The following is a 102,187-nucleotide window of genomic DNA, read 5'->3' as shown; positions in this document are numbered from 1 at the left end:
TTCGCATTTCAAGAGAAAAAAAAAAAGTAGATTACATTTTTGCTCTGAGAAACAAACATTTTGGACGTACAAGAAAGCTACATTTGCACTAATCCCAGTTTTCTGCCCATCAAGACGAAGTTATAATCCCTTCGGAAAACGAACACTAGTCTTTTCTCCCAATACTAAGTTGCAGAAGTTATGTAAATATCAAAAGAAAAATATCTTGACCCTAAAAATTACGATTACCCTTTTGCCACTGGCAAATTCAGCTGGAATTACAGAGAAATTCAACTATCGAAGGTGTAAATACTACAACGGCAAATAAAACGTACCAAAATGCATTTTTCAACAAAGAGAGAGAGAGATATTTCACTGCTATAAAAGTGAAACATTCTGCAGAGAAGCAATACTACGGTCCGAACTCTTCCCGTGAACAGTGGATCATATTATCTATCTATAATTATAAAATCCGAGAGGATCTGATCTTGTTTGTCCTCCCCCGGGTGACATTAAGAGAGACATGACACAGCCACCCACCCCCTGCCCGTTTTAACCCCCCCGGGTGGGGGCGGGGTAAGTCCAATATACGCCATTGCGTCTATACCGTATATGGCAGCTGAGAGAGAAAGACAGAGGCAGGGGGGGCGGGTGGTGGCTGGAAAACAAAGGTTACTAAGCAATTTCCCATGGCCCTTTGCACGCAATTCTAAAGTGAACGTGAATTTATTAATAATTTCATTGTTATAAAGCTCGTTCTTTTCATAATGGAGAATGGGAAATGAATCTTCAACTAGGGCATTTTCAGAGGGTTTATTCATACCGTCTTCGGATGGAGATAACTGAGGCACTTCACGCAAATGCAACCATGTCCATCCAAACTTATAATGGAAGAGGGAATCCGGTAGCGTCTAGATCTTTGCATAAATACATAATTTGGGCGAAACTGAACTTCATATAGGCTACATACACACACACACACACACACACACACACACATATATATATATATATATATATATATATATATATATGTGTGTGTGTGTGTGTGTGTGTGTGTGTAGGCTATATACAGAATCATAAATACTGCCATTTCCACATGAATATTTCCATAATGTTATCACTGCATTAATACATATTGCAATGGGGCCTATTAAGCAATTTAATGCTATACATTTTCTTGGTCATCATACTACTGGATTTTACAAGCCACTGGCCCGAGTTCGAGTCTCCGGCCGGCTAATGAAGAATTGGAGGAATTTATTTCTGGTGATCGAAATTAATTTCTCGCTATAATGTGGTTCGGATTCCACAACAAGCCCCGTAAATAAGTCTAATCCTTCGGGCCAGCCCTAGGAGAGCTGTTAATCAGCTCAGTGGTCTGGTAAAACTAAGGTATACTTAATTTTTCTGAGAGTCGCCTCATGCTAAAGCAATACAATCTACTAAAACAATACAGTTCATGTCCGCTGTGAACCTCCTGACTAACTCCTCTCTAAGAGCATTCCGATTGATGACATGAAGATGCCATTATGGTTCTTGCAAAGATAAATAATTCAGGCAATTTTTTCCCGACTAAATGCATTTGTGAAACACGAACGCTAATAATGACAGCTATTTTTACTACGGTCGTGGTCAAAGTAAAAAAGTGACTAACCTTGATGCCAACTAGAAGGGCTTCATTAGTGGAGTAACCAGGCCAAATAAAAAATTTTTGTCTCATGGTTCTAAAGTTTTGGCCTGGGTTATAATTGTGTACAAGATCTAAGGAGTTTGGAGCCATACTTTAACATTTTGGTACCGTGGTTTCATAATAATATAAAAGGTAATTCCACACTAACAAACAGACACAATAGAAGGACAATCTCCTTTCGAAGAAATCTACGCATTCCAGCTAATACATAGTCTGAATCAATCAAAAGTCAAAATGTTAAAGGAATACAAATTTCTCCTGCTAGACTAAAGGAACTATAGTGAACACTTATGCCACTCAGTTTCACTTATTTCAAGACATATTGGTTTAGACAGCTTAAATCGATTAACAAACCGCCATCGAAAACTAGGAATGAACACTCAAGAAATATACAAGACAATAATGCCGATCGAGGGATGAACATACAGCCTTACTGTAACTAACATAATACCGCTGACACAAGGAAAATAATTAACTGAAAAAAACCTTAAATGTATCAGGGCTACAAGATTATTTAGGCTAATGAGTTATCAACTCACACAGACTCAAACACGTGTGTGCCAAAAATGATTGAATAGGAAATCAACATAATCTAAAATGAACTTTGAGATAATGTACCGCGTACAATTGATGACGAGAGAGAGAGAGAGAGAGAGAGAGAGAGAGAGAGAGAGAGAGAGAGAGAGAAAGAGAGGGTGTTTAACTTCATGATTCAATTGTATTCTTCCTCATCTAAGTGGACTGAGACATTATTTGTTAGTTGCTAAAAATATTTATGTTAAATGGAGACCAAGTTGTATCCAGTGTTCGGGTTACTGAAATGACAGGTGGTACTGCATCTTAACTTATCCAGCAGAATATTCATAAATTTGTCTAACATGGTTGTTTTGTGATAGCTGAAATTCATCGAGGAAGGCAATTCCGTAGATTAGAAGCAGGGAGAGCACATGGTGGTGCACAAGCAACTCTGGCCAAGTTGGGATGTTGAGTGCTGGAGCACTCAACATCTAACACCAGCTCTAGGCTTATGATGAAATTGCAAGGCAAAGGTTTCCGGGAGCACTGGTGGTTTTGGAACTAACCCATATTTAATTCTGTAGATATATAAAATTCTAACGCATTCACCCACTTGCTGGATGCTACTGAGTCCATGCCCTAAGTCATAGCCTATACAAGGACGATCATGCAAGTTTTCAGCTTCAAGAAGCCCCAAATCACATATCCTAGTAGATGTATTAGTTAGTTAGTTACGATCTCAGCATCCACGATGGTTGTTTACGACAGTTTGCCACGATTAAATTACCGTGAGTAGACCACGTTAAGTTGTCAGAGATGACTCCCAGGTCTTTTACTTGGGTCTTTATTGTAATGGCATCTCTGTCCGAATCGACATGCCTGTCCAAACATTTAATTTGGTCCCATTAAAAGTTTCTGTATTTCTCTGGGCCCAGAGGTAGACTATATTATTTAAGTCATTTTAAAACTGTTCACAGTTTTTTACATTAACCTGATTTGAGGTAGAAACAAGCAATGTAAGCAAACAGTTATAATTTAGTTCCGCAGATTGTTACAGCATTAATCAAAACAATAAAGAGAACAGGATATGACATGGGCTGGTCTAGATAGTTCTCACTAGTTGATATCTGAAATAGTCGATTTGAAAGGATATTGTGTAACCACGCTTCTACAGGTGTACCTTTCACTTTACTTTCAGTTTACTGCATAGTATAAAGTGATTTTTGTTGAAAGCCTTGGTGAAATCAAGATAATGTCATTGTCATTCCCTGATTCTAGGATATTAATTATTGATTTTCTTCGGTTGATTGACAGTGACGTCATGGCTCTTTTTTATATGATGTCAGGTTAGTTGATTAAAAGAATATCATAACTGATTCGATGTTTCATAACTGCATTTCCTATCATTTTTCCAAAGATCTTAGGGAGGCGGTATACTAAACATATAGGTCGGTATGATTTTGGGAGGCAGTTTTTGCTGCTGGGCTTTGTTGTTGGACAAGCGATGGAATGTTTAACAAATTTTGCAAAGCAAATATATTTTTTATAGACTTTTGCCATTAGTAGATAGATGGGTTTCTTCGGTTCTGGTTTTATGAACCAGCTGTTGATATACTTCTGAGAGTAGCTATTACCTTTTTGATGATCTCCTTCGTGAAGTCTATGGCTTGCATTGTCAAAAGATCATTGCTGCTTAAGGCGAAAATTGTTGCCGGATCATCTATCTTGTGTCTCAGGTCCAGGGCTTAGTAGCCTATACGGACAAGTACTGAGCTGATAAACTTTCACAAATTTCTTCTGGTGATGTGGTAATCAGAGAGAGAGAGAGAGAGAGAGAGAGAGAGAGAGATGTTATGAGGAGACCATGCTTTACAAATAAAATTATGAATTTGCTCGAGCTAATTGCATGTACAACATGAGTTGCAATGGTAAGTGGTAACCAGCTAGCAATTACAATATTACAACGCATGCAAGAACATCAACGAATAGAAAGATAGTGAGAGAGGCGGAGAGTTAAATCCAAAAGTATTATCCGTATTTTCACATAACAAAACCATTTCAACTTCAAATGAATTTTATTGTTTCTTGCTCTTGGAATTTAGCTGAACAATAGGATCTCATTCGCGCACACGCACATGATCGTGGAATGTTGATGAGAAATGAACAATATCTCTGGGACCGCTACTATTTTTTCTTACTGCGCCTCTCATACTTTTTGAAAAGGTTATGTATTCTTATTGTCAGCGATCCAAACCATAGTTCTCTCTCAAAAAAAGGCAGTCTGGTAGAATCTTTTCTTTGTCCAAAGCATTGCCACGCGCCATCTTGTCTCAAAAAGTTTTCGCCCCTGTAGACTATTATATATATAATATATATATATATATAATATATATATATATATATATATATATATATATATATATATATATATTTATTTGAGGAGCCTCAGTTTTTATTAATAGGGATTTCACTATGAAATGGTTACTAGAATTCAGTGACGCCATTTACTTCTAGTCCGAAAACCTAATTCCGCAGCCATTTCAAATGAAAAAAATATACTTCGAGAATTTCAAATGCCTACTCCTTTGTTAATTGCACTGCATGATTGGCATTAATAATGTACCTACATGGACCATGTTATAATATGTATATATACCGTATATATAAAATCACTGATTTGGGAACTGCATATATTCAGTTCCGCTGTCTTCACTCAATATCAGAAAAGAAAAAATCTGATAAAATTCAACCTTTCCAGGTATAAACTAACCTCCCTATTTTCTCAGTTTTGGCTTATTGTGTGTCTATTTTCCCCATTTCTTTCCCCTTCCCATCTTCTCTTCCCTTTCTACTTATTCATGATCCTAATTTATCACGTTTCATTGTTCCTCTTCCTCCTTTCTTCCATCGTTCTTCCCCGCTTTCCCCATTCGCTCCTACTTTCTCCTCCTTCCTCTTTAACATCTCCACTTTCTATTACTTTCTTCTTCTTTGAATTATTCCTCCTTTCCTTCCTACTTCTTTCTGTTCCTTCTCATTCTTTTGTTCTTATTTTACTTCTTTCCTTTTAATTAGTCCTTCCCTCTTTCCTACAGCTCCTATTCTTCCTTTTTCCACATTTTTTCCTCAAGGTTCCCCTTTCCGTTTCTTTCTTCTCACAATTCCCTTCTTGATGCTCTTCTCTCCTTAACAACCCCTTTTCTCCAATTGTTCCACAATTTTTTTTTTTCATCTTTATCTTTTTCTGTACTCCCTCTACAATACTCATCTTTCATTTCTTGCTTCTCCTGTGTTTTCTTTGTATTGTCGTCATTTTTCCTTTTATCCTTTTCCTTTCGTCCCCTCTAAAGGAGTAGATTCCAATTGATTTCTTTAAATAATCGTGATTAGCTGTGGGGAAAGAATGCTTCTTTTTGTACTGTTATTCGTGTTGATCTTTGCAATAACCGCCCCCCTCCCCCCGCTCTCGTCCCATTGCCTCCAATGGCACTGTCCTTTGGTACACCCAGTCCGACTCTGCTGTATCAAGTCTCGTCATTAAAAAATCACAAACCTGATATTCTATATTTTCAAATATATTTGCATTATTATCCCAGCAAATATCTGGCAAAAGCCGATTTCCATTTCTATTTTTTTTATCTCATGAATCTAAACTGTGTATTGTATTGTCTACTTTGTATATTCCCTGTATATGGCCCTGAGCTGCGATAAAGGATATTATTATTATTATTATTATTATTATTATTATTATTATTATTATTATTATTATTATTACCAAATGTGTGTGAATGAATGTGAAACAGTAGGTGCATTCAAACTAAAGTCCCCCCCACAACCCCTGCACCCATACACATGCATAACTCCAGATACGCAACCAGACCGGTGGAGAAACAGCGAAATTCATCATCACCTTTGCATAATTTAAATACCAAGAAAATCTTACTTTAAGTTGCGTGCACAGCCCGGAGTCATTAAAGAACAATGCTAATAACAGAATCACCTTGGGACTAGCTATCATAAGCATACGCAAACCTCAACACGCAATTTTGAATGAAGACAGAAGACCAGGAAAATAGGAAAATAAATTTCTAGGATGAATGCTTTTCCGGTAATGATATGAACAAAAGATTACGAGATTTCCAGTTTAACATTATTCAATTTTCTTACGATATAATTCAGACCTTACACCTGTCAGTGAAACCAGCAAATTCACGCGCTTTCTCACAAGCCTAGTATCTTTAACTAAATATTTTTTCATAAATAACTAACTTTGTCATTCTTTTATGTACTCAATTTGACAGCTGCCATTTAGCTCCCTAATGTTTCTACTAACTCCCCTAATTACTAGTTTATATATATATATATATATATATATATATATATATATATATATATATATATATATATATATATATATATATATATATAAGAAGAGCGCGTGCAGAAAAGGTGAAAGGAAAGATCGTAGACCCTGGCTTTTCGTCTTTATTTCAAGACCTGATCACAGTAACAAAAAAGAGAAAAAGTACAATACTGTAACATTACATTCGTTTGGTAAAAAAATGTTACAGAATTGTACTATTTTCCTTTCTGTTACTATGATCAGGTCTTGAAATAAAGACGAAAGCTCAGGGTCTACGATTTTTCCTTTCACCTTTTCCTGCGAGCGCTTCTTATATTTATATATACCACGGGACCATTGTGGTATTGGATGAATATACTGTAATTATACAGGTGCATATATATATATATACATATATATATATATATATATATATATATATATATATATATATATATATATATATATTCATTTGACACACCCAAAACATTGCTCAAAAGCAAGGCAAAAAGATATGGGCTAGCTTAAAAGACCTTCTCACACAAAAGATATTTTTCGACATCTTGTGATGCCGGGCGGCCGATAACTATAGTACCATAACTTAATAATGCTTCTACTGCACGTGGTTTAAATTATATTGTCGTAATGTATCGCCTAGGCAAGCCTTCCCGCTCAAAAGATGACGAATATGTACGTTCTCAATTATGCAAAAAAAAAAAAAAGTCAGGATATTCGCCGGTTTAGAAGAACCTTAAGCCCATTGTTTTGGTTAAGGGTATTTTCCTGTTATAAATCTCACATATAATCATCCAAAGAAAATGGGATCACAGTTCAAGTAAATGGTGTCAAAATGTATAACCAAGTACCAACAACAAAGATGTTACAACCGGGTTGCATTAGTCTATGCTGTTTCATGGAAGGTTAATTAATAACTACTAATATTTTCTACCACAATGCTATTTTTTGCAACAAAATCTGCTTTTTCGTTGTTGCCCAAATTTAGACTAATAATGCTAACTTTCACCATTCTTCTCTTATCAAAAACATGCAAACGGCTGGAAAAATCAAGTAAACTAAACCTATCTATGCCACGAAGTAACAAAGACCAAAGGTGCTGTTACATGTATAGTTTCTGATACTTTGTTGTACACTGCCGCCGATGCTTAAACAAAAGCGCCAGTATTGGCGGCAAAAATTATAACAGTTCTTAGGCCTAGACTATCTTCCACTGAATGATTTCCACATTTGTTTGAGAAGAAAGAATATCCTATCAAATGCGTTCCGTATAACCAGAAATATAGTTTAAATCAGTAATATAATTCAAATCAGTACAACAGAAGACTAACTAGTACCGGCAGAATTGTCTTTAGTAACTTATTCTAGGAACGTATTATTCTTCCTATGACAGCTGTAAACTGGTATGAGTCTTAGCATACCCTAGGCCTATACTATGTAAGTAACAATCTAATAACCTAATCCCCCTCCCCTCAAAAAAAAAAAAAAAACTGGCAATAGTCCTGACATGAAGCAATGACTAGCAGCAAGTTGCCGCCTAACCTATGCACACGGGAAAAAGCGGGTGGATGTTGCCATAGAAACGGGGGGATGTTGCCTCACCTGAACTTCACGTGGTCCGAGTTCGTAGAAGTGGATCCTAAAGTAGACGTTCTGCGGGAAGCCCAAAGTCCGCTATCATATCCAATTGTAATCGTTGGTCTAAATCGTAGGGTTTCTTACGTTTAACTGACAATAAATTACACACTTCCAACTAAAATTAGCTGCTTCTTGGCTGATCTCAATTGACTTCGCCTACAGTTGGCAGGCCGAATGTTAGTCTTTGGCTTCTTGATGTTAGACTTTAGCTCCTATTAGTGCTAGATACAAGTAGGTCAATAGTAGCAATATTTAAACAACTTTACAATGACCATCAAAGAAAAACATTTCACTTTTTACGTCAATTTGGTTTGTTGAGGATTTTTCTCACTCACCAATAAGTACTTGGCAATAACACAACAATCCTAGGTTATAGATTCCTTATTTCGGTCACTCCAATGATCTTGGCTTTTCAGGAGCAAGTAAAGAAAGACATAAACTTCGGCCCATACCTACGACAGTACTAGATGAGTTCAAATGGACACATCATTTCGTGACCGCAAGTATCTATTTAACAAAGATGCTCATTTCTAACGTTATCAGCTACTAATAGCTCAGACCTCCTAACAGGTAACCAACAAATTATTTAATAAACAATTACGAATGTTTCAAGGCCGGCATAGAGGCAAACATACCATCACACGACACACAAACGGGGGACACACAGAAGAAAGCAGCACGCGTTCTCTCCCTCACCGCCAAAACGCTACTGGGCTGCTGGGCAGACAGAGCCAGAGTCAGACTGTCCCAGTCAAACGACCAGAGTAGGAGTGAGGGAGAGGAAAGAGGAGAGAGAGAGAGGGGAAGGAAGGTGTTTACCCTCACGCTACGATCGATGAAACGGAGGACTGTGGTTGGTTGGCGGTGCGGTAGTCCGGGGCAAAATTTCGAGTGGCACTTACGAAAAAAATATGAGTCCTCATTTCCATTTCTCTTTTGACTCGTCATCTGAAAATTGGCTGCTTTGAAGGATTTCCTTCGTACTGATTCAAGATAGCGTGACGGCGAGTGATTAGCCTGTTCGGACGGCAGTTGTAACGGTTTCACTTTAAAAACTAACATGTAGTCTCAAAAAAATCTTATTTCTAATTGAATCTGAGTAACGGAGACTGCTAATTAAAACTCCAGGTGTATTAAAAGTGTAGTTATAATTAATCATGTCAATGTACTACATATACTTACAGTTTCTTATCTGGTCCCAGCTCAGTAAACATTAAACCTATAGTATACCAAACATATAAATACTGTATATGGACGGGAGAACTCAGGGAATAATCGGTTGTATATGCAACTTACAATCTATTATAAAGATAGCTTTAGATAGAATAACTAGTACTATTAATGTTATTTATAACTCATTATGAGCTCCAGCTTCACTTAATAATATAAGGTGGCTAAGGAAAGGCCCTTAGGCTTATTTCAGAAAATAAAACCCCCCAGTATTTTATAAATGGAGCCTTTTAATGGAAGAACGGACATTTAGGATATAAATAACCATCAACAAATACTTTTCAGTGTGGAGAGAGAGAGAGAGAGAATCCTTCCTTGCGCTCGAACAAAGAAGATATAGGCCTATAGGTTTTATTACTTGCTTTATTTGGCTTACATTTGGCAATTTTACCTACCAGACATTCAAGAAAAAGTCATCAGGAAACAGGTACCATGAAACAGATGTAGTAAGGTCTATTATATCTTTGTTTTTCATAGTAGCCTACTGTACAAGTCGTTGAGAATACTAAACTGGTTTTTTTTTAGAACTACAGAGAAAAGAATTCAATTTCACAAAATGTTATAATATATATATATATATATATATATAGAGAGAGAGAGAGAGAGAGAGAGAGAGAGAGAGAGAGAGAGAGAGATTAAATAGTGTGGATGTGTGTGTGCGCGGGTGCGAGCAGGCGCAATTATGGGAGTTTCAGTGCACAAGTGTTTCATCCACGATTCAGCAGCTAGAAAATGTTAGGGGATTTTAAATACTTGGCTATTATGGTGGGATGATTAAGATTCTAAGTGCAGAACCTGATTTTGCCTGGAAAATGTACGGAAGAGTCAGTATTAACATTTTTCTCTTGATGGCTGAATGGATTGAGTCAACTGTCAACTATGTACCAACAACCTTACATGGTATGGGTTCGAATCCCAATCAGATTAGACGCAATTATCACCAATGATTCCTTTGGGTGGAAATGGTTTCCAAGGCACAGTGAATATCTCTTAACACATATATGTATGTGTGTGTATGTATGTATATGTATATATACTGTAGCCTATATATATTCGTTATATAATATATTCGTATATATCTAACAAACATCAATCTATAAATATTGTTTAATATATGAATTCACTATGTCTTGGGAATAACTAACACCAGAGGGAATTATAACTGATAAGTGTTTCTGCTCCACCGAGGAATCGAACCGTAGTCTGGCTCAGAAACCACGACAGTCAGTGACTCTGACCAACCGGTTAAAGCCTGGCCGGCGTAGAAGTACTCGTCAATCATAATTCCCCTAGGGTGCAATTTATTCCAAGGATATAGCGATTTCGATACTAAACGATATTTGCGGTTTAACGTTGAGTTTTATATATATATATATATATATATATATATATATATATATATATATATATATATATATATACTGTATATAAACGTGCGTAATAAATTATTTATTGCTAATCGGTGTATACAGATTGAAATCATTATTTTATTTTACACTTTTCTCTCGTCACAAATTAGCATTTCGCCTCATTCCATAAGAATGTAAGCTCAGTAATAATAATAATAATAATAATAATAATAATAATAATAATAATAATAATAATAATAATAATAATAATAATAACTGTTTTCAAAGCACTTCAAATGTCTGTTGTAGACCTGCGTATTACAATATCAATAACTTTCCATTCAATTTAATATAGATTTGAAGCGATTAACTTGCGTATTCCCTAGCATTTTTCTGTATACCACAAACTGTCACAAAACTCATAAATAATAGAAAGCATTCTAACGTCTTGCTAAGGCTGTCCCTCTTGTGTAACGTTCACTTACTCTGCACCGGTTTCAAACTAGCTCAAATTGGACCCTTTCTCGCCTGATGGCCATGACATTGTGACCTTCACTTAACAGAAGCATTACTAAAGTGGGGGCATTAATTCTTCGATGAAGACATTGCAGCCATGCACGTTGCGTTTTGGGTGTTAACTGTCTAAACAAGAGTGCCCTTCTTGGAGTTGCTATATGGTACACTTAGATTTTTTCTTTTATATTGGTAGGCCTATGGAAATGGTAACTCTTTGCCTTTATACGTCTGCATCAAAAAGAAGTTGTGGAAGCAGCCTCCTACGAAAAAAGAAAACACTAATTATAGGACTATGGAAAACCAGTCTGGAAAATAAAATTCGTAACCTTGAATAAAAATGAAATAAACACTCACCGAACGATGGTTAGCGATCTCCACAGATTAAGTGAGGCAAGAGGCGGCTTTGCGAGCTCAAGCAGATGTTAAGACCCGTCAGACATTGATCAGTGCGGAGACGGGATTGTTAGTAAGCAGTATTAAAGCAGGTTGTAGTAAATCGCACACGCTGGTTGCCATAATTCTGTTAGCCTTGGTACTACTGTAGTAGGTTTCGAAGTTACACAGAAAACCCGGTGTCGTAACGGCTACTGCGAGTTACACTGGACCTAATGTTAACGAACTGAAGTAGCCAAAATCTGTTGGTTAAAAGTTAAGAAGGAGGCTACCCTAAACTGGGTAAGTTCGATAATAAAGCATATTCCTTAAATCTACCAGGAGATAAATGCTGGTTGCATTCGTAGTCTAGGCTTTGTAACTCGCCTGGAGTTTTCCGTAAATGAAAATTGAAATGGCTTTTCCATCAATGGGATTCATGGCAGAGAAAGACGATTATTACTCCTTTTCATAAAGTCACGTATTACCTATATACACAATAATAATAACATCCGAGTAGATTTTGTTCGTCTTCCCCCGGCCAACAGTAGGGGAGACGCGACAGTCACCCACCCCCTGCAAACCGGTTTGTCCGCCAAGGGTGGGGGCAGGGCTAGGTAGGGGAACGGGAGGGTAGGGGAGACATCCACCTCCTGCAAAACTGTTTGTCCGCCCATGGTGGGGGCGGGGTAGGTAGGAGATCGGGAGGGTAGGGGGAGACAGCAGCGCCTTTTCAGCTCTCGCTTGCGTAGCGCGAGCTAAGAAACTCGTCGTAAATAATGTTAAAACTAGCAAATTAATCTCAGTTTCTTTGCTCCATTTTTTACATGAAATAGTTACACGCAGAGTAACATACGAGTATATGCCTAGATTGACACAAGCTCACTGCTCGTATATACACTATATATACAGTGCTGGACTATACAGTACACTGTGTATTCGTAGTTACATCATAATATGATGCACGTGTACTTTAAAGATATATTATATCTTTAAAGTACACGTGCAACAGCTTTATAAACACCCTTGCATATATATTAATGTATAACAAATTCTGTCATGAATAGGCTTATATCATATAGGTTGAGTCAATACGTGAAATTGTACCGATAGGACATGTTACAGAAAAGGATTTACTGTTTTATATATATATATATATATATATATATATATATATATATATATATATATATATAATTTGATTCATTTCTATATATATAAGATGCATTCTATTACGCAAACTTTGTGAGTCTAATGGCGATGGGCAGGCTGAATCAGATTTGGAAATCAAATAGACTGAAATTGTAAATGAAGGTAAAATTACACATAATCTACTATAGTCTGTGTAGCCATAGAAGTAAATCATGGCATGACAATAAAACAAAGCTTCAAGAAGATTATATGGAGTCAGATGACAAGATAGGGTTCGAAATGATACCTTAAAGGAAGTCACGGAAGTTCCATAAGCAGATGAGATGAAAGGGAAATGATGAAAAGGAAATGAAGATGGCTTGGACATGTCATTCGCACTACCCATGGGAGAGTAGTACGTGACAGTGTCGGCTGGGCTCCAGTGGGCATAGATGAGTTGAAAGGCCTAGACCTACTTGGATAGGAACTATGAGAAGGAAGGTTGGAGATGAGTGGATATTTGTGAAGGATAAAACAGAGGAAAGAATGAATGGTGGAGTTTGGCAGAGGCTCTTTGCAACACGCTGTGTTGAAGGTATACATACAGTATACATACATATATATATGTGTGTGTGCGTTGTGTATGCATATATACAGTATATATACATATAATATATATATATATATATATATATATATATATATATATATATATATATATATATATATATATATATATATATATATATATATATATATATATATATATACATACATAACTCGTAATGATATCAGCACCAGTTGGAACAAATTAAAATTGCCTATTGAAAAATCAGTAGACCTCGTTGATAAATTAAAACATGAACCCACTCTTTCCCTTGCACGATTCATGAGCTTTGAGCCGTTTACCATCTCATGTTCTTGTCACCGAAAAATGAGTTCGTGTTCGCGGTGCGTTTTTATGCTTGCATCTTCAGCCAAGCATTTTCAAAACTTGTTGATGTTTCGGCTGTTTATTAAAGGGGAATTCACGGTAGTGTGCAGTTTAGTTCTACCAGAGAGAGTCGATTTATGGGAGAGATACTAAAAAACTTTTTCTACACGTTAAGCACAAAATTAATAGTCATAACTACTGCTGCTGTTACTAATAATAATTAAAATGTTAATAATACTAATGGGTTTAGGAACGTATTCATTATATCTAATATTAAGTGATCTGTAAAAGCATCTCAAATATCTCCAGTGGCGGATCTAGGTAATATTTTTAGGGGGGGCACTTGGCAGTTGGCATACTCAGAGCCGTCAGAGGCTTCCTTACAGAGTACTGACTGCTCAGTCCAAGATGACAAGTGAATGTTATTTATTTGTTATTTATAAGTAGTTTTTTGTAGCTATGGTTAACTTTACATCTGTGAAGATTATTATTATTATTATTATTATTATTATAATTTTTTTTTTTTTGGATTTTGGGGGGGGCACGTGACCACAGGCCCCCCCCCTGGATCCGCCACTGAATATCTCAGTTGTCCTCTTTGCTTCGATAAGCTGGTTACGTGTTCGTTGGTACAACGATTTGGTAGAAGAAAAGCTAAATCAAAATAAAGAAACGTGAAACAAATAGCCATTTCCCGGCAAGAACGAAAACCAAGCGTACTTCGGCTCTTTTCAGGTCACAGAGACCGGGGAATATATACAGTCTAGGCCCGGCTTTGTGACGTCACTAACAGACGAACAGAGACGCTTTATATGCCCCTTCCGGCGATGAAGACGATAATCGGCCGGCAAATGAGTGGCTTTCTTAATTAATTGCTGTTAATTAAGTTCTCCCTTGCAATTAAAATCTACTGCTCAAGGATATCAAAGTAAAACTTAACCGTGCTTGTACCAGTAAATATATAGGCCTAATAATAGTAGTCTGGTCAGTAAAACTTCAACGATTCGTTAGCGCCTGAGCTTTGGGTTTTGTGCCCTGTGAATGTTAGGGTTAAGAACTGTAATTGGGTATGATCTAGCTCTGAAGAAACGTCGAAACAATAAGCTACTGTTTGGCAGTCGTAACCTTAAACATCCAAAGAGGCTGGCGTTAAAACCTTTCTGATGTTGCCAGATGATGATGATATCTTTCCGCGGCACACTCACTACCTCAGTTTAATTGACCTCCCCAAATAACTGACTTTTCCAATGATTATGGTCATTCAAAATACTATAAGCTAGGGGATGGTTGGTTACCTTTTATTGTTCACTGATGTATTTGAATCCATTCTTACCTAAATTCGCTTCTAGGGTTGTTTGAGAAGGAAATGGTTGAATGCTTTAAGAATAAACAGTAATTTAGACCCTGAACGTCTTCGTTATCCAAATATTGGAATTCTTTGTTTATTAAATCGGAAATCTCTAACGAGAGAGAGAGAGAGAGAGAGAGAGAGAGAGAGAGAGAGAGAGAGAGAGAGAGAGAGAGAGAGAGACTGTTTTAACTAAACAAGTATTCAACAGTTCGTAATATAAGCACTGATTTCCATATTCTTAAGTTATACACTCGGCTGAATAAACTAGCGATGGGACAGTGTGCTGTTATTTGAGAGACAGTACATTTTTTTTCTGTATAAAATAAGATTTGGAAATTAAACGTAAGGACATGAATCTTGGTATAGCAGTTAAGTATAAGTATACCTTAGTTTTACCAGACCACTGAGCTGATTAACAGCTTTCCTAGGGCTGGCCCGAAGGATTAGACTTATTTAACGTGGCTAAGAACCAATTGGTTGCTTAGCAAGGGACCTACAGCTTATTGTGGAATCCGAACCACATTATATCGAGAAATGAATTTCTATCACCGGAAGTAAATTCCTCTAATTCTTCATTGGCCGGTCGGAGAATCGAACGCGGGGTCAGCAGAGTACTAGCTACACCTAAATATTTAGATTTGAAGGTAAAACTTCAATACGACTAACAAGAGGCAGATGGTGGGATAGTGAGAAACAATACCATAAGGGGAAATTACAGTACTTCCATTAGTTAGATGAAGTAATGATGAAAAGGAGATGGAAATAACATTATTTTCTGTTCTATTACAGTTCTTCAAATGTGACAGTGTCAGCCTGGTCCCCGTGGGCACCAGAAGAGTCAGAGGACCCAGACCTTCTGTACTTGGATAAAAACCCTGAAACGGAGGTTAGAGATGAGTGGATATTTGTGGACGGGAATACAGAAGAAAGATATGATCGGGGGAATTTCACAGAGGCCTTGGGTGCCGCATAGTAGTGGAGGCTATGATAACGATGATGATAGTAAAAAACTTTCAGGAAGCAGCGTCCTGAATTTAATAGCAAAGTTATTTAAGTCTAAAGGATGAAATTTATCGGTGCTGACACAACTTCTCTCAAGAAATGTTGATGATAAAATCGTCTTTGAAGTCAATGTCATTTCCTGGGTGAGCGCTTCGGTGGGACTCGGTAGTTATTTAATGTCTTTGCCAAAGGACAATTAATAATTGTTTATGTGCATAGGCACGTAATACTACAGTAGTAGCAATTGGATATTTCAAGTCCTACAGGCAAGAACTGAGCAAGAATCCAGCTCTGGTCATTAAATCTACTTATAAGTTACTTTCCCCTCATCCCTATTTGCTTTGTTGTCATTTTGACCACATGAAAATGTGTACATATTTTTTTACTTTTCGATTTAGCTTCTGGACTATTATAACTGGTGGTCATATATATATATGTATATATATATATATATATATATATATATATATATATAATATATATATATATGTATATGTATATATATATATATATATATATATATATATATATATATATATATATTAGAGAGAGAGAGAGCATTATCCCATACATTTTCAAATATATGAGATTCATTGCTTTTATAATCGACTGGCTGATGACGGAGAATCATAAGAATCAGAAACTTGTCACCAGAAAGGCTGAGGCTTTTCATTTAAGAGTCTTCATTTATCATATATATATATATGTATATATATATATTGTATATATGTAGTGCATATATGTAGCGGAAGTCAGCAGCCCAGACATAACTGAAAGGAACTGGAAGACATCTCAACCTTTGTTGCTGAGATTTCGAGGCCAATCCTCATTAACGAAGCTGTAAAAATATGCATATAAATTAAAATATTACAAAAAACCCAAACTCAAAATAATAAACTAAAAGCAATTACAAAATATCCTATTTAAAATGCCAGCAGAAAGGTATTGCCATCCAAACGGAAGGAAAGAAGACGAGTGTCAAGGAGAAACGTCAAAAGTCCCGCGTGAACTCATACTAGGAAAAGTGACGGTGAAAGTAGTTTGACTGCCTAACTTCGGGACTACCTATTTTATAAAAAGAGACAGTGTAAAAATCTATATATAAAAAAATATATATATACATATATATATATATGTATATATATAACTTGCGCCAACAACACGATGGCAGGGAACACCGGAAACGGCTTTGAAGACAGCATATCTAGAAAAATCGTATACTCCACAGTAGCAAGGAAACGAAGAAAAAACGCAAGAGAACGCACGGAAAACGGACATCTGGAACCAGGGATCAGAGAAAGACCAAGGTCAAGAGAGGGTGGAGGTCACACAGGAAGAGCTAGGCGATTATAGGATTAAAAGTACCCAGCACACAGATATAAATACAGCCGGACTATGCGTTTGCTCATTGTACGGATACTTGATAATGTGGACTGTTTGTCCAAGAAAGCTTGTAACTTTTTGAATAAAAACTCCAATAGATACCATCCAGTTTGAATGAGGTCCTTTTAGTAATTCTACTAATGCACAGAACAATTGTGTATGTGATAAAGTTTATATATATATATATATATATATATATATATATATATATATATATATATATATATATATATATATATATATAGTATATATATTCGACACCGAGAAACAGAATTCTATACTTACATAAAGCCACGATCATTAGCTTCCACTTTTTGCCAAAATGTGCTGTATCGTTTGCGATGGAAATGCACATTCGGCGGATTTTATTGCTGTCTCACCATCTGTTCATAGCATTTTAATTCTGTCTCACAATCTGTTCATAGCATTTTAATCCTGTCTCACCATCTGTTCATAGGATTTTAATTCTGTCTCACAATCTGTTCATAGCATTTTAATCCTGTCTCACCATCTGTTCATAGCATTTTAATCCTGTCTCACCATCTGTTCATAGCATTTTAATCCTGTCTCACCATCTGTTCATAACATTTTAATCCTGTCTCACCATCTGTTCATAGGATTTTAATCCTATCTCACCATCTGTTCATAGGATTTTAAAACTGTCTCACAATCTGTTCATGGGATTTTTATCCTGTCTCACCATCTGTTCATAGGATTTTAATCCTGTCTCACAATCTGTTCATAGGATTTTAATCCTGTCTCACAATCTGTTCATAGGATTTTAATCCTGTCTCACCATCTGTTCATAGCATTTTAATCCTGTCTCACAATCTGTTCATAGGATTTTAATCCTGTCTCACAATCTGTTCACGGGATTTTAATCCTGTCTCACCATCTGTTCATAGCATTTTAATTCTGTCTCACCATCTGTTCATAGGATTTTAATCCTTTCTCACAATCTGTTTATAGCATTTTAACCCTGTCTCACCATCTGTTCATAGAATTTTAATCCTGTCTCACCATCTGTTCATAGCATTTTAATTCTGTCTCATAATCTGTTCATGGGATTTTAATCCTGTCGCAAAATCTGTTCGTAGTATTTTAATCCTTTCTCACCATCTGTTCATAGAATTTTAATCCATTCTCACCATCTGTTCATAGTATTTCAATCCTGTCTCACCATCTGTTCATAGGATTTTAATCCTGCCTCACAATCTGTTCATAGCATTTTAATCCTGTCTCACAATCTGTTCATAGCATTTTAATCCTGTCTCACAATCTGTTCATAGGATTTTAATCCTGTCTCACCATCTGTTCATAGCATTTTAATTCTGTCTCACCATTTGTTCATAGGATTTTAATCCTGTCTCACCATCTCTTCATAGCATTTTAATCCTGTCTCACAATCTGTTCATAGCATTTTAATCCTGTCTCACAATCTGTTCATAGGATTTTAATCCTGTCTCACCATCTGTTCATAGCATTTTAATTCTGTCTCACCATTTGTTCATAGGATTTTAATCCTGTCTCACCATCTCTTCATAGCATTTTAATCCTGTCTCACCATCTGTTCATAGCATTTTAATCCTGTCTCACAATCTGTTCATGGGATTTTAATCCTGTCTCACCATCTGTTCATAGGATGTTAATCCTGTCTCGCCATCTGTTCATAGGATTTTAATCCTGTCTCACAATCTGTTCATAGGATTTTAATTCTGTCTCACCATCTGTTCATAGCATTTAAATCCAGTCTCACCATCTGTTCATAGGATTTTAATCCTTTCTCACAATCTGTTCATAGCATTTTAATCCTGTCTCACCATCTGTTCATAGGATTTTAATCCTGTCTCACAATCTGTTCATAGGATTTTAATCCTGTCTCACCATCTGTTCATGGGATTTTAATCCTGTCTCACCATCTGTTCATGGGATTTTAACCCAGTCTCACCATCTGTTCATAGGATTTTAATCCTGTCTCACAATCTGTTCATAGGATTTTAATCCTGTCGCAAAATCTGTTCGTAGGATTTTAATCCAGTCTCACCATCTGTTCATAGCATTTTAATCCTTTCTCACAATCTGTTCATAGTATTTCAATCCTGTCTCACAATCTGTTCATAGGATTTTAATCCTGTCTCACATCTGTTTAAAGGATTTTAATCCTGTCTCACAATCTGTTCATAGGATTTTAATCCTGTCTCACCATCTGTTCATAGAATTTTAATCCTGTCTCACAATCTGTTCATAGGATTTTAATCCTGTCTCACCATCTGTTCATAGGATTTTAATCCTTTCTCACCATCTGTTCATGGGATTTTAATCCTGTCTCACAATCTGTTCATAGCATTTTAATCCTGTCTCACCATCTGTTCATAGGATTTTAACCCTGTCTCACCATCTGTTCATGGGATTTTAATCCTGTCTCACCATCTGTTCATAGGATTTTAATCCTGTCTCACAATCTGTTCATAGAATTTTAATCCTGTCTCACAATCTGTTCATAGGATTTTAATCCTGTCTCACCATCTGTTCATAGGATTTTAATCCTGTCTCACCATCTGTTCATGGGATTTTAATCCTGTCTCAAAATCTGTTCATAGGATTTTAATCCTGTCTCACCATCTGTTCATAGGATTTTAACCCTGTCTCTCCATCTGTTCATAGGATTTTAATCCTGTCTCACAATCTGTTCATAGGATTTTAATCCTGTCTCACCATCTGTTCATAGAATTTTAATCCTGTCTCACCATCTGTTCATAGGATTTTAATCCAGTCTCACCATCTGTTCATAGGATTTTAATCCTGTCTCACCTTCTGTTCATGGGATTTTAATCCTGTCTCAAAATCTGTTCATAGGATTTTAATCCTGTCTCACCATCTCTTCATAGGATTTTAATCCTGTCTCACCATCTGTTCATGGGATTTTAACCCTGTCTCACCATCTGTTCATAGGATTTTAATCCTGTCTCACAATCTTTTCATAGGATTTTAATCCTGTCTCACATCTGTTTAAAGGATTTTAATCCTGTCTCACAATCTGTTCATAGGATTTTAATCCTGTCTCACCATCTGTTCATAGAATTTTAATCCAGTCTCACAATCTGTTCATAGGATTTTAATCCTGTCTCACCATCTGTTCATAGGATTTTAATCCTTTCTCACCATCTGTTCATGGGATTTTAATCCTGTCTCACAATCTGTTCATAGCATTTTAATCCTGTCTCACCATCTGTTCATAGAATTTTAACCCTGTCTCACCATCTGTTCATGGGATTTTAATCCAGTCTCACCATCTGTTCATAGGATTTTAATCCTGTCTCACAATCTGTTCATAGAATTTTAATCCTGTCTCACAATCTGTTCATAGGATTTTAATCCTGTCTCACCATCTGTTCATGGGATTTTAATCCTGTCTCACCATCTGTTCATGGGATTTTAATCCTGTCTCAAAATCTGTTCATAGGATTTTAATCCTGTCTCACAATCTGTTCATAGGATTTTAACCCTGTCTCTCCATCTGTTCATAGGATTTTAATCCTGTCTCACAATCTGTTCATAGGATTTTAATCCTGTCTCACCATCTGTTCATAGAATTTTAATCCTGTCTCACCATCTGTTCATAGGATTTTAATCATGTCTCACCATCTGTTCATAGCATTTTAATCCTGTCTCACCATCTGTTCATGGGATTTTAATCCTGTCTCAAAATCTGTTCATAGGATTTTAATCCTGTCTCACCATCTGTTCATGGGATTTTAACCCTGTCTCACCATCTGTTCATAGGATTTTAATCCTGTCTCACAATCTTTTCATAGGATTTTAATCCTGTCTCACATCTGTTTAAAGGATTTTAATCCTATTTCACAATCTGTTCATAGGATTTTTCAATATCCCTTCCTTTCAATTCTGGGAGTTCATGATAGAACAAAGGGACATCGTCTGCAGAGGAAATTTTTAAAAAATCGAATGCATCATTAGGCACTCATCAAAGTGATTTACAGTCGGGCATACCCTTAGGTATTTAGTCATCATGGTACATCACATCATCTCTCTCTCCCTCCCTCTCTCTCTCTCTCTCTCTCTCTCTCTCTCTCTCTCTCTCTCTCTCTCTCTCTCTCTCTCTCTCTCTCTCTGTATATATATATATATAAAATATGTATATGTGTATATATATAAGTAAATATATATATATATATATATATATATATATATATATATATATATATATATATATATATATATATATATATATATATATATATATATTTAACTATTATCACTTATACACCAGCGACTTTTTTTATACTCACAAATATTAAGCCATAAATATAGTTTAATATAGAATTCACTATTCATTGGGAATAACCTAGACCTAAAGGGAGCTATTACTGATATGTGTTTCTAGCCCGGCCAAGACTCGAACCTGGGCCTTTAATTTAGAAAGTGATAAACTAAGGTGGGGGATGGCCCATCTTCGAATCCTAACAAGGTCAGAAGCACATATCGTTGTAATTTCTTTCGGTAAGTTGTTCCTGCTACCAACGTAATAAAGTTCAGAGTTCTTGAGGAATTATGGTCATCTGTTGTTTAAATAAACTGTAGGTATAAGCGTGTAGCGTCTGCCATGAAACTTAAACTGAGAGAACGGAACTCTACTTTCAGGTTTGTGCCTTTGAGACTTGGGCCAATCAGTTAGAATACACACACTGCGCATGGAGCAAACATTGCCGCCAACACGACCATCCCCGAGTACTGACCTTTTTCATGTTAAGCAATTGGTAGAGTGATTTTGGAGTTCAGACATGAACGGCCGGTTAAGTTGCTTTACTTTTTAAATTTAGATCTACGTCTTGCATTGTGTTGCCTATACGAATAACGTAACATTCTTATTAGTTTTCGTGAAGCATTTTATGTCTTTTTACTTTAAATTTTTTAGTAAAATGTTATTTTTCAACTATATTTTTAGTTCAAATATTTTAGATACTCTAGTGATAAGTGAGGTTTCTTAGTTTCAAAACTAGCCGCTTCAAAATAATGTTCACTCAAGTGCGTCTGTCCACCTATTCCTTGTTCGAACCTTCCTCCCACAGAATTCATCCTCTTTATAACTATCTATCTATCTAGCTATATATATATATATATATATATATATATATATATATATATATATATATATATATATATATATATATATATATACTGTGTGTGTGTGTGTGTGTGTATAATGTATATGTATGTATGTATGAATGTATGTATATACAGTATATATATATTCATGTATATATATATATATATATATATATATATATATATATATATATATATATATATGAAGCTATGGATATATGAAGCTACGGAAAATGAGTAACGTGAATACCCGTGACCTTCAGACTGTGTAGAGAACAAACACTCATGAAGATTTGGATCATTAGGGGGCATAAAATATTGAGGGCTGAAGTTTGCTTGTCAAATATGCAAGGTTTTTTTTTAACAGAATTACTGTTATATGAATAATCGTGAGATATGTTTACGATAAAAAAAAAGATGAAAACCCGAGTAGGAATACGATCAATATGCGTATCAGAACTAAGACCTTTGGAAATAATGACTCTGGAGTTTTGTTCTGACAAGAAGTCGAGTCAAGGAAAAGAACTCGTAATGGTTGTCAGCGATTTTTTCAGCAATATGTTTGGTCTTTTCCAACCAAAGATCATAGAGCGCCAGTGAGGAAATATTATTTGAATTTGGAATACCTGAAAGAATTCACGTTGACCCAGAACAAAACTTCTATAGCAGGTTAAGTAATGAGGTACAGCGTGTAAAAGATTCATTCGGGAAATCTCGAACCAACCTGCATCACCCCGAGGGAACTCAACAAACTGAAAGAACGGTCTATGTGTTGCTCAGGGCTTTACATAAAGAAAAAGGTGATGAATGACACTTCTGTTTGCAGCGCTGGTACTCACGTACAAAACAACACCACATTGAGTTTTCCCCTCTTATGTCTGTTAGTACGGACCATATTTGACGGCGGATAATTGGAGAACTATATAAGTGATTGAGAAGTCCGTTATAGACTGGATTAGTAAATAATGGAAGATTCAGACAAAATAAGCTGGGGAATTTACAAGGATAAATACAGAAAAAAAGGACTTCTCAAAGTTAAATCCAGATTATGTCAGTCTAAATAAGGCGACCTGGGAATGGGAAAGTAGGTATTATAAAAAATACTGCGGTCATAAAAGGAAAAAGAACGAAGTTAGAAGAAAAATACAACATAGAGGCATGGGCTATAGAAGAAGTATTGGATTACGACTGTGGCACTTACATAAGAAAACTCCAGAAGGATACGGAACAAGAATAAGCCACCGTAAAAACATGCAGTCAGTAAACGAAGGGACATACAAAGAAGAAACAAATGTTCAAGAGGTCAACAGTAGTAATTAATAAAGCAACAAATGAGTCGATCGAAATAATCGAACCAGAAATGTCTGAGATGGTCGAGGTTTTAACGGGACAGACAAAATCAAGGTCTTGGACAAACTTAGTCACTGGAAATGAGAATACGGAGATTAACGCCAATGAAAACGCCGTGGAAGAAATATATTTCAAGGGTCAGAAGGCCAGAGAGACTGAGAATGAAAAAGGATTATTAGTAGTGCAGTAAGAAATAATGTGATTACAAATTACCTTCGGGAGGCTGGAACAGATAATGGAACTCCGTCAACAGGAGGAGGGGTAATAGCAGAGACAATATTGTTTTTCCGGTTGATGCTGAAGTGTGAAAATACTTTTGCAACGAATGAGTATATAGAAAGCCCGAAGGGTTTATCGGTAATATACAGTAGTCGCTATTCAAACTCTTCTGTCGTTGTGAGTAACAATACAGCCAGTTTTAGCCATGTGTATTTACCACCAGCTGGCGCAAGAGACTACGAAATGATACAAGGAGAGAAATTTATTCATAAGGTTTATTCGAGGTCTCTCATACACCTGAGATGCACAAGAGCCAGACTTCGAGTAGGAGGACGGACTAATTCAACATTTTCTCATTTTCATTCACACACTGGTGACACACTCAAGTTCCTCAAGTGCAGTGTAATGTGCTTCGATTACTGTTATACGTAATTAAGATTTTTTCAATGGATAAGTGAGTTGCTTTTACGGAAAATATGGTATTGTTGGTATATGTAATAATTATTATATTGATTTCCTGGTAAGGAAGTAAAATAATGCTGTGTCATAATTACACTTCTAGGAACGTGAGATTACAGTTAAGGACTTATGTTATTAGCTAGTTCCGAGTAACAAAATTAATATTGCATCATTTGTTTTTTCTTAGAGTTGATGGTTTATTGCGAATACACACCTGTCATAAGCAACTGGGTTTTGTTAGTATTACCTTTGGATGCGACACTGCAACACACACAAGGGCACGCACACACACGCACACACATACACACACACACACACACACACACACACACACACACACATATATATATATATATATATATATATATATATATATATATATGTGTGTGTGTGTGTGTGTGTGTGTGTGTGTGTGTGTGTGTGTGTGTGTGTGTGTGTGAGTGAATATGTGTATGTTAGCGTGTTTTTGTGTGTGCGTGTCCGTGTTTGTGCTAATGGATGTATAAAGGAATTTTTTTCCAGTCAGTAAGCTTTGAGCCAAGCTGAAATTATTTATATATCTTTATATTTTACTGTAACCGTATCCTGAATACTAGAGAGAGAGAGAGAGAGAGAGAGAGAGAGAGAGAGAGAGAGAGAGAGAGAGAGAGAGAGAGAGAGGGTGTAAACGTTCCCAGTTGGTCATATATTATTATGAAAAATCCAGATCATACAGTTGTGTCCAGTTTTTGCATATTTCAGAGAGAGAGAGAGAGAGAGAGAGAGAGAGAGAGAGAGAGAGAGAGAGAGAGAGAGAGAGAGAAACGCTCCAAGGTTGGTCATATATTAGTATTAAAATCCAGCTCATACAGTTGTGCACAGTTTTTGCATATTCCACAGAGAGAGAGAGAGAGAGAGAGAGAGAGAGAGAGAGAGAGAGAGAGAGAGAGAGAGAGAACGCTTCAAAGCTGGTTTTATATATAACATGGGAAGCACCATCCAGACATTCGTACAGTAGACAGTTGTCTCTATTTGAGAGAGAGAGAGAGAGAGAGAGAGAGAGAGAGAGAGAGAGAGAGAGAGAGAGAGAGATTAATTTAGATCGATTATCGCCTCTTGACACTTATTCACCGAGAAATGGGTATCATTATCCACACTAAGAGCCCAAAACTGCAAGTACTCCCGCGTACTTCTCTTAGTTGCAGGGGACAGACAGAATGAGACTCTGAGGATCACAAGAAATAGAGCAGCACCGATATTAAGCAATTTAGGGAGACACACTACAAGGCCGTGCCCAGCATATACTTGAAGGAGGGTCACAAACATGCTGGTAGGATAGGGGCCACCCAGCGCCTGCCGAGGCGCAAAAGGGCGCAGGGACCGAGATGCACTGTTTATTTTTGCTCTATAGACCTTGGGTGTATAAGTGCCCTGACCCGCATCGGGAGCAATTGAGGTATCACGTGGGTGTTTTTGTAAAGACGCAGTGTTAGACGGACACCAACAGAAGTTGCCATATATTATGACAAAAGCTAAAGCCTAAGATGACAAAAGTAACCGTCTATGGCTCTATAGCAGTAAAAGCTATATATAATCTATGGGACAAAGCTACCTTTCAATTTGGAAAAAGCTACTGTCTGTAATAGCAAAAGCTACTTTTAGCAACGTCAGAAGCTACCAGATGTAGCGAGAAAATGTATCGTCTAGAGTGGAAAAAAGATACTTCCTATGGTATCAGAAGCTGTTATCTATAGTGGTTGCATAATTGGTAAAGGCTAATGTTTATGGTATCAAGAAATAATGTTTACAGTGGTGGAAAAAGCTATCATTCATGGTGGAAAAGTTTCCATCTATATTGGCAAAAATTGAAGAAAAAGCTATCATCTGTTGTGGCAAAAGCTACTTCCTTGTATGACTAGACCTAAAACGTGTGATGGCAAAAGCTGTCATTAAAGATTGCAAGCGCTTGATTCTACGTGGCAAAAGCTAACTACAGTAATATTAAAGTTATATTGTATAGTGGCAAAGCATACCACCTGTAGTGACAAAAGCTATAATCTGCATTGTCAAAAAGAACCATCTACAGCGGCAAAAACTCTGGTAATGTTTGGCGACAGGAGCTATAATCTGTGATAACAAACGCTGCCATGTCTGTTGGCAAAAGTTACCACCTGTGATATAAAAAGCAACAATGAGTTGTGGTAAAAGCTGATGCCAATATATCAAAGCCCCCATGTGTGGTAGCAAAAGCGATGATCTATAGAGGCTCTTATTATCAGCTATGACAGAACAAGCTACTATTGACAAAAGCTATCACCTGTCGTGACAAAAGCTATCATCTATTGTGGACAAAGCTATCATGTGTATGGTATAAGCTACTGCTATGCATGGTGACAAATGCTACCGTCTATATTGGATAAAATCACTATCTACAGTGGCTAAGTTAACATCTGCAATGGAAAGAGCTACTTTCTATGGTGGCAAAGCTACCATCAATGGTGGTAAATGCTACAGTCTAAAATGGCAAAAGTTCCTGTCTGCCATGGCAAAAACTACCTTGTTTGGTGTCAAAAGATATCATTTTTGACAAAATTTATCATCTAGAGTAGCAGAAGTTAGTGTATGTGATGGCAAAAGCTATCATCTGTAATAGCAAAAGCTACTACCAAGCCTGGTGGAAAAGCTACCATCTGTGAAGACAAAAGCTATTATCTATAGTTGCAAAAGTTACCACCTATAGTAGCAAAAGCTACTCTCTGTAATAACAAAAGCTGCCTTGAAGCTATTGTGATTGTGGTGACGAAAGCTGTTGTCATAGGCATCGAAAGCTACCCTCTGTACTAGCAAAATCTACCACATCATCCGTAGTGACAAAACTACTATGTGTGGTGGCATTTTATTTGCGAAACCTGCCATGTTTGGTTACCAGCTACATCTGTAGGGACAAAAACTACTATCGCGGTGGTAAGAACTATCAGCAACAGTGGTAGAAGCTACTGTGTGTAATGGCAAAAGCTGTTAAGTATAATGACAAAAACTGTAATTCGCATCATCATCATCATCATCATCAATATCATTCTCATCCAAATGGGTATGGACCTTTCGACTCTGATGATGCCCTTGGGAGCCCTGTTGACACTATAATGTACTTTTCTCGGCGGTTTTTTTGCCATGGTCTTGTTCAAGTCACTCCCATCTCTCTTTCCTCACTTTCTCACCTACATACGGAACTTCTTTAATGGCATCATCTTTAATTCTGCATCTCAGCAGTTATCTTAAACCTTTATTCTCAAATCGACAAAATCTTTTTAGATCAGTTTCATGGTCATACCATGGTTCATATCCGGATACCAAAACAGATCGCAATGGACTTATGCACAATCTTAAATTCGTATGCAATTTCAGTCTATTTGATTTCGATATCTTTGTCTCTCTATTACTTTATTTGCTTATTTTATCCTTTCTCCGAATTTCACGTCAAGAAAACCTCAGTTAGATATCGTTCCCCAATTTTTGAAAGATTCAACCTCATTAATCCTGCCTGAATCTAATGGTTTTTCCTCCCCTTGCTCATACTACATGCTCATTATTTAAATTTTTACGAAATTTATCGTAAATTCCACCTGGTGGAGTTATGCTAATTGAAACGGCATGTATTACGTACTTTAAGCTCGTTGATTTTTTTTTTCTGTTATTCCAGTCTAAACCTTCTCTTCCATCTACTGCCTCTTTTTTTTTTATTACAAATTCCATGAGAAGGGCAAACAGCAAAGGTGACTTAACATTCCCCTGTAGCACCCCAGTATTTACTACCAATTCCTTCAACTGATCCATCAACATGAACTCTGTATAAGCCTCGTTCATAACTAATTTCTATTAGTTTTGTATATTTAACAGGAACACCATAGATATGCAAAATCTTCCTTAATAATAACATCAGAACCCTTCAACCACTGCCACTGTGTTCTCAAAAGAGCTTGTAGACATTGCCAACCTTGCATCGGGCACAGATTTGTAAAGAGCTGTTGTATGAGTTTGCTGGTAAAACAAAAATCCCTAATCTTGGCTAACTGTCGGTGACTGTAACGTAAGTCCATCATTCGTTATTGTGTCAGTGATTTATAATTTAATAAGTCTTTTCATTTTATTTCCTTGATATGCAAGGTAACTACAGTATCTCTCTCTCTCTCTCTCTCTCTCTCTCTCTCTCTCTCTCTCTCTATATATATATATATATATATATATATATATATATATATATATATATATATATATATATATATATATGTTTATATATATAAATGTATATATAGATATGTATATATCTATATATAATATAGATATACATACAATATATATATATACAGTATATATATATATATATATATATATATATGTGTGTGTGTGTGTGTGTGTGTGTGTGTGTGTGTGTGTGTGTGTGTGTGTGTGTGTGTGTCCGCATGCTCATTTGTGTGTGTGTACAAAGTGTTATAAACTTGTCAGTTGGTTGTAATGGCGTAGATGGTTGATATCGACTCTAAGTACAGACCCGGAATTCGCCAGAAATATAATTATATACTGTATACATTAAGAGGGAAAATGAAACACTGGGTACAAATCTAAGAAAAATTAGCAGGGTGGCGCTAAAAAATTTAGCAGACGGTATTGTGATGGAAGTAGCCCCATACCTATGTGAGTTAGAAGAGTGCAACTACTTATAATGTTTTTCTCCTGATAGGATTTGAAAGGACTTAATTCCTGGTTCCTAAGCGCTCCCGCCATGAACATGTTTGCGGGCAGTCCATACTGTTCGAGTAAGGGCCAGAGCTGTTTAACTTTAAACAGTTTTATTAGCTTTTTTCTTTCGTTTTTTAAAAGCCTTTTTTCCACATGACGCTGATTTCCATTGTTATTTACTGTTTCTCTTATTTTCTGGCTTTTAATCGTATTTAGTCTTATTTTCTTTAGGACTTCACCAACTAAGCGTTCGTTTGATTCCTGGAACATTACACTTTCCTGCAATAAGTACTTAAAATAATACTTTGCAAGTATACACTTTAATGTTGTACTTTTTATTACTTTCGCATCATCACTTACTTTTCTGTCTCTGAAAAGTTAAGGTGATACCGCTGTGCTCAAGTCTTACTGAAGATAAACACTAAACTTTGGAAACCTCCTCCCCCCCTTCCCCCTCCCCCATTGTCATTCCCCTCCCACAACCCCCATCCTCATTCTTCTTCTTCTTCTTCTTTTTCTCAGTTTAATCCCTAGTGGAGTCACTGTTTTTAATGAGCTTCCTCCAGCTGTTCATATTTTGAACGACTCATTTCATAATTGGTTTTGGCAGATGTTTTATGGACGGATGCCCTTCGCGACTCCAAGCCTCCCTATTTATGTACTGTATATGTGTGTGTGTGTGTGTGTGGAAATTCGGCAAAATTATTTAAGACTGGTCAGAGAGAGTTCTTGATAATGAAAATGTAGCTGCCTACATTCATAAAAAGAATAAACAAAACGAATCATCAAATGTACTCTACTGACACGGAATAGCATGGAACTCAGTGTGACAGAAGAAGAAGAAGACTAATACTAAATACCAGCGCGCTTAAATTGAGTTAGCCTGAGGAGAAACTACAAGGGTTAGTTTTCGATCCCTGCAGAACTGAGGAAGCCAATAATGAACATTTTATTCTGCTGTAAGAAATTAACAGAGATAAATGATCAGAATATAACAACGGAAACGCTAAAATATTCTAACAAAAACGTGAATACATAACAGCGGCAATGAGTTACGAATTAATGTTAGCTTGAGAAGTGCTCGTTGTTAAAACCAAAGAAGGCAATTACAAAAATAGCATTTTATGATTTTATGCAAGGGAAGTCCCATAGGAATAAAGGAGTAGTAACACGGTAATTTTTAATATAAAAATGAGTAAAGTACGAACGTTGATTTTCAGTAACGGAAATCATCAACTACAGTCAAGTTGGACAATAGCATGAGGCTGTCAGGGCACAACATTGATATGTTTCCTCAGAAAGATTTAATTTTAATTTTCCTGTCAGCATCACACTTATAGAAACCACAATGCTCCTGGGATAAACATAAACCTTCAAAGTCAGGAAAGTTTTTGACACTGAAAAAAATCCTGTAAGTGAAAGAAACATTGAATGACAAGTGAAATCATGTCAGATGATATGATGGATGATATATGAACATGAAAAACTAGAATGATTAATGCGGACATGAAGTAATCATCTGTGTTCATTTTATGATTAAGCTCTGCGCAGCTCAGCGCAGTTTGTCTGTAACTTATTGGAAAACACATAGATAAAACGCAATGCGATCTGTGAAAAACTGATAAAGACAATGCTGAAGACATATAGAACCAATATTGACCCTCTATGACTGAACATTTATTCACTTGTAAAAAACTGATGAAAATAAAGGATCGGGATATAACCTTATAAACCTTTATAGTCTCTTAACAAAAAATTGAGGGCATATGAGAATAGACATTAATAGCAGCAACTAGAGTCAACACTACTCACTGACATTAAACAGGACAATGGCACGTTATCTCAGAATTAAACAAAGTACTAAAACTAAATTTTTTATGGGATTTGAAGAAGTCCATGAGGTCTGAAGGGTACAATATTGATTTTATATTTGTTTACAAAGAATTATCTGTGGAATAGACACAAACATTCACTGTTAGCAATGACTGAAGAAGGCATTGAAGTCAAGTTCTGTGATAGAAAGACCAGCCGAATATCAAGTGAAATTGTACGAAACGTGAAATAAATTAGAAAAATTAATGTGAGCGTGAAGTAGCCATCTACTTTAATTTTATAAATAATAATAATTATAAAGCTCTTGCCCAACCCTAGTACAAATGCGTTGTGCTCGCAACTGTGAGAGGAGGCACTTGAGGAAATAACCAGTCTGACGAACAACAAGTAGCGTTTTTTAAAACCGCATTTTACAATAGATTCTTATAAGTGTAATACTCTCATTCCATACAGATGGAGAGTGAATTTCACATGACCATGTAATTTTTGTACAATGGAACTGTAGTAGAATTCAAGTATATTATTTGACAATTTAATAAGCGTAGGCTTATTGGTAATTTGAAGGTGAGACTTGTTACCTCCTTTTGGTCATTTTTCACTTCAATATTTTAGCTTACGAGCTGCACGTTTTTTTCAATTGTCAACGTTTTGAGAGTCGTTTGGGAAATACCTCCTTGAGGTATTTTTACCGGACTTATGTTAGATTACTGTTAATACAAATGCCAATTGCGGTAGCCTGTCCCAGCATAGCCTAGCCTAAGTCAAGCGACTTAGACCTAAGCTATCCTCGTTTAAAACTAAGCCAGTCCAGGGTAGGCTTGAACTAATTCTGTATCCATCCGTAGGTAAATACCGAACAAAAGCTATATCTACGGATGGATACAGGAATTAGCTCAACCCTAACCTAGACTGGCTTAGTTTTAACCTAGGATAGCTTAGGTCTAAGTTGCTTGACTTAGGCTAGGCTGTGCTGGGACAGGCTGCCGCAATTGGCATTTACATTAACAGTAATCTTACATTACTCCCTCTTTTTTTACCATAATTAAGCCTAGGTTAGCCGTTCCTATTGTAGACCAAGCGACGTTCCTACACTCCTGCGAATGGATTACCCTATGCTTAAGCTAACGTAGGTTAAAGCTAAGCTAGCCTAGGTTAGGCTGAAGCTGATTCCTATATCCTTTCTTAGGCTATAAATTTTTTTAAAGCACAATTAGAGGATACAGTAGACCTAAGCTAACATAGGTTAAAACTAAGCTAGTGCAGGTTAGGCCTAAGCTAATTCCTATATCCCACCCTAGGTTAGAATATTTTTCTTTCAACCACAGTGCTGCTACTTGTCTTCCTGATCAAGGCCTAGTCCAAGCTAGCTTATTTAACCTGCAAAACAGTGGCTAGTTCCTTGCCAAGCTCATGAACTCTAGGCTAGGCTATATTTATATGTGTATATTTTGTGTATTTTGTATTTCTAACTAGAATCCATTGTTGACAGACTATTTTTATTTGTGTTTTTCTTCCCTCCACCCCCGTACCCAATCAGCTTGGTGGTATGAGAGTAGGAAGTCAGATGGTTGTTGTCTGGATTAGAAAAGAACAGGACCATTAATATTGTTTTTATTTTTAACGTTTTGTGGTGTTGGGAGAAAAGAATTGAACAAGTACCACTAATATAATTGCTCTGAATTTGAGCTAATACAGAGACAACTGTAGCCTAGCAAACGGCATTTAAAATGACACCAGGTTCACAGATCTACAAGGAAGAACACACACTAATTTATCATTGTGCTGTGGGAACTTAATCAAGATGATTCGAATACAGGCTTTTCAAGAAGGTTACTTCGTAACCCAACCTTCGCATAACCTAACCTTTCTTAGGATGTCATGCCCTTACCCGGCTGGAAGGGGGCTTTGTCCCCTTCTTCTGGACCTCCAAATATGATGGCACAGCTTGCTGAGCAGATCAAAGGCATATTTTGACAGGGATGCACCGTAACCTAACCAGTCCTCTGGTGCCATGCCCTGACCTGGCTGGGGGCTGTACTCCTGTTGAAATATACCTTTAAGGATAATTTTGTGTCGACTTAGATAGACGCCAAGGCTATTGCATGTGTTTGAATGGTCTGCCCGAGACCTGCACCCTTTGTGATTTGTAGGTTATCAAACATTCCTTAAAAAAAAAAACTAGATGAGAGTGGTCCATGGCTAGGCTGCCATTCACATCAGTGATAAACTTTGGAAAATTATGGGTCACAAAGAAAAAAAACAGTCTCTTAACTGAATAATAGCTTGGCAATGTTATTTTTGGAAGTTTTAAGGCACGCTGGTTCACTTTTATTCTTAACTATTTTTTTATTGGAGGTTGCATTCACAGATATAGCCATTGCATGCCTGTTGCATACTACCCCTAGCAGTTATAGGGAACCCCTTTTGGAAGGTGGGTTTTTTGGGTGGTGAAGAAAAGTCTAATACACCAGTCAGAAAGGTAGGAAATTCCTAAATCACAATATAATCTGTTGAAAAAATACGTGGTAACAGTTACTCAAAAACTTGTAAAACATGAATTTGTAGCAAGGGTATTGACATACATAACCTTACCTTCCTTAACCAGTGTCCCTTGACTTGGGGCTTTGCCCCTTTGAACCCCTCAAACTTGACCCTGAGCAACGTATGTCACAAAGTATGTTACAGAGATCCACTGTAATCTAACTTTGAGCAAATTTACAGTGTTTTCCTTAGAATTGTTCCTAAAGAAATACATACCTTTAAGTTTTATATAGGAGAATCCTTGATTACTAGCAGGAACTGGTTGTGGAATTTGATAACTATGGTAACGGGTGGTTAAGGGAGTTGAGTGGGTGAATACCCCTACTCACCTGCCATCACCAAGCACTTCTTCAAGCGCCATCAAGTGAGGACATCTTGCTGTGCTCCTCCTGAACATTTATACAGGAATGCCCTCTCAGAAGTACAGTGCTTCCACTTTGTCCGTGACAAGACAGTCTTTCAGTTCAAGACACCGTTGCAAACTCTCTCTTCTAAAACCTCTGTGTTAACATGAGTGTTTATGCTGGTGTCTACTTGGGATATGTTGAGAGGGGGTAAGGGCTTATAAGGTTGTCCAAAAATACAATGACAGAACAGTGAGACTGATTTATTGACAAAAATGTACACAACTCCCTTAAAAGGACTGCGGCCTTATCTGGATGAAGGCTCGCTGCATAAAGGGCATATGCGTGACCTGGGTCAACCAATTATACAAATACAGTACATACAACTTTGAGAACAAAATATAAATCATGGTATAAGACCTGCCAGACAATTGTTACAATAAATAATAATGTTATTAATGTCATCTGGTCTCATATTTACTGTACATAAATTCAATAGTAGGATATTTCTGATGACCGTGACCCGACGACCTCGGGTCGCGGAGTCCTCTAAGGTGAAGGCTGGAAGGTCACTTACAGAAAACGGAGTGGAGGAGAACGGGTTTCAGGGGAGACCTTACAGTACTCCCCCCCAAGATGTTTGTGACGTCTGATTAATTCCTGTAACATGAGGGAGGGCGGAGGGTTCCCCTGGATTTTGAAGTGAATATTAAGGGAGGGGCACTGTCCTCGGTGTCCTCCCGCAGGATACCAGCCCCTTGGTGGCCCTTGGGGGGATCGAATGCTCTGGGAGGACGTCCCCGTTTCTTCCTCGTGCCCTGCTGACGTGCGATAAGGGCGGCCTGGGTGGCCCATTGATCCTCGACACCTTCTGGACCGTCTTCGTTAGGCAGAAGGCTGGTTTCAACTGGTCTGTGGAGACCCAATCTTCCCTTCCATGGATGTGAAGCTGGTAGGCCTTCCCATTACGCCGAAGTACTTTGAAGGGGCCCCTGTACGGATTTGTTGGGGGGGCCGTACTGCATCGTCCCTGACGAAGACCTGCTTGCAAGATGATAAGGCTGGGGGAATGTAGACTGGGGTCCTCGCTTGGAAGGATCACCTACAAGGTACAAACTTGCTGGCAACCTCCCGTAGCCTCTGCATTGTGATGTCCTTCCTTCCTTCGACCAGTTCTCCCGGCACGGTCAGCGTTTCCCTGTAGACTTTCTCGGCAGGGGACGGCTCGCCGTTGGCCCGTGGGGCGGTTCTGAGGCCGAGGAGGACCCAAGGTAGCTGGTTCTTCCAATTTTCTCCTGAACACCTTGCTGTAAGGGAGGCCTTTAGTGAACGGTGAGACCTTTCCACCGTCCCGTTTGCCTCGGGGTTGTAAGATGTGGTGTGGTGTTTGGTGCCCAGGAGCTGGGTCAGGGCAACCCATAACTCCGACAGGAATGCCGAGCCCCTATCCGTGGATATGTCGTCTGGGACTCCGAACCGGCTGATCCAACTGGTGAGGAGAGCTTCTGCCCATGCTGTAGAAGTTGCTTCGGTCATCGGCATTGCCTCTGGCCACCTGGTGGAGCGGTCAACGACTGTCAGGAGGTACCTGGCTCCTCCTGAAGGAGGTAGGGCGCCAACGATGTTGACGTGGATGTGTCCAAAGCTTCTCCACGGCTGTGGGAACTCTCCTACTCCCGATTCTGTGTGCCTACCGATCTTGCTTCTCTGGCAGTGGAGGCATTGCTTGGCCCAGGTCCTGGCGTCCTTTCGGATCCCGTGCCACATGAATTTTTCCGTCAGGAGGCGCGAGGTGGTACAGCCCGAGGGGTGGGAGAGGCTGTGGATTACGTCGAAGACCTTCTTACGTTGGGAAGCTGGGATTAGGGGACGGGGACGGCCCGTGCTGGTGTCGCAGAGGAGGGTGAGACCTGAATTTCCGAAGGGCACATCCCTCCACACCAGGGACGTGTAGGCGGTACGGTAGGCGGGTGTCTCAGGGTCGACAGCCTGTTCACGGATCGAGTTGACCTCAATCCTGGAGAGGGCGTCTGCTACAGGATTGCTCTTGCCAGGGATGTAATGGATGGAACAGGAGAACTCCGCCAGTGCTGCCTCATGCCTCTGCTGCCTCGCCAACCAAGCGTCACCCGCCTTCATGAAGGCATGGACCAGGGGTTGGTGGTCTGTCCACAGGGTGAAGGACGTCCCCTCCAGGAGGAACTTGAAGTGTCTCACTGCCACGTAAGCGGCGAGGAGCTCTCTGTCGAACATGCTGTACCGTGCCTTGGTGGGACTAAGTTTCTTGCTGAAGAAGGCCAAGGGGTGGGGTATGCCGTGGATTACCTGTTCCAGGACGGCACCACAGGCGACGTTGCTGGCGTCTGTTGTCAGATGCAGAGGGGCACTGGGGTCGTGGTGTGCCAATGTCGCTGCCTTGGCAAGGGATGCCATCACTTCGTGGAAGACCCGGTCCTCTTCTGGTCCCCACACCAAGGATTTGGGGCATCCCTTCAGGGCTCCGTCAGGGGGGCCATGGTGTGGGCAACTCCCGGGATGAATCTCCTGTAGTAGTTCACTATCCCGAGGAACTCTTGAAGGGCCTTGATTGATGTGGGTGCGGGGAACTTCTCAATGGCCCTGACCTTAGAAGACAGGGGGTGGACGCCCTTGGTGGAGATTTCGTGGCCCAGGAATTCGATTTTCTCCACCCCGAAGGTACACTTGTCGAACTGCACAACGAGCCTGTTGTCATTCAGCCGTTAGAGGACGGCCCGCAGGTGCTGAAGGTGTTCCTCCCGTGACCTGGAGAATATGAGTATGTCGTCTACATAGCAGACGCAGAAGTCCAGGTCACCAAGGATGCTGTCCATCAGCCGCTGGAAGGTCGCCCCTGCGTTCCTCAACCCGAAGGTGGAGAATGCAAAGACGAAGGATCCGAATGATGTAACGATGGTGGTCTTTGGGATGTCTTCCGGCGCTACACGAACCTGGAAATAGGACTTCAGGAGGTCCACTTTGGAGAATATTTTGGCCCCGTGGAATGAAGACGTCAGGTCCTGCATGTTCAGCAGGGGGTAGTGGTCTGGTTCTGTCACTATGTTCAGACAGCGATAGTCCCCACAGGGTCTCCAGGTGCCGTCGGCCTTCTTCACCATGTGGAGGGGGGAGGCCCAGGGGCTGGAGGCCTTCCTGCAGATCCCCATCCTTTCCATCTCTGCGAAGGCCTTCTTCGCCTCCTGAAGGCACTGCTGGGGAAGCCGTCTGAACTTGGCGTAGACCCGGGGGCCCTTCGTTGATATGTGATGGTAGATGCCATGCTTTGCAGGGGTTCTGGGCGTCAGGCGGAATTCTGGCTTGAACACTCCAGGGAACTCCTTCAGAGGTCGCCGTACTGGTGGAATCCTACGGAGCAGAGGGTGGTCTCACAGGGATCGGTGGATAGGGGCAGGGCCTGACAGGTCCTCATATCGATGAGGCGCTTCCGACCCACGTCTACTGCTAGGTCGTAGTGGGCGAGGAAGTCCGCCTCTAGAAGCGGGGTTTTCACGTCGGCGATGATGAACTCCCAGTTGAAGTTCCTCCCGAGGATGGAGACCGAAAGAGGCCTGGTTCCGTAGGAGGGGATGGGGGACCCGTTCGCTGCCGTCAGGTGGGTCGTCGCGTCTGGCGAGCGCCGGAGGTATTCTCCTGAGGGTGGAAATACTGAGCGGATGGCCCCGGTGTCCACCAACGTCATCCTGCCGGAGGTTGCCAACTGACGAGGGTTTCCGTGGACCCTGAAGTACTGCTGCTGCGTAGGTGCGGCGGCCTGTTGGGCAGGCCGCCTGCCAGCCCGTTTTTTGGATGTGCGAATGAGCAGGGGGGCCGGCATAACTTGGCGTAATTGCCGAACTTCTTGTGGAAGCGACAAATGCCAGGTATCTCCTCTTTGCGGTGGGGGGGTGGCTTCTTCTTGACGACAGCACAGATGTGATCTTCAGGGACTTCCTGAAGGAGGATGGCGTTGGTGGAGGGCACCGCAGCTGTAGTCTTCCTGGTCGCTCGTGCAACCTCCGTCAGACAGTGTGCGGTCTTGACGAGGATGTCCCGGGACAGGCTGAAGGGGTCCGGGATCTGGGATCAGACCTCTGGATGTAGCTGACGCAGGAAGATCTCTGTTGATAGGTCGACCTGTCTCCGCAGGCCGTAGATGTCCGTATCGGGGAGGTGGAGGAGGTCGTCGATAGTGTTCATTATGTCCCTGGGGTCCCCGTCTCTCGTGGGGTTGAGGGAGAGGTCCATCAGGCGGAATGCCCTCTCGGAGGGTAACGCTGTGCAGATCTCGAGGAGCTCATCTTTAAGCTGGAGGAACATTACTGGGTCCCCCTGGGAGCGGAGCCACGTCGCGACCTTCGTGTAGATTTCCTCTGGCAGGGCGTTGATGGCAATATCGGCCTGGAGGACAACATCCGTCAGGCCCGCGACTCGGAAGTTCCCTTCTACCCTGTAGAACCATCCCTCAGGGTCGTCCCGGGTGTAAGGGGGCAGTCGGATGGTCAGGGCGGCCTTCAGTTAGGAGACGGACAGGTGTCGGCTGTGGCGTAGAGGCGCGCAGGAGCGAGTGAGGCGGGTTGTCTCCTGATGCGTCGGCTACCGAGGGACTGAGTGTAATGGATCTGTCTGCCATGTTTTTTGTTCAAACCTTATCGATATCTCGAGCACCAAAACATACAAGGAGTACGCCATAATTAGTCCGCTAATGGTGCGGGAGACCTACCGACGAGAGTCTGAACGCCCAGTGGGCGCCGTATTGAGTCTGTTAGGGGCGTGAAGTTTTCATCTGAGCCAAAACTAAGCGCCATAGTTAGTCCGTTAATGGCTCGGAGAAATACTCCTTGGGTCACCAATATAAGGTTGTCCAAAAATACAATGATAGAACAGTGAGACTGATTTATTGACAAAAATGTACACGACTCTCTTAAAAGGACCGCGGCCTTATCTGGATGAAGGCTCGCTGCATAAAGGGCATATGTGTGACCTGGGTCAACCAATTATACAAATACAATACATACAACTTTGAGAACAAAACATAAATCATGGTATATGACCTGCCAGACAATTGTTACAATAAATAATAATATGTTATTAATGTCGTCTGGTCTCATATTTACATAAATTCAATAGTAGGATATTTCTGATGACCATGACCTGATGACCTCGGGTCGCAGAGTCCTCTAAGGTGAAGGCTGGAAGGTCACTTACAGAAAACGGAGCGGAGGAGAACTGGTTTCAGGGGAGACCTTACAGGATGTAACAGATTTATCTAATTCATCCATATTTCTTACCTGCTCAGGGGCATTTTTTGGCAAGTTAGTTAGTTTAGTGAATGTCCAGCTCTCCCTCCAAGAATTCCCATTGTTCCACAGATCCTGTTTCAAGTTAATCCTATGGGAGAATAAGATGCATTCAAATCTAAATAGCTGTTTGTGATATTGTAAAGGTTTATGATGGTAACCACTATAATCTTAAAACAAAATTAATATCCTCAATACCAACCCATGACTTCAAAGAAATACCTTCCTCTCAATTCCTCTTTTTATTGTAGTTGCTCACACTGGAACTTATACTGATCCAGGTAAAACTGGAAGTTTTTTTTTTTTGTGGTGTCTGAAGATTTGTGTGGACACACAGTAAGGCCTATGTAAAAGTAATGAAATGAGTTTTATAGAAAACTTCTTTTTTTTTTAAATTACATCTCATTGTGAAATTTCTTACATTCAGAGAATGACTACAGTTCAAGTGATGAAACCTGATGTTGATGACGGAGAAAAAGGAAGTCAGCTGAAACAGGAAAATACTGGTAAGCACGAAAACATTTCTCCAATTTACAATAATGAACCCTCAATAATTGTATTTTATCAGATAATAAAGATACCTATCACATGTGTGATCAGTCAGTTCTAATGTTTAAAGTGCATTCAGTGACCAGGAATTATGCTAAGATTGAGAGGTATGCTATTTAGCAGTACATGAGTGTGGCAAGCTGGGGGTGAGTACATGGCTGTGGCCTGGGACAGGTCACACAGTCATTTTCCATACCTGGAAAGAACTTTTACCCTGTGCACAGGTTCCACCTCACATTCTTGTGATTGTCGTTGTATTTCTCATTTACAAGTACTCATCTTTCTTGTCATTGTATTTCTTAGTTACAAGTGCTCATCTTTCCTCATTGCTCACTGACAGGCTAAAAACTATCTCTGACTCGCTCAACACTTTGTTTTAAACCACAGCTCTTTATTTGCATTTTCAGTCTCAGTTATTGTTGATAAAATGGCGTGAATGAGACACTCAGTTCATACCCTGTACTATTGCTGGTTTTTGTGCAAGCACAGTATTCTACAGCTTATACAAAAGTTGGGCCTTATGAGTTTCTATGATTGTGAATTCTTTTATTGTTTTGGGAATTATAAGTTTCAGAAATTTGCTTTCAGTATATTCATGACTGACATATTCTAATACATCCAACTTTTCAGTAAAGAGTTAATTCCAAGTTTAAATTAGGTCAAGGATATTAATATTTTGATGGCTCAAGTTCCCGTATTGTGATTGATGGATTGATTTTTAGTTTTCTGGAAAGAAAACTATTTTGCCGGCTTTGTCTGTCCATCCGCACTTTTTCTGTCTACCCTTAGATCTTAAAAACTACTGAGGCTAGAGGGCTGCAGATTGGTTTGTTGATCATCCACCCTCCAATCATCAGATATACCAAATTTCTAGCCACAGTAGTTTTTATTTAATTTAAGGTTAAAGTTAGCCATAATCGTGCTTCTGGCAACAATATAGGCCAGGCCACCACCAGGCTGTGGTTAAAGTTTTGTGGGCCGTGGCTCATACAGCATTATACTGAGACCACCGAAAGATAGATCTATTTTCGGTGGCCTCGATATTATGGTGTAGTGGCTATACAGAAAACTCAATTGCGCCGAAGTTTCTTCAGCGCATTTTTTACTTGTTATAAATTGGTTTTGCAACAACATTGGTCATTGCTGCCAGAAATATTGGAATTTTTTCATCTAAAATAACGTTGCAGATGTTAAACACTTTTGGTCTATTGCTAATACTGTATTGAAGTAACTGTTTTAAACTTGTATATGGCTGCATCATCCAGTTTATGTGTGTTTTGATTATTTTCACAACCTTGTAGGGAATCCAGTAATTTGGCCAGGTAATTATATAGTATCAGAAACTACATTTAAACATATCCTTTTGTTCGTGTTGTAGCATTATTTAATTCTATTCAGTTAATGTAATTCTCAGATTATTCTGAAAATATCAGATATTTTGTATTGAAAAATCACTGTGAGGTATTGAAAATATTTGATGACTTTTAGAATACTGTATTTATTTTATTTTATTTTATTTATTTTACCTGTGAGTTTTAAACTGTCCACACAGACAGATCAAGTGACATTGGTGAATCTAGTAAGGTCGGAGAGGATGTGGAAGACTCACCTACAAAGTCAGGGAATATAAAAAGAATGCTAAGATTGAGAGGTATGGTACTCAAAGAGATTTTCTTTGTAGAAAATAAGTACAATATACTGTAGGTAGTATTCGAAATTCCATTTATGGATTTTTCTATGTAACAAGCCAAAAACCCATATACACTACCGTATTTTACTACTGTAGTACTCTATAGAGGCATACTGTCTCTAGTGTGCCTGAGGACCATTTGATGTTGTTATGAATGTTCTTTTTAATATTTCCCATGTCTTTTTGTCCTATTTGGTTTTCATCTATCCACTGTGCTCTCATTTCACCTTGCCTTCCAACTTCTAACTGTTCCTGCACTAATTTCTACCTTATTTATGAACAAATCCTTTGTGCCAGATGCACGAATTTCTAGAAAATTATCTTAGTGGTCTGATTAAACTTATTACAGTATTAACTACCACAGTGAGACAACTCTGTAATTCTAGATGCATATGGGATGCCTGAAGGATTTGTTTTTAAATGAAAGGTAGTAGAAAATTAAAGGTGAGTAACATTTGGCAGTGATAATTACTTGTTTGCATGGTTATTTTCCTTGTATCATGAATAGCTACCAAGATATTTGTAAACTGATACTGTACAGTAAACCCCCTGTATTCCCCTTCTCACGATTCGCTGACTCAAGTATTCGCGGACTTCTCTATGAAACGTATTTACCCATCATTCGCGGAAAATTCTGACATTCGCAGTATTTTTCACTGAGAAATACTCACTAATTACTGTATTTTCATATTTTCATGACTAAATGCTTTTTTTGTGATAAAACTATTAAAATACTCAGGTAAAAGCATTTTTAGAGGGTTTGTCTTGTGTTTAACCCTTAAGGGACGGCTTGATCCTCAGCGTGAAGTAAAACAGGTTTGGGGAGGTGGATGGATTGAGCTTCAGTGTGAAGCAGAATTATGCACCACTGTTATGGTAATAATGATTCGAAACAAAGGTGCCAATACTTCTATATGCTATAAATTCACTAATGGAAACTTATACAGACGTGAGAGTTAGGCCAGTATCAGTAATGCTTGTGACTTCAAGGGGGAAAGTACTGCATCTCTCTCACATGAGTCTTTTTGTAAATTTGCTTGTAAATATACGAAGGGGTTGCTGTTGTTTTTTGTTTTTGTCTTTTACGATAGTATGTCGGTTGTAAATGTAATTTTACAAAGAAAATTGCAAAGAAATATTAGAAAAAGCATGTAAAAGTAAAAAAAAAACTACTGAATCCTTCTCGTAAATTTACGTGAATATTGTACAACAAATATGCCAAAAATTTGTTACTGCTTTTATTTCTTATCTGTTTTGATATTGTGTAAGCAGTAATAATAATTTTACAAAATACAATAAATTTATTTATTAGAAAAAACATAAGTTGGTAAAATTTACAGTTGTCTTGTAAATGAGGCCCCACAAGGGGTTGTAAATAGTCATTTTCAACTTCTTGTTGAAGGTAGGGAAAATTTTTAAGAATTTTTTTTATTTTTACAGTGTGAATGTACGTGTCATTCTCTTTCCATTGATGTGATTTTTTTTTTTATTTTGCCTACCTCAAAGTTTTCCTGGTCTGGGGTGCTGCACATTGATAAATTATCCCGTCCCTTAAGGGTTAAACTATCAAAATAGTCAGTTCTAAGTGTTTTTAGAGGGGTTTTAAGTATTCACGGATTTTGGCTATTCGCGGGGGGTTGCGGTACACATCCCCTGCGAATACAGGGAGTTATCTGTATATAACTTATAATTAGTTTTTGTTTAGGTATGACTCCATATCTAATACTGAACCACAAGTGGTCTTAACTTGCTGACAACTGTGTACCATGTTCAAAACGAAAAATATATGCTACAGCATAATGATTTCATTCATAATTCTCAGCAGAATTCAAGACTTACAAACTGTGTGTAACAGATATAAAAAAATGTTTCTGAGGGTTTTTGGTGAGTACAAATAATTTTGAAAATTGGTTCTACTGTATTGAAAGAACCAAAGATTTTAGAAATATATCATTTTTAACATTACCTAACGTTACTGGGCATATCCTACCTGACTGACCAGGACCCAGTTAAGATGACCTTCAGCAAAACGTCCTGTTAGAGGAAGCACAGTTCAGTAAGGAAAGTTGTAATTTCTGTACAATATCAATATTTGTAATTATTTATTTCCAAGAAAAGTTATACATATTGGTAAAAATAAAAGAAACAACAATTTGCAAGTAACACAAGGATTGAAGAAATGTAGCTTGAAGCTGAAGGGATACTGTATAAAATCTTTAGTGCCGTATGCTGGGGGCAATGTAAATGGCACCCATATGAGGTATTATACAGTAAGCAGACACAAAACACAAAAAAGTAACCTGTAGGAAAAAGTTAAAAACCATTGCCATTGTTACGTGTTCTTCCAAAATTAGAGGTTGGAAACCCATCTCTGAGCTTGAGATTAATAAGTATGTGCATTTATTCAAAAACAAGTACCCGTAGTACAATATCTTGTACAATATATCGTACAGTATATCAAACACTCAAGCTTGAAACAATAATTTGTGTTAACCAAACATAAGTCTTATGTAAAAATCTTCAGCTTAGAGATGCCATGATTTAGGTTAGACGCAAGGTTTTACTTCACTGTAGCTTGATTTCTACAATAGATAGGTAAAACTTAAAACTACTGCGTGCTCTCTTATTACTGTTTAACCCTTAATAGACAGGCATCATCATATGAGTACTGTATCTATAACAGGTTTTGAGTGATGGAAGGGCTAACTCATATGAGTAGTAATACTATGCGCCAAATGATTTGGATGAATTTAGCGGGAAAGATGTTCATAGCACTTCAGTGGTCAGTAAATGACTTACGGCAATTGTGTAGCTCAGCACAGGATGGCGGGGGTGTGGGGGGGGATTAGTGTGCCTTGAGACTTGATGGGGGAATGTATTGCCCCTCTCTATCCCATGACATCTTTTTATTTATTTGCTCATAAATATACCCAGGGATTGCTGTTGGTTTTAGTTCTTATCTTTTATGATAGTATGTCAGCTATAATTGTAATTTTGCAAAGAAATATTAGAAAAAACATATACACCTCACAAAAAGTTACTGCATCTCCCCATCTCAGTAAGTCTCGTAAAAATTTTAAGACAAATATAGTCAGAATTTGTTACTGATTTTAGTTCTTATCTATTATGATATTGTGTGAGCTGTAATTATAATTTTACAAAGTAGAGTAAAATAAATTATTAGATAAAACATGTATAACTTGTAAAATTGGCATTTTTAAACATCTAACTTCCCTGGTAGTTATATATATAGCTTAAGTCCCTGACGTCACGGCAGAATTTCAAAAACTCGCGGCAATCGCCGATCGGTAGTCAGGTGAACCACCTGTGCGCCCTCTACCCAGGTACCTGGAACCATTCCAACTATTCCTCAGATCTTCCCTGCCGCTGTGTCGGTAACATCGATGGAATTTCGCTCGTAGCCTGTGTTTTTTCGCAACTTATTTTGGTGAAGTACACTTTGGCTTGGCTTTCGCTTGTTCGCTTTTGGATTTTCTTATAACATATCTATCTTCATCGAGTGTGAAAATGTGTGTGGGGATGCAAGCGGCTTGCTAAAGTCTCCTTGGATCCCCACTCAGTATGTCTGAAGAACGGGAATGGAAGACCGGCTCAGAAGAGCCAAGAGTACTGTATCTCACTCTTCTTGATATAACCGGGGAATAGTTAATTCTTTTCCCCTTGCTAACTATCCTATTGATCCTTCTCCCGTAGTGGTAGTCTCTGAACCCCCTACTGAAACAGGTAAGGACCCAACACTTCATGTTTTTGTTGGCGGCCATTCAGACCCTGCCCCAACAGGTAAAATCCCTCTCAGAAGACAGGGATAATATGTGATCGACAATAAGAGATCTAAAAATAAAAGTGTTAATATGTTGTTAGTGCAAGTGCAGTGGAGGGTGCGGCCGCTCAGTCCTGTTGCGCTCCTAGTCCTGGACCTCTTCCAAGCTCACCAACCCCTGTGAGAAGGAATGTCGAAAGACGAAGGGAGGCAAGAGGCTTTAGTTACCAGCAGTCGTCCCCTCGAGCGTACCTGTTGACGCTTCCCAGGGCGCTCACCCCGCCATAGGAAAGGCGAGGTTAAAGTGTTTTTTCGTCCACCAGTTGCTGTACGTCAACCGGAGGAAACTTTTGACCGATGTCGCACAGGCGGCCAGTTCTCAAGTAACCTCTAGGTTTGGCGGGACAACGAATGTTAGAAGTCTGGACGCCAGGACTCCAGGAGGAAGTCAGGCGTCGAGAAGCTGGACGCCAGGGCATCGAGCGTCGAGAAGCTGGACGCCAGGACGTCGGGCTTCAAGAAGCTGGACGCCAGGACGTCAGGCGTCGAGAAACTGGACGCCAGGACATCAAGCGTCAAGAGGCTGGACGCCAGGACTTCGGGCGTCGAGGAGCTGGACGCCAGGACGTCGGGCGTAGAGAAGCTGGACGCCAGGACGTCAAGTGTCGAGAAGTTAGACACCAGGATGTCAGGCGTCATTAAGCTGGACGCCAAGACATTAAGCTTTAAGAAAATGGATGCCAACACGCCAGGCGTCAAGAGACTGGACGCCAGGCGTCAAGATGATATTTTGAAAGACGTCTCTACTTCCGTCTTCGGAAAATCGGAAAAAGAGGACGATAATATCTTGCATTCTCCTGTGAATCCTATTGTAGAGATTTCCGACGAAGACAATATAAAAGGCCATCAGCTTTCATCAGACTTGAAAAGACTTATGAAGCGATTTTCGGAAATTTTTTTTTCCAGAGAAATTTAACCTGACTGCTCCTCATTCCCTGCCTTCAGAATTTACTCTTGCGAAGGCGTCTAAGAGGGCAGCATTTACGAGGACTGGATACTTTCGAAGGAGAAACAATGAAAGACAGCCTTTGTTTTTCCTCCAACCAAACTAGCTCAAGGTCTAGCTTTTAGTATCAAACTAGAGAATCGTTCGGCCTCGAAATACCTGCCCCTTCCCAGGAAGGAAGATGGAATTATTCAACACGACTGACACCGAAGAACTCATATATCTGATGTTGTGTATGGATAAAGGACTCGGATATAGTTCCAACGAATCTACTGCATCTTTCTCAGTGGGAATCTTGAAGAAAAGAGCCCATCTTTGCTTTGCTCTTCCTGGCTAATGGGGTCACGTCAATCAAAATCAGAACTGATTTATACCCCTTTTTCCTCTCACCTCTTCTCTCAAGATTTGGTAAAGAGGACCTTTCATCTTTGGCCCAGAAAACCACGTGAGATTTAATATCTAAAAACAGCAAGAAAAGTCCTACCAACGACTTTCATCGCTAAAAAGAGTAAGGCTGAGGCTCCTGTGTTTCAGGTATCTCAGCCCTTTCGTGGTCGGCCCTCCGATAGAGGTTCCTCTAGGGCGGGTAGATGAATGGCAACGAGAAGAGGCTCTACACAGGGAAGAAAGAGAACCTGCCTTTCTTTTCCTGCAGACTGAGGTAGGAGCCAGACTGTCCAGCCTGAGGAGGCCCCTATACTAACAAGACAATTAGACTTTTCTGCCAAATGCAACAACAGAACAAAGGCAAAGGCTTTATAGCAACAAGTGTCTATGATGTTGCAAAAGGAGACCGGACAGAGAGTTCAAGATCCGAATTCCCCAGGATTCTACATTCGGTTATTCCTGATCCCCAAATGCTTGGGGGGTTAGAGACCGGTGCTAGACGTGATTGCACTCAACTTTTCTGTGCAATAAACAAAGGTCGCTATTGAAACGACAAAATCGGTTCTAGCAGCGGTCGGACAGCATGACTGGATGGCCTCAGTGGACCTCCAGGATGCGTATTTTTACATCCCCATGCACCGAACTCCAAGAATTTTCTGAAGTTCGTCCACGGGAAAGGTTTTCCAGTTTCGGTCTCTTTGTTTCAGCCTAAGCAGACGGGGATGACGTCTGGCTCTGGAGTCGAGATCTCTCAAGAGCAAGTTACCCAATATTGAGGGACGTCATGATAAAACTTCATAGACTCCAGGTTGTAGCCACTGGAGCAGCCCGGAGCTCTTCCCTTCCAGCCCCAGGGGTAGCTTTCCTACTAAGAACAAACGTAGACAGTCCTGTTCAGTCAGGATACCAGGCTGCAAGAGCGTAACGGACTCTGTGCTGCCTTTCGTACATCCTCCTCTTCCTCCTTAGGATTGTACTCGTCTGTTGAACCCTCTCCACGATCCATTATTGACGATGAGGAGGAAATAATTGCCGTAGCTGAGGCTTCCCCAACCTGTCCCCAACAGCAGGAAGCCCCACATATAGCTTTAATACAAAATATGCAGCAGACTTTGTCTTCCCTGGTACAAGCATGACAACCAGGCAAAGAGAAGAAGGATAATAGACGTCCAACTAAAGCTTCTAGACGTCCAGAAGTTTAAGACGCTGAACATAGTGAATGAAACTCTAGATGCTGGATGCAGTGGCGTCAAGCATCTAGGAGTGAAACATCATGACGACAAGCGTCAATGAACCCAAGACGTCAAGCGTCAAGGCATTGGACGTCAGGACGTCAGGCTTCAAGATATTGGAAGCCAAGACGTGGAGGTAGCTCAGGACGCAAGATGCACTGGCATCAAGCGTCTAACAAAGATTTTCACAAGGATGATTGCCAATGTAGCAGGTTTTTTCTTCACTCGAGAAACATCAGAATCTCCTTGTACTTAGAAGGCTGGTTCCTCAGAGCTCCTTCCTGCACACTCTGCCTGGAGGATCTTCAGACCACGATTTAGGTATAGAAGGAATTAGGTCTACTGATAAACAGATAGAAATCTCAGCTGATCCCATTCCAAAAGTTTCTATACCTTAGGATGAAGATTCAGAGTCAGGATTTTCGGGCTTTTCCGTCTATTGCAAGGACGGGACAAGCCTTAAGAAAATTTCAGGACTTTATAGACAGACATGCTCAGTGAAGGGATAGATGAGTCTGCTGGGGACCCTTTCCTCGCTGAAACAGTTTGTCTCCTTAGGGAGGTTAATTCTATGCCCGTTACAGTTTCATCTAAATCAGAACTGGGACAAGGAAATAGAACTGGAGACCAAGTGCATCCCCATTTCGGAACCGATAAGGCCGTATTTACAGTGGTGGAACGACCCCGTCAAGCTCCAGGAGGTCCCTTCTCTATATTAGAGGAACCCAGACCTAGTGTTGTTATCCGACACGTCGGACTCAGTATGGGGAGCAACACTAGGGAAATAACAAGTCTCGGGCTCCTGGTCCAGAGAGCAGGAGAGGTTAAACATCAGTTAGAAGGAACTAACTGCAATCCTTCTATTTCTCAGGGAGTTCGAACACAGTGGAGAACAGAGAGGTGCAGGTCAACACCGACAACACGGCAGCGTTGACCTACATCAGCAAATAAAGGGGCACTCACTCCAGGTCTCTATACGAGACAACAAGAGAACCTCTTCTCTGGGCAAAAGAGAAGAATGTCAAACTAGTAACCCGCTTTATCCAAGGGGAGAAAAAAATGTGAGGGCGAACATTCTGAGCAGGAAATCAAGTCCTCTCAACAGAATGGACGCTACATCAGGACGTGTGCAGTAGCATGTGGTGACTTTGGGGACGTCCTTGCATAGATCTCTTCGCCACAGCGCAAACGAAGAGGCTGGAAACTTACTGCTCTCCCGTACCAGATCCGGGGCTATATACATAGACAAGCGTTCCTGGTGGACTGGTCCAACTTGGACGTGTATGCATTTCCCTCTTTCAAGATAAAACACAGGGTACTGCAAAAGATTTGTTTCACACGAGGGTACCAGATTGACCATTGTGGCCCTTTACTGGCCGACAAAAGATTGTTTCACAGAGGTTCTGGAATGGTTAGTGGACATCCCGAGGAGCCTACATCAGAGAGTAGGTCTACTCAAACAACCTCACTTGGAAAGATATCACCAAAACCCCTAAGCACTACAAGTAACTGCCTTCAGACTATCAAAAAACTTACAAGAGCTACAGGTTTTTTCGAAAGAGGCGGTTGGTGCAATAGAAAGAGTAAGGAGGTCATCCACCATGAGGGTATACAAATCCAAGTGGGAGATATTTAGAGGATGGTACAAGAGCAACCATGTGTCCTCTTCCAGTACCTCTGTAACTCAAATTGTGGACTTCCTTCTACACCGCAAGAGGAAGCTTAATTTTTCCTACCTCTACCATTAAGGGTTATAGGAGCATGATGGCAGCAGTTTTTTAGACATAAAAACTTAAACCTATAAAACAATAAGAATCTCCAGGACCTACTCAGATTCTTCGAAACTGCTAAGGAGAGAGTACAGAACTCACCAGCATGGAACCTAGACGTGGTCCTGAGGTTCCTCATGGGGAGTAAGCTCGATCCCTTACAGAGAACATTTTTAAGAGGACCTCATCATGACAACTCTTTTCTTGTTCAGTTTAGGTTACAGCGAAAAGAGTTAGTGAGATACATGCTCTCAGCGAGAATATGGACTTTAGACAAGACAAGGCAATCTGCTCACTGCAACTAGGATTCCTTGCAAAAATGAATACTCATCACAACCCTGACACAGAACGTTCGAGATTCCAAATCTAACGGACATTACAGGGGATAAGGCAGAGAAAGTCATTTTGTTCATGAAACTTACCTGTCAGATATATATATAGCTGTATTCTCTGTTAGTCCGACAGAATTTCAAAACTTACGACACACGACAGTGGGAGATCAGGTGGTTAGTACCCATTCCCGCCGCTGGGAGGGGGTATCAGGAACCATTCCCATTTTCTATTCAGATTTTCTCTGTCGCTTGGGTACTGTCAACACTTGTTTTCAGTACCTCCGTCTTGGATTTCGGATAAAACTTGGTTGTCACTTGAGTATTTGTTTGATTTTTGGTTTTTTGACTTGGACTTGTGGCTAGGCATACGCTATTGTGGATTGTTTTGGATTTGGCTTTTGTTTTCCTGGGAGTAAGATGTCTGAATCTAGTTCTTCTAGTTATCGAGTTTGCCGTGTGCAAGACTGTAAGGTGAGGCTACCGAAAATTTCAGTAGATCCTCACACTGTATGCTCGGGTTGTAGAGGACATGTTTGTTTGTTGAATGACCGATGCAAGGAGTGTGAATCTTTGTCTGATGCTAGTTGGAGGACTTATGATTCTTATGTGAGAAAGCTAGAGCGAGATAGGCTCAGGAGGTCTTCCTCCAGAAGTGGTAGGAGTCAGGGTAGTGTGCTTTCACCTGTTAACCCTCCTGTAGACGTAGCTCTTCCTAACCCTGTGGTGTTGCCCCCTAACCCTGGGGTTGTGTCTGCGGATGGTGATGCCCTGGCGATTATTATGTCTTCCATTCGTACCTTGGAAGCTAATATGCTCGCTCTTCAAAGTGCTGTGAAGTGCAGTGATAGTGTCCGTCCCCCTAGTGTTGTGGAGGGGGCGTCAGATCGGCCGTATAACGCCTCTAGGTCTAGACCTCTGTCGGACTCCCAGGACTCAGGGAGTGGGCAAGTCGAAAGCCGCAAGAGGGTTACGCGGACCCCCCACCGATCTGGCGTCCCTTCGGCATGTCCTGATGACGCTTCCCAGGCTGCCAAGGATCGTGCACGGGCACGAATCCTTAAGGATTGCTTCTCTTCCCCCGATTCCTCCTCCCCGCGTCGGGAATGGAAATCTCGGGATTCTCGCCCTTTGAAGAGAAGCTTCAAAGAAGGGGACGCTTCACGTCCCTTTTCTCGTGACGCTCTTCGCTCTTCTCCGGAGGATTTTGACGCCATCCCACCGCAGAAGAGGACCAGGACGTCATCGGACGATGGACGCTTTTGAGCGCTCCGCCGCTCCAGAAAGAAGGCTGTTGCTTCCCTGTGAGAAGCAAGAAGGCGTCCCCTCGCCCTCTTCTTCTCATAGGATCAGTCCTTCTCCTGAGGTAGAATCTTCTCCTACTCCTACTAAGCTGCTCCTAGGCATGCAGGAGCAATTGGCTTTAATGGCCCAGAAGGAGACCGATGCGTGTCGTCGTCGGAAGGATTCCCGGCTGCCGATCAAGAGGTCTAAACCTTCCCCTTCTCCTTCTCCTCGTTTCGTCGTCGTCTCATGCTTCGCCGCGCTAGAAGTCCTGTTGCTCAGCGTTTTACTGGTCTTGGCAGGGATCGCAATTTCCCGCTTTCTGATACGCTTCACGCTGCCAGGCTTGACGCCCCTCGTTCGCACGACCCTCTTGTTTTCGTCATGGACGCTTCTCATGCTGCTAAGCGTGGCGCTTCTCATGCTGCTAAGCGTGGCGCTTCTCATGCTGCTCGGCAGGACGCCTCCTTGCTGCTTCGAACATGACGCCCCCTTGCTGCTCGTCATGACGCCTCCCTGGCTGCTCGTCAGGACGCCTCCCTTGCAGTTCGTCAAGACGCCTCCCCTTGCTGCTCGGCACGGCGCCTTTCTTGCTGCGAGGCATGACGCCTCCTCGCTGCTCGCTCTCACCAGGACTCGTCGGATCGTTCGTCAAGAAGCTCGTCGGGATTCGTCAGGGCGCTCGTCCGAGACTCTCATTTTGATTCTTCTGCTCGTGACTTTCGTGACTCCTCTCGGACTTCTTCCAAGCAGAAGTCCCCTTTGCATGTTGGTCTGCAAGGACTTCGTCCTTCGGTTCTTCTCCTGCCCCTTCCGTTGCTCCTGTGGAAGAAGGAGAGCTTTCTTGCGCTTCGGATCCTGCAGTTGAGGATCAGTCCTCTTCTTCTTCAGCTTCTGCAGACTACCAAGTCTTAACTAGGCTGCTGAAAGACTTGTTTGGGGACAAGTTTCAACCCTCTGCTCCTCGCCCTCCCCTCGCAGCTAACTCGTCTAAGTCACAAAAGTCTTCTGGTTTTGTGAAGATGGCTACGTCTCTCTCTGAAGAGGGCCTTTAGCAAGGTTCAAGAGTGGATGGACTCAGGAAGGCTCAGTGCAAGACTTCTTTCGCCCTACCTCCATCAAGATTGAGTGGAAAAGCAGGAATTTGGTACGAGACAGGAGAGGAGGTTGGTTGGAGAGTTCCTTCCTCTTCCCAAGGGGATTTTGCCAGCCTTGTGGACGCTCCCAGAAGGTCTCTCCTTTCTTCAGCAAAGGTGTCCTGGTCTTTATCTGAGATTGATCACCATCTGAAAGGCCTTTTCAGGTCTTTAGAAGTTTTAACTTTTTGGACTGGTGCCTGGGAGTCTTGGACTTGCAGGCTTTTAGCCCTGACTCCATTAGCCTGGGAGATTTGTTTAGTGTCCTATCCTGTATGGACAAGGCGGTTAGGGATGGCTCCAAGAACTGGCTGCCCATTTCTGTCGGGGCTTTTAAAGAAGAGAGCCATTTACTGCAACTTCATGCTAAGTCGGTCTCTCCTACTCAGAAGGCAGAATTGTTGTTCGCTCCGCTTTCTAGCCATCTTTTTCCCCAACCCTTAGTCAAGGATATGGCCTCCACATTGCAAGAGAAGGCTACTCAGGACCTCCTGGCCCAGTCTTCTAGACGTCCTGCAGCCCCTTCGACTTCTTCCCTTGGGCAGACTTCCAAGATTCAGAAGCCCTTTCGTGGAAGACCCTCCTCTAGATCGTCCTTTCGAGGCAGAGGTCCTCAAGAGGTAGAGCCCCTTCTAAGACCAGGGCAAGAAATGACTCCGAGACCTTCAGACACCGGTAGGAGCCAGGCTCCTTTCTTTTGCAAAAGCCTGGAGAGAGAGGGGGACGGACAGCTGGTCCCTCCAAGTCATCGAAAAGGGATACAAGATCCCATTCCTCGTATTGCCTCCATTGAGTACGATTCCCATAGATCTGTCGCCATCCTATCATCAGGAGAAGCAGCAAATTCTCTTCAACCTGCTCGATCAAATGCTCGAGAAGAGAGCTGTGGAGCAAGTCTCGGATTTACAATCCCGGGCTTTTACAACAGGCTGTTTCTGGTTCCGAAGCAGTCAGGGGTTGGAGACCAGTTCTGGACGTCAGCAAGTTGAACCATTTCGTTCTGAAGGAAAAGTTCGTAATGGAGACGTCCCAGTCGGTCATGGGAGCCTAAGACCAGGCGACTGGATGGTTTCTCTCGATCTCCAGGACGCCTATTTTCACGATTCCCTATACATCCTCTATCGAGGAAATACCTGAGATTTGTCCTGCGGGGACAGGTATTCCAGTTCAGGGCCCTTTGCTTCGGGCTCAGCACAGCTCCTATGGTTTTCACGATCTTGATGAGGAATGTTGCGAGATGGCTTCGCCTTGGAGGAATAAGAATCTCCCTTTATTTGGACGATTGGCTCATTCGAGCCTCGTCAATGACAAGGTGTCTGGAGGATCTCCACACGACTTTGACCTTGACGAAGTCCCTGGGACTTCTGGTGAATTTGAAAAGTCCCATCTGACCCGACTCAGTCCATCGTTTATCTGGGGATTCAGATGGATTCAGTGGCTTTTCGAGCATTTCCAGCATTTCCGTCTCAAGAAAGACAACTTCAGTGTTTAGAAAAAGTTTCAGCCTTCCTGAGGAAAGAAACATGCTCGGTGAGGGAATGGATGAGTCTGCTGGGGACCATTTCATCACTGGAGAAGTTTGTTTCCCTGGGGAGACTGCACCTCAGACCGCTTCAATTCTTCCTTGCAGAGAACTGGCACGACAAGGAGAATCTGGAAGCTTCTCTGAGTATCTCGCCAAAGGTAAAGAATCACCTTCGGTGGTGGCTCGATCCATCGAAGTTGGCAGAAGGCCTTTCTCTTCAACTTCAGAACCCCGACCTAGTGTTGTTTTCCGGACGCGTCCATTTCGGGTGGGGAGCAACACTGGGGAGGGAAGAAGTGTCGGGCACCTGGAGAGGGGAACAGGTGTCCTGGCACATAAACCTCAAAGAATTGGGGCGATTCAGTTGGCCCTTCTTTTCTTCAGGAGCGAAGTCTCGAACCGAGTTGTCCAGATCAACTCGACAACACCACGGCCCTTTCATACCTCAAGAAACAGGGGGAACTCACTCTCGGTCCCTGTTCGCCTTAGCAAAGGACATTCTTCTGTGGGCACAGGCCCGAAATATTACGATCCTCACGAAGTTTGTTGCAGGTGTAGAGAACGTCCGTGCGGATCTTCTAAGTCGGCAGCGACAACTGCTCCCGACCGAATGGATCCTACACCAAGAGGTGTGTCAAGGACTGTGGAAGCTTTGGGGACGTCCCTTGGTAGATCTCTTCGCAACCTCCAAGACGAAGAGACTTCCTCTTTACTGCTCCCCTGTTCTCGACCCAGGAGCTCTCTCAGTGGACGCTCTTCTTTGGGATTGGTCGGGATGGACGTGTATGCCTTTCCTCATTCACAAAATCATCGGAGAAGTCATCAGAAAGTTTCGCGTCGTCCGGAAGGGACGAGGATGACGTTGATCGCCCCATTTTGGCCTTCGAGGGAATGGTTCACAGAGGTCATGTCCTTCCTAGTAGACTTTCCGAGATCTCTGCCCATGAGAGTCGATCTACTCAGACAACCCCACTTCGAGAGGTACCACAAAAACCTCCCCGCTCTGTGTCTGACTGCATTCAGACTATCGAGAAGCTGGCCGGAGCGAGAGGTTTTTCTAGACCAGTGGCGAAAGCTATTGCCAGAGCGAGAAGACTCTCTTCCAGCAATTTGTACCAATCGAAGTGGACCGTCTTTAGGAGATGGTGTAGAAAGAAGGGCATTTCCTCCACCACGACCTCTGTGAGCCAGATAGCAGACTTCCTCTTATTTCTGAGGAGTGATGTGAAACTTGCAGTCTCGACTATCAAGGGGTATAGAAGTATGCTATCATCTGTTTTTAGGCATAGAGACTTGGATCTGTCTAACAACAGAGACCTTCACGATCTCTTCAGATCCTTGAAACCTGAAGGTGCCTCGCTAAGGACTCCTTCTTGGAATTTGGATGTTGTGCTTCGGTTCCTAATGTCCAGTTCGTTTGAGCCTCTTAGTTCTCGTCATTGAGGAACATTACTAGAAGACTATTTTTCTAACCTGCTCTAGCAACGGCAAAGAGGGTTAGTGAACTGCAAGCCTTTAGTAGGCATATAGGCTTTAAAGGGCATAACAGTTTGTTCTTTAAGCCCTTCCTTTTTAGCTAAAAATGAAAGCCCGTCTAACCCTTGGCCCAAGAGCTTTCAAATCAAGGGTATGGCTGAAATCCTTATTCAAGAGCCAGAGAGAGTCCTTTGCCCTGTTAGGGCTCTCAAAGTCTACTTAGACAAGACGAAGGAAAGTCGAGGTCCCTCAGATAGTTTATGGTGTTCTGTAAAGAGACCGGACTTACCTATGTCAAAGAATGCTCTGGCTTTCTTTCTGAGAGATACGATTAAAGAAGCCCATTCATGCTGTCAAGACTCTGATTTTAAACTTCTGAAAGTCAATGCTCACGAGGTGAGGGCGGTTTGCGACTTCAGTGGCTTTTCAGAAAAATATGTCACTCAGTAACATTCTGGGTGCCACATTTTGGCGGAGCAACTCTGTGTTCGCTTCACACTACCTGAGAGATGTGAAGACGACATATGAGAACTGCTTCTCGCTAGGACCATACGTTTCCGCAGATACTTTCCTGGGGGCAGGGGATGACACTCATCCTATCCTATAGAAAATGGTTGGATAGTGTTTTTATGGTTGTTGGGTCGACTGCCTGTGGCGGACTTCCCAATCGTTAGCTTTTAGTTGCGTTATCCTAACTTAGTTAGGCTTGGTCAGGTGGTTGGTTTTGCTTCGTTTGCCCTCATTGTATGGTCAATATGGTCTTGTCACATTGTGGTCACGCCCCGTTGACAGATCATCTAGAACTCACCAGCTATACAGGTCACACCCTTGCTGGAGACTCTAGTTAAGCAGAAGCGGACTTGGGTGACAGTAATCACGAAGTCAGCTATGCTAACAGGTAAGGAACCAAAATATCTTTCACCTACTTGTAGTGTGTTTTTCCAAATCCTATTCTGTCTGTACCCACCTCCAATGGTGGTATTCAGCTATATATATATCTGACAGGTAAGTTTCATGAACAAAATGATATTTTAATGATAAAATAAAGTTTGTTCATACTTACCTGGCAGATATATATATTCATAGTGCCCGCCCACCTCCCCTCAGGAGACAGTGGCACTAGAAAATCTGAATAGAAAATGGGAATGGTTCTGATACCCGCCTCCCAGAGGCGGGAATGGGTACTAACCACCTGATCTCCCACTGCGTGTGTCGTAAGTTTTGAAATTCTGTCGGACTAACAGAGAATACAGCTATATATATATCTGCCAGGTAAGTATGAACAAACTTTATTTTATCATTAAAATATCATATTCCAGTTAAGGGCTCTAAGGCACTACCTGGACAGGACAAAGGACTTAAGAAGGAATTCAGAAGGGCTTTGGTGCTCAGTCAAAAAAGCTCTCTGTACAGGTGTCGAAGAATGCTCTGTCTTATTTTATCAGGCAGTTGATAAAAGAAGCTCATATGAAAGGTAGCGATTTGGACATAAGATTCTGAAAGTAAAAACGCACGAGTTCAGGGCAGTTGCAACCTCTGTAGTACTTAAACAGAACAGAGTATCTTGGACACGACCTTCTGGAGAAACAAGTCAGTATTTACCTCTCACTGTCTAAAACGAGTCCAAACATTATACGAAGACTGCTATACGCTGGGTCCGTTTATAGCATTTACTAGTGGGAGAGGGTAATACCCCTACAATCCCATAAACCAATACCCTTTTTTCTTACTTTGGGATGGAGAATTTTTTTTTATGGTTGTTTGTGAAGACTGGACACAGTCTTCCGCATTCATTGGTTTGAAAGTTCCTTGGAAGTGCCTGGAACTAGGGTATCGAGAGGAGGTCTAGTCACATAGAGGTTATACACCGGTTGACAGCCCCTAGAGATTTTTCAGCCCCCTGGGTGGATCGCTGATCTCTTAAGGAATGCAGACATAATGAGGGCGAGTTCATTGAAGTCAGCTTCCTTAATCCAATTCCATAAAACAATACCTTTTGTTCTTGCCTTGGAATGGTTGAAATTTTATGGTTGTTTGTGACGGAACAAGGGTATTGAAGAGGAGGTCTAGTCACATAGAGGTTAAAACACCGGTTGACAGCCCCTAGAGATTTTTTCAGCCCCTGGGTGGATCGCTGGATCTCTTAAGGAATGCAGACATAATGAGGGCGAGTTCATTGAAGTCAGTTTCCTTAATCCAATTCCATAAAACAATACCTTTTGTTCTTGCCTTGGAATGGTTGAAATTTTATGGTTGCTTGTGAAGATTGGGCACAGTCTTCCACAATCATTGGGATGAAAGTTCCTTGGTAGCGCCGGAACAAGGGTATTGAGAGGAGGTCTAGTCACATAGAGGTTATACACCGGTTGACAGCCCCTAGAGATTTTTCAGCCCCTGGGTGGATCGCTGGATCTCTTAAGGAATGCAGACATAATGAGAAATATTGAAGTCAGCTTCCTTAACAGGTAGGAACCTAGAGTTGTTTTGCAACTTTAATTATAATTCCAACGATGTTAGCTGTCTCTGACCCTCCACCAAAGGTGTCAATCAGCTATATATATAACTACCAGGGAAGTTAGATGTTTAAAAATGTTATTTTCATAATAAAATAAATTTTTGAACATACTTACCTGGTAGTTATATATAATTATATTCCCACCCTCCTCCCCTCTAGAGACTAGGGGCATGGAAGATCTGAGGAATAGTTGGAATGGTTCCAGGTACCTGGGTAGAGGGCGCACAGGTGGTTCACCTGACTACCGATCGGCGATTGCCGCGAGTTTTTGAAATTCTGCCGTGACGTCAGGGACTTAAGCTATATATATAACTACCAGGTAAGTATGTTCAAAAATTTATTTTATTATGAAAATAACATATTTTTACGAGTGTCTTATAAGAGAGGCCCCACACAGAGTTGTAAATAGTCTCTTTCAACTTCTTGTGGAAGGTAAAGAAAAATTTTAGAAACTTTGTTCTTACACCTTGTGCATTTGCATATCTTCCTCTTTCTATTGATGTGGTTTTTTGTTTTATATTGGCCAACCTTAAAGTTTGCCCAGTCTAGGGGTGTGCTTGATATACATTTACAGTAGCCCATCCCTTAAGGGTTAATAAGTTTGTTTCATTCAGTATGGCTACCTCCATGTATGTATCCCTTAAAGGTAGACAGATGGCAAGTTCAAGTGTTGATGATATCAGGAATATTTTATCTCATTTAGTGCGTCACAGGTTGGGTTATTTGAAACTTGGAAAATGGAGAATTGGATAGATGAGACCACTACAGTATATATTTAAGGACATTCTGTTATTCTAAGGCAGGCTGTTTTATTGATTTACTGTAGTGTTGCTCTTTATTGATTTACTGTAGTCATCTTTTTAGGTATTTCTTCAGTACAGTAATTTGTTTTGTCACTTTTGCTAAATACAGGTACAGTATTTGGGCGAACTGTAGTTTTTTATGTGCGCATGTTAGAAAATAAAAAGCTAGAGGTGTGGTTTTTGTCTTGTAAATTTGCTCAAAACAGTATTGTAACACACTCAAATCTTTCTGACAACAACCTGTAAAAGTACTATCTGGCAACTTTACTGAGTTCATGCAACTTACATCAACTTTTGCTGTTGATATATTTCACAAGGTCCTCGCATTTTCCTTATTTTGACTAGATTATTCATTTAGATCTTTTATTGTAGCAATTTCACTAATTTAAAGGATGTTACTAGATTTCCCAGGCTACCAGCATTGGTAACTACAGTATTACATACTGTTTCTGTTTGTTTTCTTCTAAGTGACATTTGGAAACATAGGTCTATGAAATTACACTGTTGGCCTTTGCAACAGTACAATTGTGATTTATGTTAAATGTTGTTTGCATAATGTTATGAATAAAACTTATCATGAATGGCATTTCAGTGAATTATATTTTCTTAGCATTTTTTGTAATTTCATTGAACCTTATTCATCTGGATCTTTAGGTCAAACAGATACTTGATACAATATCATTTAATATTTCCAGTAATGTAATATAAATCAAGAAAATTACCTATATATTAGGTGTGAGGTAGGTAGACAACTCTTCTAACAAATCTTTCACTCTCTGAGTATTTTATTTGTGAATGCTTTGTGTATCGACTAGAAACTTCTTTTTTTTTATTGTAATGTCTGTTGTTCTTTTTTTCCTAATGGGTTTTCAACTACTATGATCAAATATATACTCATATAATTTCAGAAACTATTATTAGGTATGTGTCAGCAATCAAGCTTGAGTATTAGATTCAGACCATAGTTTTCTCCTTGACTCTTCTTCTTAGTTATCTGAAGTGAATTTTTGCAAATTTTTTGCATATCTATCTTGAATTCATTTCTTTTTCTTACCAATCTTTTATTATAATGCTATCTATATGGTTAATAATGAGGTAGAAAAATGCATTTCAGTTTGTCTAACAAAAGAATAAGTCATTGTTTGTGAACTAAAGCTAGTGGAAGAGTGTTGCAGTATACTTGGAGTGAGTGTGTATTCCTTTGTACTGTAGTTAATTTATAAAAATGTTTAATTTTAGGAAAGTTAATGCCCCTGATGATTTCATACCATATTATGACTTCTAAAAGTTTAATTTTTTAATGACATTTTTTGTGTTCTTTTGAAAGGGCCAAATATGGAAAGAGATAAAAGTGAAGGAAGTCCTGAAAGCGAGGAGGTCAAACATTCTCCATCTGAGTCACCTCCCAGAAAAAAAAGACTGAAAACATTTGTTGGATCCATGAAGAATGAAGAAAAGAATCAGTGTTTCTCAGAAGAAGAGCTAGAAAAGGATGATGATGATCCTGATGATTTTACTGAAGAGACCAAGTCTTCACCAAAAAAGGTGTCACCCTCAAAAAAATCACCTAGTGAGGAAGCTCTGGATAGCAGTTTGTCTTTGCGCAACAAACAAGAGTCTTCTAAATCTGAAGAAAAGGGATTAAGTGGAAAAACCCTTGCAGAATTACAAAAGGCCATGAAACCTTGTTCTGTGCAAATTAAAAAACTAGTTAAAACAAAGACTGAAGTCACTGTTAAAGAAGGTAATTAATTTTTTTGCCTTTTCTCTTCCTTTTATAATTTAAAGATTATTCTTCAAGCAACTGTAAATGTAATCATTAAAGCTTGTATATTTTGTAATATTTGTTGGTTTAATTATTAAAGCTTGGAATTGTAAGATAGTTATACTCTGTAGTGTTTTATAGCAAAGTTTCATAATTTATTTGTTCTTACAATTATGCAGACCTCAAGTCTTTGTCTAGGAGTACCCTCAGTGACAGCCGGATGAGTTGTTGAAGCTTGTTAACAATGCAATTACATGGTGACAGGTAGGCAAGTTGGGCCGAGTACTTGCCCACACCTGTCAGGAGACCCCTCACTAATTTTTTGGTCTCCATATAGTCAATGTCTACTGCTGTGAAAACCTTTGTTTGCACTCTTATTGATGTTGACCCCGACTTTTTGGTTAATGAGCTCCACCCTTGTTTTACCGAACTTGGTGTTAAATGATTTGGTATGTACGATGGATGATGTCAAAGATGGAAAGAAAGAATGTGCTAGAACAGTGCCTTGAGTGAGTGTGCCTGTGGCTGCTGTATATAGCCTTTTGACTGTTGAACCTGATACTATTTGTTCTTATTGCAATATGTGCAAAAGATCTTCCCTCTCAGGAGTACATTACAGTACTTGGTTTCCTGTACAGTGGGAGGAATATGGTAAGAAGCCAAAGAACTCCAGGAAAACCCAGTTAGTTTCATCAGGAAGAAGTATTCTTCCCTTTACTCTGATGCCTCTTAAGGAACTGATTTATGCTCTTACTCCTTCTTCTGCTGCTGGTTTGGTTGTTCATCATTCTTCCAAGGTTGCCTGGATCTATAGGAACAGGTGGATGGCTGGTGGAAGTCCACCTGTCGCTCTTCCACTTGCATCACTGACTTTGTCTACAGGATGTCTTCACAGATTCTAAAAAATTACTAAAGGTCTTTTGGTTATTTTCTTTTGCCACTACTACTTCTACTACTTCAACAGTGTACCCCCTAATTGATTCTGCTTTTGACGGGTTCCCTGCTTTGGCAGTGGGCTACTCCCTTGCTGTTCCCATGCTGCTGCTGTAACTCCTGGACCTATTCAAACTCCTGTCACAACTATGCACTCTGCAGTATTGGAAGAGTATGGGTGTTGGGGAAATGCATGGTAGGAGTAGGGCAAGGAAGTACTGACATGCTTCCCCAACCTACTTCATGTTATCCTCAAGCTTGTCCTCCTCTATATCCATCCCCTAACCCTTCATGTTATCCTCAAGTTTGTCCTCCTCTGCATCCATCCCCTAACCCTCCTACTCCTCCTCATCTTCTTGGTCTTTGGAATCTCACTGTAAGAAGCCCCAGTGGGTATAGCACAGGCACCATTCTACCTCAGAGAGGGGTGATGGAAATCATTCTTGATCACAGGAAACTTGTTTCATGAAGTTAGGTGGCCCAGTCCAAAGCTTGCATGTGACTAATACCCGTTTCATGAACTTGTTCATGCCTGGTCACCTGCCAAGACTTCATGGGAGGTAAGGACTGGCATAGACATCCCTTAGTCATTTTATTTGTTAAGAGATAGGTCAGGGCAGGCCTGCATTTCCTATGGTTTCTAATTGGTCTTTGGAACTAGCTCAGCAGGTTCAAAGGCATGTTCATGTACCCAAAAGGTACAGCATGTCCACTGTGGTGCTTGTCATGAGTGTGACTGGTCCCTCTTGTGAGGAGCTGACTCTGTCCCCAGGGCAGTTATTTCTGCATGCACATAGTAGTACATTGCCTGGTTCACACCTGGGTCTTTCAACAATGTTTCAGTGCTCAACCCTTGGGTTCCAGATATTCAACACCACAGTCTGAGAGCCACTGGGTTGGATTGACTCACCCTTTTCCTTTGTTTCAATAGGTACTCATTATTTTCTAAGGAGTCTCTACCTTCAAAGCCTCATGAGGTTGAACTGGAAAGACATTTTAGAGATATCATTATGGTAAGACTACAGAAGAGTTGCTCATGTTTTCTGCACAGCATGACCAAAATTATGCCAAAATTGGCTGTTATGATGCAGTTAAGGCCAGTCTAAGAGCAGATCAAAGACTTGTTTCAAAGGGGTACATTCTAACCTAATTTAGGACCTGTGCCTTAGCTTGATGGTGGTTGCTCTACCCCTGACAATCCACCCCACAATGAGCCCTGGGCAACTGGGTATCATAAATATTTACTTAGACTAGGGGCAGAGAAATTGTTTACCATGTGTAACAGGTCAAGGGTAAATCAGATTTTTATGCTATACCTTCCTTCCAAGAATTAATCATTTCTAAAGCTGTAGGTTTTGTTAAGAAATCATGAGGGTGTGCTGTATAAGTTGATTACTTTGTAAATTGTACTAGTAAGGATAACATGTAGTTTTATAATATTATTATCCATTGTCAGCAGGTAACTTAATAAAATTTCATGTAAATGTGCTTTCTAGCTCTTTCAGGGCGAGAGGAGACTTCAGAGAAATCCAGTGATGCTTCAAACAACAAAGGGGCTTTATCACCAGGAAAAGTATCACGTACATGTGAGTCTAGATTAATTTGTCAGTGTAATGTAGTAGTAGTAACACCTCAGCTTATTGGACCATAACGGACTTCTGTACATCTCAGCTACATTACACTATTTGCATAATTTGTTCTAACAGGAATACAAACCATCACCTATATAGGAGTATCTTTTAGCACCAGCTGAACTCAGTTGAAAACTTACTAACAGGGTAGTTAACATTGTGTTAACAGGTGGAGATGAGGGTGAGCGGGGAAGAATCCCTCATTCACTGACCATCACCTTGACTTTTCTTTTGGCTGCCTTAAAGGAAAGAAATGGTGCACTCCCATCTACTTTCTGATTTTGGTGGGGTGTGTTGGATTTGCATTATAGTCTTTGTTTTTATATTCATATGGCTAAAAAACAAGAAATTCATTGTTGTGATGGACATGGTAGCCCTTTTGGATGCTTCATATTGTTTGCAACAACCAACCCTCATTCTGTTTTGTACTTAATGCAGGGGAGGGCTTGTGCAAGGGCTTCATCTTGCAAGGAGATGCTGTGGGATTTGCCAAAATGAATTGGGTGTAGGAAGAGGAGGAGGAGGGATAAGAGGTTTTTGTATATGTAACTTACCAAGTAATTACATAGCTATTAGTTTCTACTTTACAGCAGCTTTAGATTTGAAATTTGTGGTAGCGCCTTTTTGTTCTGGTGCAGGTAAGTGCCCTGCCCGCTTCCAGGGAAGTATAGGTACAACATAGCTGAAGAGCTCAGTTCGTTTCTGCCGCCCAATGACCATACATCGGTTGTTAAGCAGCTTTGTTTTGATGATCAGGATTGTTCACTGGATGGCTTTGCTTGTTATCAAGGGATGCAGTGAAATATTCTGTACTTTGGTATCCACTGTGCTATATTTTCTTAGCTTAGTTAAGCGTAATTTGGACTTTTTTGTAGATTTTGACTTATTATGTCAGACTCAAGTGTGTCTAGTAACTGGTATTGTAGCAAAGGCTGCAATACCAGGTTGACTTCCTGTAAATACGACTCTCATTCTATTTTTTTTCATTGCTGATGACAAATTTGTTCTCCTGACTTGACATGTGAGGAGTGTAGAAACTGGGATGAAGTTAAATGGAGAATTTTGACTCCTTATTTAGACAAACTAGGAAAAGCTGGACAGAGAAAGGCGGCCGCCAGAGCCGAGGCTAGAGCTTCACTGTCTTCCACTCCTAAACCGGTTCTTTTGACTCATGTGACTGCTTGTTCTTCTATTCCTAGTTCTCTTGCACTCCCTTCTACTCCATTACCTGGCTCCCATCCCGCTGAACCTAGTGACAATGCCAGCCTCGAAGCCAGGATTGACAAGAAATTTGACGCGTTAGTTAATACAGTTGCTCAAATAGGAGCTTCAGTGAGAGTGCTTTTGGACAAAGCAAGTGGTGAACTTGGTGCAAGTGTTGTGTCAGTGGAGGGGGTGGTTACTCTTCCCACCGATGCTCCTAGAAGGAGGTCCCTGCCAAACTCCCACGCACATGGGAGGAGGCAAACCATAAGTCCAAGGGAGGTCAGTGAGGTTTGCCCACAAGTAGTTGCTCCCTCAACCGAACCTGTTGCTATTTCCCAGGTTTCGGTGCTTAAGCACTGGAAAGGTGTCCAAGTAGATTACACCTTGTCTTCCAGTGGTTCAGACTCTAACAGGCCTAAAGGATGCAGCTGGCATGATTCCTCCAGGCCATTGAAAAGGCACTTGATGGAGAATCAGAACCCCTCAATCCCTCGTAAACGCCATAGGGACCAAGAGCTGTCATGTAGCTATTGGGACGACGGAGAGCTCCCAGTGGCTTGCAATTGCCCATTAGCCTCTAAGCGCCAAGTGGCTTATAGTTGTCCAAAGGGAAGCAGATTGCCCCAAGGGATCAGAGGACCCAGTAGCTCCTAAGTGTCCAATGGGGGCAGCACGCTCAGTGGCTCCCGATCTCTCAGTGCCATCTAATCCTCGTGCAGTGTTGGATTATGCTCAGGCTTCTGAAGGTACGTCTGATTCGGATATTCCGATAAGGCAGGTTAACCTGTGTCAGCACCCCCTATTAAGACTCAAGAAGCGAAGATTGTACCCTCAACTCCTGTTGGAGAGCACCTGAAGTCGACATTAGTACCTCTCCCTCTGACTCAGGATTCATCTCTTTTACGATTTCATTGACGATTGGATAATATCCTAGAACTGCTGAAGAAACCTTCATCTTCTCCTAAGAAGCCAGAGGAAGCACAACAGGACTTAGCTCTTTCTTCTGTTTCTTTGGCAGAAGAGGAACCAGAACAGGAGCAACCTTCTTCGCCATATGCATCCCTTTTGAATTATTTTCCGTTTTGTTTCCCTACTTATTTCTCTACCGCAGCGCCTCCTTCACCTGGGTCTTTCTTCATGTTGTGTCAACCCGTAGGAGCTACTAAGCTTCCTAAGATGGCATTATCCATCTTGTCCAAGAAGGCTTTGGCAGGCATCAATTCTTAGTTGTTCAAAAAGGGGGAGTTAGGCAAGGCTGTCTTTTGTTCCCCTCCTTCTCGCCGGTCTAAGAGAAGATATGTTTTTTATGCGAACAGGGAGGCGCCTTTCTTGGGAGTCTCTGCCTCCTCCCAAAGGGACTTCTCCGGCCTGATCGATCCTACACACAGATCGGCTTTTGATTCAGCCAAGATCATGTTTTCCTCAACGGAACTCGACCACTTAGTGAAGGACACGTATAAGGTCTTTGAAATTTTCAGTTTCCTTCACTGGATGGTAGGAGCCTTGGCAAAGAAAATCAAGGATTGCTCTTAACTACTGGACAATTTTGCAGCAGATTGGCTCGGGTTATTTTCTTGCGACAATAAGGCTATAAGAGAAGGAGCCCAAGAATTAGCTGCACTCTTCTCAAGAGGCATGCTCAAGAAAAGGGAGTTGTGGTGCTCCTTCACCACTAAAGGAGTGACCCCTTCACAAAGATCATCTCTTCTTTTTGCCTCATTGGGTAAGAACAGTCTTTTCCCAGGAGCTATGGTGGAGTGGGTAGCAATGGAGTTCCAGAAGAAAGCAAACCATGACCTACTGGCACAATCGGCCAAGCAGCCAAAGGATTTGAACTGTTCTTCTGCAGTTTCTTTCAGCCCTAGACCTTTCTCTCCCCTTCAACTACGGCCCTTTCGAGGCGGAAGAAGGATTCTTCCATATCCCAGTGGGCGCCAGATTCCTTCAGTTTTGGAAGAAGTAGGAAGCCAAATCCTTGGAACCATGGGTACTGCAAGTACACAAAGAAGGGTATTTGATTCCCTTCAAGGAGAGACCTCCTTTGACATCTTCTCCCATCGTCTTGAAGGTGTACTCAGAAGGCTTGGAGAGGTTTTCAGCCCTCTCAAAGGAGGTTTCAGCTCTTCTCAAGAAAAGAGCAATAGAGGTGGTGGAGGACTTATCCTCGGAGGAGTTTTACAACTGTTTATTGTAGTTCCCAAGTCACTGGGAGGTTGGAGGCCTGTCTTGGACGTAAGCACTCTGAACTTCTTTGTCTAAACAACAAGGTTCAAAATTCAGACGAGCCATTCAGTTCTCGCTGCGATTCATCAAGGAGACTGGATGGTATCCATCGACATGAAGGACACTTACTTTCATATCCCAATACACCAGAATTTCAGGAAATATCTGAGGTTTGTGTTCCAGGACAGGGTCTTCCAATTTTGGGCTCTGTGCTTCGGGTTGTCCACAGCCCCTCAAGTCTTCACCAGAGTACTTGCCCCTCTATCGCAATGGCTTCACCTAACGGGTGTCTGGGTATGCTTTTATCTGGACGACTGGCTTCTGCGATCAACATCCAAGAAGAAATGTATGGAGGGCCTTCTGAAAACTCGTCAGCTAGCCCAGGATTTGGGCATTCTAATCAACCAAGAGAAGTCCCAGTTAGCGCCTACTCAGTCGATAGTCTATTTAGGGATGATAATAGACTCGGAATTTTCAGGTTTTTCCGTCCAACAAGAGAATACAGTCGTGCATCCAGAAAATCTGTCCCTTTCTAGATCTCCAGTCCTGCTCTGCCAACGCTTGGATGAGCCTTTTAGGAACTCTCTCTTCCATTGAGATGTTCGTACCATTAGGGAGACTTCATACGAGACCTTTAATAAAATTCTTCCTAAAGGCCAGTTGGAGCAGGAAAACTCTTCTGGACTCGTTCATCTTCCCTATGACACTAGAAATAAAAGAAGACCTTCAGTGGTGGCTCAAAGAAGGGAGATTTCTTATAGGAAAATCTCTACTTCAACTGAACCGAAACCTAACATTGCTCTCCGATGCATTGGATCTGGGTTGGGGAGCAATCTCAGGAGACTTGGAAGTAGCAGGGATGTGGTCTCTACAGGAGAGGAAGCTCCATATAAACCTGAAGGAACTGAGGGCGATTCACCTTATGCTTCAGCATTGTGCTTCAGTGAGTCACGACTCAGTGGTAGCAGCTCACTCAGACAACATATCCGCTCTAGCACACATAGGAATCAGGGGGGAATGTACTCTTTTTCTCAGTGCGAAGCAGCCAGAGATCTCCTCTGGGCTCCCAGCAACAACACCCAGTTCTCACCCGCTTCGTTCAGGGCAAGGTGAACTTTCTAGCAGACGAATTGAGCCATTGCAAACAGGTTCTACCCAAGGAATGGTTGCTGAATCCACAGGTGTGCACTGACCTGCTCCAGGACTGGTCGGACCTGGAGGTCTATGCTTTTCCTCCGTTCAGTCTGGTGAGGGAAGTCATACACAAGTTCAGAACTTCCCACAACACATCCATGATTCTGGTGGCTCCCGTTTGGCCTCAAAAGGGATGGTTTCCAGACCTCTTAGAACTTCTATCAGACTTTCCGCGGCTCCTTCCACAGAGACGAGAAATCTGCTCAGACAATCTCGGTTCCACTGCTTTCATCAAGGTTTGTCCACTCTCGCTCTGACAGGCTTCAGACTGTCAGGAAGCTTTTCATAGCGAAAGGTTTTTCAAGAGAGGTTGCAAATGCTATTGGTAGATGTAGACACGAATCTTCCAAACACTACCAAGCTAAATGAGGAGTATTTTGCAGATGGTGCAAGAGATATGACATCTCTTCTTCTGAAACATCGATAGCCCAGCTAGCAGTTTTTTTACTTTACCTGAAGACTTCCTGAGGTTTATCAACATCTACAATCAAAGGCTACAGATCTATGATGAATTCAGTATTCTGACATAGAGGCTTGGATATTTCTTCAAACCCAGATATTTCTGACTTAAGTCATTTGATACTTCAAAACAAGATACTCAAACCCCAGTTTCTTGGAACCTGAATGTAATGCCACATTGGCTGTCAGTTCCCCCTTTTGAGCCTCTTCACACATCTTTTAGGGACTTATCCAGGAAGACTCTATTTCTGATCGTCTTGGCCACAGTGAAAATGGTTTGTGAGTTACAAGCTCTGGATAAACAGGTCGGCATCTCTCAAGGAGATGCAGTGTGCATGTACATCTTAGGATTCTTAGTGAAGAAGGAAAATCCTTCTAACCAATGGCCTTGTTCATTCACTATCCAAAGCCTCACAGGATTGTTGGGACCTTCGGGCCAAGAGAGAGTTTTATGCCCAGTGAGAGCTTTGAAACACTACCTCGAGAGAACCAAGAAGATCAGAGGGGATTCTCATATCCTCTGGTGCTCAGTTAAAAATCTTTTGCATCTTCTCTCCAAGAATGTCCTCTCCTTCTTTGTGAGAGATGTGATTGTAGAATCTCACTTGGGTATCCAAGAGGATACCTTACCTTTGTTGAAGGTAAAAGCCCATGACGTACATGCAGTAGCCATGTTGTCGGCTTTCAAGCTCAATCTGTCCCTTTCTGATATAATCCAGTAAGGAAGTGTCGTTCAGTTTTCGCCAACCACTACTTACGTGGTATGGAGGCAATATTCGAGGACTACAGTACACTAGGTCCATTCTCTGTGGCTGGCTTGGCACTAGGGAATGAGGGGTAGGAGTAATTCTTCTGTTTCCTCTGTCTCCTCACCTTGTTTAAGGTCGTCGAGTTATTTGGGAGGCCTGGGGGTACTTGGTACCTGGAGTACCCACCAATCTTTGCCTTTAGTGGATGGGTATTATTTTTTAATTTGGTGTTCAGTTAACATGGTTTTTTATGGTCATTTTGGCTGGTGTACAGTATATTTTTTCATGCCCAGGACAAGGGCAATTTTTTGTTTAGCTTTGGCAGTAATAGGGGTACTCGCTGACTGCAAAGCTCACACTAAAGTAGGGGCAACTCCTGACATTATCGGTCGTATCCCTACAGGTTGAGATGAGCAACGACCAAGAAGCAGTATCTTCCTTCTCTGCTCTCTCCCCCAGGTAAGGTTACAACAAGCATTACCACAGTGCTAGCTTTTTTTTTTATCTATTTCAAATGCATTTCTATTTATAAATGTTTTTTTGATTAGTGCATGGCCGTGTTTCCCACCTCCTGTCAATGTGGGATTCAGCTATGTAATTACTTGGTAAGTTACATATATAAAAATGACATTTTTATAATAAAATAATTGCTTGGTAAGTATATATAAAACTTTATTTTATTATAAAAGTGTCATATTTGCCAGCTTCCTTTGTGGCGGGGGGGCCCGCAAATACTTCCCCGACGGCTCTGCCAAACCCTTCAAGTTCCTTCTCACCCTCATCTTCCATTCCTCTTCCCTCAATGTGTGCTACTTATCCGAGAAGGGAGTAGCAGTAAACAAATCCTAAGTCCAGGCTCATTCATGACCTCTGCCCTGAGGATATAGCTTTTTCTGAGTGAAGAGCCCTATTAACAGCACTTGTGCACTTCAAAGATTCTGATCCTGAACTTCGTGCTCTAGATACCTGCAAGATGTCTTCATTAAAGTACCTGAGAAAGATCTGGCCATCTCTCAACATACTGGATAGCCAGTCATTGCAGTGTTTCTGGACAACCTGGCTTGTGATTGAAAGAAACTGACCCCTGAACATCTTAGGAAGTGTAAGGAGGTTTCATTGGCTGTTCCCATCTCTTCAGGTATTGCCAAGGAAAGTGGCCTCCCCATAGCATTAGTGCTCTCAGTGGCTGACTCTCGGGATACTGCGAAGTCTTCGGTTTCTGCCTTGACTAGCTTTTCAGTGCATAATGCAAGAGAATTCAGCACAGGAAAAGGGAAGCACCGCCAAAGCTTTTCCTCTTCATCATCAGACTTGTCTGCCTTCATCCCAACCCTGAACTCCTACCTGCAGCAGCATAGGAAGAAGGGAAATCTAAGGCCTTACATAAGGGGTCAAGGCAGACCCCTACCATATCCTCATCCCTACAGGAAGGTCATCCACATATGACAGGTAGTGTCCACAGTATTCCATAGTTGGCCACAAACATGAGTGGTTTCTTGAACTGCCAGACTTTTTTTATTTTTATTGATTTTTTTTTTTTCGTTAAGACACCGACAGTTAACCCCTTGATCAATACTGCTTTGACTGCTCCATCTGCTGAGGTACTATGGGTTCATGGAGTCTATGATGCTTCATAGCTGGACACTATCTACAGTTCTTGTAAGAGTTTTTCTAGCAAATTGTCAAATACAGTCTAAAAATCCACAGATTTGTAGCAGGTGAAACGGACAATCATCTGTAATGAGAGGAGTATCTTTCCAGATGAAGCCACTTTTCAGCAGATCATGCTGAAACAATCTACTCTCTGTTTGTGCAGTATAGGCATTCCTCACCTACTATCCATTTCAGGGACTGCGAGGCATCGTTTTTCTCAAGTAACTTTCAAACTAATTATTTGATTGATTGAAATGGTACTTTGACACCTCCCACTGATTTTTTTGGTAATATAGTGCATTGTCAAATGGTTTTAGTTAAGGTGTTTACCCTTGACTCGCATGGTGTTGCCAATTATCGCCAAACTGTGCATCCGAATGTCCTTTATCCCCATCACATCCCTCCCTCTCCCTTCCCCTCCTCATCCCTCTCTCAACCAGCTTTCCTGGCCTCCCCATCTCTGACCCCCCTTTCCTGTCTATGGGGGATAGCTGATGTTCGATTGTGTAGTTTAGGCCTGCTGACTCTGCGACTTTACCTTTAAAAGTCAAGTAAACGCCTTAACTAACACCATTTGACAATGCACTAAATTACTAAAAATTAGTGGGAGGTGTCTTGTGCACTGTGTCAAAGTACCATTTCGATCAAATAATTAGTTTGAAATATATTTGAGAAAAACGATGACTCACGGTACCTGAAATGGATAGCAACCACATACCTGTGTAACAACTGCTTAGGCATGCAGCCAGTCAGTATTATATGCAATAAGAGAACTGTACATGTAAATTGCAGGTTTTGTAAGCAATAGTATGAATGTCTGTCTGTCTGTCGTTATGCCCTCTTTCTCTCCTGCATTGCATATACTGTAGTTATTTTAATCCAAGTTTTGATAAACTGAGTATCCCTTAACAAAATGTGATTAATATAAAGAAGTGTATTAGTAAAAGCATTTCATCAGATATTTACCCAAGGTTTCAGCCTATGTTATGCATTTGGTAAGCCTAAGGATTTCCAAAATTTTTGTAAGCCATCTCTAATAACTAACAATATTTCTTTTGCCTTTCCATGGATAGCTTCCTTTTGTTTTTGTAGCAGATTAGTATAGGCTGTAATTGCCAATCAGCCAGTTTTACTACATTTCCTGTGTGTGTAGATTAAGCTTACCTTATGCATACACTGGTTTGTTATGACACTTATTATCTGAGCCACTGAAATTTCTGCAACCTTCCACCTCTGTTACTCAAGAGCCCTCCCCCTCCCCTCCAATTTTTTTTCTGCTTTTGATGGATGAAAACAAAAAACAAAATTGTAGGCTAAATATAAGAAATTATTTAAAGGTTGTGTATTAGGATGAGATTTTCATTGAGTTTAATAAAGTTATGTAAATGATTGTGTTTTTGTTGTATAAAGTCTATGTATAAGTGTAGCCTATAAGCTAGCCTGCCTGTGTATACATACACATGCACTCTTTCTTTCTCTCATGTACAGTAGTTTTATTGACATTATTTAATGCAATAAATATTTTACGTAGTACAGTTATATAGTCTTACATACCTATTTTCATATAAGTAACTTACCAAGTAATTACATAGCTGTAGTTTCTAACTAGTGCGGCAGCCTTTTATTAAAAAAATCGCGGTAGCACTCCGATTGTTTAGTGTAGGTGACAAGCCCTGCCCACTAACAGGAGTACTGGAAATGACTTGGCAGATAACATCATTCTTTTTCTGCCAGCTCTTGAATAAACATCAGGTGTTTGCAGCAGCTTTTGTTCATTGGTTTTCGGTTGAATAACTGGATTTCGGTGAAGAATTATCGCTTATTTCGAGTAGCCTTCAAGCTATGATAGCTTTCAGGTTCAGTTTTTCTAGTTTTTGTTATTATTACGTCTGATCCAAGTTCATCTAGTCTTTGCTACTGTAGTAAAGGTTGCAAAACCAGATTTATCAAATCTTCATATGTATAACTCTCATGCAATTTGCAGTAAGTGTAGGGGCCAGTAATGTACTAAGGAGAGAATTTGTGCTGAGTGCAATGATTTGCCTGATTGCCCGGCACCAGCTCTCAAGCGCCCGATGCCAGATGACCATAAGTGAAAGGTACTTAAATCATACCCAGACAATTTAAAAGGGATAGGAAGAGGAATGCGGCCTCTTGAGCCAAGAAACGTGCTTCGCTTAGCTTAGAATCTATACCTGAGCCTAGGTTAGAAGATAGCCCTAGCCCAGAATATATACCCAAGCCTAGATTAGAAGATAGCCCTGCTATTCCCTCTTCCCCCCTTCCCACTTTTTATCCTGCTAGGAGCCCTCCTACTTTTAATCCACCTACTCCTGCACTTGGCTCCCTTGCTTCCAACCCTTGCCATTGCCAGTCTCGAATCTGGGTTTGACTAGAAATTTAACCTAGTTGTGAATACAGTGGAGTGAGGGAGGTGGCTATTCATCCCACTGGTTCTCCTAGATGAAGGTCACTGTCCTGCTCCCTGAACCTGGGAGAAGACATACCAGAAGTCCAAGGGAGGCTGGTGGGGTTGGCCCGCTGGTAGCTACCCCCTCAGTCGAACCTGATGCGCATTCCCAGGTATTGTCAAACAGCCACTCGAAAGGTGTCTTGACAGGTGACAGTGTTGTGCAAGTGGAGGAGGTGGCTACTCGTCCCACCAGTCCTCCTAGACGAAGGTCCCTGTCCTGCTCCCCTGAATCTGGGAAAAGACATACCGGAAGTTCAAGGGAGGCCAGTGGGTTTTGCCCATGGGTAGCTGCCCCCTCAGTCAAGCCTGTTGCGTATTCCCAGGTATCGGCTGACAGCCACTGGAAAGGCATCTTGATGGATGTGCACCAGTTATTGTCCAGTTCTGAGGAATCTGGCACTGACAGGAGGCACCACAAGCTCTATCTGAAGAATCATGCACGTGATGCTGCACACCGTTCTCTGCTGCCTGTTAAGCAGTATAAGGGGGCGAATCTCAGCCCACAACCTTCCTGCAGTTACACTCTGGATCCTGCTGTCTCTGCCTCTGTCCAGCATCCACTCTCTGCTTGGGACAGCCCAAGGCCTTCTCTCCTGAGTGCCCAGTTGTTGAGCGCCCTTACTTGGCTCCCAAGTGCCCAACAAACCCTCTCAGACGCCGTCGTTATCATCCAAGGGCCCAGCTCCTGAACGCTCGGCACCAGCTCCCAAGCGTTGGCGCCAGCCCCCAAGCACCAGGCACCAGCTCCTGAGCGCCCAACGCCAACTCGTCAGCACCAGTCTCCAGCTTGAAGCGCCAAACGCCTGCTTCTGGCCGTGGGTCTCCTAGTCTATGCAGCTCTCCTTCAATATTTGCTGGCAAGCTTTCCTACCTTTTTTACACCAGCTGCCCCGGTCGTGCCTGCCTCAACCTTCCTGATGAGGAGCCATCCAGATGACAGATCTAGGCTTCCCACAATAGTGCTTTCCTCGTCTTCTAGGAAGGCACTGAAGGAGATTGAAGGTTAGTTGGCTTTCTGCTAAGAGGGAGCAAGGCAAGGCTTCCTTTGCCTTTCCTCCCTCGCACTTAGTCTTTAGTAGGTAACTCTCCTATGCCACCAGGGAAGCTCCTTCTTTGAGAGTCGCTGCCTCCTCCCAAGGTAACTTCTCTGGCCTCATCGACTCTTCCCGACGCTCAGCATTTTCTTGGTGAAAATTATGTTTTCGTCAACAGAACTTGACCACCTTGTCAAGGACCTTTTCAAGGTGTTTGAAGTTTTTTGGACTGGATAGTGAGAGCACTAGCCAAGAAGATTGAAGATTGCAATGATTTGGTAGGAGACTTCGCCTCGGACTGGCTAGGAGTCGTTTCTTGTGCAGACAAGGCCATCAGGGATGGCTCTCTTGAACTTGTGGCTCTTTTCTCTGTGGGGGTTTTGAAGAAAAGAGAATAATTATGGTGCTCCTTTACCACTAAGGAGTCACTCAGACCCAGAATTCTGACCTCCAAAAGAAGTCAATTCAGGATCTTCGGGTTCTTTCCTCCAAACGCCCCAAGGATTCGTCTGCATTTGTTCCTAAGACGGTCTCTTCCCTCCAGCAACATCCCTTTCATGGGAGTAAGCCCAATTCACAGTCTAGGACCCAATCCAATGTCCGCTTCTCTGCCAGAACTATCAAGAGGAGTTCAACCAAGTCTTTACCCAAGAAATGAGGAAGAAGTCCTCCATGCACTAGTGGGAGCCAGACTTCTCAAGGTTTGGGAGAATTGGAGTATTAGAGGAGCAGAACAGTGGGTTTTCAAGGTTCTGAGGAAGGGCTACTCCATCCTGTTCATGGAGAGGCCCCCTGCAGTCACTTCTCCCACCATATTGCCGACCTACTCAAGAGGCTCCGAGAAACTGTTGACCCTTTTGGAGGTCTCCTCTCTCTGAAAGAGGGGCCATAGAAGAAGTCGAGGACATCAACTCAGAGGGCTTCTAATGTGGTCCCCAAATCATCAGAGGTTGGAGACCAGTCCTTGACGTAAGTGCCTTCAGTTTCTTTGTTTGGAAGACAAAGTTCAAGATGGAGACGAACCAGTCAGTCCTTTCATCCATTCACCAGGGCGAGTGGATGATAACCTTGGATATGCAGGACACACACTTCCACATCCCCATCGATCCGGACTCCATTTTATTATGAAAATATATTTTTCTATGTGCTTGTATATACATATATATTTACATTGCCTTAAGAAATCTGTGCAGTGACTGTGTTTTTGTTCTCTTTCTCTCTCTTTGGCAAAACTTCTTTCTTAACCCTTTAACGCCGACTGGACATATTTTACATCAACAAAAGTTGTCTGTCGGATGCCAAGTGGACGTAAAATACGTCGACTACAAAAAGTTTTTTTAAATATTTGCGGAAAAATACTTATAGGCCTTGTTTGCGAAAAATTTTAAATCACGCTCCTTGAGGGATGCTGGGAGTTCACGGATCATGCTGTTGTTTTGTTTACAAGCGTGACCCAGCTGCGCATGTGCGAATTTCCTTCTTATCCCAAAAGAAAGCATCAGCTAACTGCTGAAAATCTCAGAAATTCTTTAGTCACTTTGTCGTAATTTTTGCACCGTTTTCTATTAGCCTTTACATAAAGTTTTATATATGAAAATGTGTGCAATTTCATGTAGAGTACAACAAAAAATAACTCATGGTTGTAGCTTTTATCAATTTTGACACATTTTCATATAAATCACAATAAGTGCCAAAATTTCAACCTTCGGTCAACTTTGACTCGACCGAAATGGTCGAAAAATGCTAAAACTCTTACATTCTAGTAATATTCAATCATTTACCTTCATTTTGCAATAAACGAGAAGTCTCTAGCACAATATTTCAATTTATGGTGAATTTTTGAAAAAAAAACTTTTTCCTTACGTCCGCGTGCACTAACTCTGCTGAAAATCTCAGAAATTCTTTAGTCACTTTGTCATAATTTTTGCACTGTTTTCTATTAGCCGTTACATAAAGTTTTATATATGAAAATGTGTGCAATTTCATGTAGAATACAACAAAAAATAACTTATGGTTGTAGCTTTTATCAATTTTGACATATTTTCATAAATCATGATGTGCCAAAATTTCAACCTTCGGTCAACTTTGACTCGACCAAAATGGTCAAAAAACGCAATTGTAAGCTAAAACTCTTACATTCTAGTAATAGTCAATCATTTACCTTCATTTTGCAACAAACGAGAAGTCTCTAGCACAATATTTCAATTGATGGCGAATTTTTGAAAAAGCTTTTTCCTTATGTCCGCTCTAACTCTGCTGAAAATCTTGTAAGAGCCTGACGCTGTCTCTTCCAAACACGTGTGTGTTCATGTGTTCGTCATCCATCGTAGTGGACAAGACAACAAGAGCATCTCGTTTTCTTTCTCTGAAGGAACGCGATTTCAACCATATAATATTTCTGTCTGTTTCTCCCTAACCATTGTTGTCTTGATGTATGTACAATCACCACTACTTGCATTGCCATGCAAGCATTCTAATCATGTACTCATAATGTTCCAACAAATCTTCTGCATCAAACTGTGTGTATGCTTCTGTTTGTGAAGACGCCAAACGTCTCACCACCCCGATGGACGACGAACACATGAACACACACGTGTTTGGAAGAGACGGCGTCAGGCTCTTACAATCTCAGAAATTCCTTAGTCACTTTGTCGTAATTTTTGCACAGTTTTGTATTAGACGTTACATAAAGTTTTATATGTAAAAATGTGCGCAATTTCATGTAGAATACAACAAAAAATAACGCATGGTTGTAGCTTTTATTAATTTTGACATATTTTCACATAAATCACGAAAAGTGCCAAAATTTCAACCTTCGGTCAACTTTGACTCGACCGAAATGGTCGAAAAATGCAATTGTAAGCTAAAACTCTTACATTCTAGTAATATTCAATCATTTACCTTCATTTTGCAACAAACGAGAAGTCTCTAGCACAGTATTTCGATTTATAGTGAATTTTTGAAAAAAACTACTTTTTCCTTACGTCCGCCCACACTAACTCTGCTGAAAATCTCAGAAATTCTTTAGTCACTTTGTCGTAATTTTTGCACCATTTTATATTAGCCGTTACATAACATTTTATATATGAAAATGTGCGCAATTTCCATGTACAGTACAACAAAAAATAACTCATGGTTGTAGCTTTTATCAGTTGAAATATTTTCATATAAATCACGGTAAGTGCCAAAATTTCAACCTTCAGTCAACTTCGACTCGACCGAAATGGTCGAAAAATGCAATTGTAAGCTAAAACTCTTAGTAATATTCAATCATTTACCTTCATTTTGCAACAAACAAGAAGTCTCTAGCACAGTATTTCGATTTATGGTGAATTTTTGAAAAAAAACTTTTTCTTTACGTCCGTGCACGCTAACTGCTGAAAATCTCAAAATTTCTTTAAGTCACTTTGTGGTAATTTTTGCACCATTTTATATTAGCCATTACATAACATTTTATATATGAAAATGTGTGCAATTTCCATGTACAATACAACAAAAAATAACTCATGGTTGTAGCTTTTATCAGTTTTAAATATTTTCATATAAATCACGGTAAGTGCCAAAATTTCAACCTTCAGTCAACTTTGACTCGACCGAAATGGTAAAAAAATGCAATTGTAAGCTAAAACTCTTACATTCTAGTAATATTCAATCATTTACCTTCATTTTGCAACAAACAAGAAGTCTCTAGCACAATATTTCGATTTATGGTGAATTTTTTATAAAAAACTTTTTTTTTACGTCCGAGCGTTACGAATTCATGCATACAATTTGTTATATACCAAAATTGTCGCAATTTAGTGTACAATACAACAAAAAAAAAACTCATTAACTTTAACCGTTTTGCTCACAGTGCGATTTGTATACAATTATATATGAAAATTTTTTTTGCCCTGTCATATATTCCAATATTTATATATGATAATGATATTTTTTTCATTTCTGATGGTTGCATACTAAACTTCAGGCAATGACAAAAAAGGAGCCAAAAATGAACTCTTTAATTGTAAAAACTAAGCGTGCTGTGATTTTTTAAAAAAACTTTCTTTCCACTTCGGTGCTAACTCTCAAACCCCGTCGGCATACGGCAGACACTTTTGTAAATAGAGGCTCGGCGTTTAAGGGTTAAAGAATTGGGCATTAGAGCTTTCTCTCACTGTCAGAAGTTTTCGTAAAGAATTTGGCATAAGAGAGAGAGAGAGAGAGAGAGAGCAAATGTACAGTAAGCGCATAGTTTTCCTTAGCGCAATGCATGCGTGTGTGTACAGTTGCCCCTCAGTATACACGGGTTCACTTTACATGATTTCACTCGTGCATGGTAGTATTTAGTTAAATGTTTTTTTCTCAAATGCTGTAGTCATGATTTTTTATTCTTTGCAATGTATAACCAATAATTGTTATTATAAGAGGTATATTGGGGTTTATATGGGCACAGACAGGTTTTTAATGTGATTGGCATGAGTATAGTAGATCTCTGGTACTTAAGGCGTTCATGATCATGGACGGTTTCAGGGGTTGCACAGTGGTCTTGAAACTTACTACCAGTGTATACTGGGGGCTTAATGGTATTTACATGCACACATACACAGACCAAAAAATATGCGTATGTAAGATTATGTTTCTGTATTAACCCTTAAGGGACGGCATAATTTATCAGTGTGCAGCACCCCAGACCAGGGAAACTTTGAGGTCGGCAAAATAAAAAAAAAATCTTGTCAATGGAAAGAGAATGACATGAGTTGAAAATGACTATTTGCAACCCCTTGTGGGGCCTCATTTACAAGACAATCGTAAATTTTACCAACTTATATATGTTTTTTATAATAAATAAATTTATTGTATTTTGTAAAATTATTATTACTGCTCACACAATATCAAAACAGATAAGAAATAAAAACAGTAACAAATTTTTTGCATATTTGTTGAAAAATATTCACGTAAATTTATGAGAAGGAAGATTCAGTAACTTTTTTACTTTTACATGCTTTTTCTAATATTTCTTTGCAATTTTCTTTGTAAAATTACATTTACAACTGACATACTATCGTAAAAGACAAAAACAAAAAAAACAGCAACCCCTTCATATATTTACAAGCAAATTTACAAAAAGACTCATGTGGGAGAGATAGATGCAGCACTTTCCCCCTTGAAGTCACAAGCATTACTGATACTGGCTAACTCTCACGTCTGTATAAAAGTTGCCATTAGTGAATTTATAGCATATAGAAGTATTGGCACCTTTGTTTCAAATCATTATTACCATAACTGGTACGTAGTTCTGCTTCACACTGAAGCTCAATCCGTCCACCTCCCCAAACCTGTTTTACTTCACACTGAGGATCAATCCGTCCCTTAAGGGTTAAGTACAATCCTGTACTGCACCACAGAGAAAAATAAAGTTAGTGCACTATAAACATTTGAAAATATACTACAATTGTCATGAATGGTGCAAAGGCAACATTAAAACACTTATCTAAAGATGGTTGACACAACTACAGCGAGTCACTGGTTTACAACGGTGGTTCCGTTCTTACACCGCATTGTAAGCTGAAAAATTGTCGAAAATCATAAGAAAATCTTACTTTAATCCTTTGGGTGTCTTGAAAATGACCCGAAACCTGCATTTTTATTGAGTTTTTCATTAAAAAAATCCAAATTTTGACCATTCTGACGTTTTGGAGCCATATTTCTTCCGTCAAATTGGTGTTGTAAGCATGGTAACCCACATGTGTCGTAAACCAGGAAATAATTTTGATGAATATATTTGAAGAGCGTCATAAGCTCGGAATGTAAGCCGAGCCCGTCGTAACCTGGAGACTGCCTGTACAGTATAGTGTAGTATACTTGTAGGTAAGGGCTGGCCCCTTGCTTATCAACCAGTTCACTTACTGATAAAAGTATACCTTAGTTTTACCAGACCACTGAGCTGATTAACAGCTCTCCTAGGGCTGGCCCGAAGGATTAGACTTATTTTACGTGGCTAAGAACCAATTGGTTACTTAGCAACGGGACCTACAGCTTATTGTGGAATCCGAACCACATTGTAGCGAGAAATGAATTTCTGTCACCAGAAATAAATTCCTCTAACTCTTCATCAGCCGGCCGCAGGAATTGAACTCCGGCCCATCGAGTGACAGTCTGAAGCTCAAGTGACTCGGCCAACAAAGGGCTAGTTCACTTACTGATAAAGTCTTTGTCCATTAAGTGAGGAGTGTGTGTAGGGCCATCATTTGTCCTTTCCTACTGAAGAACATGAGACTCTCTTCCTCAGTTGAAATTTCCATGCTTTTGAGGAGCTTCAAACAATCTTGCCCACCCTGTGAACTCAGGCATTCAGAGTGAACTATGAATTGTGCTAGTTTATCTCACCTAAGCATTGTATTAAGCCTTGGGGGAAACACTGGACAGGTGCTGCAGCTGCTCAGGGCTGTATTTTTGGAAACTGTAGCAAATTTGACAGCCTCCTACTTGGTGTGGCACAGGTCTCATTTGTTCTTGTTCACTTCTGAGTCTGTGGAGAAAACTCAGAATCTGTCAGTTGCCAACAAAAGATTTGAAGGCTTCTTGATCTCCTGCTTCCAGAACTTTTTAGGTGAGAATCAAGACAAGTGCCTCTTTTGTCCAGCAGAGGTTTTGCAGGACTCAGCATCTGAGGCCCAATTGTTGAAGACGTTTTTGTTAATACCAGCATGAACAAAAAGTGTGTCCGAGAACAAATCTGGTTTTAGCTTTTGGAGATCATCAAGCAGACATGAGTTGTTGGATAGTGGAGAATGCTTCTTACTCCGAGTGAGGGACAATAAAGTTGGTATTCTCTGTCTTTGGCATTTTAAGAAATAATCAGTAGTTTGAAGTATATTTTTGCATGTACCTGTACACAACCATCACTGGTACATGTTTTGCATGTGAAGCAGTCCCCGGTTATCAGCGGGCTCTGTTATTGGCGATCCGGTTATTCGGGGCTTGCCTAGCGACGAAAATCAGCGATTTTCGATGCCGATTCCCACTTATTGGCGCCGAAACATACCTAACAGAGGTGCTAATAACCGAAAATCACGATTTTCGGTGCTTATCAGCACTGATAGTTTTTCGGTTATCGGCGATTTTCACTTATCGTAACGCCGTCAGAATGGAACCCCCACCGATAACCGGGAACTCCCTATATAATGTATATATATACGCTACGTCATAAGTAAAAAATTGTCATAAACCGAAAAATTGTCGAAAATCATCAATAATCCTAAGAAAACCTTACTTTTAATGCTCTGGGTGTATTGAAAATGATGTAAACTGCATTTTTATTGAGTTTTTCATCAAAAAACCTCCAAATTTTTATTATTCTGCCGTTTTGGAGCCATATTTCTTCCGTCGGATCGGCGGACAATGCGTTGTAACCCTGGGACATGCGTCGTAAACCGGGAAATAATTTTTGATGAATATGTGAAAAGTGTAACCTCAGAGTGTCGTAAGCTGGACCCGTCGTAAACAGGGGACTGCCTGTGTACATATATATATATATATATATATATATATATATATATATATATATATATATATATATATATATATATATATATATATATATATATATATATATATATATATATATATATTATATGTTTACATAGTTCTTACATCGTCCATCATTGTCTCCATTTTTGTTACCCACAGGGTAAATGTAGGTTGCAGTCACAAGTTTTTAACAATATCTGCAATAATAATAATATAGTAATAACATTAATAATAATATTTGAAGGGAGTAGACCCTCTTTTGAGTATGTTTTGTTCTTTTCTTCAAGGCTGATAGCTGCTAAGAGCTGGCAGATGTACATAATCTGGATAAGGAGAAAGGCAATAGTGCTGAATATAGTCATATTTTATTATGGTACACATGGGTGGAAGTTAAACATGGCATAGTATACTGTACCTGTGGATTTTCAGGCTGTTAGCATGCAGCAACTAAAATATTGACATTGCTCTCGAGCAGTAAAGAATCTTCGTAGCGTTGTTCTTGAGTAGTAGAGAATCTTCGTAGAAGTTTTCTAAGTGCCTCAACGTTTCTGGCCATATCATCGGCCTATTTTCAAGAGAAGGTGGGTTCATTCTGGTTAGAATGGGCTCATCAGTCAGTTTATAAAGGGTCCCAGGTCGTTGGCGGAAGGGGAGCTGAATTTTGATTGGCTGTTAGGGATTAGTGCCCCTGAGCGAAGCCTTCTCCCAGATGTGGATGGTTATACTCCTTTCTGTGTACGGACGTTAGAGACAGAGTGGGTGGTGGTACTGGGAAGGTTGCTCACAGTAGGTGGAGACAGCTCCTGATTGGTTCGGTTGCTCAGCTCAGAAGTACTGGCGGGCGTCATTCTACATGCCACTGCTGGGAAGAGAAGAGTTTCTTGTGTGGTGTTAAGTATAGCCTCCAGGATTCGAAGGTGGCAATGCTGTGTTGCATTATCAATAATTTTGTTATTGGAAATTATATCACTTTGTTATTTTAATATTATGGTCATTCGTAGCATGATTCCGTTCGGTGTCTTCCTGAATGTGTCAGGAGATCCACTTCAAAAATCTCATCGTGGTCATACCGATGTGAGTGCCAAGGCATTCTCAGACTGGGCATCTGTACTGGTAGTGCACGTTGGTTCTCTTCAGAGGGTTCTGCACCGAATGGGATAGGTTGTTCTTCATAATCAAGCTACTAGCCTCTTTACTTTTATAGTAAATCATCAATTTGACCTTTCTCTCTGGGTCCTTAGTGCAGGCATTCCCTTCTATGACATTTTGAAGGGCATGCTCGTCCTCTATAGTTTATGTGAAATACTCTTTTATAAAAGAGAGTGACGTCTTCAAGGGCGGTGGTTGAGGTTCCTGCTGGTACCATTTCCTCTATCAGTGGTCCTACGGATGCACTTTGTGACTTCTTGGTTGGAATGCCCATTGTTAATTAAGACTTAGGCAACACTGCCTTTCCAAGAAAAGCAGTGTTAGAGATCTCTCCTGACTAAGGTGATGATTTCAGTGAATTTTTATCCCTCTGGATACTCACTCTCCCCATTCAGGCACATGGCAGGTTCATGGGTTTCATATAGACCTGTGTGATGAAGCACTCCTCCTGTTGCCCTATGAGGACGTCGAGGAAGGGAAGGAGAAGGTCACGGCAATATTCAGTGGTAAAGTTGAAACCTGTGGTCATGGAAAGCTTGCCGCAGGTGTTCTACTTCTTCCCCTGCACTGGTGCAAACGAAGATGTTGTCAGTATACCGAACGTACATCAACGGTTTCTCAGTGGTGACGAATAGTACCTGATGCTCCATAGTGACTATATAGAAATTTGTGAAGATTATTCTAAGAGAAGAACCCTTCGCTACACCATCTTTTTGTATGTATATATGCCCTTTGTGGGTTGAGAAAGGAGCCTTTTTTGTACAGATCTGAAGAAGTGTCCAGAGGGCATGCTCAGGAATGTTTAATGGGGGCATGCAACCATCTCTATATACACGATCCAATGTTGTCTGGATTATTTCATCCACAGGGACATTCATGAAGAGGGGCTTCATGTCCATTGAGGTGATGACTCCTCCTGGGGCTGTCGTTTTTAGGGCTTCTAAAAACCCAGTAGAGGACTTCAAGTTGTGGTTATGTGGAACATATGGAGTTAAAATAGCATTCAGTTTCTTTGCAAGCTATTATGCAGAGACAGGAACCTGGCTAATAATGGCATTTTAACATTCTCATATTTGCAGCCAAGGTCGTGGTCCCCTATGATTGATGGCAGGTGAAGGGCACTGGAAGCTGCGTTGACAGTCTTGTTGATCCCATGGCCTCATGCTTGATGCCATCTGCTGGGTTCTTGGTGATTCAATGAAATTTGCTGCTATAAATAAATTTGTTTATAATCATATGTAATATATCTAATTGACATAATTGAAATTTAGTTAAAATGGATACATAATAAAATACCATTATCATGTCCACTACTATATTGTAAGCTTCAGGATGAAAAATTTACCTTGATATAAAATTATATTTTTGGTCATGATAATTAAGGTAATTATGCAGTACAAATATAGTAATTATTTACATACAGTATACAGAAGAGAGCAAGAAAGTAAAATTTTTTCTATAATGCAAAAATTGATCTGACAATCTAACTTAACATTGAAATTATGAGATTTCTTACACCCAAATTTAGTCATTACTTTTCAAATTGTCCATATTTGAAATTTGTTTTTTATTACTTCATTAAGAAATAGACAGTCATGAACAGTCTTCACTATTTATACAGTTATTTAAAAATCTAGAAAATTGTGGTATATTTAGATAAAAAGTAGGTAGTCCTAGCATTACATTTTTATCATAAACTTCAGTTGGAAGTGTATTACAAATAATTTTAACATCAGTATCAAAGAATGATCATGTTATTTGTGGGTCATTCACTCACTGGAGAGCAGTAGGTAGTAGATTACTGCTGGCAAGATTTAAATTTTAAAAAATGCAGTATGAATATATGAATATTAAAGTGTGCTAGGCATCACAGGATGAACACTTCAAAGAAGTAAAAGATGAAATTTTTTTTCCTTGGCATTTCCCCTATAGGACTATAATGTATAGGACTAGCATACCTATACATTATAACTTATAATCACTGTGTACTACCCATTTAGCAGTCACATGAGTTATGATTGTTTTACTAGTATGTTTTTTTCAAATTTAAGGCTTATGAGGCTTTGCTATGAATTTTGAAAAAGCAGTCTCTAAGTACATTTGAATTACTTGACACCTTAGTAATTTCTTTGCAGATCCTGGCCCAACTAAGAAGGTTAGCATGTTTTCTAAACCAGATGGAAGAAGGTACATGATCCTTGACAGGGCTACAATAAAGGGAATGATGGAGAAGGGGCTTATACAACCCATTGAAAAAGGTATTTGAAAGAAAAGGAATTGTATTCATTGCTTGAATATTACTGTATATGCATTAATACCATAGTGTGCATTTTTCCATTCAGAAGTAATGTTTTAGGCTGTAGCAGTATTATTCCTTGTTGCCATCCTTTTTCAGTGGTGATCATCCGTACAGTATTGTAAATTGTGCAGTGGTGGTTATTTTTACGCTATTGCCAAGGGAGCAAAATTTCGTTTTGTTTGGTACTAGCCCTCCTATGTAAGCATGTATGGAAATGAAAATGCAGGTCAGTTAGCTGAGTACAGTAACAGAAATTTGGTCCCACAGAAATGTGCTATTCCCTCTCAAGACTTATATTCCTGCATTTCAAAATTGCTTTGAATATATGTCCTTGGAAGTAAAAGTTGATGCTGAGAAATGGGAGGTTATCATATGTCATCTTCACATTGGTTATACATGGGTGGCCCATAGTTACCTGATGGATGGAGGAAATAAACCTTTCTGTGGTAGGCATTTGCTGGTCAAATTCCCCATTCTTCAGGATCTAAGAAGCTGCTTTCTGTTGAACAGTAATACAGTCAGCTCTCATTAAACCAGACCCAGTTAATCCAGATATCGAATACAATAGACACCAAAGAGGATCAGCCGATTTAAAATACGTAATGTTCAGCCATGATTTAAGATAGTTACTGTTCCTCTGCTCATCGCGTATGATGTACGATACCTTCTCCAACTATTGTACGTTTTATACAATAATTCTGGGACTTAACTTTTTTAAGACTAGTGATTAAAAAGTCAAAAGTATTGTGTTATGTTTACGCCATCCAAAGACTTGCTCGACTTTAAAAAAAAGTTCACAGCTGTATGACAATGTAGCCTAAAGTTGGATGAAGTAGCTAAGTAGAGAACTAATCCTTTAATCTTGGTATATCTTTTTACTGTGCACAGTGTAGGGTTTCAGTTTCTGTTTCATATTTTTTTTTTTTTTTTTTTATAAAATGTCACATTTTTCCATTTTATAATAAGAAAAGAACAGATTAATTCAAACTATTTATGCTTAATCCTAAATGTATAAAAGATACTAAGAAATCTTGTGTTGATAAAGATTCTGCCATTTATTATATACCACCATCATATTACTGTAGAGCATAGTGTAGTGGTAAAATATACAATAATTTTTTACATGAATTCGATATATTTTCACGATAATTTTGGTAGAGAAATGATAATTTGAAGTATCAATAGGATAACTTGGTCAGAAAAATCTGGTAGCCATGCTTGTAACTGATTTCACTTGTGCTCAGTATGTACGGTCATTACGACATGCTATTGTCTGGAAGGGTAGGAAGTATAGTAACCAATCACCGACTATTAACAGTTTTACCTATCTGCTGCCTGACTGGTAGCTACAGTACAATGCTTTGTATATTTATAGGAAAGAAAGGCATGACAAAGGTAAACTTTACTAAACAATACTTGTGTTTAGGTGGCAAATGACAAGGGAGAGAGAAAAAAATTGCCAGTTCCCTCTATGCAGCTTAATTTTATCATCTTTTAAATTTTATTATAGATATAGTACCTTGTAGTCCGCTAGTGTTTTTATTTATTTTTTTATAATCTCAATTTTATTATCTTACTTTTCGTTGTAGAGACTCTACTTCTTTTACTTAACAGTTATGCGTTCATGTCTCGACCTAGGCATCTACATATGTGGCTGAATTCTATCATTTTTATCATGTTTTGTTTGTCATTTTTCATCTTTTTGTATGAGGTTTAATTCAAATGTTTCTACATTGGTTTATTATTCATACTCTTTATAAAAATAACGAAATACAGTATTTTCTAGGCATTTATGGGATATATGTAGGTATCGCCGGTTAAACCAGACTATCAGCTGAGAAGAACACCCTGGCCCCCCTATTAGTCTGTCTTAATGAGGGTTGACTGTAATAGATTGGCTAGAATTTTGGAAAATATAATGTACAACTTTTGTTGGAAATTTAGTTTTATTACAGAAGCTGGTCTTCTAGATAAATTGTAAATCATTATATACCATAATTTAGCATTCTCTTTGTATGTATGTATATTGCTGTAGTCTATTGTACATTTTAAGAAAATTTGTATCTATTGCTGAAATGTATTCATGATACAGTAACTAGTTGATCATATACCTTGTAATCTATCTTGATGTAGATTCGTTCATTTTACTCAGAGTTTTAATATATATCTCATTTGATTTTGTTTCATATTTTTTTATACATGTGCAAAAACAAAAATCTTTAGTTACTGTGTCATGAATACATTTCAGCAATGTGTTTCTTGGATATGTTAACATTATTATAATCTTCCCATCATGTTCAACTTTGAAAATAATTACCATACTCAAGTATGCTTGGAAGCAAGTATTACCATAGTCATCAATTACTATACGAGGCAGAATTATCCATTTCAAGGGACTTCTGGTTTTCATTAGCCTAAAATAATTTGTATTAGCTGATGCCTTGGCAGATCTTACACGCTTGATGTTATATACAGGGTATAAGAAGTCATGTATGAGCCTAATTCTGCTTAGTCCTTCTGAGAGATGTTAATATATGATGAATCGAACAGTCTTCCCATGTGGTATGTTTAAAAAAGTATGTTATTTGGGAGCAGGCCAGCTTAGGCTAAGTTAATTAGTGGTCACTTGAGTTTTTATTTAAATTTGATAACCTGCATAAGTGATTTGACTAGCCTAGATCATTTGATAGTGGTAAATATTATAAAAAAGAGATTAATATGCCCTAAAAAAAAAAATTATTGGTAAGAATTTTCAGTTACAGTTTTTACAGTATGGAAACCTAGCATCTGATGGAGTACACTTGCATTGGAATATATTGTAATTAAATGTTTTTGTGCATGAATCTGGCTTATATATTTACTGTCTCCAACCCTTACTTCTAAAATTTTTCAGTCTCCATCCCATATTTCCAAAAATTTTCATTAGGAACTGTAACAATTTTTCTGTATGAACTGTAAACTTACTGAATTTTTACTTTATGTAAATATTAATATAGTTATATTTTTTCAGATGGATCAAACCAGACAGCTACATATAGAGCTGTAATGCCAAAAAATAGACCATCTATACTACGTAAAGTAGATTCTCCAGTTGCTCCTGGGGAATCACCACCTGTTACCATTTCTGACAAAAACTCAGAAACATCTGGTTCACAAGATTCCAGTCCTTTTTCATCTGCTGCAACTTCAGTATCCGGGCAATTACTTTCCAATGTTGAATCGTCACCCACTACTGTTGCTTCTGCAGCCAGCAATCTCAAATTTCAAGTTCCAACATCTATCGTTGTAAAAAATGCTAGTGGTGGGCTTAGTCAAGTTTTAACTACCCCAGTGTTTGTTAAAACTGCAGTATCTGGGGCTGTTTCGGTTTCTGGAAAGTATGTTACCCTTCCTTCAGCTCTCCCAAATCAGATTCAGAAGGGTGAATCTTCTAAATCTTTGACAGTGACAAGTGGTTCATCTGCACCAGTTTTAGTGCAGAGTCTGAATACCTCAGAAGGGTCTGTATTAGGGACTTCACCTAATGACAAACCTCTCAGCTCTGATCAAAATCCAGATGATCTGGTGCCTTGTGACACCGTTGATTTGACAGATAGTGATGAAGATGTAAAGAAAAAGAAATTTGGTGTTCCTACTGGTGTATGTAAGGTTTTAAAATCCATGAAGATGTATCAGTATGTAGACAAATTTGACACAGAAGACAGTGCTACTCGTAACCTAGGTCCACCAAAGAATTCGCATAATGTGCGGTGGGTGGCTGTACCCAATAATCCAGGAGAGCCTACACCTGATTGTGGACCAAAAATTCAACGCTGTACTCCTCCAATTTTGCCTATCAGTGTACCTGAGATTCCAGATTCCTTGGAAAATCACCCACTTGAAACCAATAATGATCCAAGTCCACGTAAGTACTGTTACTGTAATGCTGAGTTTTTATACTTAAAACTTGAGCGTATGTCAAGTTAAATTATGTTAGTGTAAGGCACAGTGTACAGACTTTGTGTTATGTTGTGTTATTTATAGGTTGAGATGAGTGCTGAATTTCTTCAGTAGATAAAAGAACTATAGTTTATTAATATTCATAGGTGGATAGTGAAAGTAATGTCATAATGTTTGCTTATAGTAAAGTAAAGTAGATATTTAGTGCTTACTAAATTTAATTTTGGCATCACAGTTTTTGCCTCCTGTTCTTTTATGGAATTTATATAACTTGCATGAATACTGTCAATTGCTCTATGCCTGTTGTTGTGCTAGAATGAAAAATTTACCACACTTTAGTTTGGTTTTTAAAATTTCCTGTAAGTGATAATTGTTTGTATATAGTGTATATAGATAAAGATCATAAACATGCAAAGAATTACAGCAGAGGTAGACTCTCATTCCCTATACTGCATATTAACTGCAGGTGTAAATCTGGCTGGAGAGATAATCCTCATCATAGATGAGCCCTTTGTTAGAGTAGGTCTGTGAGAGGTTTTAATGTAGAAAATACTATTTTAATAGGAAGAGAAGGGCAAATAAGTCTACTCTTGAATCAGAGACCACTAAAGTCTAGCTGCTAGCGAGTGAGGCTCTAACCTGCTGGGGACCTGGGGATCTGTGAGGAGTATTGGCACTGCTGCCAGTCTTCAGATAACTTTCTATGGGATTAGGAGTCAGATGACTTTCTGTAGGATTAGGATTTGTGTAACTATAGATTTTACTTATAGAACTTACCTGGTAGTTACATATAGCTGTCGTCTCTGACGTCACGGCAGAATTTTAAATTTCGCGCTAGCGCTATAAACACCTAGGTGATCCCTCTACCAGCGCCCTCTATAGGTAACAAGGAACTATCCCAACAATGTTCTAGAACGCATTAAGTTTTCTGCCGAGAGACCGGCAACACGGTCTCGTTTTGTGGTTGAATTTTTTGTCTGCAATTTATACTTAAGTATTTCTTTGTGGTTTTTTGCTAGCTAGTGCTTTGCAATTTGTGGTCGGAATTAATTCTTTGTACAATATGTCTGATTCTGGTTCTCAGTATAGATATTGTGCTTTAGGCTGTAGGACTCGATTGCCTAATGACTATCGACCCCATTCAGTTTGCTCTTCATGTAGGGGTAAATTTTGTAATTCAGAGAATACATGTGAGGAATGTATGCATCTAACAACGGATGAATGGTCAGCCTTAGAGAAATATCTACGGAAGTTAGAAAAGGGCAGAGTTAGGAAAGCTTCTGCAGAGGTCATCATCTGCTAAGTCTGTAGGGCAGGTAATTCAATCTGTTAACCCCTCTCCTATTAACTCTCCTTTGTCCGACCCTGTTGATCCCAATCCTATCACCGTGTCAGAGTTAAAAGTCCAGATGGACACTAAATTTTCAGCAGTGCTTTCGGCCATCCAGACGATGGGTCAAGCCATTGAAAAGTTGGCTCCTCGAAGTGAAGTGTTAGTGGAGGAGGTGTCTGTTCGGCCCACTCGTTCTCCCAGGTCTAGACCTCTGTCGGACTCCCCTGGTTCAGGAGAGGGCATGTCGAAAACCGAGAAAGGAGGCGAGTGGGGCTTGCTCCCCAACAGTCACCCCTCAAGTATTCCTGTTGTGCAATCCCAGGATGCTTCCCGCACGCCATAGAAAAGGCGCTGCTGGGGATGTGTCTTCTAGTGGTGATGATTCTTTGACTCCTCCTCGAAGTGGCCGCTTCAAGCATTCTTCTCGTCCTCTCAAGAGGTCTCGCGCCGTCTCTCCTGCAGCGATTCCTAAGAAAAGATCGTTGACGGATCCGCAAGCGGGCTGTAGCTTCTGGGAGGATCCTGAAGCTTTTTCCTCCTCCTCTTCAGTGGATCAGCCCCCTCGTCAGAAGGAACCTACGCGTACTATTGCTAGTAATAAGCGTGTTTTCGTACCAGGAGCGTCTACATCTCGTCCAGCTTCATCGCAGATAGTGCCTCCTCCTACTACCGGTCAACAAGATCCCCGTTTTGTCGCTCAAGTTACGGACAAATTGACGGATCTTATTCAGTTCTTTTGTGGCGCTCGTGCTGCTTCGGGAGCACCTGTTGTGGAGGCGCTTCCTTTGAATGCGCCACAAGTCTTGGCGCAAGAGCCTCCCACTTCGCATGCACCAGTGAAGAGGCTCAACCAGGCGCTTCAGCATTCTTCTCTGGCTCCGGATACGCCACGTTCTGTTGGCGAAGCGCCACCTCAGCTTGGCGCGGCGCCACTTCAGCTTGGCGCGGCGCCACACCTGACGGATTCGGCGCCACATCGGCATGGTCGCAAGACTTTAAATTCCGTGCGACCTACGTTTCGTCAGGAAACTGTTCCTGTACACCAATTGTCTCCTGTGTCTTCTGTAGAAGAGGAAAATGAAGAAGATGTAGAAATGGAAGAGGACTTTCCAGGAATCAAGGAGAAATCTTCGGGTTATAAGGAGTTACTCAAGTTTTTCGTTGAGAACTTTGGGGACTCTTTTAAGCCTTCGACTCCGGCATCTCCCAGATCGCAGTTTAAGAGGGATAACGCCTCAGATCCAGCTCCTTTTACACGCCTAGTTTTGGCGATTTCGGCCAAGAAGGCTATCAAGAAGATTAATTCCTGGCTCTCAGACAAGAGAGAGCAAGGCAAGAGTATGTTTTGTCTTCCACCCTCCAGATTGGCTCATCGCAGCCGCATGTGGTATGAGACTGGAGAACGTTTTTCTTTGGGTGTGTCTGCCTCCGCTCAAGGGGACTTCTCCAGTCTAGTGGATTCAAGTCGTCACACAGCTCTTCAATCAGCGAAGATCTTCTTCACGCAGTCGGAGTTGGATCATCTTCTCAAGAGTATTTTCGCTGTTGTGGAGGTCATCAGTTTCCTAGATTGGTCAGTGGCGGCTCTGGCTAGGAAAGTCAAAGAATTCGGACTTTCGGATGCGCAGTTGACGGATTTCACTTCGGTAGTCGACTGCATAGACAAGGGAGTATGCGATTGTGCCTTGGAGCTAACTTCGGTTTTTGCAACCGGAGTTCTGAAGAAACGACAACTCTGGTGCTCTTTTTTGGCGAAGGGTGTTTCCCGCAGCCAGAGGTCTGCTCTCCTCTTTGCCCCTTTGTCGAAGGACCACTTGTTCCCGAAGGAATTAGTTCGAGAGACTGCTGAAGCTCTCACACAAAAAGCAACACAGGACCTGTTGGCTCAGTCAGCAAAGAAACCGAAGAAGACTACTCCTGTAGCTACTTCCGCCAAAACTTCGGTGTTTTCAGACACTTCCAAGACATTCAGGGGCAAGTCTGCTTCTCGGCCCTTTTCCAAGTTTCCTGGGAAAGGAAAATCTTCTACTCGACCTTCCAATTTTCAACAAAAGAAATGAGTGTGCTGTCCTCCACATAGCAGTAGGTGCCAGACTCCAGTCGTTCTCGGAGGCCTGGCAAAAGGTCACTCAAGATCCTTGGACCTTACAGGTGATCCGGGAAGGGTACTCCATCCCATTCCAACAAAAGCCCCCTCTGTCGGACGCTCCAGTCGCTTTTCAAGCGTACTCCAACGACTCTCAGAAGTTTTGCGCCCTTCGAGAAGAAGTAGAAGCACTACTAAGGAAACAAGCCATCGAATTAGTGCCGACCCCATGCTCTCCAGGGTTTTACAACCGCCTCTTTTTAGTTTCGAAGGCGTCGGGAGGTTGGAGGCCAGTTCTAGACGTGAGCGCATTGAACGTTTTTGTAAAAAAGACGAAATTTTCGATGGAGACGACAGAGTCGGTGTTGGCATCTCTTCAACCGGGCGACTGGATGGTCTCGATAGACCTCCAGGATGCGTACTTCCACGTTCCAATCCATCAGGAATCAAGGAAGTTCCTGAGGTTTGTTTTCCAAGGCAAAGTTTTCCAGTTCAGAGCTCTTTGTTTTGGACTGTCAACTGCACCTCAAGTGTTTACAAGAGTTCTGTCAACGGTGGCGAAGAATCTTCACTTGCAAGGAATAAGGATGTCAATGTATCTGGACGACTGGCTTCTGAAAGCACACTCCAAAGCCAAATGTGTGGAGGACCTAATAAAGACATTATCTCTGGCAAAGGAACTAGGTCTACTAGTCAATGTTCCGAAATCGTCCCTCTCACCATCACAACAGATGGTTTGTTTGGGAGTGAGGATGGACTCTCTGACTTTTCGGGCTTCTCCATCAATACGGAGAGTAGAGTCTTGTCTAAGCATGATAGACGACTTTCTACATCGCGAGGTTTGCTCAGCCAACCAGTGGATGAGCTTGCTGGGGACCTTAGCCTCGATGGAGAAGTTCGTAAAACTGGGGAGACTCAAGATGAGGCCTCTGCAGTTTTATCTACAAAGCCAATGGCCACGCAAAACCCATCCGGATTCCTTTCTTTTCAAGATCTCAGATCGGATCAAGAAGGAGCTGTTCTGGTGGAATTCAAGAGAAAGACTAGAGGAGGGAATTTCTCTTTATATCAAGAACCCAGACCTCACACTCTTGTCAGACGCTTCGGATCAGGGGTGGGGAGCGACTTTAGACAACAAGGAATGTTCGGGCCTGTGGCAGGAAGAACAGAAAGAACTGCACATAAATGTGAAAGAACTGAAAGCGGTACATCTAGCCCTGATGCAATTTCAACAAGAGGTAAAAGGCAAGGTAATTCTAGTTCAGTCGGACAACACGACAGCTCTTGCTTATATCAAAAGCAGGGGGGCACTCATTCCTTCTCCCTGTATCAGACGACCAAGGAACTTTTAGAATGGTCGGAAGAGAACGAGGTCACGTTATTGACCAGGTTCATAAAAGGCGAGAGGAATGTAACAGCGGATCTCTTAAGCAGGAAGAATCAAGTCTTGCACACGGAATGGACCTTACATCCGCAGGTTTGCAAACAGTTGTGGAATCTGTGGGGTTGTCCGCTAGTAGACCTGTTTGCAACAGACAGAACAAAACGCCTCCCTGTATGTTGCTCCCCAGATCCGGACGACAAGGCACTTTGGGTGGATGCAATGACAATGAGTTGGGATTGCCTGGAACTTTACGCTTTTCCACCTTTCAAAATTATGAGGAAGGTCTTGGAAAAGTTCAGGAACCACAAGAACACCAAGATGACACTAATTGTTCCTTTCTGGCCATCGAGGGAGTGGTTCCCAGATCTTCTCCTCCTCCTCGCAGATTTTCCGAGGATCCTCCCGTCGAGGAAAGATCTACTGAGGTTCCATCAGAACTTGTCCGCTCTACGGCTTGTCGCCTGCAGACTGTCGAGCGACTCCTCAGAAAGAGAGGTTTTTCAAAGGAGGTTGCAAGCGCTATTGCGCGACCCAGAAGAAAGTCTTCGGACGCAGTATACCAGGCAAGATGGAATCAGTTTAGAGACTGGTGCAATAGACATGGAGTTTCGTCTTCTAAAACCTCTCTAAATCAAATAGCGAAGTTCTTGCTATCCCTTTATAAGGAAAAAGGATTGTCTTTGAGCACAATTAAGGGGTATCGATCAATGCTTGCGTCGGTATTTAAGCACAGAGGTCTAGACATCTCGAACAATCAGGATCTAACGGATTTACTTAAGTCTTTTAATACCTCAAGACGAAAGTTCCTAAACAAATAGCATGGAATTTGGACATCGTTTTTAAATGGATTTGTTCAGATCAATTGAACCTTTGGCAAATGTCTCGTTGAGAAATTTGACTAAGAAAACTATTTTTCTAGTAGCACTCGCAACAGCCAGGAGGGTGAGTGAGGTTCATGCCTTGGACAAAACTATTGGTTTCTCTCAAGGAAAAGCTGTATGTTCTTCCTCTCTTAGGTTCTTAGCGAAGAACGAAGATGCGTCCAGACCATGGCCGAGGTCTTTCAGCATTAAGAGCCTTTCAGATCTTGTGGGAGAAGGGGAACAAGAGAGATTGTTGTGCCCGGTGAGAGCCTTAAAGTTCTACATTCACCGAACAAAAGGTATCAGGGGCTCTTCGGAGAACTTGTGGTGTTCTGTGAGAAACCCGTCAAGACCACTTTCCAAGAATGCTCTTGCTTTCTTCTTAAGAGAAGTTATTTCAGAAGCCCATGAATTGTCAGGACTCAGACACGGAACTCTGAAAGTGAGAGCACATGAGATAAGAGCTGTAGCTACTTCTTTAGCTTTCAGGCACAATCTCTCAGTGCAAAAGATTGTGAATTCTACATTTTGGCAATGTAAGTCGGTCTTCGTGATCGCATTACTTGTCAGAATTGAAGACAGATTTTGACAATGGCAGTACCTTAGGGCCTTTAGTAGTTACTGACACGGTGGTGGGTGAGGGAGAAAGAGGGCAACCCTATCCGACTAACATTTTCTCCTTGATGTTGGAAATTGAGTTTGGTTGCGTCGTCTGTAGGTACTATGTTTGTTGGTTTAGGAGTACCTACAGTCTTTTTAATTTTGTGGTTGAAAGTTTTTAATTTTTAATATTTTGGTGATAGAGGTGATCCCTTATTGTTAATTTGGTGCTGCGCCCAGAGCAAGGGCATACTAAGTCTTGTCCGTCACGGCGTTGTCCTCTACAGCAAGTACTAACAGATTGTATCTGACACCCGGATCCTTTATATCCTGTCTATACAATCGAGGGATAAGCAGACTACAGAGGCAGTAACCGCTGAGTCAGCAATCCTTCAAGGTAAGGAACTAAAATTCATGTTTTGATTTCTAACAATATATGTGGCTGACATGGTCCCACCTCCTCTAAAGGTGCCAATCAGCTATATGTAACTACCAGGTAAGTTCTATAAGTAAAAATGATATTTTTATGATAAAATAAGGTTTTACTTATACTTACCTGGTAGTTACATGAGTAAACCCGCCCACCTCCCCTCTCATGTCAAGTGGGCTTAAAACTTAATGGGTTCTAGAACATTGTTGGGATAGTTCCTTGTTACCTATAGAGGGCGCTGGTAGAGGGATCACCTAGGTGTTTATAGCGCTAGCGCGAAATTTAAAATTCTGCCGTGACGTCAGAGACGACAGCTATATGTAACTACCAGGTAAGTATAAGTAAAACCTTATTTTATCATAAAAATATCATTTTAGTTAATTATAAGAAATTTATTGGGCTTGTTTGAAAAAAATTTTTCAGATATTACATTTTATGAGGTTATTAACCTCCTCAAGGTAGAGGAAGTTGTGGTTCAGGACTTTTGTGATTAAATTTCTGGTATAAGAATAGAGGTTTCAGTAAGGATTGCAAGAATTATAGTGGTATTTCAGTGTTCAACTTAGCAGATAAAATATATCAGTCATGTCCTACCATGACTACAGTCACTTGAAGGATGCACATATTTCAAGTGTCAATGTATGACCCTCCCACGATAACATAGCAATGATTTTTGTTTTAAGACAAATTTGTAAAAATTTGAGAAATCTGTTCATTTATAAATGACACTTATAGATTGTCTGATAAAGATAGATAGGAAAAAACTTTCTGCTTTTAGAAATCTTGATTGCCAATCCAAGCTCATAAGCATTTTAAAATTGTAAGATAGAGAATTGAGTTAGATTATTTTGATTTATGTAAAAATAACATAAGTAAAGAGCATGAAAGGGCCAAAAATGAAAATCATATAGACACAAAGTAATTAATACAAAAGGGTTCAGTTATGGTGAAAAGAGGTGAAGCTGCTTAGTTTTTATGAAACATATGAACCTGGATTTTGGGAATAGGTTTTTATGTAACTTAAAGAGCAATGTGCTTGCCTCTCTTATATACTGTCATAATAATTTTTTTCACCTTGTAAAAAAAGTTAAGTATACCTTAGTTTAACCAGACCACTTAGCTGATTAACAGCTCTCCTAGGGCTGGCCCAAAGGATTAAACTTATTTTACGTGGCTAAGAACCAGTTGGTTACCTTGCAATGGGACCTACAGCTTATTTGGAATCCAAACCACATTATAGCGAGAAATGAATTTCTGTCACCAGAAATAAATTCCTCTAATTCTTCATTGGCTGGCCGGAGACTCGAACTCGGGCCTAGCAAAGTGCTAGCCAACAACTCTAGCGACTCATCCAACGAGGAACTTTTTTCACCTTGTAAATGCAAAAGGAATAGCAAAGGAAAAGTAAAGGCAGGACTATGATGGAGTAGGAAATCTGGGAATTCTGAAGGCTTCTGGGAAATCCGGAGGCCTCTGGGGCTTCTGAAGGCTTCAAGATGATCTCCAGGCTCTGAAGCCTTTGGATTTTTATATGGAAGAGAATGGGATTTGGTCCTTCCTGGAGATGAAAGGCTTCGAAGATTTCTTCAGGGGAAACGGATCCGACAGGAGCTGAAGATAGCTTCACAGGATCCTGGAGTCTACCTAAGTGTTGTCCGCCGCAGGTTCCGAGACCCCTCTTCATGGGACCTATGGTAGCTGCTCAGCAGTGTATGATCACCCAACTCATTTCGGACAGAAAAACATCTTGCTTAAGGTACTCGGTGTGAGATTAAAATAGAGTGGCTAGCTTCTATACCTTCCTCCTTCTGCCGCACAGCAGTTCGGGCAGCTGGTTGCAGGTGCAGATGGCTACTGAATCAAGAAACCAGTGTTGGAGTTTTGGCAGATAGGATGTGACTCTCTCAGCTCTTCCTTTTAGCAAGGGATCTGGGTAAGATCTATACTTGGAACCCATCAGTTTAAATCTTTAGTAGAAAACTTTTATGGACAGAGTCAATATACTCTGGGATTTCAAGTATACCTTCTTGAAAAGCTAAAATCAAGAACAACCTGATCCAGCTCTACGTTAACCTTATTCAGACTTCGATCAGGTGAGTACACTGGCAAACCTACTCTACAAAATATAATCCTTGAAACATCCATAAATATAAGGTCAAGACAGTTGACAGATTGGTATGTGGGTTCACTTATTAAATGCTCACAACCAGAAATATTGGAAAAACTTAAAGCATCAACACCATGATTATCTATGGCAGTAGTGAGCTCAGCAATTCAGTGTGATGAAAATTGTAACCACCAACAAAAACAGAACGAGCCTTGGAGTCAGCTTCTGGAACTGCTGCCTTTTTGATAAGTAAGTAGCCATAAATACTCATCAAAATCTGGGTTTCTATAGGTAGCAAAATAAAAAAGCTTCATGAGTCTACCACAGACTTTAACCACCTGTGTTTCACAACATCCACACTCATACAGTGGCTTGTGGGATGCGGAGAAACCTTTAATATAAAGAGCCATTCCATGGGCTTGGAATGGAATTACACACTGGTAAATTGGGCTAATTACACCCTAGAGTCAGCTGTTCTGAAATATGTTGCAAATCAGACACAAGAGTTTTAGAATAAGAGAGGACATATCCTTTATAAGCCATGAACATTGCTATATAAAAATACAGTATTTCTGTGGACCTGGGTTAAGTTCAGTATTGTGATATAGAAGAAATAACAAACAAAACCAACATAAAGGAATATTTGCATACTTAGCAGAAAAAAGGAACAATATATTCATGTTAAGTCAAAATATAAAAGTGTATACCCATCAAAAGACACTATTATTACTAAAATTAAACTGGTTAACTGGGAGGACTGGCACACTCAACAAAGACAAAGACATCTCCAGATTTTCCAGACACTGAACAAAGGAGAGTAGTGATGGTTTTAAAATGAGGTCACAGGTAACAATATAGAAAAAAAAAAAAAACTTGGTTTCAACTTTTCAGTTGAGAGAGACAACCTCCCACATACGGGATAATTGTCTAACACAAAAGGTGATGGTTTGTATTTTTTCAGGAGCAAATGAATGTTAACCCTTAAGGGATGTCATAATTTATCAATGTGCAGCCCCCCAGACTGGGGAAACTTTGAGGTCAGCAAAATAAAAAAAAAAAAAAATCACATCAAAGGAAAGAGAATGACACGTACAGTTACAATGTATAAATAAAAAAATTCTAAAAAATTTTCCCTACCTTCCACGAGAAGTTGAAAATGACTATTTACAACCCCTTGTGGGGCCTCGTTTACAAGACGATCGTAAATTTTACCATCTTATATGTTTTTTCTAATAAATAAATTTATTGTATTTTGTAAAACTATTTTTACTGCTCACACAATATCAAAACAGATGAGAAATAAAAGCAGTAATAAATTTTTTTCATATTTGTTGAAAAATATGTAAATTTACGAGAACGGAAGATTCAGTAACCTTTTTTTTTTACTTCTACATGATTTTTCTAATATTTCTTTGCAATTTTCTTTGTAAAATTACATTTACAACCGACATACTATCATAAAAGACAAAAACAAAAAACAACAGCAACCCCTTCGTATGTTTACGAGCAAATTTACAAAAAGACTCGTGAGAGAGAGAGGCAGTACTTTCCTCTTTCAAGTCACAAGCACTACTGATGGCTGGAAAGATGTCTGTGGCAACACTGGTACGACTCTCAGGTCAGTATAAAAGTTGCCATTAGTGAATCTATAGCATATAGAAGTATTGGCACCTCTGTCTCGCCCAATTCTTACCATATTGGTGTTGCGTAATATTGTTTCACACTCAAGCTCAATCCGTCCACCTTCCCAACCCTGTTTTACTTCACATTCAGGCTCAGTCCGTCCTTTAAGGGTTAAGGCAGCCTGTATTTTACCTAGGTATGCAAACCAGAGCCTTTTTTCACATGTTCCATGTCACCCACCCCACTTTCTTCCTGATGCTAAGGAAAAATTACTTGGTGACAGGAAGTGAGTGAGGGTATCCACCCACTCATCCTTCTTAACCACGAGTTAGTTATCTTATTACTGACTGATTCCGGCTTGCTCTGAGGAATATGCCAACACTACAAATTGCCTTAAAATTTATTTTTTCATGTTTTCCATTGGAATGATAATGTGACAGAGCCTGTGAATGGTAATAATCCTGCTTCAGCTCTCATGCTAGAGTAGCCAGGGTATAGTTAGGATAAAAAAAATCCACCCAGATTGGTAAGGCAACAGATGTTGTTTGCAGTTTATAGAAGGGAGCATGATCCAACAGACTACCCACAACAATAATCAAAGGTCACTGTTTACAGTGCACTTTACCTCACTTGCCATATTAGTGCAAAGAATGGCCAGTCTGTGATCACCAGCTGATGATACTTGATAGTTTTCATTTCTGTTGTCTGTTGCTCGAGAAAGATACTTGGAATATATGGGTATCATGGGATGATATATTGGCCTTACTGAGGCATACATGTATCCTGACTCCATACCATACCCATATAAGTAGGGAAAGGCTGTTGAATAGTTCATCTTGAATAATGGATGATGGTCAAATTCCAAAGAAGATAAAATTCCAAGGGAAATGTTGTATGGAGAAATATAAAAAAGGAAGAGAAATGTTGGGAGACTTCTTTTGCACTACTGGTATTAATGGGAAGATAATTCCCACATGGGGCCCTTTTAAGACTGAGGTCATAGATGGCTGTGGTACTGAGGAAGAGGGGTTAAAGGAGGAGAGGGTTAGTAAATGGTATTATTTGCACTCACAGCAAGAGCAGTAATGCTCATTGGAGAAATGATGGTAGTACAGTAGTAGAATTACCCTCTTAGTTGTATGATGCCATTACTATATTTAGGTATTGAGTAGTACTGCAATTTTGTCATTTTTTTATTAACTGATTATCTTTTGTGAATAATTTTGATCATGTAAAAATATGACGACAATTTTTTCTCTACAGCTCCAGAACAGAGGCCAGCAACAGGAAGTGATTATTATGACCATTATAAAATTCGAGAGCTTAGGCAGAAGCAAAAGGATCAGCTTCTATATCACAGGAAGAGGTATAGTGAGTTACTGATGACTTACAATGAGCTTGCAAGCAGGTATGATGAAATTAAGGATGTTGGCACCATTCGACAAATCTTGACAGATGCAAAGAAGTATATGAAAAAGGATCATGTTTTGTTCTTCAGAAATGAAATGTTACTTAAAGACCGAAGTGGCACAGGTCATCGATATTCTCCTAAATTTATGTTGATGTTGATGAGGTATTATAATAAGAGTCCAGTTGGCTATCGATTTTTGAGACAGATTTTTACACTACCTGCAGTCAGAACATTGTTGAATTGGCAAAATAAGAGTCTACATATGAGAAAGAAAAAGAAATTGCTAGCAGCTCAAGGTCTTGCATTAAGAGAGAATGATAATGAGAATAGTGGTGGTAGTGGAAAAAATAGTAATGGTGAAACTAACCCTGTTGTCACACCTCGAGTGCCTGGCGGGATAAATTATTATGATTCTGACTCAGATGATGGTGCTGAAATTGGTAAGGTGTTGCAGGAAAAAATTTGTATAAGTAAAGCAAATGGAGAAATTGATAAAAATTTTGATGGTATAACTTCAAGTAAGAATGTTGTATTTGATGTACCAGAATAATGATTTGATGCCAAATTATTGTAGTGATAATTTTCTGTATCTCTTGATGACTTTTTCAAAATATGAAGTGTTGTTTTCTTTATTGACTTAAATAAATAGAATATAATTCCCACATTATGTTTTATTTTTTACTTTTAGCTTTTACAATAAAAATTTTCCAAAGCTTTTACAATAAAATTTTTCCAAAGTTGTAGAGAAGTATATTAACCCTTAAACGCCGAGCCTCTATTTACAAAAACGTCTCCCGTATGCCGGCGGCGTTCGGGAGCTAGCGCTTCGGTTGAAAGCGTTGAAAAAAGTTTTTTTTCAAAAATTCACAGCACGCTTAGTTTTTAAGATTAAGAGTTCATTTTTGGCTCCTTTTTTTCTCATTGCCTGAAGTTTACTATGCAACCATCAGAAATGAGAATAAATATCATTATCATATATAAATACAGGCGGTCCCCGGTTTACGACGGGGGTTCCGTTCTTGCGCCGCGTCGTAACCCGAAAATCGTCGTAAGCCGGAAAATCGTCGAAAATTGTCAAAAATCATAAGAAAACCTTACTTTTAATGCTCTGGGTGCATTGAAAACGATGTAAACTGCATTATTATTGAGTTTTACATCAAAAAAGCTTCAAATTATGATTATTCTGCCGTTTTGGGGCCATATTTCTTCCACCGGATCATCACTTTTGGACGTCGCCTTCCCCGAACATGCGTCGTAAGCCGGGAAATAATTTCTGATGAATATATTTGAAAAG

General features: G+C 40.4%; 2 protein-coding genes across 10 annotated transcripts in view; one reads left to right on the top strand and one right to left on the bottom strand.

Moving 5' to 3' along the window:
- The window catches only part of LOC136852592 (WSCD family member AGAP003962-like), an 866,331-nt gene extending 857,376 nt beyond the window's left edge, over nt 1–8,955 (bottom strand). The window contains exon 1 of the mRNA XM_067127451.1: nt 8,148–8,955. The gene's annotated coding sequence lies outside the window, so the exon portion shown is untranslated. The remainder of the gene's footprint in view (nt 1–8,147) is intronic.
- A 22,275-nt stretch (nt 8,956–31,230) lies between these two features.
- On the top strand, nt 31,231–101,555 carry LOC136852590 (probable replication factor C subunit 1). Of its 9 annotated transcripts, none has more exons than XM_067127444.1 (8): nt 31,231–31,402; nt 39,783–39,861; nt 41,457–41,555; nt 60,165–60,581; nt 63,032–63,121; nt 84,954–85,076; nt 88,128–89,021; nt 100,746–101,555. In XM_067127444.1, the coding sequence occupies exons 2-8, from the start codon at nt 39,786–39,788 to the stop codon at nt 101,441–101,443; spliced, it is 2,397 nt and encodes a 798-aa protein (XP_066983545.1). In that variant the 5' UTR covers nt 31,231–31,402; nt 39,783–39,785; the 3' UTR covers nt 101,444–101,555. The 9 variants fall into 9 exon arrangements, with proteins under 9 accessions (XP_066983545.1, XP_066983543.1, XP_066983548.1 ...); XM_067127442.1 differs by having other exon boundaries at nt 31,289–31,369; XM_067127445.1 differs by having other exon boundaries at nt 31,310–31,542.
- The last annotated feature ends 632 nt before the right edge of the window (nt 101,556–102,187 follow it).

Source organism: Macrobrachium rosenbergii, chromosome 25 (assembly GCF_040412425.1).
Source record: "Macrobrachium rosenbergii isolate ZJJX-2024 chromosome 25, ASM4041242v1, whole genome shotgun sequence".
Taxonomy (NCBI): domain Eukaryota; kingdom Metazoa; phylum Arthropoda; class Malacostraca; order Decapoda; family Palaemonidae; genus Macrobrachium; species Macrobrachium rosenbergii.
Note: the sequence above shows the minus strand (reverse complement) of the source record. Positions and strands in the feature narration are given on the sequence as shown.

Coding starts and splice junctions, on each gene's coding strand:
- LOC136852590 (XM_067127442.1), top strand. CDS start 31,304: ATGACTGAAGAAGGCATTGAAGTCAAGTTCTGTGATAGAAAGACCAGC. Junction 39,862..41,456: donor GCTGAAACAGGAAAATACTG/GTAAGCACGAAA, acceptor CTGTCCACACAG/ACAGATCAAGTGACATTGGT. Junction 89,022..100,745: donor CAATAATGATCCAAGTCCAC/GTAAGTACTGTT, acceptor TTTTCTCTACAG/CTCCAGAACAGAGGCCAGCA.